The 144,179-nt window shown below is 43.6% G+C and overlaps 1 protein-coding gene across 1 annotated transcript; it reads right to left on the bottom strand.

Moving 5' to 3' along the window:
* Window positions 1-29,817: 29,817 nt before the first annotated feature.
* Window positions 29,818-129,531, bottom strand: GUCY1B1 (guanylate cyclase 1 soluble subunit beta 1). Its single transcript, XM_077279395.1, has 14 exons — window positions 129,410-129,531; window positions 116,561-116,634; window positions 97,247-97,347; window positions 88,888-89,006; window positions 84,632-84,829; window positions 73,473-73,703; window positions 64,835-64,951; window positions 50,385-50,518; window positions 48,707-48,904; window positions 47,403-47,640; window positions 37,520-37,660; window positions 35,672-35,826; window positions 32,281-32,407; window positions 29,818-30,911 (listed from the first exon to the last, which is right to left on the bottom strand). Exons 1-14 carry the CDS (start codon window positions 129,410-129,412, stop codon window positions 30,906-30,908), a joined length of 1,842 nt encoding a protein of 613 aa, XP_077135510.1. The 5' UTR covers window positions 129,413-129,531; the 3' UTR covers window positions 29,818-30,905.
* Window positions 129,532-144,179: the final 14,648 nt, after the last annotated feature.

The following is a 144,179-nucleotide window of genomic DNA, read 5'->3' as shown; positions in this document are numbered from 1 at the left end:
AATACATTATTGATTTCCATCCACTCTGTCCTGCTCTATCTCTCACAGATTGCCTGGAGTATTGGCTCCGAGAGCACAGAAGATATTGGCATGCTGTGGAATTTCATCAAAATGGGCACAAAAAGTAACAGGTAGAAGACAGACTTAAAACAATGATTATTACCCAAATTGTCTGAGTTACTGATGCAGCAGACAAATGTATGACATTAAGATACCAGAACAGATATAACAATCTGGACATTCTGAATAGTCATGTCTTATATAAACTCTAATAAAGCATGGATGCAGGTACATTTACTCTCTAATCTGTTGTGTTTTCCATATTACACCCCTGGAAAAAGGGAAACTGTCTCGTTTATTCGGGCTGCACTATGCGAATGAAGAGCTTTGGAATTCCAAATTGTTTAATACCAACGCATTTTATGCCTTGAGTAAGATGGCAGTCCAGAGCAGAAACGCGTTGGTATTAATAGAAACTGACTTGGAATCCCCACAGCACAACCCACTTAAATATGACAGTTTCCATTTTTTCCATTATACATCTAGAAGAACCATTTCCGCCAGCCACGGGGCAGCAGCAGCATTTATTCAGGCTTTTATAAGTGTTGTGCCTGCACACAACCCCTACAGGTGAGCGCTACCATCTCTTATACTTATCTTTTATCTGATGATATTCTTGACGGTTTCTGGAGAAATGGATTAGTCTATGACTATGGTTCCAGATTAAAGTTTATGAAGACCCCTATGGTGAAAATGTTATTAGGGACCCCATACCCCATATAGCAACCACATATAGGAGATGTGGCTGTAAATGCATGTGACTGTGTCCAAGAAAACATACTGGAATTATGGAGGTAGCCGGGCAAGTGTTTTTTTGTTGGAATCCCACATGCAGGTTTTGTTTGTCTGTTTAATTATGAAGATTATTTGACCCAAAGGAAGAAAAAAAGTAAGAGAGAGACTTCAGCTTATCCTCTCTTATGTAGTCATTACTGTGTTTGACTGTAAAAAAGTGCATACAAAATTACACTTAAAACGAGATCCATAAGTCCTGTCTCAAAATAGCATTCTCAAGTTATGTAATTGCTACATGATAAATGGTATGAAAATAAGCAGATTTGCATTTGACTTCCATTTCCCATCTACTGTCATTATCCTGCTGTGAGACCTTTTATCTTTCACAGAGTACAACTGGTTTCCATGGAGCTTGGCCACCAGAGTGTGTGCAGTACATTCCAGGAGAGAAGTTAACTCTTAACATACTTGTCAGCTCTCTAGCCCTTTGATCACTGCACAACAGTTCACCTTCCTCCCCCACTCTCCCAGCTTCTGAAAATTTGCTGGTACAAATCTTACCAAATCCCCAGCCTGGAACATAGGCATCTTTCAGAGCAGATCTCCTAATCACAGTCTCACTGTCCCAACTTGTGTGCTTGTTCAAATGCATTGTTATCTCTATTTGTATATACAGTGAAAACAGTGTAGACACAGAGCAAACCACATATACTATAGGTGATTGCGTTACAGCATAACTTGTGCTGAGCTTTAGAATTTTACTAATACTACAGTTCTGCTGCTCCCAAGAACTGTCACTCACGAGGAGAACCCACCCCAACAGAAACTAGGAGGCAAGGCTATTTTTCATTGCTGCCCTTTGTTTTCTAAGGGTTTGTTTTTTACGGGATGAGTTGTACTTTTGAATAACACCATTCATATATCATATAATGTACTGGAAAATGTAAAAATAAATTCCAAATAAAGTGAAATTGTGAAGAAATACAGTAAAATGCAATTCTAAATTTTTTTTATGGCATTCAGTGTGCATAAAAATGACCTGGAAATATAATTCATCTGTATGATTTTGACGATACCAAACTTGCAAAATAGTTTTTTCTTTATGTAATGGAAAATTTCTGAAATTTGTTAAAGAAATTTTTTTTTGTGTCACGATTTTGCGAGAAGTGAAACAATTTAATTTTGCGTTTGATGGAGGAGAGCTTGTTTTTTGGCAGGATGACCTGCTGTTTTTATTGATACTATTTTGGGGTGGACACGATGTTGAAATCACTTCTTCTTGATTTTTTTTGAGGAGTAACAGCATCTAAAAAAATACAATTCTAGTGTTTTGATTTTTTTTTTCTCTTTACAGCATTTACTCAGGGTTTCTATCCCTATTTTATACTGCTTTCAGACTGGGAAGCATAAGTGATTTCATATTCCCTTCATGGTACTCATGCAGATTAGATAAAAGTTAGCCAAATCTGCTGATTTGACAGCCGTCGCTGATTATTGTGTTTAGAATCACCTCGACTCTTCATCATGTGTAGATATTCCAAAGACATACTGATAGGTTATTTAGATTGTGAGACCCATCGGGATTATGTTTCTAGTGAAATAATATATCACTCTTATGGAAGATTGGATGAAAACTGCACCAACTCCCATTGCATGAATCTTTTTCCAACCCTGACCCTGAGTACCAGTGCTTTTTTCTTGCATGTAGTCACAGGACGCAGATCTGTTGTGCCTAATGGTAAAACATTTCAAACAGCACCCTTGTTATCCTAATAGAAAACTGTAAAAAACGGCTAGTTTAAAGAACCCTTTAGTATGTGTAACATGTGCTAATATTAACCAGCCAAGATTAATCACACATTGATACTTCCATAACAAGTGTAAACATTGAACTAATCTGTGACCTGAAAACTCATTAAGTCATTTACTATGTCCCAGATTCTTTTGTAGTGATATTTCACATACTTGTATTATTCAGACTGAATCTCTAACTTATACACTACCATTTATGGAGTTCACTGGGTAGTACAGCCTAATCAGATTACTGAAACAACTACAATGACATAGATTGTGAAAATTGATTTATGGGGTGGATTACATGAGTTACAATAATTGTAGGTGACAATCTTCTTTATATGGGTCGTTTACATGATTGCAAGGGATGCATTTAACAAAGTCAAAACACCAAGGTCACATGTCAGATGTACACTAGCATTTAAAAGTTTGGGCACCCTTTGTCAAAATTACTGTTATTGTGAACAGTTAAGCAAGTTGAAGATCTGCAAAAGGCTTAAAGTTAAAGATGACAAATTTCATTTGTATTTTAGGCAACAAAAATTATATATTTTCATCTTTTACATTTTAAAAATTGCAAAAAGGAAAATGGGCCAATGCAATAATTTGGGCATCCTGTATGGTTAGTACCTAGTAGTACCCCGTTTTTACAATATCACAGCTTGTAAACACTTTTTGTAGCCAGCGGATAGCCTTTTAATTATTGTTTGAGAGATTTTCATCTATTCTTCCTTGGAAAATTCCTCCAGTTCTGTGAGATTCCTGAGTCGTCTTGCATGCACTGCTATTTTGATGTCTAGCCACAGATTTTCAATGATGTTCAAACCAGGGGACTGTGAAACCATTGTAAAACCTTCTGTCATGGGGTTACTACGACTGTGGAGCCAGAACACCGCAGTGTCTTATTGCTCCTACTCCGGCGCTGAGAAGAAGCACTACTCCTTCATTTTAAATGTGTTTATTACTTCTGGCAGAACAGGAGTTAATCGGCCATGTTGGAAATTCCTGTGCTAACAGCTGTGCTTGGTTAGCCACTCCTTTTCCCTTTATAATCTGGGCTTTGTTGCTAATCCTTGTCAGTGCTAGCATTTGCTGCATGACTAATGGTGGGAGAGGAGTACATACGAGAATGAGAAGGAGAGTTGAAGGAGTTATTACTGACTGTTACTCAGTTTGTATGCATGGTAATTCCTTATCCTTTTTTGTTTTGGTTTATTCCCCTACCTTCACACCCCAGTGCATTCCTCTGCTACATGTGAGTGAATATTTTGTATGCCTGGAGTTTTCTGTTAACCATTGTCTGTGTTGCTTGTTGGGTTGGTGTACTATGGTGCACAGTAATGCCCCCCTTCTCTAGTTGGAGGAAGAGAACAGATGGAGGGCTAACTGAGGAGAAAAGGTAAGGGCAGAGGCCCTGAAATCTTCACCATCTAAAGTATCCCGGGGAGCAGTGTGAGCTAGGGCACCGATAGTGTTAGGGACAGGGAAGTGTGACACCCCAGGTTCCTGGTTGTCACAGTGGCATTTCTTTCCTCACGGGGAGAGTGATGTCATGCTTGGAAGCGAGAAAGGATCTCTCAGGTAAGCACAAACATGCAACATGTTCACACTCCAGGCCAGAAGGTGGTGCTTTGATCCAGTTTGTGGGTGGCTCCCGTATATATATTCTGGTCTGGAGGGAAAGTCAGTCAGTCAGTGAGTGCCAGGCAGCAGACTGGAGCAGTCTGAGGCAGATCGTATGAGGGAGGGGCCATGCAGCCACGAGGGTGCTGCAGCTCCTGAAAGGAAAGAGATAAAACAGAATGCTGGACATGCTGTAGAGAGAGTGGAGGGGAAGTGAAGCACAGGAGAGTGAGAACTTGGGAGGACAGCTGTGACTGGGCTACCTCCCTACAGAGCGCAGACACCGGTAGCCAGAAGACCGCGGTTGTGTTGTACTCCATGTGGCACAGCAGAAACCGGCAGGACAGCTGGACTACAAGTCACCTGTCCGCCCTGACACCTGAGGACACAATGGCGTATAGAGCCTGGGTCATGATACTCTGTAAAAAGGCTCGAGCTACCTGTCGTGTGGGTAGTGTCCTACCAACCTGGAGGACAGAGAGAACATGTGAGGACTTTGTGAGAGGCTTAATGCAGCAAGGGACTACACCACAGTGCTAGAAGGAAGGCTCCTAACCCCATCTGGTAAGGGGGACTCACTTCCAAGCCGGCTGGACCATATCTGTACCTGTAATCCGGGACCCTGGACTGTGGCTGCCTGAATTCTTTAGTTAACCAGGTAAAGAGAATTCAAACCTGTGTCCTTCGTTTCTTGCTACACTACCCACCATCTTCAGCTACACACCGGGAGCCCTGGGGACCCAGCTTCACCTGTGGGAAGCCATACCATCTTAGCTGCCATAACATCACCCCAGTGGATCCCTTTAAGCAGCGTCAGTCATCACTGACCGAGAACCACAGGTGGCGTCATGAACCCAAACTTTATTCATAACTCCTTTAAAGACTTTTCCCTTAACATGGGCGCCCAGGGCCACAGATCAAGCCGCCGCCGCCGTGACACATCTCTTTAAGTATCGGACCTGGTACTGAGTACAGCTCTGGTGGGCATTCCAGAGGGTGCCCCTGGTCCTGGGTCACCCGACAGCTGTGTCGTGACACCTTCAGCTTGCATCTTTTGAGGTAGTCTGTTGTGGATTTTGACGTATGTTTAGGATCATTATCCATTTGTAGAAGCCATCCTCTTTTCAATTTAAGCTTTTTTTTACAGATGATGTTTTGTTTGCCTAAAGAATTTGTTGAAATTTCTTTGAATCCATTCTTGCTTCTACCCGTTAATTTTTTTCCATGCCATTGATTGCAACACAACCCCAAAGCATGATTGATCCACCCTCATGCCTAATGGTTGGCGAGATGTTAGTTTCCTGAAATTCTGTGCCCTTTTTCTCCACACGTACATCTGATCATTGTGGCCAAAGAGTGCCATTTTAATCTTATCAGTCCAGAGGATTTTGTTTCCTAAATGCATCAGACTCATTTAGATGTTCTTTTGCAGACTTCTGAATTTTATGATGAGGATGCAGGAGAGATTTTCTTCTGATGACTCTTCCATGCAATCCATACCTGTGCATGTGTCTCTGGACAGTAGAACCAGAACCAGTAGTACCAGAACTCCAGAATTTGCTAAATTTTTCTGAAGTTTTTTTGCAGTCAATCGGAGGTTGTGATTTGCCTCCAGCAATCCTACGAGCAATGGTCAGTGAACGTTTGCTTGGTCTTCCAGACCTTAGCTTGACCGCCACTGTTTCTGTTAACTGTAATTTCTCATTTACATTTCAAACTGCGGAAAAGACAACTTGAAAACACTTTGCTATCTTCTCATAGCTTCCTCCTGCTTTGTGGGCCTCCACCAGTTTCATTTTCAGAGTCTTAGGTAACTGCTTAGAAGAACCCATAGCTGCTGTTTTTTGACAACTTGACCAACAGACCCATATAATCCTGCTCTTGGGTAGAGACATCCTGCAAGTTCATAAAGTGAGATGTCACATCAGTGGGCCTCGTACATCGTAGTGCTTTCTAAGCCCAAAGGCTAGACATAGTATGGGTCATAATAGGAGACATGCACTTTCCCTCCTCTGTGCAAATATGCTTACAAATACCCTGGAGAACGGTCATCCATCTCTGTTCCAACTCTGTAACAATTACTTTCATATCAAAGCAGTTCCAATCCTTTAATAGATGATACTTATGACAGCAGTATAATATCCAACAGGTATGAGGATCCGTTAGGGTGCTCAGACCTCCAGAGAATTACTTTTTCTCCTTCATGGCAAAGTTTTTCGTAAACAGTCATGCAGACATAGTTCCCGCTCTCAAAGACTCCGAAGAATGCTTGTTCCTACCCATGTTTGGCATATACCAACCTAAAAAACCAGGCCAGATTAGAGTGGTGTTTGATTCTAGTGCTAAGTTTAAAAATGTCTCTTCTAATAGGTCCCAAAATAAAAAATAAACTGCTGGTAGTACTTATCCGTTTCTGTAAGGATTCCATTGCCTTTGTCACTGACTTCTAGCAAATTTTCCACTGCTTCCTTGCACAAAGACAATAATCATTCTAAAGACGTCACAGAGTATTGCATGAGAGTACACATCTTTGGCAACAGTCCTTCCCTTGCAGTCACTATTTATGGACTCAAAAGATCTGTTCAAGAAGGAGAAACAGAATATGGATCAGATATCAAACAATTCATAGAGAAGGACTTTTATGTCAGTGACTGTTTCAAATACATGTCTTCAAATGAGACCTCCATCAGTGTTCTCAGGAGAGCCCAGGAGATGCTTGCCTGCTCAAATCTCAGGCTTTACTAAATTGTTATGACTGTCAAAGCACATTCACACGGGTACAAACCAGGAAAAAAATGCCTGAACAAGACAGGTCCTGTTCAGACTAGGAAAAGCCCTTCTCTGACCCTGGTCTGTCCCTGCCTGACCAAGGAGGTTGGCACCATAAGGTAATGCAATGGCACCCCCACTCGATGGCGATTTACCTTGAATGCCCTTAGCCGCTCCTAGGATCGCAAGAGTAGGAGGAAAGGAATAACAAAGCCACTACAACCAACACAAACTACAGCACAGTAAATGAATCCAAATAAGTTTATCATCCACAGGAAACACCAGTAGAGGAAGGTATTTAAAGCTGCACCCAAAGGTGATAGGACACAAAAACAGAGTAAATGAAAAACATCTGATACCCAAAACTGACAGAAACAAAGATAACAGAACTAAAACATGCAAAGAAAAGGTGTATCGGTTGTGGCTCAGCGGAAAGAGATACCGACCACAGAACACATAATCAAGGATTCGAATCCAGAAGCATGACAAAAATAGCCTCAAATACCCAAGAACCGATGTAAGCATTCTCTTGTCAGGACTTAAGCAATGGTCTGAGAGACTGAGACAGACACTGTACCAATACAGAGCAGCCACAGATATCTCTGGAATTTAAAGTCAGATGCCTTCACCTTTCAAGTTAGCCAGGAAGAAAAAACATTTATGCTTAGGGGTGCTCTAGCCACCATAAACAGCTTGTACGATCCCTTAGGATTCGTATCTCCCAATATAATACAAGGTAAGGCCTTATTGCAGCGTACCTGTCATCAGAATTTTGCTAAGTAAACTACATTGTCAAGTGGGCGCTGGTGAAAACAAAGATAAAATAAAAAAATAAAATAACAACGTTGGCCCCTCCCCTTCTTCCATGTACACCACCACATCTACCTTCACCCCCTCCTCCACTTTATCCTCTGCATCATGGTTGTATTTTTATTTATTTATATTTTTTTGTCCCTGTTATTTTAACTTATTTCCCTAAAATATGGAATGGATGAGGGATGGCTGGATGAGGGAGAGATGGATCCATGGATGGATGAGGGAGGGATGACTGGATGAATGAGGGAGGGATGGACGGAAGGGCCCATTTTTGATAACCAACCAAAGTAAAGCAGACAGTTGGAGGCTACATCTCCCTTTGTAATAGCTGGCATCAAGCCCACAGGTTAGTAATGCAGAGGCGTCTATAACACGCCCCCATTACTAACCCCATGGTCAGATTGTAATAAAGAAGACACAGACAGAATAAACTCTTTTTTAACCCCTTTCTGCTATTGGACATACTATTCCATTCATGTGGGGTGGGCCCTAATTCCCAAGGATGGAATAGTACATCCAGCGCGATCGGCCACGCTCACGGGGGGAGCGCGGCCGATCGCGGCCGGGTGTCAGCTGCCTATCGCAGCTGACATCCGGCACAATGTGCCAGGAGTGGTCATGGACCGCCCCCGGCACATTAACCCCCGGCACACCATGATCAAACATGATCGCAGTGTGCCAGCAGTACAGGGAAGCATCGCGCAGGGAGGGGGCTCCCTGCATGCTTCCCTGACACCCCCGGAGCAACCCGATGTGATCGCGTTGCTGCGAGGGTCTCTTACCTCCTATCCCTGCAGGCCCCGGATCCAAAATGGCTGAAGGGCTGCATCCGGGTCCTGCAGGGATTACTTCCGGGTGCAGACCAGGCTCTGGTAAGCCTGCAGCACTGGAACTTAGATCGGTGATCTGACAGAGTGCTGTGCAAACTGTCAGATCAGCGATCTGTGATGTCCCCCACCCCCCCCGGGACAAAGTAAAAAAGCAAAAATAAAAATTTCCACATGTGTAAAAAAAATATTAAAAAAAAAATTCCTAAATAAAGAAAAAAAAAATATTCCCATAAATACATTTCTTTATCTAAATAAAAAAAAATCAAACAATAAAAGTACACATATTTAGTATCGCCGCGTCCGTAACGACCCAACCTATAAAACTATATCACTAGTTAACCCATTCAGAGAACACCGTAAAAAAAAAAAAAAAAACGAGGCAAAAAACAACGCTTTATTCTCATACCGCCAAACAAAAAGTGGAATAACACGCAATCAAAAAGACGGATATAAATAACCATGGTACCGCTGAAAACGTCATCTTGTCCTGCAAAAAATGAGCCACCATACAGCATCATCAGCAAAAAAATAAAAAAGTTATAGTCCTCAGAATAAAGCGATGCCAAAATAATTATTTTTTCTATAAAATAGTTTATATCGTATAAAAGCGCCAAAACATAAAAAAAATGATATAAATGAGGTATCGCTGTAATCGTACTGACCCGAAGAATAAAACTGCTTTATCAATTTTACCAAACGCGGAACGGTATAAACGCCTCCCCCAAAAGAAATTCATGAATAGCTGGTTTTTGGTCATTCTGCTTCACAAAAATTGGAATAAAAAGCGATCAAAAAATCTCCTGTGCCCGAACATGTTACCAATAAAAACGTCAACTCGTCCCGCAAAAAACAAGACCTATTTATTTCCATTTTCCCATTAGGGTTAGGGTTAGGGTTAGGGCTAGGGTTAGGGCTAGGACTAGGGTTAGGGCTAGGGTTAGGGCTAGGGTTAGGGTTAGGGCTAGGGTTAGGGCTAGGGTTAGGGCTGGGGTTAGGGTTGGGGCTAGGGTTAAAGCTACAGTTAGGGTTGGGGCTAAAGTTAGGGTTAGGGTTTGGATTACATTTACGGTTGGGAATAGGGTTGGGATTAGAGTTAGGGGTGTGTCTGCGTTAGAGGTGTGGTTAGGGTTACCGTTGGGATTAGGGTTAGGGGTGTGTTTAGATTAGGGTTTCAGTTATAATTGGGGGGTTTCCACTGTTTAGGCACATCAGGGGCTCTGCAAACGCGACACGGCGTCAGATCTCAATTCCAGACAATTCTGCATTGAAAAAGTAAAACAGTGCTCCTTCCCTTCCGAGGTCGCCCGTGCGCCCAAACAGGGGTTTACCCCAACATATGGGGTATCAGCATACTCGGAACACATTGGAGAACAACTTTTGGCAACCAATTTCTCCTGTTACCCTTGGGAAAATACAAAACTGGGGGCTAAAAAATAATTTTTGTGGAAAAAAAAATATTTTTTATTTCCACGGCTCTGCGTTATAAACTGTAGTGAAACACTTGGGGGTTCAAAGCTCTGACAACACATCTAGATGAGTTCCTTAGGGGGTCTACTTTCCAAAATGGTGTCACTTGTGGGGGGTTTCTACTGTTTAGGTACATTAGGGGCTCTGCAAACGCAATGTGACGCCTGCAGACGATTCCATCTAAGTCTGCATTCCAAATGGCGCTCCTTCCCTTCCGAGCCCTCCCATGCGCCCAAACGGTGGTTCCCCCCCACATATGGAGTATCAGCGTACTCAAGACAAATTGGACAACAACTTTTGGGGTCCAATTTCTCCTGTTACCCTTGGGAAAATACAAAACTGGGGGCTAAAAAATAATTTTTGGGGGAAATTTTTTTTTCACGGCTCTGCGTTATAAACTGTAGTGAAACACTTGGGGGTTCAAAGTTCTCACAACACAACTGGATAAGTTCCTTGGGGGGTCTAGTTTCAAATATTGGGTCACTTGTGGGGGTTTCTACTGTTTAGGTACATTAGGGGCTCTGCAAACGCAATGTGACGCCTGCAGACCAATCCATCTAAGTCTGCATTCCAAATGATGCTCCTTCCCTTCCGAGCTCTGCCATGCGCTCAAACGGTGGTTCCCCCCACATATCAGGTATCAGCGTACTCAGGACAAATTGGACAACAATATTTAGGGTCCAATTTCTCCTGTTACCCTTGGAAAAATACAAAACTGGGGGCTAAAAAATACGTTTTGTGGAAAAAAAATATTTTTTATTTGCACGGCTCTGCGTTATAAACTGTAGTGAAACACTTGGGGGTTCAAAGCTCTCACAACACATCTAGATGAGTTCCTTAGGGGGTCTACTTTCCAAAATGGTGTCACTTGTGTTTTTTTTTTTACTGTTTAGGTACATTAGGGGCTCTGCAAACGCAATGTGACGCCTGAAGACCATTCCATCTAAGTCTGCATTCCAAATGGCGCTCCATCCCTTCCGAGCCGTCCCATGCGCCCAAACGGTGGTTCTCCCCACACATATGGGGTATCAGCTGTCATGGGGAGACTAGGTGAGTTAGAGCTAATAACCCGGGCCCCTGCAATTTCCCTCAGACTAAGGAAATCCTGACTGACCCTTTACCTGGAGTTTACACTGATGGTGTGCATGTCCAGGCCTCGACCCTCACCCTGTCTCCTGTTTCAACCCTAGGCTGAAAACCTCCACCCACCACCAAGTGAAGATGTAATTCACCAATACCCACAGTTAGCACAGACAAGGATAACGGAAAATATACACCACGCCGCAGTCACTCAGGAATACACTATAAATGTGCAGGGCAAAATCTATACAAATATAGGAAGGAGTAAATAAGACAAAGGAAAATACACCACCAGCAACGAATCTCCAGCAACCAGCTCTCCACTCCAGACCGAGATAACAACGCAAAAGACAGAAGCTATAATCGGCGACGCCCAATGATCAGGAGAGCTATTTAAAGGCAATGGGCATGGCCCAGCTTCCAATCCGAGGATAAGGTAAGTTAACCCCGGAACAGCTAGATAAAATCTAGCCGATGCCAATGAGCAAATAGTGGTCAAAAGCGGAATTACCGCTGTCTGTCGAATGACCTAGTCTGAACAGCGTCCGACATGACAGTACCCTGCCTTCTACGAGGGACCCCAGGGCCCTCACGGCTTATAGGACCCGGCTTGTCTGGATGGCGACGATGAAAAAACCTGACCAGCCAATCCGCATGAATGTCCGAGGCTGGTACCCAGGACCTCTCCTCAGGCCCATAACCACGCCAGTGCACCAAGTACTGTAAAGTGCGGCACACTACACGAGAGTCAACCACCTTGGAGACTTCAAACTCTAAATTACCATCCACCAAGACTGGAGGTGGCATAGGCACCGCGTCCACAGAACCCACCACCTTCTTTAGAAGAGACCTGTGGAACACGTTGTGTATCTTATACACCATAGGGAGCTCCAATCGGTACGCTACTGGGTTAATGACGGCGGTGACCCTAAATGGACCAATAAACCGTGGACCCAATTTAAGAGATGGTATTTTGAGTCTCATGTTTTTTGTGGATAACCACACCCAGTCATCCACACTCAGGTCCGGACCTGGCACACGCCTACTGTCAGCCACACGTTTGTACCTAGCACCCACACTCAACAGGCGCTGTTTAACTCTCCTTCAGACTGATGACAATTGTGCTCCTAACTGGTCCTCCTCCGGAACGCCGGAAGAGCCCCTCTGACTCAAAGTACAAAATTGAGGATGTAGCCCGTAAACACAAAAAAACGGAGACTTCTCAGACGACTCCTGGCGGTGATTATTGATGGCAAACTCAGCCAAAGGAAGAAAGGTAGACCACTCCTCCTGGTTATCAGAGACAAAGCAGCGTAAGTACTGTTACAAATTTTGGTTCATACGCTCCGTCTGACCATTTGACTGAGGATGAAACGCCGAAGAATGAGACAACTTCATCCCCAGCCGTGAGCAAAATGCTTTCCAAAATTTTGCCACAAACTGAGACCCCCTATCAGACACGATGTCAGACGGAACCCCATGAAGTCTGACCACCTCCTGCACAAATACTTGAGCCAGAGTCTTAGCGTTAGGCAACGAAGGCAAAGACACAAAGTGCGACATTTTAGAAAACCGGTCAACAATCACCAAGATGACCGTGTTCCCAGCTGATGAGGGCAAATCAGTGATGAAATCCATGGAGATTTCCGTCCACGGCTTACTAGGTACCTCAAGAGGAAGTAGTGTGCCAACAGGACGGGAGCGGGGCGTCTTAGTCCTAGCGCACGTGGTACAAGCTGACACGTATGAGACCACGTCCTGTCGGATCTTGGGCCACCAAAACCAACGTGACACCAACTCCAAGGTACCTCTAACCCCTGGGTGGCCAGCCAGGACAGAATCATGATGCTCCACCAAAACCTTTAAGCGGAGATGAAGCGGTACAAAAGATTTGTTGATGGGAAGCTCAGATAGTACCTCCTCCTGAGCCTCGGCAATCTCCGCCTCAACCTCAGTAATGAGAGCCGAAACCACAACACCCTTTTGGAGGATGGGTACTGGATCCTCCCGAGGATCTCCCCCCGGAAAACACCTGGACAGAGCATCCGCCTTAGTGTTTTTAGACCCTGGTCTATAAGCGACAACAAAATTGAACCACGTGAAAAACAATGCCCAGCGAGCCTGCCTGGGGGACAGACACTTGGCTGACTCCAAATACAGCAGATTCTTATGATCGGTAATAACAGTTACCTGATGTACCGACCCCTCCAAGAAGTGTCGCCATTCCTCAAAGGCCAACTTAATTGCCAACAACTCCCTGTTGCCGATATCGTAGTTACGTTCGGCAGGCGACAGTTTTTTGGAGAAATAGGCGCACGGACGCAAACCACTCAAAGATGAGCCTTGAGATAGTACCGCCCCCACACCAACCTCAGACGCATCGACCTCCACAACAAAGGGTTTTGATACCTCTGGCTGCACAAGAATGGGGGCTGAAACAAAACTGTTCTTAAGAAATTCAAATGCGCGCACAGCAGCCTCAGGCCAAACGGAGAAATTGGTACCTTTTTTAGTCATGTCAGTTAGCGGTTTAGCAATGATGGAAAAATCCTTGATAAATTTCCTATAGTAGTTAGAAAACCCAAGGAACCGCTGAAGTGCTTTCAGGTTATCAGGACGTTCCCAATGCAGCACCGCTTGCACCTTAGCGGCGTCCATTTTAAAACCAGAAGCGGACACAATATAACCCAAGAAAGGCAACTCTTGAACAGAAAATACACATTTCTCAAGTTTAGCATACAGCTTATTCTCTCTGAGAAGCTGTAACACCTGCCTGACATGATCTAAATGAGCATCACGGTCGCAAGAATATATGAGAATGTCATCTAGGTACACGTTAATGAATTTCCACAAAACATGCGAGAACACATCATTGATGAAATGCTGGAACACTGCAGGTGCGTTAGTCAACCCAAATGGCATCACCAAATTTTCAAAATGACCCTCAGGGGTATTAAAAGCCGTCTTCCACTCATCACCTTGACGGACTCTTATGAGGTTGTACGCCCCCCTGAGGTCAAGCTTGGTAAACCACTTAGCACCTGCCACCTGGTTAAACAAATCTGGTATCAGTGGCATAGGATATGGATCACGAACCGTAATCTGGTTCAACTCCCTGAAATCCAAACACAGGCGTAATCCGCCATGTTTCTTCTTCACGAAGAAGAACCCTGCTGCCACCGGCGAGGATGACGGCCTGATGTGCCCTTTGCTCAAGCTTCAGCAACGCAAAAGACAGAAGCTATAATCGGCGACGCCCAATGATCAGGAGAGCTATTTAAAGGCAATGGGCATGGGCCAGCTTCCAATCCGAGGATAAGATAAATTAACCCCGGAACAGCTAGATAAAATCTAGCCGACGCCAATGAGCAAATAGTGGTCAAAAGCGGAATTACCGCTGTCTGTCGAACGACCTGGTCTGAACAGCGTCCGACATGACATCAGCGTACTCAGGACAAATTGGACAACAACTTTTGGGGTCCAATTTATCCTGTTAGCCTTGGGAAAATACAAAACTGGGGGCTAAAAAATAATTTTTGTGGGAAAAAATTTTTGTTTTATTTTTACGGCTCTGCATTATAAACTTCTGTGAAGCACTTGGTGGGTCAAAGTGCTCACCACACCTCTAGATAAGTTCCTTAGGGGGTCTACTTTCCAAAATGGTGTCACTTGTGGGGGGGTTTCAATGTTTAGGCACAAAAGTGGCTCTCCAAACGCAACATGGCGTCCCATCTCAATTCCTGTCAATTTTGCTTTGAAAAGTCAAACGGCGCTCCTTCCCTTCCGAGCTCTCCCATGCGCCCAAACAGTGGTTTACCCCCACATATGGGGTATCAGCATACTCAGGACAAATTGTAAAACAACTTTTGGGGTCCAATTTCTTCTCTTACCCTTGGAAAAATAAAAAATTGGGGGTGAAAAGATAATTTTTGTGAAAAAATATGATGATTTTTTATTTTTACGGTTCTGCATTATAAACTTCTGTGAAGCACTTGGTGGGTCAAAGTGCTCACCACACCTCTAGATAAGTTCCTTAGGGGTCTACTTTCCAAAATGGTGTCACTTGTGGTGGGTTTCAATGTTTAGGCACATCAGTGGCTCTCCAAACGCAACATGGCGTCCCATCTCAATTCCTATCAATTTTGCATTGAAAAGTCAAACGGCGCTCCTTCCCTTCCGAGTTCTCCCATGCGCCCAAACAGTGGTTTACCCCCACATATGGGGTATCAGCATACTCAGGACAAATTGTACAACAACTTTTGGGGTCCAATTTCTTCTCTTACCCTTGGGAAAATAAAAAATTGGGGGCGAAAAAATAATTTTTGTGAAAAAATATGATTTTTTATTTTTACGGTTCTGCATTATAAACTTCTGTGAAGCACTTGGTGGGTCAAAGTGCTCACCACACCTCTAGATAAGTTCCTTAGCAGCGGGATCAACAGAACGTAACCTAATGGAGAACCACACACAGAGTGAGTACAGAAAGAGACAGAGACCTGGGCCTGAACTACCAGGGACTGACTAAAGAGGCCTTAATCGATCTACTGGTGGGTGCTAGCCAGACCACCTACTCCCATATGTCTGAAGGACGAGCACTAGAGACGAGGACCCCCACCCCAAAAAGCCAGTGGGTGGTGTGGTACGAAGAAGAGATGGCGGTTCTGGGCCCAGGCGTGTCTCAGGAGTACAAGGAAGAGGCTGCCCGCCGGGCACAATGGGGACAAGAAGCAATGGAGCTTGAAAGAGGGAGTAACGCAATGTGGAATGTAAACCCAACGATCCTGGAGCCTGTATGGATCACCCGCACAGAGTTTAAGCCATTTGATGAGGCTTCCAGAGATGTGGAGGGTTTTTTCAAGGACTTTGAGCAACAGTGTGCTGTGATGGAGGTGCCCCACTCTGGCTGGATGCGTTTGTTACTGGGACTCCTGAACGGTAGCCTGGTGGAGGCTTACCGAACCATTGACTCACAGCGGAATTGGGATTATAACATTGTAAAGCAGACTATCCTGGATTACCATGCTATCACCCCAGACTCATATAGGGCCAAGTTCCAAGACCTCCCATGCACTACGGGGGGATCGCTTAGGATGTATGCACATAAGATGTCCCAGGCATGTCGGAGATGGCTGGAAGCAGAAAATGCCTTTACTGTGGAAGATGTTATACAGGCATTCCTTATAGAACAATTTCTTGCCAAGTGCCCTGCAGCAGTACGGGAATGGGTCCGGGAGCGCACCCCGTGCACCGTGGATAGAGCTGCAGCCCTGGCCGATGAAGCCCTTACTATCCGACCACAATGGAGGAGGCTTCTGGACAATGAACTACGACCTTCACTATTCTCTTGCTCTGTTGATTGTGTGATACCGGAGAAGGACCCCTTAACACTTATCTATGCTGCAACCACAAAGTGGCAGTCTACTAGGCCCAATCTCAATGTTGTTTACCTTCTTTTTGTGAAAGACTATCAAACCCACAGAAACCAGTAGCCACTTGGTCTAGTCACCGCAATGTTCCCTAGCAAAGATGGAAATGTCCACAAAGTAGAATAGAAGATCACCAGAGGAGACAAACCCAAGACGTTCCTCAGACCAATATCCAAACTAATTCTACTATTACCCTTTATGGACTAGGATGGTGTCATGCTTTAGCGCCAGGCGGGAAGTGTCATGCCTTCAGCACTGAGCTTCATTACTAAGTTTTTGTTGCAGTACACAGGCTCCATCTAGTGGCTGAATTCGCCTGTATGCACCAGTTTTTTGTCCCTCTCTTGCCACCATTCTTTCTCCATGTAGTGGTGCATTGTTCAGCTCATTACATCACAGACTGGTGTACAGAGGACATGCACCATTTTATCTCCCTTTTTGATAACATCGCTGGTAAGGAAGATTATGTGGCACATGTTTACAGCCACCAGATACTCAAGACTCTGAGGCCATGTGCACACGTTCAGGTTTTTTCGCGTTTTTTTCGTGTTTTTTCGCTATAAAAACGTGATAAAAACGCGAAAAAAACGCTTACATATGCCTCCCATTATTTTAAGTGTATTCCGCATTTTTTGTGCAAATGTAGCCTTTTTTTCCGCGAAAAAATCGCATCGCGGAAAAAAAAGCAACATGTTCATTAAAATGCGGAATTGCAGGGGATTCCGCACACCTAGGGGTCCATTGATCTGCTTACTTCCCGCACGGGGCTGTGCACACCATGCGGGAAGTAAGCAGATTATGTGCGGTTGGTACCCAGGGTGGAGGAGAGGAGACTCTCCTCCACGCACTGGGCACCATATAAGTGGTCAAAAAATAAGAATTAAAATAAAAAATAGCGATATACTCACCCTCGATGTCTTCCCGCCTCCACTGCATGCTGCCGCTTCGGTTCCTGTAGCTGATGTGCGGCGAAGGACCTTGCCGATGACGTCACTGTCCTGTGATTGGTCGTGAGCGGTCATGTGACCGTGACGTCACGGAAGGTCCTGCGCGCACACACCAGCTATAGGAAGACGAACGGACGCCGCTGATGAGATGTCTGGGTGAGTATAAGCATTTTTTTATTTTTTTTATTATTTTTAAACATTCTCTCTTTTACTATAGATGCTGCATAAGCTGCATCTATAGTAAAAAGTTGGTCACACTTGTCAAACAGTATGTTTGACAAGTGTGACCAACTTGTCAGTCAGTTTTCCAAGCGATGCTACAGATCGCTTGGAAAACTTTAGCATTCTGCAAGCTAATTACGCTTGCAGAATGCTAAAAAAACGCGAAAAAAACGGAAAAAAAACGCAAAAAAAAAAATGCGGATTTCTTGCAGAAAATTTCCGGTTTTCTTCAGGAAATTTCTGCAAGAAATCCGCAACGTGTGCACATACCCTAACTCCTCATCTGCTTTTTTAAGACTGGATAGCATTCAGAAATGCTTAATACAACCATGTACCCAACCAATAGGTTTAACATCTATTGTTTATACATTGGTCAGTCATTTTGCCTCATGTATTTCTGTAATGCCTTTTTACATGTGTTGATTTCTTGGGAAACTGCTGTCAGTAAAGCAATTGTTTGCTTGAGATGTAGTGCACTAAACCCAGCTCTCATGAGTCAGGATTCGCATGTATATTTAGCGACCAGTAGAGGCAGAATTTTTTTTTCCTATCATTTGGATTTTTTTTGCTGAAGACAACTTGGAGCAAAGGAAATAGTTGCAGCCAGTTTCATTAAACTTGTGTTGTGTAAACTGTTACTTGGAATACCTAAAGCACCTTTCTTTTCCAATATTTTTATTTTGGTTTCATTTTAGTAACATAACATGACTCATGTTTATAGGCATTGTTTGCCATTAAGTAACATATAACATATAAGGCTACTTTCACACTAGCGTCGGACGACGAATTGCGTCGTTGCGTTCAGAACAGCTGGCATGTGCCCGCATTAGCCGCGGGTGGAATCGGAACCTCCCACATCTATTAACCAGTTAAATATCACTGTCAAACGCTGACAGCGGCATTTAACAAGCGCTTCCGGCAATGGAGCCGGAAATACGCCCACCGGTTACCTGCGTCACTTGATCGCTGATCACCAGTGTATTGGCTTGACAACCAGAGGTCTCCTGGAGACCTCTATGATTGTCAGTACCAGATTGCTGTGAAAGCCACCCAGTGGTCAGCGCTCATAGCAAGTGAGCAATTCTGCTATATAGAGGCGATCTGATCATCAAATCTATATAGCAGAGCCAATCGGCTATGGCAGCTTCTAAAAATAGCTTAAAAATAAAAAAAAATAGAGTTCAAATCACCCCCTTTCGCCCTATTCAAAATAAAACAATAAAAAAACAAACATACACATATTTAGTATCACCGTGTTCAGAATTGCCCAGTCTATCAAAAAATAGAATTAGACTTACCGGTAATTCGGTTTCTAGGAACCTTCCACGACAGCATAGGAGGATGTCTCCATTCCCTAATAGGGGACAGGAAGCACGAGAGGTTAAAAGCCCCTCCTCCCTCCAAATCGTCAGTGACTTACAACGGATACCATAGCACTAGCTAACTTAAAGGACCCAGGATAAATCCAAGGAAAGGGAGGGAATTAGTGCTGTCGTGGAAGGTTCCTAGAAACCGAATTACCGGTAAGTCTAATTCTATTTTCTCTAGTCACCTTCCACGATAGCATAGGAGGAGCACCAACCAATTCTGCACTGGGGGGGGCAATAGCCTGGAGAACTTTCCGGCCAAAGACTAGATCCCTATTGGACAATAAGTCCAATCTGTAGTGTTTGGTAAAGGTATGTGGTGAAGACCATGTTGCAGCCCTGCAGATCTGCTCGATGGAAGCGCCTGCTCTTTCTGCCCATGACACTGAAGTAGGCCTTGTAGAGTGGGCCTTGATCTTGGAGGAGTCAAGTTCTGGGCCAGAAAGGTTTCATGTATAGCCCTTTTGATCCAACTAGAAATAGTACTTTTTGCCACCTTCCTTCCTTTATTCTGACCTGACAGATGGACAATCAGGTTTTGATCAACTCTGAAAGAGCTTGTTCAAGATAATGTAGAATAGTCCATCTAACATTGAGAGAATGGAACTCTTTTGGGATTTCCGGGTTCTGGCAGAAGGAAGGAAGAATAATGTTCTGAGAACGGTGAAAATCAGACACCACCTTCGGCAGAAAAGATGGATCAAGCCGGAGAATTATAGAGTCATCTGTAATTAACAAGTAGGGTTCTCTAACCGATAAGGCTTGAAGCTTCCCCCACACGTCTCGCTGTGGTAATCGCTACCAGAAAGGCAGCCTTGCATGACAGGTAATGAGGAGAACAGGAAGTTAAGGGCTCGAACGGTGCTTGCGTGAGCCCCCTGAGGAATAGATTCAAGGCCCATGAGGGTACCATGGGTTGTTTCTAAGGCTGCGATCTTAGAGCTGATACCATGAATCTTCTGATCCAGCGGTGGTTGGCCAGGTCCTGGTCACAACAGCGCTGAGAGCGGAAACCTGAACCTTTAGAGTGCTAGGTCTAAGGCCTAACTCTAACCCACGCTGAAGGAAGTCCAATATTTGGGATATATTCGGATGGAGTGGATCTGGTTTATTAGGTAGACAGAAAGACGAGAATGTTTTCCACACTTTACCATAGATTGCATTAGTAACAGGCTTCCTGGACTTTTGCAAAATAGGAATGACAGCATCCGACAGCCCTCTAGCACTTAGGACCTGGGCCTCAGTAACCAGGCCGCTAGGTTCAATTTTTGGGGATTCTGGTGCTGGAAGGGCCCCTGAAGGAGAAGGTCGGCATCTACTGGCAGATGAACTGGTCCATCTATCTGTAGTTCGATGATGAGATTGAACCAGCTTCTTTTTGGCCACACTGGAGCAACTAGGATGGTTGGCACCTGTTCCTCTCGGATCTTTTGAAGGGTTTTCGCCAATATTGGGATTGGTGGGAAGGCGTAGGCTAATCGGAAGTTCCATGCCTGGACAAGAGCATCCACTTCTTTGGAATTGTCCCTGGGATTAGGGAAAAAAAGGTTTGGACCTGTGAATTTTGGTCTGAGGTGAATAAATCGACTTCTGGTAGACCCCATCTGTCTACCAACATCCTGAAGACTCTTCTGTTCAGGCTCCATTCTCCTGGCTGAATGTCCTGGCGACTCAGGAAATCCGCCTGCAGGTTGGAAGATCCCTTCAAGTGGATGGCTGTGAGAGAGAGAAGGTGCTTTTCGGCCCAATAGAATATTCGGTTTGAGATGCTTCTTAAACTGTTGAACTTTGAGCTCCCCTGATGTCAGAGGTGAGCACCAGTTGTTGTGTTGTATGAATAAATTTTGACATGATTCCCCGATATTAGGCCGCCTGCGGCTAGGAGAGCCTCCTCCACTGCTTTCAACTCCCTGAAGTTGGAGCATCTGGCACTTGTTGCCTGATTCCAGCATCCCTGGAAGGGAGTATGCAAAATTACTTCCCCCCCAGCCCCGTTTGCTGGCGTCGGTTGTAATTGTTACAAGGGGGTATTGTGACCAGCTCACACGCCTGCGGATATTTCTGGGGTTCAACCACCATGCTAGGGATGCTTTCACGCGCCCCGGAGTGTGTACTCTTTTGTTTAGGGAACCCGGATTTCCATCCCAATTTGCGAGAATGTGGTCTTGAAGGGTTCTGGAATGGGCCTGAGCCCAAGATACCGACTGAATACAAGCCGTCATAGAGCCTAAGACTGACATGCTTTTCCATAGAGTCGGAGATCTGTCCTCTCTGAGATCTATAACCTTCTCTATTATCACTCGACGATGATCTTCAGGGAGAAATGATTTCTGTTTTACTGAGTCTAACAGAACCCCCAGAAATCTCCTTGATTTGGAAGGTTGTAGCTGGGACTTCCTCAGATTTGGGAGCCACCCCAAGGTTTTGAGAATGTCGAGGGTTTTTGAAACATGATCGTTGAGAATCTGAGCTGAGGAGGCTATAAGCAGCAGATCGTCCATGTATGGAACAATACAGACTCCCTGACTCCGGATATGAGACACGGCCTCTGCCATTATCCTGGAGAATACTCTCGGCGCTGAAGAAATGCCGAAAGGGAGCACATTGAATTGAAAATGATTCACTTGTTAATTGAACTGTATTGCAAACATGAGATACTTTTTGTGCCGGAGATGAATCGGCACATGAAAGTAGGCGTCCTTTAGGTCGATGGTTGCCATGAAAAAATATTGAAATACCCGCGCTAGATAAAGAGCCTCCACTTAAGTTCTATCCCAGAAAATGATCTTTCAGGACAGGAAACTGTAAAACTAAGGTAGGCAGGACCAATGTGTATCGATTTGAGGATAATAAACTATTACCTCAGTGGTCCGCAGCGATGATATGGAATCTTCTGCTCAGCTTTAAGAAGATGCAGCTTTTTCGCCAACTGTTCAATGTAGGATCTTCAGGTAGGCAGGCTGTGTGCGCTGCCCCGGCCGGTAGCAGAACGCTCCAAGCTCGCCTACCACATGTAATGAGTGAGCGCTCGTAGAGCTGTTAGGTTCTCTGCCGAAGCAGGACCTTCCGTGACGTCACGGCCACGTGAGTAATCACGTGACTAGGCTAGGGAGAGCCATGGATTTGGTCCATTTCGCTCTCCCTAGCCTAGTCACGTGATTACTCACGTGGCCGTGACGTCACGGAAGGTCCTGCTTCGGCAGAGAACCTAACGGCTCTACGAGCGCTCACTCATTACATGTGGTAGGCGAGCTTGGAGCGTTCTGCTACCGGCCGGGGCAGCGCACACAGCCTGCCTACCTGAAGATCCTACATTGAACAGTTGGCGAAAAAGCTGCATCTTCTTAAAGCTGAGCGGAAGATTCCATATCATCGCTGCGGACCACTGAGGTAATAGTTTATTATCCTCAAATCGATACACATTGGTCCTGCCTACCTTAGTTTTACAGTTTCCTGTCCTGAAAGATCATTTTCTGGGATAGAACTTAAGTGGAGGTTCTTTATCTAGCGCGGGTATTTTATTATTTATTATTTTCTATAGATTACTATACAAACAGGGTGGTTTTGTATCATTACCTGCAGCTTGTTAGTTAGAGGCGCTACTGGTCCCCTAAGAGTTTTTATGAAAAAATATTGACCTATCAGGGGATTAGCAGATTTCACCGATTCCATTTTGAACCTGCGGTATAGGATATGACAATTGAGATCTTTTAGATTTATTATGACTCGCGCCTCCCCTGATGGCTTCTTTACCAAAAAGAGACGAGAGTAATAGCCTGAACCTCATTCCTCGGGGGGTACTGGGGAGATTGCATTTGATTTTAGGAGGTCCCCAAGGCCTGTCATCATCATTGTATGTGGTCCCTGAGAGGTCGGAGAGGTAATTCTCAGATTCCGAGGGAGGGAAGATATGAATTCTATGAGAAGGCCCTCCTGAACATTGAGTACCCATTGACAATTGGCAATGGCCCGCCAATGATGGATGAAGTTTGCGAGCCCCCCCATCGGGATGGAGTCATTTATCTTGCTGTTGCTGCTGCTGGGGAATGAGGATATTTTTCCCTTTGCCCTTAGCATAGCTCCATCGCCCAGTTTTCCCTTTACCTCTTGTTTGAGGGGTATTAGATTGGGGGGCACAAAAAAAAGTTTTCTGACGGGCTTCTGTTCTGGAAGGGCCTTTTTTCTATCTGTGGCCTTTTCCAGAATTTCATCCAGAGCGGGCCCGGAAAGATAATCACCTTTAAAAGGAATTGAGCACAGCTTAATTTTGGAGGTAACATCGCCGCTCCACATTTTAAGCCAGAGGGCCCTATGGGCAGAATTAGATTGAACTAAGAATCTGGCCGCAATTCTAATAGACTCCATAGAGGCGTCCACTAAGAAAGCTGAGGCATTTTGGAGCATGGGAAGAGAGTCCAATAGCTCCCCTCTGGAGGTACCCTGAGCAATATGTTTCTCCAGCTTGTCCATCCATGAGGCTCTGGCAACACAGGTGGGAGCAATATTAGATTTTAAGCCCGAGGTGGATGTTTCCCATGACTTTTTTTAATAAGCTTTCCATCTTTCTGTCTAGCGGATCTCTCAACACTGAGGAGTCCTCAAAGGGGAGAGAGGTTTTCTTTGCTACCCTTGCCACCTGTATGTCCACTTTAGGTATGTCCCATGAAGGCGAACCTGCCTCTAAGGGAAACCTGTGTTTCATTTCAGAGGGGGTGGATAGGCGTTTCTCTGGGAGCTCCCACTCTTGAGATATTAAATCCAAGATGTTTTTATGCACCGGGAACCCCATCTGTCTCTCCGATTTCAATCCTCCGAACATTTCATCCTGTATAGATTGAGGAACAGATTCCTCCTGTAACTCCATCGTGTTATGTACAGCCATTACTAACTCGTCAGTATAATCAGAGGAGAAAAAATATTTTCTTGCTTCTGCAAATTTAGGAGATGAAGATTCACCCCATCTCTCAGAAGATGAAAACGAGTGATCGGACTCAGAGGCCGAGTCCTCAAATTGTATTTTCCTTTTTTTAGAAGGAGAGGGACCCTGCGCCTGTGGAGGAGGAGGAGGATTGAAGGTGGCTAGAGAGGTTTGTTCTTCATGCTTGACTAGGGCCCGGATTTCGTCAAGGAGGGAAGGCTGCTTGGCTCTGACTTTATCCGTGCACCCCTGACACAGCTTTTTCTCCCATAGAGAGGGAAGCTTTACATTGCAGATTGCACATTTAGACGTCTTTTTGGCTGGGATTTTCTGAGCAGACTTGTCTCCCTGAAAAAAGAGAGGGAGAGTGGTGTAAGGATCAGAAGGGCCCCACTAATCCTAGCCTCGGACCCACCCCGCAACGGACTTACTGGAGCAGGGGCAGCGCTGGGCTCTGCAGATGCAGGGCAGGAAGCACCATCCATTGTGACAGGGATCTGTCTTACCTGGAGGTGTCTTCAGGCTGGTATATATAGGAATAAATCCAGCCCCCAGCGCAGGTGAATGAGGTTCCCCTTCTCCTCCCCGGGTCCTGGAGCAGGCCTCCACATGGAAAGGCGTGCTCTGTGCTGCATCGGTGGTCCTGAGGGTGCTAGGAGGCCGGAGCAGGAAGTGTATGTGCTCCAACTTGCGTCCCAGCAAAGAGCGCAGGACCGGAAGTGACGCGCGTGCAACAATGACATCACTTCCGGAATGCCGAACGCTGCAGCAGGAGATGAGGACAAGGCGGTGAGCTCATGGAGGCCACTACCGCGGATCACTGGCCCACTTTACCTCCTCAGAGGCACAGGTGGGTCAGGAAGGTCCCGAGTCCAGGGGAGACGGGAGCAGCAGGAAGAGGAGGAAGGCAGAGCCCCGACCACCACTGCCTGGCAGGAAAAACCAGGTACACTGCAGTCGATGTGTCCAGTTTAAAATGGTGAAAAGACATCTGTAATGTCACTGTATGTTTATAATCAGGTCAGGCTAATGGTGGCACTTACAAAAGCTGATGTTACAGTGATTTTCAAACTACTACTGTCCCCAAGAAATAATATGGAGGAAAGGGGCAGCCTTAGGCTACTTTCACACTGATCCGTCGGTACGGGCCCGTCACAATGCGCGGCCCGACGTACCGACGGACGCTGTGAAATAACCGCAAGACGTGGGCAGTGGATGCAGTTTTATGACGCATCCGCTGCCCATTCTGCAAGTCTGGGGAGGAGGGGGTGGAGTTTCGGCCGCGCATGCGCGGTCGAAAATGGCGGACACGACGCACAAAAAAAGTTACATGGAACTTTTTTTGTGCTGATGGTCCACCAAAACACGACGCATCCGTCGCATGATGGATGTGACGTGTGGCAATGCGTCGCTAATGCAAGTCTATAGAGAAAAAACGCATCCTGCGGGCAACTTTGCAGGATGCGTTTTTTCTCAAAAACGATGCATTGCGACGTACGTCACACGACGCAAGTGTGAAAATAGCTTTAGACTTTGCGGACAATAGGTGGCAGCGACATGTAAGTGAATAAAGTGGGCAGGCACAACTGCTGATGTCACTTGCCAGTTGCTGTCCAAAAATTGTGAAGCCGATGGCTGGAAGTGGAAGCTATTGGAGGCTCATTAAGTTTTACTTATAATTAAGTTATTGATATTACTTTAACTGCTAACAACACTGTACGGGGGTCTATAATAACTGTCCAGTTAGTGCTGCATGAATGACTGCCTTAGGCTAGGTTCACATTGCGTTAGTGGGTGATCGCTAACGGACAGCGTTGCACGGCGAAAATGTCGCAATTAACGCCGTGCAACGGGTCCGTTAGCGCACCCATTGACAGCAATGTTGTTTCAGCCTGAAGTGCATCGCTAGCGCGTGCCTTTTTCGGCTCGCGCTAGCGATGTGCCGTTCTTTTGTAGCACGCCTCGGACGCTGCTTGCAGCGTCCGCGGCGTGCCCGAGGTCCGTTCCCCGCTCTCGCAGATCGGGGATCTGCGAGAGCGGGGACGTTAGCGCGACCCCTAAACGCGGCCCCTACAAATACACTGCGTTAGCGCAATCCGCTAGCGCTAGCGCTAAACGGATTGCCCTAACGCAATGTGAACCTAGCCTTAGAAGAGAGTGGTTTTCACTCTGTGGTGGTAGTACAGAAATAATCCGCTAATTCAAAAAGTTAAAAGACTACAATAAATTGCTTTTTATTCTTCAGGCAAACGTAAAGTGGTAAAATGGTAAGGTCGGAAAATTGAATAGAATGTTTGAATGTAACTATGGGATACAGCTGGGGATACATGGCAATTTTGCCAGCAACATTTATTTCACTGCTACAGATCAAACAACAGTGCATACAATGAAGGTGCATGAGGTTGTATTGTAACATGTAAGTTGCAAAAAATCGACATGCAAGTTGCATAAAATCTAAATAATTTTTTTTCGTTTGCAACTTGAGGCAACTTGTGGATCACAACATGACCCAACTCACTAAATTATGTTGCAATATTAATGCGGCATAGAGTCATATGATTATTCATCATGTAATACCATCAAGGAGTCATCTACTTCCAAATTTATTCTACAGTGGGCCAACGACCCCAAACATACATTCAATATCATTAAGAACTATCCTCAGCATAAAGAAGGACAAGGAGTCCTGGAAGTGATGATATGGCTCCCGTAGAGTCTGATGTCAATATCATTGTGTCTGAGATTACATGAAGAGACAGAAGGATTTGTACAAGTCTACACCCACAGAAGATCTGTGGTTAGTTCTCCAAGATGTTGTAAACAATCTTTCAGCCAAGTTCCTTCAAAAGCTGTGAGGCGGTGTATCTAGAAGAACTTATGCTTTGATCTATAAGGCATTAGGTTGTCTTTAGTGATGAGCGAGTGTACTCGTTGCTCGGGTTTTCCTGAGCACGCTCGGGTGATCTCCGAGTATTTGTTACCAGAGGAGCAGCACTTTTAGACCTAATACTATCTCATAGACCTGACAGAATAACAAATCTACAGGTCGTCGGGCATCTAGGAAATAGCGACCACAATATTGTACAGTTTCACCTGTCTTTCACTAGGGGGACTTGTCAGGGAGTCACAAAAACACTGAACTTTAGGAAGGCAAAGTTTGACCAGCTTAGAGATGCCCTTAACCTGGTAGACTGGGACAATATCCTCAGAAATAAGAATACAGATAATAAATGGAAAATGTTTAAGAACATCCTAAATAGGCACTGTCAGCGGTTTATACCTTGTGGGAATAAAAGGACTAGAAATAGGAAAAACCCAATGTGGCTAAACAAAGAAGTAAGACAGGCAATTAACAGTAAAAAGAAAGCATTTGCACTTCTAAAGCAGGATGGCACCATTGAAGCTCTAAAAAACTATAGGGAGAAAAATACTTTTTTCTTTTTTCTGTTCTCACTGGGAAGTGGTATTTTTAAAAAATATATTCTAATAAAGATTCAACATTTTTAAGGGGAATTTATGTCACATACTTTTTGATTTCCCTTTTGTACTTATAATTTTTCCTATATGCTTTACATACACCCACGAGTACTAAGAGAACTAAGTAATGTAATAGATAAACCATTATTTCTTATTTTTAGGGACTCTATAGCGACGGGGTCTGTTCCGCAGGACTGGCGCATAGCAAATGTGGTGCCAATATTCAAAAAGGGCTCTAAAAGTGAACCTGGAAATTATAGGCCAGTAAGTCTAACCTCTACTGTTGGTAAAATATTTGAAGGGTTTCTGAAGGATGTTATTCTGGATTATCTCAATGAGAATAACTGTTTAACTCCATATCAGCATGGGTTTATGAGAAATCGCTCCTGTCAAACCAATCTAATCAGTTTTTATGAAGAGGTAAGCTATAGGCTGGACCACGGTGAGTCATTGGACGTGGTACGTGGTATATCTCGATTTTTCCAAAGCGTTTGATACCGTGCCGCACAAGAGGTTGGTACACAAAATGAGAATGCTTGGTCTGGGGGAAAATGTGTGTAAATGGGTTAGTAACTGGCTTAGTGATAGAAAGCAGAGGGTGGTTATAAATGGTATAGTCTCTAACTGGGTCGCTGTGACCAGTGGGGTACCGCAGGGGTCGGTATTGGGGCCTGTTCTCTTCAACATATTCATTAATGATCTAGTAGAAGGTTTACACAGTAAAATATTGATATTTGCAGATGATACAAAACTATGTAAAGCAGTTAATACAAGAGAAGATAGTATTCTGCTACAGATGGATCTGGATAAGTTGGAAATTTGGGCTGAAAGGTGGCAGATGAGGTTTAACAATGATAAATGTAAGGTTATACACATGGGAAGAAGGAATCAATATCACCATTACACACTGAACGGGAAACCACTGGGTAAATCTGACAGGGAGAAGGACTTGGGGATCCTAGTTAATGATAAGCTTACCTGGAGCAGCCAGTGCCAGGCAGCAGCTGCCAAGGCAAACAGGATCATGGGGTGCATTAAAAGAGGTCTGGATACACATGATGAGAGCATTATACTGCCTCTGTACAAATCCCTAGTTAGACCGCACATGGAGTACTGTGTCCAGCTTTCGGCACCGGTGCTCAGGAAGGATATAATGGAACTAGAGAGAGTACAAAGGAGGGCAACAAAATTAATTAAGGGGATGGGAGAACTACAATACCCAGATAGATTAGCGAAATTAGGATTATTTAGTCTAGAAAAAAGACGACTGAGGGGCGATCTAATAAACATGTATAAGTATATAAGGGGACAATACAAATATCTCGCTGAGGATCTGTTTATACCAAGGAAGGTGACGGGCACAAGGGGGCATTCTTTGCGTCTGGAGGAGAGAAGGTTTTTCCACCAACATAGAAGAGGATTCTTTACTGTTAGGGCAGTGAGAATCTGGAATTCCTTGCCTGAGGAGGTGGTGATGGCGAACTCAGTCGAGGGGTTCAAGAGAGGCCTGGATGTCTTCCTGGAGCAGAACAATATTGTATCATACAATTATTAGGTTCTGTAGAAGGACGTAGATCTGGGGATTTATTATGATGGAATATAGGCTGAACTGGATGGACAAATGTCTTTTTTCGGCCTTACTAACTATGTTACTATGTTACTATGTTAGTGTTCGGGATTAAGTTTTCATCTCCTCAGCTGAATGATTTACAGCTATTAGCCAGGCTGACTACATGAGGGGGTTGCCTGGTTGCTAGGGAATCCCCATATCTAATCAAGCAGGCTAGTAGCTGTAAATCATTCAGCTGCGGTGATGAAAACTTAATCTCCGAACACTAACAAACACTCGGCGGTCACACGAGTGTGCTCGGGAAAACCCGAGCAACGAGTACACTTGCTCATCACTAGTTGTCATAGCAAATATTGATTTGTTTGTGGGTGTGTGTGTTATTAATGAGATATTTTCATGCCAGACAATAATAGCATATCCAAAGTGTAAGTCATAAATGTCTCACAGATATAGGTTCCACCTGAGCCCTAGCGATGTATCTAGAGAATGGGATTCTCCAACCACCATCTAGTCCCACTGTGGAAAAAGTAAGATGGCCACGCATACTCAGCTCTCTGTAATCACTTTCATGGAAGTTCTGAAAATATCAGAGAAAGTATGACAAGAAATGTACACGACAAAATCAGACATTTTGCAGCTAAATATAATATCTGGTAATTTTATTATCGACATTTTAAAGATCTTAACATTACATGAACATAAAGAAATCTGCAGTATACAGTGTGATGAAAAAATAATTTATTATGGATGTCTTTACAGTACCAGACAATTTATACTGTACATATGTGACATCTAAAGGTACAGATAAATATTAGGAAGCTTCTTATTCAAGATTAAGTAAATCATGAAACACCAGCACAATACATTCTGTATGTCAACTGAGTGGGATTCATTCATCTATATAGACCCTGAAATATATTTTTATATGGCACATAGTTAAAAATATGACCTTTCTATCTATATTTACAAGCATTTGCTTCTGTGTGTCAAAAGTAAAGACTTCATTATCTGGGTGCTATGTCAATGGACAAAGATACCCTGTAAATTACTACTATTACCTAAAATACAAATCCTATACATTACTATCATATACATTGCTGACATAGAGCACTGCCACTCATAAAAATGTATGTAAAGTACTAGTAAACATATAAAATACCTACGTACTTGTGGTGAGTGCATGTTACGGTCACTACCGAAATACTGAGAACACTAAGCAGGTTAGAAGCAACTGTGTCTTTGCCTTTTACCCTAGTTATGGATGTCCTCCACTCATTGGGTCTCAGTTTGGGGTCACCTTAGGTTTGGAATTAAGTTTTGCAGACATACAAAAATGTTTAATACAACCTCGTACCCAATCAATTGGTTTACAGGTACACTTAACAGTTTTCCCTGCCTATTGTCAAAACTATACATTTCTTCATTATCCACAGTACATATATCACATGAGAATAAGAAATACGGTATATGAGTTCATTAAATAGAGTGGTACTAAACATCAGCTCAAAATATAGACTATTAACTAATTATAATATCGTGCCACAATATTTTACTTTCTTTTTTTTCTTACAAATTTGGAATATAGATTAAATAATAGAGGCTGCCACCAGGGCAACGTACAAAATACACTATTAGTGATATTCCCAAAGAACATTTACAGCTACAGCTTACATATTTTTATGTCACAAATGAAGGGGTAAGCAGCAAATTAATATATTTTAAATCCGGGGACTGAACTAAAACACTGACGCACAACATCTTTGTTATCTTAATTGGATTTGGCTTTTCAGTTTTAATGCTGGACTTATTCCTGGAAAAAAAAAGAGAAATATTACAAAATTATTTAATTTGTTAAACACTGGCACATATCCAGCCTGTATCTTATCTGTAAAGACATTTATTAATATATCAATGAGAATTGTGTAATGTTCTTTTAAAGAGTATTTGTTAACAGGTCAAAAGCAGACAGTTTTTGTTTTATTCTCACTCTACCCTTGATTATTCTGATTTTTGTTTGATGTAAATGTAAATCCTCTATATAGTTCCAGAGATATGGGCCTTATATCTGGTGATAATTTTTCATCTTTTTCAAAGGGGAGGTGCTCTTTGCCCATAATTCTAGACGGCATATTTGGCACAAAGCCAACACTACACATCACCAAAAGAGCACCATACCTACAGTGAAGTATGGTAGAGGAAACCTTATGCTTTTGGCCTGAAACTGGTGCTTTAGTAAAAGAGGAAAAAATTAATATAAATTTTTTATCAAAACCTTAAGGCCCCTGCCATAAAGTTGAAGAAGAAGAGGAATTGACTCTTCCAGCATAAGAAACCTAAGCATACCTACAAATCAATGAAAGAATGGCTTTTCCAGAAGATCAAAGTTTTGGAATGGCCCAGCCAGAGCCCAAACCTGAATCTAACTGAAAATCCCTGAAGAGGGCTGTACACAGGAAATGCCCTCATATAGTTTATAGGTGACATTAAAGGTGGGAAAATTTTGGTACGATTTTTTACATGACAAAAACCTGCATTTTAACAAGGGTGTGTACACTTTTACAGAAGCAATATGTGACAATCATTGATTGTATAGAAGAACAAAGTGTCATATGAAGGCATGCATCATAGATTTGTCGAGGGCTTAACAATTTCATGGTGATTCCGACATGTATTCCACAAGGAAATCGGTATGATGTATTCTCACTCTCATTTTTTTTCCCATTTCCTCAGTGATTAGAGAAGAAAAGCTTGGATTTGTTTCTAGCGCAGCTCACAGATTGAGGATGCAGAAAGAAATTTTCAATTAAGAACATTTTTAGCTTAATGTAGCTGCTAATCGTGAATCAAATGCTGACCACTCCTTTCTTAGGAATTAAACATCTAGGGACCGGAGGCATTGTATTGCTGCTCCGATCCCAGCAAACAGAATAATACTTCATTTTTAAGGTTAAAATCTCAAAAGACCAATGTCCTGAACTTAACACATTGTATCATTTTTCGCTAACAAAATAAATGTTGATTGTACAAACAGTGTTGAAGAATAGTTGGGCACAACTCGATAGTAATATTTAGACGTATGAATCATTCTGCTAACAATGATTTATTACTTCAGATTTAATTCAAAGCAAAAAATGTGAACTGTTTAGATAAGGCCAGTCTTCCATCCACATTAGTCATACCTCCATTTCTGCAGCCTTTCTGGATAAAAACCACACTTGCATTGGCTCTGTTTTTCCTTTCATGCTCACTGGTCCTCTATACTGTAAATTAAACTGGGGGTCGGCATTTTCTGGACTCATAAGACATCTGAAAAATAAGGGAAATCGTAAAATTAAACCAAAAGTCCCGGTACAGAAGGACTAGCCTCTTCTGTGATAATCATGATGTTACTTTTTGCATGTTAGTACATGCACGGCAGTTTACAGGTCATGCCTTGTAAACTTGTAAAATGGCGAACTAGTTTAATATGATCATACCATTTTAAAGATATAGATTTTTATATATTCATAGTTATATATATATACACACATATACATATATATATTTGTATAGAGATATATTTTTATATTATAAATTATATATCTTGGCGATAGTTGAGAATTCCTGTTTTTCATTGTTCTTCATTAGTTCCCATAAATATGTCATTTCATACTTGGAAAATTAAAATCTCCAGCTTTTGATCCACACAAGAAAAGCCGCTTAGATGAATGATCCTGCCAGCCATTTTACCACACACGTCTATTTTAGTGAATAATTGTGCAATTCTCCATTCTCAGTCTGGCAAAGCTACACCTCGGCCATAAGAACACCACAAATCAGTCATGATGGGCTTAGTATCTAGTTACTTGGGTTCTGATATATTTTCCAGCTGTATCAGATGAGAAGTAAATCTTTTCATTTGGAGATTTCTGCACTTCTATAACACCTCGTGAAGCTTTTATTTAGCATTCTTTCCTTTTCATTTAGATAGGTGCTAGATGTCTCTGGCTGTCTCATTTAGTCCCAAAGGTATTACATTGACTATTGGTCATCTAAATCATCTTTTATTAAATACTTTTTTGATCTATCCATTCTAGAGAAACAGAGAAAACAAACATCAGGGCATCCTACAAATAAGCGTTTACAGCAGAGGTGTCAAACTGCATTCCTCGAGGGCCGCCAACAGGTCATGTTTTCAGGATTTCCTTGTATTGCACAGGTGATAATTTAATCACCTGCACAGAATGATTCCAGCACCTTGTGGAATGCTAAAGAAATCCTGAAAACATGACCTGTTGGCGGCCCTCGAGGAATGCAGTTTGACACCTCTGGTTTACAGTATATCTAACAATATGACCAAGAATCAGACGCAAACTGAATCTTTAGATTAGAAATTAGAAGGAAAAGTAAGAAGCTGATGGGAAATTTAGACAATCTCAAATATCCACAGGCATTGTCCAATAATCTTGCTGTGCATTATCTTATAATTACCAGCACCTTATGTACACAGCTAAATTTTAGGGCGGAGCGCAGACACAGTCTCTTAGTCTAGGACAGTACAGGCTCTGTGGGTGCGGAGATACTGCACACTCCCCTACAAGCAATGCTTCATATGCCTCCCTTTGAAAATAGAGGTTCAGTAGAGAATTTATTGACCTCCGTGATGTCCCTAGTAAGTCTCCATACAACCAAGAGTCATTTCACAGTGTGTACCTAAGCCCTTAGCACTTTTGTCTCCCTGGCATTAACCAACATAGCTGAGACATGTGTAAAAATATAAAAGTGGCTACAATTTTCTTAAAGCTAACACAAAGAATATCAATAAAGAATGGCTGCAGGAGAGGTGGTGCATCAGCAGTTCACCATAACCACCCTGTGATCTTGGAATCCCTAATAAGAGAGAATTAAAGGGGTTGTACCAAAAGCAAAGCACATATTAATCAATAGATCTTGGAAAATAAATTCCACAATTGGATGCATAATAAAAAAAATGTTCCTGTGCTGAGATAATCTTATACATGTGTCCCTGCTGTGTACTGTGTAATGGCCATGTGTGACATGAACAGGAACATAGTCTGATCATAACACTTCTCCTGTCTGCACACTCTTTTTTTGCTTCTTCCCCTGCCCAGGAGCTGTGGTATGATCAGACCATGTTCCTGTACGGTCAGACACAGCCGGTACACAGTACACGGCAGGGGCACATGTATAAGATTATCTCAGCACAGGACACGTACTTATTCCAAGATCTATTGATTAAAATGTACGAAGGAAAACCCCTTTAAAGTCTCACCACACATTATACTAACATTGTCTGAACCCGGTGAAATCAGCAGGCACGGCCGCCAGTCTAATGCAGCCTCTGCCATTCCCGGTGGAGTCTGGCTGCAGCTATCTCATAAAGAACATAGGAGTGTTCAGAATAGTGAGAGCTCCTGTGTGTGAAGGAGTCAGGAAAGATAGCAGCCGGCTGACCGATCTACTGTGTATGGGGCCCATTAACTTGGTCTCACACAGTAGAAAGCTGTTGCCTGAATTACCATATTAGATGAATGCCTACCCATCCTGTCACCCCAATACACACTCCACCTGACTGAGCATGCAATTGATCCTTCACTTCCACAATATTTGCTATAAAGGGAATATTGAATGGCTTTCACAAATATTTAAAGGGGTTGTCTGGTCCAAATCAATAAGTCTACAGTCACTCAGTGTGACTGCAGACCTATAAATTCCCCCGTGCATGCACTGTACACTGCGGGCATTTGCCGATTTTAAGCCGGGACCAGAGGGCATGTACGAGTTATACATGCTCACAGTCAGATTCTGTCCAGTGGAAGCTTCCTTGCTCCATACACTTGTATGGAGTGAGACCATGCCCTCTAGTCAGCCACCCACACCTACTGGGTGGCCACATCACTAGTCATGGTGTGGCTTAGCTCTATACAAGTGTATGGAGCAAGGCCACGCCAACTGGACGGGCTCTGGCTGCGAGTATGAGTTATAACCCATACATAATCTCTGGTGTCGGCTTAGAAACCGGCAAATCCCCACAGTACGTGAGCTGGGGGTATTTATAAGTCTGCAGTCACACAGAGTTGGAATATAAACCAGCTCACCCATGATGCATAAGCTGAGTTTTGGGAGCACGGACCCGCTGTGTCAATGCGTGTAGAATCCAAAAAAAAAAATGTCATGACATGTCATGATTAAGGGAGCTTAGTCTCCAGACACGCGCTGAGATTCGTACCCATATGGTTTGTGCTGAAGTTTGTATCCTCCATGTTTAAGTTTGTGAATAAAGAAAACTTTTTTTCACGGATTCGGTGAAGCTGGACATTTTTTTTCTTTTGGAATCACACAGAGTGACTGCAGACTTCTCAATTTAGACCGGTCAACCCTTTGAGTGAGCAATCGGTCGAGATGTAATCTGTGGGTATGATTATTCTAGCATGTATGGCCAGCTTCATGGTGTGGAGACTGGAAAATACATTATTTACTTAATACTGATTTTTTTTTCCTTCGCTGGAATTAAAATATTAGTATCATTTACTATTAATATTTCCTTTCATTTCCATTTAATAGCCTTACCTGTATGTGTATTCAGATACATTTATTTTCCCCTTTTCTCCAGTTGTCTCTGTTCTACTAGTCAAATTAACAGTATTTCCAAACAGGCAGTAGCGCGGCATTCTCTGACCAATAACACCTGTCACCACTTCTCCTGTGTGAATGCCAATTGTGATCTAGGAAGAAGGAGGTAAACGCGGGGTAATTTAATTACCGTATCTTTTTTTCCCCATAGTTTATTGTAGTCAATGGAAAGTGATGGAGCCCACTGATTCTATCGGTCCTCTACTTTTTAAAGGCTAGCCAGACACTGCTCTTAGTGTCAGATAAGTAAAGGCAACATACGCTTGAACTTGACATGTTGTCAAAGTTTGGCTGTAGCAGATTAGCCATCTAAATACTAATTACACAGTGGCGGAAGTGGAAGCAAAAGTACAAACATGACAAAGTTATGTGACTTTTTGTTGAATTTAGAGCTTGTCTGTGAATAAAGACTGAGACATATTAATCAAGCTAATGACGCCAGAAATCTGACATAATAAGCAACAAAAAATGGTCTTTTAAGACCTTATTTATTATGTGTTGTAGACAATTTTTTTTGTGCCCTTGCTAACAAGGGGGTGTATCTTCAATGAAACTGGATGTGGCTTATTGGGAAGGGTTGTGGCATGACACACAACACACTGTGCCACAAAATTGAGAAAGAATAGAGATGCACATGTTTGGCACAACATAAATCAAATAAAAACTGGTGTAAACTTAGACTAGACAGTCTCAAAATTATACAGATTTAACAAATACTATAAATCATCATGATTAGTGATGAGCGAATATACTCGTTACTCGAGATTTCCCGAGCGCGCTTGGGTGTCCTCCGAGTATTTTTAGTGCTCGGAAATTTAGTTTTTCTTGCCGCAGCTGAATGATTTACATCTGTTAGCCAGCATAAGTACATGTGGGGGTTGCCTGGTTGCTAGGGAAACCAGTTTCTTAAAAACTAAATTTCCGAGCACTAAAAAATACTCAGAGGACACCCAAGCGCGCTCGGGAAATCTCGAGTAATGAGTATATTCGCTCATCACTAATCATGATACATTAGATCTGCCATATTTTAAGACTGTGTTGTTTCAAAGGGGTTGTCAGTCTTAAAGAGAACCTGTCAGCACTGAATAATCAGTGACCTGCACAAGAAGCAGTGGAGGCTGGTGGGGGCGGAGATCAAAATGAAGAACCTGCCCCGCCGTCCCACCCCAAAGCACACAAGACGTAATTTTATGAAAACTTCATCACAGTCCCATTATGGCCATACATTTCGGTAATAAAGTTCAATCCTGATGACAGGTTCTCTTTAAGCTGCAAGTCTGCAGTCATTCTATGTGACTGCAGACTTGTGAATTCTCACTTCACGCGCCCTTATGTGCTGTGATGAATACCTGGTGTCAGGAGTGCTGGGTGTGGGCGGTCATGCGACCACAAGTATGTGATACGGATACTCCTGGCCACATTCCAACTAGACTGTTTCCAGCTTCTCTCAATACACTTGCTTTGAGTGAGGCCGCGTGCATCTAGTCGGAATGTGACTGGGAGTATTGCATACTCACAGTCACATGTCTGCCCACTAAAAGCGCACCAGAGAATACTCACAGTGCACAGTGTGCGAGATGTGAAGATTCACGAGTCTAAAATCACATAGCGTAACTGCAGACTTCTAGCTTAAGACTGGTCAACCCCTTAAAGACCTTTACTAAATATGGCTTAGCTAAAAAATTGATAAACTAGTGTATTAGGCCAGAGGATGTGTACTGTACTTCACAAAAAAATCCTCACTATAACTTTAGGCAGCAAAACATATTCTGAATGACCATGTACCTGCACAGATTCCCCATCTACTTGAACTTGTCCAGCAATCTCCATCATGTCTAACGCCAGGTGACATACAGACCTTGCATGGTGGACACATGGTTCTGGAAGGCCACTCACTGTCATATACTTATCACCAATAGTTTCAACCTTTAAATAGAATAGATTTTTTCATTTTTCCAAGGAACACATTAAGTTATTTACATGAACTGTTTAAGTAGATTGATTTAGACATGGGAAGCAGTATTGAGGCACTTTATACCAGGTAGATAAAGAAGAAATGGTTGGTCTTAGCAAAATGTAAATTGATTTTTCATTATTGGTATAAATCAATAGAAAAAGTGTAAACCAGTAAAAGGCAGTAACTGAAATGCTCTGCAAGCCTTAGCCATTTCACGTTACATTACGCTTGCACCGGACTTCATTATAAAGCACCAGAGTGGAATAGTCCACACTCCCATCCTATGATAAGTGGTGGAACTGTTGTTTCAATCCCTTGTAACAGGTATAAATGGTTTACCACCTCTATCTTAACTCTGTAGTGGATTAAAGAGATTTTCTTGGCATATAATATTAATGACCTAATTTTCCAATAGATCTTCAGTTCCAGAAGAGAGGGAAATAGTGTTGAGCGATACCTTCCGATATGCAAAGGTATCGGTATCGGATTGGATCGGCCGATATCCAAAAAATATCGGATATCGCCGATACCGATACCCGATACCAATGCATATCAATGGGACACAAAATATCGGAATGGTTCCCAGGGTCTGAAGGAGAGGAAACTCTCCTTCAGGCCCTGGGATCCATATTCATGTATAAAATAAAGAATAAAAATAAAAAATATTGATATACTCACCCCTCCAACGGCCCCGGCTCTCACCGGTCCAAGCGTCTGCCTCCGTTCCTAAGAATGCAGAGTAAAGGACCTTCGATGATGTCGCGGCTTGTGATTGGTCGCGTGACCGCTCATGAGACCGCTCACGCGACCAATCACAAGCCGCGACGTCATCGAAGGTCCTTCACTCCCTGCATTCTTAGGAACGGAGGCACCGCTAAGAGCCAGGGTCCGCCGGAGGGGTGAGTATATCAATATTTTTTATTTTTATTATTTATTTTTTACATGAATATGGATCCCAGGGCCTGAAGGAGAGTCTCCTCTCCTCCAGACCCTGGGATCCATACGCACCGCACACTTCCGATTCCGATATCGCAAAAATATCGGAACTCGGTATCGGAATTCCGATACAGCAAATATCGGCCGATACCCGATATTTGCAGTATCGGAATGCTCAACACTAGAGGGAATCCATCATATAGGAACTGATCCTAGTAGTGAACAATCCCTTTAATTTGCAAACTAGTTTAAAAAAATGACAGAAAAAATAATAATTCTTTATTAGTACACGACAACATATCATACTAGACCCACCACAGTATTTATTCAAGTGTCCTCTGTATGCCTGCTTCATTAAATGGGTGGTCCAAAGTCCAAAGTAATTTTCATCCTAAATCTAAACTATATTCTAATAAACTTGCTTTAAAATTCCATATGCTTCCCTAACTACACTATCTAACTGCCTTTCTTTTTTTCCACTTTCATTTTGATAACATTTTGTTATGCATGCAAGGATACCCAAATGAAGCATCATCAGGATGCAGAAGCTGTGGTCACTGTTGCAGCCCTTAGCTCTCCCTGAAACAAAGCATCATCAGTGACGCTCTGTCACGGATGTCAGAGGCTGCAGACCGTTACACTGCATCTGTCTGCAGAAGGTCTCAGCAGTTTGCTTTGCAGACTTCTGCCTGGTCCTTCTAAAGCTAGGACCCAGTGGCCACGTCCCCCAACACTAATGGTCACACCTAAAGCTGGGTATTTATAACTCCCAACTTGCTGTTGGGAGTTGTGGGTGATATTTTCTATTTGCACTTCCCTGTTGAGACTTGGAGCTTCAGCAGATAGCTAGCGTCCTCTTCGGAGTTTGAAGGACGACGGTGTTTCTCTCGGAGTCTACTCAAGCTAAGTTTCCTCTTGTTTTGTGTATCCTAGCTGTCTTTAGTGTTAGTGGGGTTCGACCAACGTTCACCTCTTCTTTCCCTAAGAAGGGGTTACCGCTAGGGTCTGACAGGGACTAGGTATCCTGCTTGGCAATAGGTGCGGAACCTATTTAGGTTCTCTTAGGGCAGACAGGGTGATGTTAGATCTGCGTAGGGGTCTCCACTCCCCGCTTCCCTAGTGTTGGGCCCCGTCCCCTTATCCCCTTGTGTTGCACTTAGTCTGTCCTACTCTGTGCATGACATGCTTGTTACAAAGGCCAGGCTACTCCTTGCGTGGTGGGCACTTCGAGATGAGCACAATGACAGCACGCTCTGCTGTCGGCGCAAATCAGCAGTAATCAGCCAGCAACAGAGTGCGTTGTCAGAATACCAGGCATGCAGAGACCAGTGATGTCGTTTGCAGGTGCCATACTGGTCTCTGCACGTTGGGTATTCTGGCAACAAGCACTGTTGCTGACTCATTACTGCTAATCAGAGCAAGCAACAGAAAGCGCACTATCTTTGTGCACATTGCAGAGTGGACATTGAGCAAGGTGTAGCTCAGCCCCTGAAATGAGGGTCACTGATGACACTTCATTTCAGTGAGGGAGCAGACGTTGTGGCAGTGACCGCAGCCTCTGCCCCTTGATGATGCTTTGTTTGAATATTTGAATATCCCAACATGCACTGGGATTCTCAAATGAAGCGTCATCAAAAAGGAAGGGGAAAAAATGAAAGAGAAGCAGTTAGATGTAGTTAGGGAAGGATATGGATTTTTTATTCAAGTATAGTAGAAAATAGTTTATATTATTGCATTAAACAATTAGGCATTTAGCATGAAAATTAATTTAGACTTTGAACCACCTCTTTAAGTCCACCAGTATCCACCATACTATTTATTGATTGCTATTCTCATATTATCGGACTTCCATCCTGTGGTTCCCATTGTGATTCATATAGGCTTTTCTGGGTCTACATGTTCTGTTTTTAAGGGGTAGGATATGTAATGCCTACTGGTGTTTGTTCTATATTTATTATATGCTACAGTGGCATGTAAAAGTTTGGGCACCCTTGGTCAAAATTACTGTTATTGTAAACAGTTAAGCAAGTAAAAGATGAAATGATCTCTAATTGTTATTGTATTTTAGGCAAAAAAAAAAAATAAAAAATATATATATATATATATATATATATATATATATATATACTAGCTATTGAACCCGTTCTACGCCCGGGTGGCGAGCATTTATATTGGAATATGGTCTCCATCCTGGTATGTGCTGCTCCTATCCTGTCATATGCTGCTCCATCCTGCGCCCCCATCCTGTCATGTGCTGCTCCACCGTGTCATGTGCTGCTCCATCCTGCGCCCCCATCCTGTCATGTGCTGCTCCACCGTGTCATGTGCTGCTCCATCCTGCATCCCCATCCTGTCATGTGCTGCTCCACCGTGTCATGTGCTGCTCCATCCTGCGCCCCCATCCTGTCATGTGCTGCTCCACCGTGTCATGTGCTGCTCCATCCTCATCCCCATCCTGTCATGTGCTCCCATCCTGCGCCCCCATCCTATCACGTGCTGCTCCATCCTGCGCCCCCATCAGTGCGGGCGGCTGTGCTGAGTGCGGGCGGCTGTATGTGGCTGTGCTGAGTGCGGGCGGCTGTATGTGACGTGGCTGTGCTGGGTGCGGGCGGCTGTGCTGGGTGCGGCAGCTGTGGACGGCTGTGCTGGGTGCGGTGGCTGTGCTGGGTGCAGCGGCTGTGCTGGGTGCAGCGGCTGTGCGTGGCTGTAGGCAGCTGTGCGTGGCTGTGGGAGGCTGTGCTGGGTGCGGCGGCTGTGCGTGGCTGTGGGCGGCTGTGCTGGGTGCGGCGGCTGTGCTGGGTGCGGTGGCTGTGCTGGGTGCGGCGGCTGTCCGTGGCTGTAGGCGGCTGTGCGTGGCTGTGCTGGGTGCGGAGGCTTGCATGGCTGTGGCGGCTGTGCGTGGCTGTGCTGGGTGCGGCGGCTGTGCTGGGTGCGGCGGCTGTGCTGGGTGCGGCGGCTGTGCTGGGTGCGGCGACTGTGCTGGGTGCAGCGGTTGTGCGTGGCTGTGGGCGGCTGTGCTGGGTGCGGCGGCTGTGGGCGGCTGTGCGTGGCTGTGCTGGGTGCGGCGGCTGTGCGTGGCTGTGGGCGGCTGTGCGTGGCTGTGGGCGGCTGTGCTGGGTGCGGCAGGTGTGCTGGGTGCGGCGGCTGTGCGTGGTTGTGGGAGGCTGTGCGTGGCTGTAGGCGGCTGTGCGTGGCTGTGGCGGCTGTGCATGGCTGTGCTGGGTGCGGCGGATGTGCTGGGTGCGGCGGCTGTGCTGGGTGCGGCGGCTGTGCTGGGTGCGGCGGCTGTGCGTGGCTGTGGGCTGTGCGTGGCTGTGGGCGGCTGTGCTGGGTGCGGCGGCTGTGGTCGGCTGTGCTGGGTGCGGTGGCTGTGCTGGGTGCAGCGGCTGTGCGTGGCTGTAGGCGGCTGTGCGTGGCTGTGGGAGGCTGTGCTGGGTGCGGCGGCTGTGCGTGGCTGTGGGCGGCTGTGCTGGGTGCGGCGGCTGTGCTGGGTGCGGTGGCTGTGCTGGGTGCGGCGGCTGTCCGTGGCTGTAGACGGCTGTGCGTGGCTGTGCTGGGTGCGGAGGCTGTGCATGGCTGTGGTGGCTGTGCGTGGCTGTGCTGGGTGCGGCGGCTGTGCTGGGTGCGGCGGCTGTGCTGGGTGCGGCGGCTGTGGGTGGCTGTGGGCGGCTGTGCTGGGTGCGGCGGCTGTGGGCGGCTGTGCGTGGCTGTGCTGGGTGCGGCGGCTGTGCGTGGCTGTGGGCGGCTGTGCGTGGCTGTGGGCGGCTGTGCTGGGTGCGGCGGCTGTGCTGGGTGCGGCGGCTGTCCGTGGCTGTGCGTGGCTGTGGGAGGCTGTGCGTGGCTGTAGGCGGCTGTGCGTGGCTGTAGGCGGCTGTGCGTGGCTGTGGCGGCTGTGCATGGCTGTGCTGGGTGCGGCGGATGTGCTGGGTGCGGCGGCTGTGCTGGGTGCGGCGGCTGTGCTGGGTGCGGCGGCTGTGGGCTGTGCGTGGCTGTGGGCGGCTGTGCTGGGTGCGGCGGCTGTGGTCGGCTGTGCTGGGTGCGGCGGCTGTGCGTGGCTATGGGTGGCTGTACGTGGCTGTGGGCGGCTGTGCTGGGTGCGGCGGCTGTGCGTGGCTGTGCTGGGTGCGGCTGTGCGTGGCTGTGGGCGGCTGTGCGTGGCTGTGGGCGGCTGTGCTGGGTGCGGCGGCTGTGGTCGGCTGTGCTGGGTGCGGCGGCTGTGCGTGGCTATGGGCGGCTGTGCTGGGTGCGGCGGCTGTGCGTGGCTGTGGTCGGCTGTGCTGGGTGCGGCGGCTGTGCGTGGCTATGGGTGGCTGTGCGTGGCTGTGGGCAGCTGTGCTGGGTGCGGCGGCTGTGCGTGGCTGTGGGCGCCTGTGCGTGGCTGTGGGCGGCTATGGTCGGCTGTGCTGGGTGCGGCGGCTGTGCGTTGCTGTGGGCGGCTGTGCGTGGCTGTGCTGGGCGCGGCGGCTGTGCTGGGTGCGGCCATTTTCTTGGTCCTGCTCCCGGAGTCGGCGCCTGCGCAGTCCGCGCTTTCCGGCGCCATTTTCTTGAAGACACTGCAATGTGTCTTCAAGAAAATGGCGCCGGAAAGCGCGGACTGCGCAGGCGCCGATTCCGGGAGCAGGGGGACAGTCACGGCCCGGAAGCGCGTCGGTGGAACGGGTCAGGTAAGTATACTCACCCTCCGCCTCCTGGCTCGTCCCTGCTTGTCCGGTGGAGATCGCGGTGTGCGTTCAGCGCTTACGCATACCGCGATCTCCTGGGAGCGTCGCTCTGTGCGGTCCAGACTGCGCCGGCGCTTGCGCAGTCTATAGAGGCTTCGGACAGAGTGACGCTCCCAGCGTTATATTATAGATACACAGTATATTTTCATATTTTAGATTTTTTAAAATTATAAAAAGGAAAATGGACTGATGCAAAAGCTTGGGCACCATTCACGCTTTGTACACCCCTTTTGAAAGTATCACAGCTGAAAAACACTTTTTGTAGCCAGCCAAGAATATTACAATTCTTGTTTGAGGGATTTTCATCCAATCTTCCTTGGAAAATTCTCCTAATTCTCTGAGGTTCCCGGGTCATCTTGCATGCACTGCTATTTTGAGGTCTAGCCACAGATTTTCAATGATGTTCAGATGAGGGGACAGTAAGGGCCATTGTAAAACCTTCAGCTTGAGCCTTTTGAGGTAATTAATTGTGGATTTTGACACACGTTTATGATCATTATCCATTTGTAGAAGCCATCATCTTTTCAACTTCAGCATTTTTACAGATGGTATTACGATTGCATCAAGAATTTGTTGAAATTTTATTGCATCCATTGTTTCCTCTACCTGTGAAATAGTCCCAGTGCCATTGGCTGCAACACAACCTCAAAGATTGATTGATTCACCCCCCATGCTTAATGGTTGGTGAAATGTTCTTTTCCTTCTGTGCCCTTTTTGCTCCCCACATACCTGTGACCTGTAACTACATTTCAAACTAAGGAAAAGGCAATTTGAAAATGCTTTGCTAACTTCTTATAGCCTTCTCCTGCTTTCTGGTCCTTCACCATTTTCATTTTCAGAGTGCTAGGCATGACTGCTGTTTTTGGCACAAGGGTAGATGACTAGATGACGCTGGGTTTTTATGAAGCTGGGAAATTTGCATCACCTTTCCTAACAATGAAAGTGAACAAGCCATAACCAGAACAGGCTAATTAAGGTCTGAAACCATGGTCAAAGTTATCTGAGCACACGAATCTCCATGGGTACCCAAACTTTTGCATTGGCCCATTCTAATTTTTGTAATTTCTAAAATTAAAATAAATACTATACACTCACCGGCCACTTTATTAGGTACACCTGTCCAACTTCTTGTTAACACTTAATTTCTAATCAGCCAATCACATGGCGGCAACTCAGTGCATTTAGGCATGTAGACATGGTCAAGACAATCTCCTGCAGTTCAAACCGAGCATCAGTATGGGGAAGAAAGGTGATTTGAGTGCCTTTGAACGTGGCATGGTTGTTGGTGCCAGAAGGGCTGGTCTGAGTATTTCAGAAACTGCTGATCTACTGGGATTTTCACGCACAACCATCTCTAGGGTTTACAGAGAATGGTCCGAAAAAGAAAAAAAATCCAGTGAGCGGCAGTTCTGTGGGCGGAAATGCCTTGTTGATGCCAGAGGTCAGAGGAGAATGGGCAGACTGGTTCGAGCTGATAGAAAGGCAACAGTGACTCAAATCGCCACCCGTTACAACCAAGGTAGGCCTAAGAGCATCTCTGAACGCACAGTGCGTCGAACTTTGAGGCAGATGGGCTACAGCAGCAGAAGACCACACCGGGTACCACTCCTTTCAGCTAAGAACAGGAAACTGAGGCTACAATTTGTACAAGCTCATCGAAATTGGACAGTAGAAGATTGGAAAAACGTTGCTTGGTCTGATGAGTCTCGATTTCTGCTGCGACATTCGGATGGTAGGGTCAGAATTTGGCGTAAACAACATGAAAGCATGGATCCATCCTGCCTTGTATGGAGCATCTTTGGGATGTGCAGCCGACAAATCTGCGGCAACTGTGTGATGCCATCATGTCAATATGGACCAAAATCTCTGAGGAATGCTTCCAGCACCTTGTTGAATCTATGCCACGAAGAATTGAGGCAGTTCTGAAGGCAAAAGGGGGTCCAACCCGTTACTAGCATGGTGTACCTAATAAAGTGGCCGGTGAGTGTATATACAGTTGAAACCAGAGGTTTACATACAATATATAAAAATACACATTTGCATGTTTTTCTCAATATCTGACATGAAAACAGAATAAACCTTTCCCATTTTAGATCAATTAGGATTACCATAATTATTAATATTTGCCAAATGCCAGAATAATGGGAGAGAGAGAATGTTTTAAGGCATTTTTATTACTTACTGCAAAGTCAAAAGTTTTTTTTAAATTATTTATTGAAATAATTACAAAATATGGCGTGGGGACCCCTCTATTCTTGATAACCAGCCTTGTTAAAGCTGACAGCTGAGGGTTATCAAAAATATAGGGGAACCCACTCCGGGATTTTTTTAAATGATTTATTTACAGCTCAGGAGCCGGCTAATGAATCAGACGCTCCTGCTCTCGCTGTTATTAGCGTCAGCAGGTGTCGGATGATGGCAGCTGTAGTCCCATCTGCTGACTCCAGTGACCGGAGGTCATGCACATGACAGAGTGGCAAACATTGGATGTCCAGGCCCTCATTCAAGTGAATGGGGTCCAGGTTCGGGTATTGTTCTGGTACTCGAACCCGAACTTTTTATAACTGTTCGGCTAAACCTGCCTGACCCGAACATCCAGATGTCTGCCCATCTCTAATCATTTCATCTTCAACTTGCTTAACTGTTCACAATAACATTCAGTTTGACCAGGGGTGCCCAAACTTGTATATGCCACTGTATTACGAATTAATTAATTAAAAAACTACATATTTATTTTTCAGTCATTTTGTAAGCGTGTTTGTAGATTAATTATTTAAATATGTTGGTGGCTTATTTAGCCTTTCTGTGGTTTGTGGGTGATCTATATGAAAAAATAAAAGGTCATAGGAATGTTTATTTGGCCATTTATTGGTGTATATTATATTTTTTTGCTTGTTTGTCTCTTCTAGTATACAAATTTTATATTGGATATGGATAAATATATTGCACTTACAGGCCTCTAAAACTAAATTTGATACAATTCCTAAAGTAGTGCTCGGCTGGGCACAGCACGCGGAATGATTAGACGCAAAGGAATGTGCCAACAATTTGTGCCACAGATTGTAATACATGAGACGTAATGGAACTTCCATTACCATGGATATCACTTAGATGTGAGGATAATGTATGATACGTTAATTGTGTAAGAGAAACCTTTCTGATGGAACAAATTTGTTCTTGAGTCGTTAATTCATAAATGTACAGTAGGTCCTTTACATTTATGATTGAACATTGCTATAATAGGACTGCAATTGTTAAGGGACTAATTTTCCTAAACCATGTACAGATGTCCTTCCATATTTTTGGCTCAAAGTTTCCCAAGTTGATAGGCATAGACAAGATGTGAAAAAAATGTTTTATTCACAACCATAAAAGCTTTCATTTTTTTTTAAGTTAGTAATCTCAGGCCACTCATTTTGGAATATTTAGTATGTCAGGTCAACTAAAAACGTTCAGGAGAACACAACTGTAGACGTAATTTTAATAAACTCAGTATGAATTACATAATACTTATCTGCCTTTAAGGGACTCTGTCAACAGATTTTTGCTATGAAATCTGAAAACAGCATGATGTAGGTGTTAAAACACTGAATCCAGAGATGTGTCACTTATCAAGCTGTGTGTCGTTGTTTACTTATAATGAAGGTTTTATTACCAAGATCTTATCATTGCTTGGGCTACAGCAGCATGTGAGACCTAGTCCAACTCCGCCCCTTCCTGTGATAAGCAGCTCACTGTCAATAGACAATGTACATACTCAGCCTGGTGTGAGTGGGGTTAACTTTCTGAGCTCTGCTACATGCTACATCTAAAAACTCTGATTGTTTCACAACTGCTGCACCCAGCAAACTAAGTGATACATCGCTGGAATCAGGGTCTTTTTTCCTACATAAGGCTGCTCTCAGTTGAGGTAGCAAAAACTGCTGACAGATTTCCTTTAGCAAGATTCAGCATAATTATTCAAGGGTAAATCATTGATTATATAAGGCTTTTCTCGCTTATGAACAAATTACGCAGATTTGTATTCTTCAATAAAAATGTAAGATCTATTTACCTTATAGACAAAAGGATTCTTTCGAGAGTCAGTTAAAATATCGAATCTTGTGTATAAGTCATTCAGCAAATTGACAATCTTCATGGCTCCTTCGCCGGAAGCATGTTTGCTGCAGAATGCATTAAATCCTACAATCCCACTAAACAGAATTGTGACATTGTCATAGCGCATGGCTGGGACTGGCCGCTTATGTCGGAGCTCATTAGCAACAGAAGGTGGGAGCACCGAGTACAGCAAGCTGCAGAGGGAAAGAAGATGGCACACAGATATCTCAATTGTAACTGAGAAGATTTTTCTATAAATCAAATTCATAAAGTGTAACTGTCATTTTAATTTTTATCTCATAAATCAAGAGTACACATGAAAATAACCAAATTTGTATTTGATGAGAAAAACGTCCTTCTTTTTCTGCCAAAATTGATCATTCATTATCAAAATTCTCAATTCTGAGGTAAAATCTGTAGTCGGTGAGGACAGACTTTACCATTACTGAGAGGAGATGGCAGGCACTACTGATAAGATTATATGCAGATAGGAGGGAGGAGCTCTGTCTGACATATAATATTATCAGTAGTGCCTGCCATCTCCTGTCTCCGTAATGGGAAAGTCTGTCATCACTGACTACAGATTTTACCTCAGAATTGAGAATTTTGATAACGACTGATCAATTCTGGCAGAGAAAGAAGCTGACTTCTCTGATAACATATATTACAAAGTTTTTTATTTTTACGTGTACTTTTGATTTATGGAATAAAAATTAATGACGGTGACACTTTGAAGAGTAACCCTCATTTATATTGTTATTTCATAAATCAATAGTATATGTAAAAATAAGAAACTTTGTAATATATCTTATCAGAGAAATCAGCTTCTTTCTCCTCCTGGAGTGATTTTTCTTATTCAATTCTTGGGTAAAATCTGTATTCAGTGAAGTCATATATTTCTCATTACTGAGATAAGAGATGACAGTTGGTGCTTTAAAATTCTATGGAGGTGAGAGGAGGAGGCGCCATACGGAGGCACAGACATTCTGCTGCAAGTTCTCCATAGAACGTTATGAGCACCAACTACCATCTCCTAATTCAGTAATGGGAAAATCTGCATTTACCGAATAAATGAGAAGAAATGATCGGCCTAGAAGGAGAAGTGCACTGTTAATTGATGGAGAAAAAAAACATCAAATGAAGGTTGTGCTTCAGTGATCTGGCAGTGGTTGATTAGACGGTGGTGAAAGGCTGACTAATAAGACTCATTACATTTCTGATGTTATAATTACTCCAATATTACACAAAAGCTTCTCTTACGTGTCGGTCTTTTTCTTCTCATCTTCGAGGGCCCTGAGAGTGTGCTGTAGGCGGTCAGTAAGAATTTCTAGTTCTTGAGTCAATTTATACTCTTCTCTGAACTGTTCCCCAAGGAGTACTAGGTCACGAGTTGCATCGTGGAGGGGGATGTCACTGAGATACAGTCCTCTTCTGGTCAAGTCATCCAAGTTCATTACACTGTCATTACACGTATTATGGAGTCATTGGTTATAAGACAAAGTATATTTAGGCTAAAATGCACTATAGTTACCAACAGAGAAACTTTTATGAGGAAGCAGTTTGTCATGTTCACAACCCGCTCATGTTTCTTCACCTCCTTGGGGCTAATGCAGCATATATCAACTAAAGGGCAAGCGATCGTTCCAACCAATCACTGTGCTCTGGCTTGTGACTGACTGGCCGCATGGCCACGTGTAGTCATGATGTCACTGCTTCCGCCGTCCATAAGAGACCTGGACCGCGGCACAGACCCTTTTAAGATACACAGCATATGAAGCATGTAGGGAACTTTTTTTCTTAGGTTATACATGATAATTACAATTTTATGGTACTGCTTTATAAATCCAATTATGGCTATTTAAAGGAGGTGTCCCAGCTAAATAAAGGATACTTTAAAAGTGTTCCAAATAGGAAAAAGTACAAATTTCTGTTCTACTATGACTATAAAAGCACCGTTATTGTCCCTTCAGGACTCGGCTTCTGCATTTACTATAACACAGGACATAGGTAACTCTCCCTCTTCCGAATTCGTGACGTGTATGAATGGGGCTGGCTGATTGGCTTATTCTACTAGTAAAGCCAGCCCCCTTGTTTGTCATGGCTGATGCAGACAGAGATGTAGAGAAAAGGGGAGGACTTAGCTATTCATGTTAGCCTATCTGCCAGTCCGCTTTATAACATTATGGCGAACAGGCTTAATCTTGTGTCAATGCAAATACGGAAGAGGAGCTGCTGGGACCAATACTTTTTCTAGTTGGACAATAACTGTAAAATGAACCTGTCAGGTCATACAGGGTGCCCAGTCCATGGGTAGCATGTATCAGGCACTGGCTGTATCATCTCAGCCAGGTCTGCCACGGTGCCGCTGTGATGGGTCAGAGAAAAACCTATTCTACAAGCCGCCAGGGTCCAAGAGAGCACTGTAGACTAGTCGGAAGCTTCTCCCCGCCAGCTGCCTTGGATTGACAGGTCTCTGCCTATACAAACACGTGGCTTTTAAAATATGTTTTCCACAGAGACAAACATACTGTACCTGGCCGAGATCATACATACAGTGCCTGATACAGGAGGCTAACCATGTATCATATGCCAGGTTCACTTTAAACACAAATCTGCTGTAAAATGCAAAATCTCCTATTCTGTAGCAGTGATAGGAAGTGCTAACTTGTTGAAAAAGATAATGATTGATCTATGGGATTTTTTCCTTCCTCTAATAAGGCCAAGCAGAGTATTTCTAAAGTGGAACGGCTACAAACTCGTTGATATGAACATTTTGGAAACCACAATAGCCATCAAGATGACCATTCAGCCAAATGTACTGCATAATACGCTTATACAAGAGCTAAGATTAGTGATCCCCTATCTAAAACCCGCTGCTTCCTTTCTCACAGCTGTGGAATAACAGTAACTTAAAGATATTTTTTGCATGACTTATTACCTTGGAGAACAGAGAAAAAGAATGTTGTCGGCTTCCGGTAAATAGATCATCTGTCCTTTCAGTCGCAGACAACTTATTTCAGTTAGAGTCAGTTCATCTTCAGTCTCTGATTTTTCCACATCCAGTAAACCTTCCTTGTATTAAATAACATAATATTATAAAAAGACACTTCAGTACATACCACTATGTAGGCCATATTACCTAGTAAGATAGCAGAAATCATTATCACAAGTGTTGGTGAGGAAACAAGATAGTTAGCAAGTGTCGACCATATTTCTTCCCTAAGCCTGTTTGTTTAACGGGAATCTGTCACCAGGTTTTTCCCACTTAATATGAGATGTCCATAATGTAGAGACAAGACCCTGACTCCAGCAATGTCACTAACTGGGCTACTTGTAATTCTGATCAAATAAGTTTTAGCAGGAGATTTTCCCCACAGGACTAGTAAGCCTGCTGCCATGTAGTCCTCCATAGTCATAAACTCTATATAACCCCGCCCCCACCAGTGACTGAAAGCTTTCTGCCGAAGAACAGTATACAGAAAGCTGCCAATCAGCGATGTGGGCGGAGTTAAACAGAGCTTAGCATTCAGAGAAATGGTAGATCTGCAGAAAATAAAAGTTTATAATCAAAACTGCAGCAAACAACCCAGTAAGTGACACAATCGGGGAACCAGGTCTAAGCCTGCTGCTCTCAGATGTAGTAGCAATAACCTGGTGACAGATTTCTTTTAATATGGTTAGGTGTGATTTTATGTTTCAGAACAATACTGTACATAGTTGAATCATATTGAAGATTCTACTATATCTATGTCTTGAATATTTTCATTTAAAGTTTTTTTCCCAGATGTTATTTTATGGATTCACATTGATCAGCAATTAATTATTAATGTCTTCTGACTCCCACTGAGTCCTGATTGAAAGGAAATTGATGTCCATTCAATTGAGGCTGTAACTAGTACAGCAGACAGCCAAAAACAGGGAAGCTCTATACAGATCCCTGACTGGATTTGTTGTTCGCAGAGGCTGTCTACTGTAGCTTAGAAGAGTTCTATGCCCTACATGGAGGTAGAGATGACCTACAGGAACCAATTTTAATGCTATTTACATTAACAGAAATTCGAGTTTAATCCTAGGTCTACTTCACTCTAGATTTTGTCAGATGATGTTGTCCATTACAAACTCTCTTATTTTTTATGAAAAAGTAGACAAAACTGATTTATATTTATAGCATGTGATGTTCTAGCCACAAGGGAATTGCAAAGTGTTTGAATTCACTGGGATCGGCAAATTTCATAAAATTCAGCACAAATTCAGTTTGCATTAAATTCTCTCTAGTAATTATCTGTTATGAAGTCTGTCCGATTGTGAGCTTTACTAGCATGGAGAGGAAGATGCTCACCAGAATGTCGTGCTGGACTTGCTATTTTGGGATGACTATACTGTATCATTTTTTGCAGTTGTCTGATGTGTGGTGGGGTGTTAGTCTCTGCCAGAGATTTTCTAACAATCATACAATAACTATGTGTTTTGAATGATTGTAGAATTTATTGCATCTACCACTGCTTTTCTTTAGGGCTCATTCACACATCTGATTTTTCCTCTTATGAAAAAAACGGACTGATCATTCTGATCGGACTTTAATCAGTCTTTGATCAGAGTGTGGTCCAAGTGTCATCTGTTTTTCCTGTATGTAAAGAAATTTAAAAAAATAAAAAGTTTCTCCACCTTTTGATTTCCTGCAGTCCGTGAAAATCAGACCGTGCTTGCATATAGATTTTTTTTATGGATTCATTGACTAGCATTGCTGATTTTTAATCAACCCTTGGATCTACATCAGACATGTCTCCGTGACCTCACACGGATAGCACTTGTACGTGAAAACTGGGCACCTGAATGAGCCCTTACTGTATGTTTAGCCTTCAACAATACAAGAGGGAAAGAAAGGGAAAAGTTAACTTTCACTGATATCAGGAGTGGAAAACTTTCTCAAAAATCAACAAGGCTTGTTTAAGGGTCGATAGTGGCTTGTAGGATTGCGGTTTCCAACAGGTGGCGCTATACAGTTCTAATCCTCTTCGTCTCTGAAGAGGCAATTTACATATTTAATTTCCCAGAAGATCATTGCATGACAAATAAGCTCCTTACATTGGCATGCCAGGGCTGGTATGACACTCTCCAGAAGGAGAAACCTTGCCCCTTAGAGCTCAGTCCAGAGCCTCTCACCTAGCCAAATCAGATCTCATACTTAGCACTGATGAGGTTCTGATTTGGCTTTTATCCTAGGTCATATTGCAAGGATTGTTAAAGGGTCGATAATGACTTGTAGGATCACTGCATCCAACAGTTGGTGCTACAGAGATCTAGTCATCGTCCTCTCTGAAGAGGCAATTTGCACTGATAAACTGTCAACACTTTGCTTAATCTTTTGTTTTATGTAGAAAATTGACAATATAATGTAATAAAGATTATAGCCATGAGCCGAGCCATATACATGAATTCAACCATGTTTCATCCTTTTTCTTTGATATTAAAGGAAAGTTGGCAATCAAACGTCTGACCATCACAAAAAAAGGAAGGGACACTTCATTAGGCCTGCCTGGCACTATGTGACATGTAAACTTTCTACGACAGTCTTGGGTTGCTATGATCCTATGTAGTCCAAATAAAATCTTGCTGTATACTTTAAAATGTATTTTCCATTTTATTTTTCCTGTGCTGAGACATCAGAACGGTGGGTAAACATAACCTTATTAGGAGATATTTCAGCTTTACACATAGTATAAATGAGAGCTGGCTGTGAACTCATATGTCGAGCCAATCATAAATATTCCAGAAATAAGGGCAACAATTTAATACATTACATGAAAATTCATTTTTGCTAAAGATTTCCCTCATGCTCCTTAGCAACAGTTTTTTTTCTGATCATAAACATGTCTAGTCTATTGCTAACAATCACATGAGAACTCTCGGCAGAAGTGGACCTTAGCTGGAGGGTCACATATATTTTCTACATGATGTTTTAAGTGGTAGGATGAGAATTATAAAGTTTGCAGATGCATCATTCAGTAATCCATCAAGTATAACACATCCCGCCATGGAGTCAGGACACTTTAAATTAGGGCATCTACTACAGACCCATTAGAATTAGTGATGTGGATGCTAGTGAATGGCCTTGTTGTGTAGAGGTTATGTGATTCCCTCAGCTTTTTATTCGAGTGATACAGATTAGAATACAGCATGTAACGCAATGGCCTTGGGCGCTAGGCAAGGGGTTTGGTGGTAAGTTGTATCCAATCCACAAGATATATGGTGCAGCAATACCTAGTGGACAAGATGGAGTGTAAAATGGGCAGCAGTGGCCAGTCTAAGGCACACCCGTGCAAAATTCATGCTGCTTAATCAGCATCTTGATACGTCACACTTGTGTGGTGGATGGATTATCTCGGCAAAAGAGAAGAGCTCACTAACACAGACTAGACAAATTTGTGAACAATATTTGAGAGAAATATTGGGCCTTCTGTGTACATAGAAAAAGTCTGAGATCTTCGAGTTCAGCCCATGAAAATGTGAGCAAAAACAAAAGTGTTGGGTTTATATTTTTGTTCAGCGTAGTAAGGAATGGATCTAACCCACTTTGAGATGTGGGGTCTACAAGCAGATAGAAAGTCTTTTATTTCCCATTCTACACTGTAAGATATTCCCATCCTTTTTCTTCTGCATGTTCCCCACTAAAATCTCTGAACTTTTCTTCTGTTCCACTATACAGGTCCTTCTCAAAAAATTAGCATATAGTGTTAAATTTCATTATTTACCATAATGTAATGATTACAATTAAACTTTCATATACTATAGATTCATTATCCACCAACTGAAATTTGTCAGGTCTTTTATTGTTTTAATATTGATGATTTTGGCATACAACTCCTGATAACCCAAAAAACCTGTCTCAATAAATTAGCATATCAAGAAAAGGTTCTCTAAATGACCTATTACCCTAATCTTCTGAATCAACTAATTAACTCTAAACACATGCAAAAGATACCTGAGGCTTTTAAAAACTCCCTGCCTGGTTCATTACTCAAAACCCCCATCATGGGTAAGACTAGCGACCTGACAGATGTCAAGAAGGCCATCATTGACACCCTCAAGCAAGAGGGAAGACCCAGAAAGAAATTTCTCAACAAATAGGCTGTTCCCAGAGTGCTGTATCAAGGCACCTCAATGGTAAGTCTGTTGGAAGGAAACAATGTGGCAGAAAACGCTGTACAACGAGAAGAGGTGACCGGAAACCTGAGGAAGCAGTGGACTGAGTCTGGTGTGGAAACATCCAGAGCCACCGTGCACAGGTGTGTGCAGGAAATGGGCTACAGGTGCCGCATTCCCCAGGTAAAGCCACTTTTGAACCATAAACAGCGGCAGAAGCGCCTGACCTGGGCTACAGAGAAGCAGCACTGGACTGTTGCTAAGTGGTCCCAAGTACTTTTTTCTGATGAAAGCAAATTTTGCATGTCATTCGGAATCAAGGTGCCAGAGTCTGGAGGAAGACTGGGGAGAAGGAAATGCCAAAATGCCTGAAGTCCAGTATCAAGTACCCACAGTCAGTGATGGTGTGGGGTGCCATGTCAGCTGCTGGTGTTGGTCCACTGTGTTTCATCAAGGGCAGGGTCAATGCAGCTAGATATCAGGAGATTTTGGAGCACTTCATGCTTCCATCGGCTGAAATGCTTTATGGAGATGAAGATTTCATTTTTCAGCACGACCTGGCACCTGCTCACAGTGCCAAAACCACTGGTAAATGGTTTACTGACCATGGTATTACTGTGCTCAATTGGCCTGCCAACTCTCCTGACCTGAACCCCATAGAGAATCTGTGGGATATTGTGAAGAGAAAGTTGAGAGACCCAAGACCCAACACTCTGGATGAGCTTAAGGCCGCTATTGAAGCATCCTGGGCCTCCATAACATCTCAGCAGTGTCACAGGCTGATTGCCTCCATGCCACGCCGCATTGAAGCAGTCATTTCTGCCAAAGGATTCCCGACCAAGTATTGAGTGCATAACTGAACATTATTATTTGATGGTTTTTTTGTTTGGTATTAAAAAACACTTTTATTTGATTGGTCGGGTGAAATATGCTAATTTATTGAGACAGGTTTTTTGGGTTATCAGGAGTTGTATGCCAAAATCATCATTATTAAAACAATAAAAGACCTGACAAATTTCAGTTGGTGGATAATGAATCTATAGTATATGAAAGTTTAATTGTAATCATTACATTATGGTAAATAATGAAATTTAACACTATATGCTAATTTTTTGAGAAGGACCTGTATACTTTAAACATTTTTGCATCGTAATTGTTAGGAGGAGATTTGCATCACACTCTTTGTTGTGATGATCCTGATTTCCTAGCTCCAGATAGAGGATAACTATATATCTTGGGAATAACGCTTGAAATGAAAGTGCTACTGCAATCCTTCCAAATTCATTTTAGAAATCAATTTAACCCCTTAATGACCGTGCCAAATTTTTGAAATCTGACCATTGTCACTTTATGTGGTAACAGCTCTGGAATGCTTCAGAATATCCCAGTGATTTTGAGACTCTTTCGCGTGGCACGTTATACTTGATAATTTTAGGTTGATATGTTTTGTGTTTATTTTCAAAAACAGCCGAAATCTGACCAAAATTGTTTACAAATTAGCACTTTTCAAACTATGAATGATTATTCCTTTAATCCAGATAGTCATACCACACAAAAACAATAAATCACATTTCCCATTTCTGCTTTACATCAGCACCATTTGTAAAATGTTGTTTTAATTTGCTAACATTTTAAAAGGTTTCAAATTATAGCAGTCATTTTTCATTTTTTTTTTAAGGAAATTTACAAAACTTATTTTTTAGGGACCAATTCAGTTTTGAAATGACTCTGGGGTCCCTATATATTTTCTACAGGAAAGATATATATATCTTGGTACCGTGTTAGCCAGTAGATAGAAAAATGTTTAGAATTGAGAGTTCTCAGTGGTTGATACCTTTTAATGGCTAACTGAAAAGATGGTAACAAATTGCAAGCTTTCGAGACTACACAGGTCTCTTCATCAGGCATAGACTAATACAAATTCTGAAGAATCACATATTTATGCACAACATAGCACAGAAAAAAAAATAAAAACATGGATAAGACAGGTGGCATGAAGCAGAATTACCATGAGTGATAAACAGTTATGTCCATAAATGTTGGGCCTGTTCTTAGATAAGGAATGTTTTATTGTCCTCTGATTGGGGTCTGTGTTGTGATGACCCCTCATAGTCTGAGGGGCAAGTTCCTTAGTTGATGTAAAAAGACATAAATCCATGCGACACATTCATTCCACCACTAAGACAGTCAAAGGTCATCATCAGTTTATATTCCCAGACTCTTCTGTCTCTCTGAGTTTTGAAGTTATCCTTTAACACAAGTAATTTCATGTCTATAATGCTATGATTTGGGAGACAAAAATGTATTGCCACAGGTAGATCCATTCTTTTTTCTCTTATTGTGTGGCGGTGATAATTCATTCTTGTTCTCAGTTTCTGCCCTGTCTCCCCCACATACAGACCCCCAGTTGGACATTTAGTACAAATGATTAGGTACACCACATTAGAAGTGACGCAGCTGAAAGTACCTGGTATCTTGTAGTCCTGATGTGAGTTGGGGATCTTTATCTTGTCCGTGGTCATTATGAATGGACAGGTTTTACATTTTTTCTGATTGCAGGGAAAGGTACCTGCAGCTGTTGGAGAGGACAGGGAGCTCTTGACAATGATGCTTCTTAGATTTGGGGGCTGCCTAAAACACAGTAGTGGGGGGTCTGGGAAAATGGATTGTAAGCGGGCATCTTTTTGTAGTAAAGGTTGTAATTTCCGTGCAGCTCCCCTTAGCACCTCCAGATTTGGATTGTAGGTAACTACTAGAGGTACCCGGTTATTTTCTTCTTTAGCTTTGTAATGTAGCAGGTGATTCCTTGATATTCTGGTTAGGGTTGAGCGACTTTTATTTATATAGGATCGGGTCGGGTTTCACAAAACCTGACTTTCTCAAAAGTCGGGTCGAGTGAAATCGGCCGATCCTATAAAAAAGTCGGGGTCGGGGTCGGCCAAAAAGCGAAACCCAATGCAGTGCAATGGGATACTATGGTTCCCAGGGTCTGAAGGAGAGGAAACTCTCCTTCAGGCCCTGGGATCCATATTTACGTGTAAAATAAAGAATTAAAATAAAAAAAATTGATATACTCACCCTCTGACGCACCCTGGTAGTAACCGGCATCTTCCGTTCCTAAAAATGGCGCTTGAAAGACCTTTCGAATGCTTCACGGCTTGTGATTGGTCGCGGCGGCCCACGTGACCGCTGAGCGACCAATTACAAGCCGGTGACGTAATTCTCAGGTCCTGTTCTGGTTCTCAGGTACATGAGAATTACTTCACGGCTTGTGATTGGTCGCTGAGCGGTCACGTGGGCCGCCGCGACCAATCACAAAGCCGTGACGTCATCGGAAGGTCCTTCACGCGTTCATTCTTAAGAAGGAAGGCTGCCGGAAAGAAGCAGGGCGCGTACGAGGGTGAGTATATACCTAATAGGAATATACTCACCCTCGGCTTCTTTCCGGCAGCCTTCCTTCTTAAGAATGAACGCGTGAAGGACCTTCCGATGACGTCACGGCTTTGTGATTGGTCGCGGCGGCCCACGTGACCGCTCAGCGACCAATCACAAGCCGTGAAGTAATTCTCATGTACCTGAGAACCAGAACAGGACCTGAGAATTACGTCACCGGCTTGTGATTGGTCGCTCAGCGGTCACATGGGCCGCCGCGACCAATCACAAGCCGTGAAGCATTCGAAAGGTCTTTCAAGCGCCATTTTTAGGAACGGAAGATGCCGGTTACCAGCGGCGATGTCCAGGCTGCGTCGGAGAGGTGAGCATATCAATATTTTTTATTTTAATTCTTTATTTTACACTTAAATGTGGATTCTGATACCGATTTCTGATATCGCAAACATATCGGAACTCGGTATCGGAATCCCGATACCAGATTCAGAAGATCGCCGACCTCATGGCCGACCCCACACAGGGGTCGGGTCGGGTTTCATGAAACCCGACTTTGCCAAATGTCGGCGACTTCTGAAAATGGTCGACCCGTTTCGCTCAACCCTAATTCTGGTGGCTCTTGTAATCTGGTTTTCAATTGTTCTTGGATGGTAGCCCTGATTCAAAAAGGTCTTTCTGAGGCGATCAAGGTGTTCATCCCTATCCATTGGGTTAGAACATATACGATTGTATCTGATGGCTTGGCTGTAGACAATGGAGTTTTTTTATGTGTTTTGGATGGAAACTATCCCATTTGTTATGTTGGACGGTCGATTGGCTTCTGATACAGGGATGTCTCTATTTTATTGTTCTGCAGCTTAATGATGGTGTCCAAAAAGTTAATTTCGGTACAGGAGTAGTTGAGTGTCAAGTTGATGGTAGGGTGAAATTGATTGCTTCCCAAAATCCACAAATCTGGAAATCCAGGAAGACCAATTATTTCATGTGTGGGCACCCTTACTGAGCAGGTATCTGGATGGGTAGAGGGTGTTCTTAAACCCCTGGTAAAGGATACACCCAGCTTCATTCAGGACACAAATGACCTATTGAATAAACTATCAGCAATAGGTCCTCTACCAGAAGGAACCATCCTATTCACCCTACCATCAACTTGACACTCAACTACTCCTGTACCAAAATTAACTTTTTGGACACCATCATTAAGCTGCAGAACAATAAAATAGAGACATCCCTGTATCAGAGGCCAATCGACCGTCCAACATACCTTAAATGGGACAGCTTCCATCCAAAACACATAAAAAACTCCATTGTCTACAGCCAAGCCATCAGATACAATCGTATATGTTCCAACCCAATGGATAGGGATGAACACCTTGATCGCCTCAGAAAGACCTTTTTGAATCAGGGCTACCATCCAAGAACAAATGAAAACCAGATTACAAGAGCCACCAGAATATCAAGGAATCACCTGCTACATTACAAAGCTAAAGAAGAAAATAACCGGGTACCTCTAGTAGTTACCTACAATCCAAATCTGGAGGTGCTAAGGGGAGCTGCACGGAAATTACAACCTTTACTACAAAAAGATGCCCGCTTACGATCAATTTTCCCAGACCCCCCACTACTGTGTTTTAGGCAGCCCCCAAATCTAAGAAGCATCATTATCAAGAGCTCCCTGTCCTCTCCAACAGCTGCAGGTACCTTTCCCTGCAATCAGAAAAAATGTAAAACCTGTCTATTCATAATGACCACGGACAAGATAAAGATCCCCAACTCACATCAGGACTACAAGATACCAGGTACTTTCAGCTGCATCACTTCTAATGTGGTGTACCTAATCATTTGTACTAAATGTCCAACTGGGGGTCTGTATATGGGGGAGACAGGGCAGAAACTGAGAACAAGAATGAATTCTCACCGCCACACAATAAGAGAAAAAAGAATGGATCTACCTGTGGCAATACATTTTTGTCTCCCAAATCATAGCATTATGGACATGAAATTACTTGTGTTAAAGGGTAACTTCAAAACTCAGAGAGACAGAAGAGTCTGGGAATATAAACTGATGACGACCTTTGACTGTCTTAGTGGTTGAATGAATGTGTCGCATGGATTTATGTCTTTTTACATCAACTAAGGAACTTGCCCCTCAGACTATGAGGGGTCATCACAACACAGACCCCAATCAGAGGACAATAAAACATTCCTTATCTAAGAACAGGCCCAACATTTATGGACATAACTGTTTATCACTCATGGTAATTCTGCTTCATGCCACCTGTCTTATCCATGTTTTTTTTTTTTTTCTGTGCTATGTTGTGCATAAATATGTGATTCTTCAGAATTTGTATTAGTCTATGCCTGATGAAGAGACCTGTGTAGTCTCGAAAGCTTGCAATTTGTTACCATCTTTTCAGTTAGCCATTAAAAGGTATCAACCACTGAGGACTCTCAATTCTAAACATTTTTCTATATATTTTCTAATCACCCAAAAGTGAAACCATTTTAAAAACAGCATCCCTCAATGTATTCAAAATTAATTTCAGGTAATTTAAGGTGATTTTGGGGAATTAATGTAAAGTGACATAACAGGAATGAAAAAAATTTATTTTTACCACCTAAATGTTGCTAACTTCTGAACAGACTGCTATAGGCCGCAGACCCTAAAGGTACCGTCACACTAGGCGATATCGCCAGCGATCCGTGACGTTGCAGCGACCTGGATAGCGATATCGCTGTATTTGACACGCAGCAGCGATCTGGATCCCGCTGTGAAATTGCTGGTCGCTGCTAGAAGGTCTGCACTTTATTTGGTCGCTAGGTCGCCGTGTATCGCCGTGTTTGACAGCAAAAGCAAGGATACCAGCGATATTTTACACTGGTAACCAGGGTAAGCATCGGGTTGCTAAGCGCAGGGCCGCGCTTAGTAACCCGATGTTTACCCTGGTTACCAGCGTAAAAGTTAAAAAAACAAACAGCACATACGCACCAGCGCGTCCCCCAGCCTCTGCTTCCTGACACTGACTGAGCGCGGCCCTAAACTGAAAGTGAAAGCACAGCGGTGACGTCACCGCTGTGCTGTTAGGGCCGGAGCTCAGTCAGTGTCAGGAAGCAGAGGCTGGGGGACGCGCTGGTGAGTATGTGCTGTTTGTTTTTTTAACTTTTACGCTGGTAACCAGGGTAAACATCGGGTTACTAAGCGCGGCCTTGCGCTTAGCAACCCGATGCTTACCCTGGTTACCCGGGGACCTCGGCATCGTTGGTCGTTGGAGAGCGGTCTGTGTGACAGCTCTCCAGCGACCAAACAGCGACGCTGCAGCGATCGGGATCGCTGTCGCTATCGCTGCAGCGTCGCTTAATGTGACGGTACCTTAAGGCTACTTTCACACTAGCGTCGGTACGGACCCGTCGCAGTGCGTCGGGCCAACGTACCGACGCATACTGTGATATTAAAGCACAACGGGGGCAGCGGATGCAGTTTTTCAACGCATCCGCTGCCCCAATGTAATGTCCGGGGAGGAGGGGGAGGAGTTCCGGGCGCACTTGCGCAGTCGGAAATGGCGGACACGACGCACAAAAAAAAGTTACATGGAACTTTTTTTGTGCCGACGGTCCGCCAAAACACGACGCATCAATCGCACGACGGATGCGACGTGTGGCAATCTGTCGCAATGCGTCGCTAATGAAAGTCTATGGAGAAAAAACGAATCCTGCGGGCAACTTTGCAGGATGCGTTTTTTTCACCAAAACGACGCATTGCGACGTGCGTCGAACGACGCTAGTGTGAAAGTAGCCTAAGGCTGTTATTTGGCCATGAATTGCCATCGCAAATATCAGGACCACATGATCAAGATCACAGGATGCCGATGGGGTTAAAGACAGAGCTCCCACACTCTGTTAAGAATCTAGATTCTATAGTCACTATTTACAGCAGTATTTAATGGGTTAAAGGGCCATGGTTAATGGCAACACTGCTCGTGGCTGCCGCAGCAAGTTGTCATTTATAGTGTATAGTTGATAGCTGCAGGATTGTCACCTCTCTTATATTACAGGTCTCTATATTCTCTTATATTACAGGTCCGTTTTAAGTCATATTAGTGGTCATTAAGGCATTAAATGAGTTGCTTTCCTGAAAGAACTTAGCACCTCTCTACATCTTACCCACTATCCCTGCTCTCCATGTTCTGCCAATGATATAAAGCAAACATCCTCCATATTCTAAACGTTGCACTCCCATCCCTAGGATTTTCTCATGCTGCACTAGTTCTCTGGAATGCACTACCCCAGGTAATCAGAATAAGGTCGGGGTCACTCTAGTGTATAATAAGGACAAGTGCTATGTGAGAAAACATTGCATAGCATTCGGACCAGTGTTAATCTATGGGGAAGTTCACATCACCTTTTTTTTCTCGGGCGTATTCTACGTGCGAGTGAAATCGCAGCATGCTGGGATTTTATGTATATATAGGTCAAGTCTCGCCAATGCAAGTCTATGGGAGCGAGAAAAAAACGCACAGCACTCGCAGTAGTATTCAGCCTGGCGGTCGCATCTTGGCACCATCCTGAGTGAAAACAGTATATTCCCCAGATATGGATTACTGCGTGGGACACAACGACAGACAAGTACGGGTATATCGTTGGCTTGTTATTTTTATTTTTTTATTACAGGAGATCAAGGGCATCGCATGGATTAGGAGTAATAATAAAATGGGAAAACTGTGTTTTGCTTTATTTCACTAGAAAACTTTACCCTGGCTGTGTCTTTATTTAACATGTAGTAATGATTAGTCATGGATAGGGGTCTTATTGACACCTCTCTTTTACTAAGCCGTGGGCTTGATGCCACCTTACAATACAAAGGTGACATCAACCCCACAGCTATTACCCCACTTGCCACCGCTACAGGGCAAGCGGGATGAGCAAAGCTAAGTGCCTTTTCTGGGGCGGCTGGGAGCTGATGTTTTTAGGTGGGGGGGAGCAATAACCATGGTCCCATCCTAGGCTATTAATATCAGTCCCCAGGCACTGGCTTTCCCTCTGCTGGTTTTGAAAAAGAGCAGGAGCGGGAGCCCACACCATTTTTTTCCACAAAAAGAATCTTTTATTAATTACATACATGTCCTATAATTTGCACACACACACTACTAATTGGATTGGCCACTGACATCTATATGTCTGCCTATTCTGCATCTATTTACTGTATGTAAACCATGTCTTCTATCCTGTCGGCTCCTGCAGTGATTTTACAGAAGCCAACAGATGAATTACCAGCTTTTCTTCTATCTATCTTTCTGTGCAATATAAATACATACATATATATATATATATATATATATATATATATATATATACAGTATATGTGTGTGTAACTGACATGTATATATATATATATAAATATATATATATATATATATATATATATATATATATATATATATATATTCTATGTGTATAGTTCTATTCTATTTATTCTATTCTAACCTGTCACTGTTATTATATTGTACTCGGCAGATCATTTTCCGGCTTTTAATCTGTCTAGTATGTATGTATATGCGTATATACACTCACCGGCCACTTTATTAGGTACACCATGCTAGTAACGGGTTGGACCCCCTTTTGCCTTCCGAACTGCCTCAATTCTTCGTGGCATAGATTCAACAAGGTGCTGGAAGCATTCCTCAGAGATTTTGGTCCATATTGACATGATGGCATCACACAGTTGCCGCAGATTTGTCGGCTGCACATCCCAAAGATGCTCCATACAAGGCAGGATGGATCCATGCTTTCATGTTGTTTACGCCAAATTCTGACCCTACCATCCGAATGTCGCAGCAGAAATCGAGACTCATCAGACCAAGCAACGTTTTTCCAATCTTCTACTGTCCAATTTCGATGAGCTTGTACAAATTGTAGCCTCAGTTTCCTGTTCTTAGCTGAAAGGAGTGGTACCCGGTGTGGTCTTCTGCTGCTGTAGCCCATCTGCCTCAAAGTTCGACGCACTGTGCATTCAGAGATGCTCTTAGGCCTACCTTGGTTGTAACGGGTGGCGATTTGAGTCACTGTTGCCTTTCTATCAGCTCGAACCAGTCTGCCCATTCTCCTCTGACCTCTGGCATCAACAAGGCATTTCCGCCCACAGAACTGCCGCTCACTGGATTTTTTTTCTTTTTCGGACCATTCTCTGTAAACCCTAGAGATGGTTGTGCGTGAAAATCCCAGTAGATCAGCAGTTTCTGAAATACTCAGACCAGCCCTTCTGGCACCAACAACCATGCCACGTTCAAAGGCACTCAAATCACCTTTCTTCCCCATACTGATGCTCGGTTTGAACTGCAGGAGATTGTCTTGACCATGTCTACATGCCTAAATGCACTGAGTTGCCGCCATGTGATTGGCTGATTAGAAATTAAGTGTTAACAAGACGTTGGACAGGTGTACCTAATAAAGTGGCCGGTGAGTGTATATATATATGTGTTTTGAAGAATATTTAGTTTTAAAAGGATGTGTAAATGACAGAGAACTGCTGTATGTAAAAGTTCATGATAAAATCGCACTGCATACGGATTGCATACGGATGTCATACGGATATATAGATGCGAGGAAATTGCATCATCATATTGCAAATGGATGACCATATGGAGTACACTCGTGCGACTCTCGGCCGAGAGAATCGGACCGATTTTTAATACGTTAAGTGTGACGCCGGCCTAATTTCCAACATCTACAGTTTTAACTTTGTCCTAAACACATAACCTTTTAGGCAGGTTTATCACGATCCATAATTTGAATCTGTAGTTTATACAGTAACTCACAGTGGAAAAAAATATATGTCCACTCATAACTTTATTAATCCTTTACCTTACTCCTCAGGACAAACACAGTGTTGATATGAGACAGAATTCCATGGAAGCTTATGTCAATATGGGGTCGTACCAAGGAGAAAACTGACAGCAGGTTGCAGTTTCCAGGCTGGAGCTATAAATTTGTGAGGAAAGGAACATTAATATTGAATATCCATGTTTTATATAGCATACAGGTATGGCAAGCAGGTACAGAGTAATAAATGGTGCCAAATAAGACTATTACTCAAGTATCACAAAGTGTTCCTCTAACTTAGGCTACGTTCACATTTGCGGTCAGCGCCGCAGCGTCGGGCGCCGCAGCGGCGCCGCATGCGTCATGCGCCCCTATATTTAACATGGGGGCGCATGGACATGCGTTGTGCTGCATTTAGCGCCGCATGGCCGCAAGCGTTGGACGCAAGAAACGCATCAAGTTGCATTTTTTTTGCGTCCAACTTGCGGCCAAAAACGACGCATGCGGCGCAAAACGCAGCGTTTTAGCGTGCGTTTTGCCGCGTTTTTGTTTGCGTTGTGCGCTGCGGCGCTGACGCTGCGGCGCACAACGCAAATGTGAACGTAGCCTAAGCTGTCAAATAGTTACTCATCCTATATCCAATATATCTATAACCTAACGCTACCAATAAAATGTGAATGTGCTAAATAAGAACTTAGCTTTGTAGCTCGCTACAAACAGAATTTATACATGCCAAATACTGTAAAGTTAATAAGTGGCTCTGAGCAATTAATAAAATGCTACCTGCAGGACAAAAGAAACAAACAGTGTTCAAGTTCAACAATAGAAACATAAATAAAGTCACAGTTTCATACCCATTGCTACTTCCAAACTACAGGTTGGCACCATTCGGGTGCTTGGGTATTAAACTGAGACTTTATTTATGCATCTATTGTCAGCACCTGAGCACTTTATGTTTGTTCCAATCTTGCCCGGTTACATTTTATTAATTGTATTTGTTTCCTTTCTTTGTCGCCTTTTCATCATGGACTAATTATTTGTGTTCATTCTTTATTGCAGTATGAAAAACATTGATATTTTTAATTTTGGTGTAGGAGTCTCACTTATTTCTGTAGGTGTGTTGGTGTACTTGGCTAGCCGAAGCCTAGATATGGATTTTTGCAAATGGGACTTCTTATAGCTTGCTTTCAAAAATTGCTTTCTTCTTGCCACTCTTCCATAAATGCCAGGTTTGTGGAGTATATGATTAATACTTTTCCTGTGGACAGATTGTCCCACCTGAGCTGTGGATCTCTGCAGCTTCTCCAAAGTAACCATGGACCTCTTGGCCATTTCTCTAATTAGTGGCCATGTGTTATGACCCCAATGGCAGAGGATCTCAGGAATAAATACCAAGTCTGCAAACACAAAAAACCAGCTCATAGGGCAGTGGTAACTGGGCTGACCATATATCTAATCCTAGCACCACAAATAGCAGTAGCCGGGGAACGTGCCTACGTTGGTTCTAGACGTCTCGCGACAGCCGGAGAACTAACTAACCCTAGAAGGGAAAAGAAAGACCTTTCTTGCCTCCAGAGAAAAGACCCCAAAAGTTGGATACAAGCCCCCAACAAATAATAACGGTGAGGTAAGAGGAAAAGACAAACATAAGAATGAGCTAGGTATTTAGCAAAGAGAGGCCCACTAGCTAATAGCAGAATATAGTAAGATGACTCATATGGTCAGCAAAAACCCTATTAAAATATCCACGCTGGATATTCAAGAACACCCGAACCGACTAACGGCCGGGGGGAGAACACCAGCCCCCTAGAGCTTCCAGCAAGGTCAGAACTCACATTTAGTACAAGCTGGACAAAAATAGAAGCAAAGCAAATAACCCAAAAAACAAAGAAGCAAGACTTAGCTTAATTTTGCAAGAACCAGGACCAGCAGACAGGAGCAACAGAAGGATCTGATTACAACGATGCCAGGCACTGGACTAAGGATCCAGGAAGTTTATATAGCGACACCCCTGGACTAAGGACCCAGGTGAGTGCCAAACTGAAGAAAGACAATCCCAGAGTAATATCACTAGTGACCACAAGAGGGAGCCAAAAAGTCTAATTCACAACAGTACCCCCCCCTTAAGGAGGGGTCACCGAACCCTCACCAAGACCACCAGGACGATCAGGATGAGCAGCGTGAAAGGCACGAACTAAATCGGCCGCATGCACATCAGAGGCAACCACCCAGGAAATATCCTCCTGACCATAGCCCTTCCACTTGACCAGATACTGAAGCCTCCGCCTGGAGAGATGAGAATCCAAGATCTTCTCCACCACGTACTCCAACTCGCCCTCAACCAACACCGGAGCAGGAGGCTCAACAGAAGGAACCACAGGTACAACGTACCGCTGCAACAAAGACCTATGGAACACGTTGTGAATGGCAAACGACACCGGAAGATCCAAGCGAAAGGACACAGGATTAAGGATTTCCAATATCTTGTAAGGACCGATGAAGCGAGGCTTAAATTTAGGAGAGGAGACCTTCATAGGAACAAATCGAGAAGACAGCCATACCAAATCCCCAACACGAAGTCGGGGACCCACACCGCGGCGGCGGTTGGCAAAACGCTGAGCCTTCTCTTGTGAGAACTTTAAGTTGTCCACCACATGATTCCAGATCTGCTGCAACCTATCCACCACAGAATCTACCCCAGGACAGTCAGAAGGCTCCACATGTCCCGAGGAAAAACGAGGATGGAAACCAGAGTTGCAGAAAAATGGCGAAACCAATGTAGCGGAACTAGCCCGATTATTAAGGGCAAACTCAGCCAACGGCAAGAAGGTCACCCAATCATCCTGATCCGCAGAAACAAAACACCTCAAATAAGCCTCCAGAGTCTGATTAGTTTGCTCCGTTTGTCCATTAGTCTGAGGATGAACGGCAGACGAAAACGACAACTCAATGCCCATCCTAGCACAAAAGGATCGCCAGAACCTGGAAACAAACTGGGATCCTCTGTCAGACACAATATTCTCAGGAATGCCGTGTAAACGAACCACATTCTGAAAGAACACAGGAACCAGATCGGAAGAGGAAGGCAGCTTAGGCAAAGGCACCAAATGGACCATCTTAGAAAAGCGATCACATACCACCCAGATGACAGACATGCCCTGAGACACCGGGAGATCTGAAATGAAATCCATGGAAATGTGTGTCCAAGGCCTCTTCGGGACAGGCAAGGGCAAGAGCAACCCGCTGGCACGAGAACAGCAAGGCTTAGCTCGAGCACAAGTCCCACAGGACTGCACAAACGACCGCACATCCCGTGACAAGGAAGGCCACCAAAAGGACCTAGCCACCAGATCTCTGGTGCCAAAAATTCCCGGATGCCCTGCCAACACCGAGGAATGAACCTCGGAAATGACTCTGCTGGTCCACTTATCAGGAACAAACAGTCTGTCAGGTGGACAAGAGTCAGGTCTACCAGCCTGAAATCTCTGCAACACACGTCGCAAATCCGGAGAAATGGCTGACAAGATAACTCCCTCTTTAAGAATACCAACCGGTTCTGCGACTCCCGGAGAGTCAGGCACAAAGCTCCTTGAAAGAGCATCAGCCTTCACATTCTTTGAACCTGGTAAATATGAGACCACAAAGTCAAAACGGGAGAAAAACAATGACCAGCGGGCCTGTCTAGGATTCAGGCGTTTAGCAGACTCGAGATACATCAAATTTTTGTGATCAGTCAAGACCACCACACGATGCTTAGCACCCTCGAGCCAATGACGCCACTCCTCAAATGCCCACTTCATGGCCAACAACTCCCGATTGCCAACATCATAATTCCGCTCAGCAGGCGAAAACTTCCTCGAGAAAAAGGCACAAGGTCTCATCACAGAGCAACCAGGGCCTCTCTGTGACAAAACGGCCCCTGCCCCAATCTCAGAAGCATCCACTTCAACCTGAAAGGGAAGTGAGACATCAGGCTGGCACAAAACAGGCGCCGAAGTAAACCGGCGCTTCAACTCCTGGAAAGCCTCCACGGCTGCAGGAGCCCAGTTAGCAACATCAGAACCTTTCTTGGTCATATCCGTCAAAGGTTTAACAATGCTAGAAAAATTAGCAATAAAACGACGGTAGAAGTTAGCAAAACCCAAGAACTTCTGAAGACTCTTAACTGATGTGGGTTGAGTCCAATCATGAATAGCTCGGACCTTGACTGGGTCCATCTCCACCGCAGAAGGGGAAAAAATAAACCCCAAAAAGGGAACCTTCTGTACTCCAAAGAGACACTTTGAGCCCTTAACAAATAAAGCATTCTCACGCAAAACCTGAAACACCATCCTGACCTGCTCTACATGCGAGTCCCAGTCATCAGAAAAAAACAGAATATCATCCAGATAAACGATCATAAATTTATCCAGATACTTCCGGAAAATATCATGCATAAAGGACTGAAACACTGAAGGAGCATTAGAGAGCCCAAAAGGCATCACCAAGTACTCAAAATGACCTTCGGGCGTATTAAATGCGGTTTTCCATTCATCTCCTCGCTTAATGCGCAAAAGGTTGTACGCACCACGAAGATCTATCTTGGTGAACCACTTGGCACCTTTAATTCGGGCAAACAAGTCTGACAACAGAGGCAAAGGATACTGAAATTTAACAGTGATTTTATTCAAAAGCCGATAGTCAATACAAGGTCTCAAAGATCCGTCCTTCTTGGCCACAAAAAAGAATCCCGCACCAAGAGGGGAAGAGGAAGGACGGATATGCCCCTTCTCCAGAGATTCCTTGATATACGAACGCATTGCGGTATGCTCAGGTACAGACAGATTAAATAGTCTTCCCTTAGGAAATTTGCTACCTGGAATCAAATCTATGGCACAGTCACAGTCCCTATGAGGAGGCAGAGCACTGGACCTGGACTCGCTGAACACATCCTGATAATCAGACAAATACTCAGGAACTTCCGAAGGAGTAGAGGAAGCAATAGACACCGGCGGGGAATCACCATGAATACCCTGACAGCCCCAACTTGACACAGACATTGCCTTCCAATCCAAGACTGGATTATGAGTCTGTAACCATGGCAAACCCAAAACGACCAAATCATGCATTTTATGCAGAACAAGAAAACGAATCACCTCCCGATGTTCAGGAGTCATGCACATGGTTACCTGTGTCCAAAACTGCGGTTTATTTTCCGCCAATGGCGTAGCATCAATACCCCTCAGAGGGATAGGATTAACCAACGGCTCAAGAACAAAACCACAGCGCTTGGCAAATGACAGATCCATAAGACTCAGGGCAGCACCTGAATCCACAAACGCCATAACAGGGTAAGAGGACAATGAGCAAATTAAAGTCACAGACAAAATAAATTTAGGTTGCAAATTACCAATGGCGACAGGACTAACAACCCTTGTTAGGCGCTTAGAGCATGCTGATATAACATGTGTAGAATCTCCACAGTAAAAACACAACCCATTCTGACGTCTATGATTTTTCCGCTCATTTCTGGTCTGAATTCTATCACATTGCATCAAATCAGGTGCTTGTTTAGACAACACTACCAGAGGATTAGCGGTTTTGCGCTCCCGCAAACGCCGGTCAATTTGAATAGTCAGCGCCATGGAATCATTCAGACTTGTAGGAATGGAGAAACCCACCATCACATTCTTAATGGCTTCAGAAAGGCCATTTCTGAAATTTGCGGCCAGAGCACACTCATTCCACTGAGTAAGCACGGACTATTTCCGAAATTTTTGGCAATACACTTCAGCTTCATCCTGGCCCTGAGAAATAGCCAGCAAGGCTTTTTCTGCCTGAACCTCAAGATTGGGTTCCTCGTAAAGCAATCCGAGCGCCAGAAAAAACGCATCAATATTTGCCAATGCCGGATCTCCTGGCGCTAGCGAGAAGGCCCAATCCTGAGGGTCGCCCCGTAAAAAAGAGATAACAATTTTAACTTGCTGAGCTGAGTCTCCAGATGAACGGGGTCTCAGAGATAGAAACAATTTACAATTATCCCTGAAATTCCTAAACTTAAATCGGTCTCCAGAAAACAGTTCAGGAATAGGTATTTTAGGTTCAGACATAGAACTACTGGTAACAAAATCTTGTATGCTTTGCACACGAGCAGCAAGCTGGTCCACACTTGTAATCAAGGTCTGGACATTCATGTCTGCAGCAAGCTCAAGCCACTCAGAAGTAAAGGGGAGGAAGAGAGGAAAGAAAAAAAAAAAACTCTGAATTTCCTTTCTTATTATCCCACTTCTGCAATGCATTAAACATTCAATGTCGGCCTGGCATACTGTTATGACCCCAATGGCAGACGATCTCAGGAATAAATACCAAGTCTGCAAACACAAAAAACCAGCTCATAGGGCAGTGGTAACTGGGCTGACCATATATCTAATCCTAGCACCACAAATAGCAGTAGCCGGGGAACGTGCCTACGTTGGTTCTAGACGTCTCGCGACAGCCGGAGAACTAACTAACCCTAGAAGGGAAAAGAAAGACCTTTCTTGCCTCCAGAGAAAAGACCCCAAAAGTTGGATACAAGCCCCCAACAAATAATAACGGTGAGGTAAGAGGAAAAGACAAACATAAGAATGAGCTAGGTATTTAGCAAAGAGAGGCCCACTAGCTAATAGCAGAATATAGTAAGATGACTTATATGGTCAGCAAAAACCCTATTAAAATATCCACGCTGGATATTCAAGAACCCCCGAACCGACTAACGGCCGGGGGGAGAACACCAGCCCCCTAGAGCTTCCAGCAAGGTCAGAACTCACATTTAGTACAAGCTGGACAAAAATAGAAGCAAAGCAAATAACCCAAAAAACAAAGAAGCAAGACTTAGCTTAATTTTGCAAGAACCAGGACCAGCAGACAGGAGCAACAGAAGGATCTGATTACAACGATGCCAGGCACTGGACTAAGGATCCAGGAAGTTTATATAGCGACACCCCTGGACTAATGACCCAGGTGAGTGCCAAACTGAAGAAAGACAATCCCAGAGTAATATCACTAGTGACCACAAGAGGGAGCCAAAAAGTCTAATTCACAACAGCCATGTAGGTTTGCAGTTGTGCAAGCCAAATTCTATTTTTGGATGATGGATTGAACAGTGATCCGTGAAATGTTCAGAGCTCGGCCTATTTGTTTTTATACCCGAACCTTGCTTTGTTTTTCTCCACAACTTTCTTCATGACCTGTCCTTGGTTTTCATGATGTATATCTCTAATATTCTCAATCAAACCTCTGAGGCCCTCACAGAACAGCTGTAGTTATTCTTATAATAAACTACACACAGATGGACTCAATTTACTAATTATGTAACATCTGGAGTTAGTAGGTCACTCAGGATTATATTTAGGACTATAAGACTACAGAGGGTTGAATATAAATGTCACAATTTTCAGATTTATATTTTTAAGATATTAGAAAACCATGTATCATTTTCTTTATACTTCACTAACCCTTGCAACTCTGTTTTGGTATATCACATAAAATCTCCCAAAAATAAATTTACGTTTGTGGGTGTAACGTGAAAAAATGTGGCAAAATTCACAGGTTGTGAATACTTTTTCAAGACACTGTATGTAAAAAAAATGTATGACTTGTCAATTTTTTTTACAAAGTTAAATAACACTTTAATGATAGCTAAGTTTTTGCTTTGACAAGTAAATTAAAGAAGATGTCCCATGAAAAAATATATATCATAATCCATCATAATTATGCATGTAATTGTAATGATGTGTCATATTCCCCGGTTTCTACTGCCATTTCGGTTATTTTCTTACCCATGTGATTTGAAAACAGACTAACCGACTCACACATCAGTTTGGGAGTGACCTGGAAGTTGCTTTCTCAATGTAAGTCTATGAAACCTCGTTCTGAGGTTACATAAAGCTTACATTGCTGGAAGTACTGTAGCTCTGCCACAGGCAACGGTCCATGTGTGAGCTATCAAAGAAGTGGAGCTGTCATGTGGGACCAGAACAGTGCTGACAGCAGAAAAGATGGAAATTGTTAAGTATTGTATTTAACCAGTAAGCTTGTAATTAACCAATAATAGGAACTGATCCTATCAGAGGAAAGGAGGAAAATATTACTAAAGGAAAGGTTTGGAAATGTTCTTTTTGTCCCCTTTTCTGAGATTTACTCCTGTCTTTAGTTAAAACTGACAATCTGAAATCCAAATCATTTAACATCTATAATTAAGTTATTAATATGTTAGAAATTTCTAATAGACGTTCTGTGATTTAAAAGATAGATAGATAGATAGATAGATAGATAGATAGATAGATAGATAGATAGATAGAAAAAGAAAACAAAAAGCAGCACCAAAAGAAAACAAAGGGTGCAAAAAATCCTTCCAGGTATATACCAAACCTCATGCTATTGTCCAGAAAAATGAAGGCGGCACTCCAATAGAAAAAATAAAAGTGGTTTATTGGCCCATGTGCGACGTTTCAGTCCAGGATGTGGACCTTTCTCAAGCTTGAGAAAGGTCCACATCCTGCACTGAAACGTTGCACATGGGCCAATAAACCATTTTTGTTTTTTCTATTGGAGTGCTGCCTTCATTTTTCTGGACAATAGATAGATAGATAGATAGATAGATAGATAGATAGATAGATAGATAGATAGATAGATAGATAGATAGATAGATACGAGTTACCTGAGGAAGAACCCTGTAGATTGCATTTCCACATTGTGTAACAACAAGATCTCTATCAAACATTATATGAAAAGGGAAGGCTTTGCAGAATGTGTAAGGACTGATACGGGATTCTTGAGTTCCATTTTCCTCAAATCTGTCCAGGTCTTCATAAAAGTCTTCTTCTCTGGAGTCCTTTTCTTCTATCAGGAATTGTGTGTGGTCAAACTCCTCATTTCTTTGTTGAACAACCTTAGTAAAGACATCAAAAAGCAAACTAATTTTTATGTATTTGGTTAGGCTTCATGAAAACTATTGAATGTGTCTAAGGTATCCAAAACCGTGGTCATATTCATATAAAGTATGACAGTGGCATCGGACATAGGATTCTATTAAAAAATAAAAACATATACTGCATAGTGTAAGTATTTTCCACTGAGTGTCTCTGCATGGAAAAGTGCAGTTATTACATTCAGCAAAAAAAGAAAATGTGAACCCCAAGATATGCTGGCTAGATGGAGCACAGTTGACCTCATTTTTGTGATAGAGGGAGGTGCATGGATCTGTTTACCCTACACTGCAGGCAAGGGGTAAATGAGCCTTAGCTATGCACATATAATCTATCATCTGTAAATGTATCCATGCAATAGATTCCTAGTCTGGATTAAATTTCATATATTATCTTATGCTTGGCTACAGAGGGTACAGAGGAGGCTGGTAGTAGTCATACAGTATCTGGACCATGGAACATGAGGCCAATAATAGAAATGGCACATGATAAGTGGGAAGCCCCGTTAAAGAGGCCCTCGCCTCTTCTCCTCCTCTTCTTCCTCATTTGGTCCTGGTAGCAATCTGCAACTGATGTGGGGGAAAGCAAGTATTGCAGGGTGCCCACGATAACTAATGGAAGACTATTTAATACACACGACAAGTGTGCCGCTGCAAATTAAGCTCTGAATTTCCATATGCTGGACATGTACAGGATCATTGATTGCCCATTTGGTTCACCATCTTCAAAACCCACCTCTATGGAAAACAGCTGCCAACTGCTAAGATCTGCTAAGAACTGCTATGTTGATATTCATTACATTGAATATTACAGCTGCTACACAACATTAATTTACAACATTTAATGCAACGGCTTTCCTAATTATTTTTAAGAAGTGGCAATACTGTGATAATAGATTATATTTTATGTTGTAACCAAGGGACAAAGTCAATTATCATCAAATTTCAGGCAGTTAATTCTATGCAATGTTCACCCATGTAAATCCTAAATAATCCTGAATAAGTATATTCCCCCTCCTGCCAAGAGACTGCTTAGAAGAAAAACCCACAGCAATGGTAATGAGCTAATAAAAGTGTGACTAATGGTGTAAATAATGTAGATGTTCAAGTTTTTTTAAATATTTTAATGAATTGCAGCACAAAATTTAAGATTTTATAAAGAACCAACTAATGCAGGAGAATCTCATCCAACATATAATTAACTAATTATTAGCTGCTTAAATGTAACATCCACAAACTGTCCTACACTGTATTTAAACCAGATGTTACCAAAGTCCACAATACAACTGGATTACAATGACAGGTAACACCTCTATAAACAGCTGACAACACAGGATCCACCATTCCCAACAACTGATGTTACAGCTCAGCTCCTCATACACAAGTGTTCCCCAACTCTAGTCCTCAAGATCCACCAACAGGTCATGTTGTCAGGATTTCCTCAGTATTGCCCAGGTGATGGAATCATTACTTGTGCAGACGATGCAATTATCACCTGTGAAATACTAAGGAAATCCTGAAAACATGATCTGTTGGTGGTTCTTGATGACTGAAGTTGTGGAACAGTGCCCTACACACTGATCTCGGATTAAAGAAGAGGTCAGGAACCTATGGCTTGCGAGCCAGATGTGGCTCTTAAGATGGCTGCGTCTGGCTCGCAGACAAATCTTTAATTAAAAAAATAATAACGCTAAAAATATAAAGCATTCTCATGGGATTTTGGCCTGGACCTACATGGTGCCGGATGTATAGTAAATCAGCTCCGAGGAGAGGAGAAAAAAACGGCTCCCCTAAACCCTCCCTGAATTCCACAAACCATTTTTAAAGACCCCAGATGACTGCTCATCTAACTGCCACTGACATTGCTCTGTGGACATGACCGGAGCGGAGCAGAAGTGGGAGTGACTGTCCCTCATGACCGGGAGCAGAATTATTAAGCGCAGACCGGAGGCAAGCTCACCATCAGGTATAGGGAGTTCCCGTGCTGTCAGCCGGTGTTCTCCACACCCCAGCCTAGCAGCAACTGAGCTCCGCTCACTCAAGCGCCACTCTAGCTGTCAGGAGAGCGGGTGCCTTATATCCCAGGTGAAGTCTTCCTGTGGTGAGGATCAGAAGGTCGTTGTAAGGTCAGGAAGTAAACTTCCCTCCTTTTAATCAAGTAGTCAGCTAGCCAATTACAGCAACCCTTTTATTGAAGAAGAGGGCTAAAAGAAAAAAAGATGAGGAGTATCATACTTTTCAGCAGGATTGGACAGAGAAATTCGCATTTGTGGAGAGAGCAAGTTCTGCAGTGCGTCTAATATGCAATGATAAAATTGCATCGATGTAATGGTCAAATATAAAGTGGCACTTTGACACACGCCATACTACATTTGCATCGAAATATCATGCGGGGACAGCAGGAAGAAAGCATGTCATGCGCTACCATGCAGAGTGCAAGCTAGTCAGCAGCAACTCCGTGTTTGGAACCAACAAGGTGACAGGAATTCGGCTAGCTCTGCTGGTGCTTTAGGAATTGTGAGAAACGGAAAGCCATTCACAGATGGGGAGTATGCCATAACATTCATGCTTGATGTTGCCAATGAATTTTTGTACAACTACAACTCGAATAAAGACAAGATAATCAAACGAATAAAAGACATGCCTCTGTCGGCAAGAACTGTTCACGATTGTGCCATCATGATTGCAAATCAAATTGAAGCAACACAGTGAAGGACATAAATGCAGCACCATTCTTTTCTCTCGCTTTGGATGAGTCAATAGACGTAAGCCATTTATCCCAGTTCAGCGTGATTGCAAGGTATGCTCTCAGTGACACACTATGTCAGGAAAGTCTTGCTGTTTTGCCTATTGCCTATGAAAGGGACAACAAGAGGGGAGGATTTATTCAAATCTTTCACTGATCTTGCTACAGAAAAAAATCTACTGATGGATAAACTTATTTCAGTGTGTACTGATGGTGCTCCATGCATGGTGGGGAAAAACAGGATTTGTAGCGCTTCTTCGTGAACATGAAAAGAGACCTATCCTAAGTTTTCACTGCAGCCTACATCAGGAGGCGCTTTGTGCTCAGATGTGTGGCGAGCAGCTTGGTGAGGTGATTTAGCTGGTCATTCAGGTGGTCAACTTTATTTTTACCCGAGCTTTAAATGATCACCAGTTTAAAACACTGCTGGATGAAGTTGGGAATAATTATCTTGGTCTGCTTCTACACAGCAATGTGCCATGGTTGTCAAGAGGGAAGGACTTTTCTTGAAATGAAAAACATCGACAATCCTTAGTTAGCTAACACTGAGTGTGAGTGGCTACTGAAGTTCTACTATCTCGTGGACATGACTGAACATCTGAACCAGCTCAATGTGAAAATGCAAGGCATTGGAAATAAAGTCTTATCCCTTCAACAAGCAGTGTTTGCATTTGAAAACAAGTTAGAACTCTTCATCGCCGACATTGAAACGGGTCATTTACTACACTTTGAAAAACTGGGAGAGTTTAAAGATTCATGCACAGCAAGTGACCCTGCTCAACATCTTGATCTTCAGCAGCGAGCGGGCTTCACATCTAATCTCCTGCAGTCATTCAAAGCGCTCTTTGGAGAATTTAATGAGCGCACTCATCTTTTTTAGTTTGTCACCCATCCACACGAGTGTGCAGTGGACAGCACCGACCTGAGTTATATCCCTGGTGACCTCAGAAATGTGGGTAAATATGTTCAAGTCACTGAATGAAGATTTAGAAAGACTTGTACGACAGCAAGCAGAGTTGACAAGCAAACACAAATGGGGAGAAATGAAAAAACTTCAACCCGCGGAACAGCTGATTATCAAAACTTGGAAGGCACTTCCCATCACATACTAGACACTGCAGCGTGTGAGTATTGCTGTACTGACAATGTTTGGCTCTATGTATGTATGCATGTGAGCAGTCTTTCTCACATCTAAAGAACATTAAGAGCAACCTACGATCTCGTTTAACAGATGGAAGTCTCAACGCCTGCATGAAGCTTAACCTCACCACGTATCAACCAGACTACAAGGCCATCAGCAAAACCATGCAGCACCAGAAGTCACATTAATGGTAAGAAAAGCACATCCAGCCCATGAATGGCAGCGCTTCCCAGAACTCACATCCAAAGATGATATTTCATGTGTTTTTATTTGATAAGTTAAAATAGAGGAGACACAACGCGTTTCGGATACAATATATATCCTTCTTCAGGTATCATAAAAACACAGTGCTGGGAAGCGCTGCCATTCATGGGCTGGATGTGCCTTTCTTGATTTACTCATCCTGTGTGAGCTGGACTCTGTCTCTTTCACTTGGATCCACCCGAGGAAAGCTGCAAGCCCTATTAAAAAGTATCCGAGAGGGATTTTTGAGGATACACAGTCTAAAGCCATATTAGTCTTCTATCAGGTGAGTGCATAAAATTGTGTACCCTTTAAAGACTATAATATTGTGTTTACGTACTTAGGGTGCCGCGATTTGTCTGTTCTTCTCTCCCAAACAGGGTTTTTTTTGTATATTAATGGTAAGAAGTACTTTATTCATCATTGGTTAGCAACAGCATAACAACATTATTAAAAAGAATTCAGAGACTTATTGCATTTAAAAGTGTTAGTCTTACATAAAATGCACACATTTACTTGTATTCAGTTTTAAACATTGTATGGCTCTCAAGGTTCCCGACCCCTGGATTAGAGTATTCCCAGTTTACAGTTCTGTACAAGTACATAAGGTCTTTGTTAGACCATTGCTGCAAATGTCTATATGTAGAACAGGAACAAGAGTTTACTATTAGAGCTAGTGCATGCTCGGTCTCGGTCCATGGCGACTTGATGGATGAACACTATATATGAAAATCAATGTTGTGCAAGCATAGATAAGTAGACCTTCACCATCATTATCTTGATAGTATCAAGCCATGGGGTTGCTGGGCTTCCTCTCCACCTTGCTCTCTCTATTCTTCTCACCATGATGCCTTTCTCCAGCAATTGCTCTCTACGTATGATGTGTTCAAAGTAGGCAGGCCGTAGCTTGATGAGCCTTGCTTCAAGTGACATGGCTGGTTTGATTTGTTGCAAAATTGATTTGTTTGTTCTTCTTGCCATCTATGGTATTGATAACCTCCTTCTGCAACACCACATTCCAAAGGCATCAATTCTTCTTCTGTCTTGTTTTTTAACATCCAGGTTTCGCATCCATATATTACCATAGAAAAGATCAATCTTGACACTGCTTAATAAACCCTTCATTCCATCTATGCTTGTTGCTATCAATGTTATATCATTTGTGTATTTAAGATTGCTGATGAATCATCCAGCAATTTTGATTCCTTCTTTTCGGCTAGTCCAGCCTTCCTGAAAATATGATTATATATGCTTCTGCATACAAATTGAAGAGAAATGGTGACAGGATGCAGCCTTTTCTGACGCCTCGCTCTACTTTGAACCATACCGTATCACTGAGTTCCGTTTGAACTGTAGCTTTTTGGTCAATGTAAAGGTTTCTAATGAGGCTAATCAGATGGTTTGGCACACCCATATCCTTTATGCTATACCAAAGTTTCTGCTGATCAACAGTCGAAGGCTTTGCTGTAGTCGATGAAGCAAAATGGTTCTCTTTCTTGTATTCTTTGGCCTTTTTCATTATCCATCTAATGTTAGCAATTACATCTCTTATTCCTCTGCCTTTTCTGAATCCTGCTTGTTCCTCTGGCAGCTCTTTGTAAGTAAGGCTGTAACCATCTTTGGAGAATCTTCAGTAGGATTTTGTTGGCATGAGGTATAAACGCAATAATCTGATAGTTTCCATAGTCAGCAGCATCCCCTAATTCGAAATAGAAATAAACACAGATCGTGTCCAGTCCTTGGGCCATTTACCAGCTGTCCATATCTGTTGACACAGGCATGTGGTGACATCAACTACTGCTTCAGAAGACTTTATTAGCTCTCTTGGAATATTGTAACATCCAGGCGCTTTGTTCTTTGACAGAATCTTTTCAGCTCTCCATCATTTCCCGCCTCAGTTTATTCCGGTATCACTGATTCGTTTTTGTAGAGCTTCTCCATGTATTCTTTCCGCCTTTCCTTAATCTGTTCTGGGTCAGCTACTTTGTTTCTGTTGAAGTCTTTCAACATGCCCACGCTTGAAATTTTCCTTGCATCTCTTTGATCTTTTAGGTATGCCTTCCTGGTCTTGTACCTCAGATGTTCTCTTTCTATCTCTGTACATATAAATTGAAATTCAAGTTCTTTGTCTGCTCGAATGGCTCTCTTTAGTCTTTTACTGATGTTGTCTGTGTCCTGCTTGTTACCGTTTGCTTATGCCATTCGTCTTTCTTTGATGATCTTAAGGGTCTCTTCTAGCTGCGGGAGGTCTCTTCTGCCTCTTGTTTATTGTCTTACTGGCTTCTTCAGTAATACTAGTCTTTATATTTATCCAGTGATAATTCCTTAGGCTTTCTTTCATCAGTGTCCAGTGATGAAAATTGGTTGTGCAGACAGTTTAAAAAAGCTTCAGGTATGCTGGTCAAATTGAATTTGGATACAGCCTGTTGTCTAGTCCGTTTGTGCAGCTTGACTCTAATCTTCGCTTTCAGAAGTTCATGATCAGTTCCATATTCAGCTCCTGGCTCTTAACGGTAATGATCGATGACCTTCATTTTTGGTAAACACATATGTAGTAAATCTGATTCTTATAGGCCCCATTCAGTGATGTTTGCTGTAGAGTCTCCATATGAGATGTTGGAAGGTGTTCATGATGAACAGTTAATTTGTAGTACAAAAGTTTCCAACAGCGGTTCCATGTTTACCGTAGCCCACTTTGGCATTCAAGTCTCCCCTGATAATAAGTAAGTCTTGTTTTGGCATCTTGTCAATTGCCTCTTGAACTTAATAGAAGAATAGTTCAATGTCCTCCTCCTCATCAGATAATAACTCTGTAACGCTCCAACGTATCCCAGTAATTCTGAGAATTTTTTTTCAAGACACATTGAACTTTATCGTAGTGGTTAGGTCACTAATTTTTGTGTTTGTTTGTGAAAATATCTGAATTTTGGCAAAAAGTTTGCAATTTTAAAACTAAATTTTTTTTACCTTAAACCACATAGTTATATCCCACAAAGTAGTTAATAAATAACATAAGCATCATTTTTGAAACATCTTTTTTTTCTAAGAAGTTGAAAGGGTTAAAAGTTTATTTGCAATTTCTCAATTTTCCAACAAAATTTACATCACCATTTTTTTAGGAACCACATCCCGCTTGAAGTGACATTGAGGGCCTATATGACGTGGAGAAAAAAATAAATTTTACTTTTTCCCACAAAAATGTTGTTTTAGCTCCTAATTTGGCATTTTCACAAAGGTAGCAGTACAAAATGGACCAGATAATTTGTTGTGCAATTTCTCTTGAGTATGCTGATACCCCCATATGTGGTGGAAAACTACTGTTTTGGTACACGGCACGGTTCAGAAGGGAAGGAGCACCATTTGACTTTTGGGCAAAATTGGCTGGAATCAATAGAGGATGTCATGTCATGTTTGCAGAGCCACTAATGTGCCTAACAGTAGAAACCCACCACAAATGACCCCATTTTGGAAACTACACCCCTCAAGGAATTTATTTAAAGCTGTGGTGAGAACCTTGAACTCATAGGTGCTGCTCAGAATTTTATAATGTTGAGCAGTGAAAATCAATAAATAATTTTTTCTCACAAAAATGTTGTATTGCCCTAAAGTTTTCATTTTCAAAAGGGTAACAGGAGAAAATAGACCATACAATTCATTGTGCAATTTCCCCTGAATACATCAGTACTGTTTATGCACATGGCAGGCCTCAGAAGGGAAGGAATGCCATTTGACTTTTCAAGTGCAAAATTGACTGGAATAAGAGAGGACGCCATTTCTCGTTGGCAAAACCCCTGCTGTGCCTAAACAGTGAAAAGTGACTCCATTTTGGGAACTTACCTAGAAGTGTGGTGATCGTGATCACCTTAAACCCACAAGGGATCCACAGAATTTTATAATGTTGAGTCGTGAAAATGATAAAATCATTTTTCCTGAAAAATGTTGCTTCAGCCCCAAATTTTTCATTTTCATAAGGGTAACAGAATAAAATGGACCATACAATTTTTTGTAAAATATCTCCTGAGTACACTGATACTCCATATGTGATGTTAAACTACTGTTTAGGCACATGGCAGGACTCAGAAGGGTAGGAGCGCCAATTGAATTTTGGATCGCAATGTTGGCTGGAATAGATTGTGAATCCCATGTCACATTTGAAAAGCCCTTGAAATGCTAAACAGCAAAAAAACACAAGTGACCCAATTTTGGAAACTACACCTCTTGAGGAATTGATCTTGGGTGTAGTGAGCATTTTTAAGCATCAGGCTATTCACAGAACTGTATAATATTTGGCTGAGTCAAAGGAAATAACCATTTTTTTCCACTAAAATGTTGCTTTGGCAACATTACAATTTGTTACACAATTTCTCCTAAGTATACCAATACCCTATATGTTGTCAAAAACAACTTTCAAGGCCTAATGCAAAGCTGAGAAGTGAAGAAGCGCCATATTGCAGTTCAGATGTTGATGAAATGGTTTGAGGGTGCCATGTGACGTTGGAAGAGCCGCTGAGGTGCGAGAACAGTGGAATCCTCTATAAGTGACCCCACTTTATAAACTACACCTCCCAATGAATTCATCTAGCCATGCAGTGAGCTTATTGACACCACATGTGCTAACAGAATTTTATACCAATGGACGGTGAAGAAAGAATAATTACATTTTTGCACTAAAATGATGTTTTAGCTACAAATTTTTAATTTTTATAAGGGCTAATAGGAAAAAAAAGGAACTCACAGTTTGTTGTGCAATTTCTCCTGAGTGCACTTATAGTCTAGATATAATCAGGAACTACTTTTCAGGCACAGTGTAAAGCTCAGAAGGAACAGCAGAACCCGGCCATAAGTGACCCCAATTTACAAACTAAACCTCTCAAATAATGCAGTGATCATATTGACACCACGGGTGTGTCACAGAATTTTATGCCATTGGGCAATGAAGAAAAAATAATTATAGTATTTTTCGCTTTGTAAGATGCATTTTTATCTCCCAAACTTAGGGGGAAATTGGGGGTGCGTCTTAGAAAGCGAACATACTTTACCGATACTGTGGGTGTAGGCCGCAGGCTGGGATGAGAGGGTGTCCGGCGGTTGCTGGCCGGTGCTGCGTGTGTCTCCGATGCCCAGCGGTGCTGCGTGCGTGTCCAGAACTGTCGACATTTTGCGACAGGCCAGAGCCCCAGCACTTCCAAGGTTCCATGTGTGCTGGTCTCCGGGAATATGGCTGCTGCCGGGGAAGCGCATGCGCAGGTGGTGATCTTGGGATCAAGATCTCAGCGCTGAAATCTCATCTCTCGAGATCTTGATCCCGAGATCACCATCAGCGCATGAGCCGCCCCCAGTGGTGGCCATATTCCCGCACATGGAACCTTGGAAGTGCCAGTGCTCTGGCAGTGCCGGACACCCATACAGCACCGTTGACACCTGCAGCACCGGCCAGCAACCACCAGGCACCCGGAGAAACCTGGCAGCAGCACAAGACCCCCGCACCAGCTCGTCGCACATCGGAGCCCCCACTCATCCCTGCCTGTGGCGTGCAGAATCACCTCACTCCTGCCTTCTCCAGCAGTAACCCTGGGACCCCGCTTCACCGCAGCCACCATCCCCGGTAAGCAATAAGATGCAAGGATTATAAGAAGCACCACCATTTTATTAAAAATATTTTTTTCTTATTTTTCTCCCCAAAATTTGGGGAGTGTCTTATAATCCGAAAAATACGGTACATTTTTACCGCTAAATTTTTGCTTTTGCCCTAGATTCTACATTTTCACAAGGGGAAATGGGTAAAAATGGCAACAAAATATGTCAAATGTGTCACACAATTTGTATTGAACTTGGAAATAACCCATATGTGGATGTTGCTGAGTGAAAATTGTAAATCTACCATTAAAATGCCCAGGATCTTGTAGTGCCCAGTACAGTATGCCCAGATAGAGCTTCTAGACACCTCTCCCAGCCTACTAAATGTTGTGATCTATATCACTATATCAATTGCGGCATTTAGGGGATTAAAGAGCCAGTGGTGGTGCGGGCATCGCTCCTGGTTGTGAGAGCCAAGGAATGGCTATCACGTAAGCCGAGCTCCCGGTGGTGATCGAGTGGGCACAGCTCCTGTGTCGCACAGGATCGGGAACCTCTATCTGACCATGATGGATTGGTACGTCAAATGACGTGAAGTTCTTAAACATGAAAAAAAGAAGGGCTTGTATAGCCATTCTGACATATATTTTCATAGCAAGTCCACTAAAATCATCAAGTATAAAATATCTCATTCCTAATCCTAAAGTATGTAACTTGCATTTAGAAATTTGGTAACAGATCCTATATAGAGAGATTTCTCCACTGTACGAAATGATGGCTACGATATGCACTCACTTCAGCAATGGTTGAGTTCTAATCACTGAGAGCCACTACTCGTCAGAACAAAAAGGTTGCAGTTCTTACCAGGGCTACAATGACAGGATAGATCTACACTATTATTGGATCACAGTTTGTCTATGGATTCATAGAGTTCACAGCAGTGATGGTACCAGATTATCCCCTAAATTCAGAATACAATGGCTATAAACTAATATAAGATATAATATAATAAGATATAATAAAATACCAGAATGAAGTAAAACAATAGCCCTAACATAAAATCATAGAATGTTAGAGTTGGAAGGGACCTCCTGGGTCATCTGGTCCAACCCCCTGCTCAAAGCAGTATTCACTAAATCATCCCACATAACATACTGTCGTTTGGAACACTACTTAAAAACTCACCTTCATAACTATTTCTGTTCCATGGATTTGCTGTGCCACTGTCTTGACGATCCCAATAACAATATCTTGCAGTCCTTCTCTCTCGGAATAATAGTGTAAAATAAGGCCTTTCCCCTTTTCTGCATCAGTACATCTAAATGATGGAGCACGCATGCCTGGATAGATTGTGCCCAAGTGATCGTGCAGAGCATCGAGGTTCTATAAAGAAAATATGAAAATAAGATTTGTAAAACGAAATCTAACTTAACCAACAAAAATGGCAGACTCTTCACTCATTAGGGCACTATAATAGGAACAATTAGGTCTATTTCCTCCTGGCACCCACTGGTCATCATTCTTGCATTAATAATGACTCAAGTGATCTCTTGCAGGGGTGACCCTTCATGAGGGAAGGTAAACACTTTGCACCTTTTCGTTACTAGATAGAACATCATTTTGGGTAATATACTGAAATTTAATAATGCTTTCGAGTAGCATAAAATAAAAGTTTCTGATCAGTAAATAATTATTACATAATTGGAATTTTAGTACTAGAGCAGTTTCCTACTACAATTGTATATGAAGAGGTCTGCAGTATACCAGGATATGTAGATTGCAATCTCAAACTGTGATAATATGTGATATTACAGTAGTCTGGCCTGTGACCTGTCTACAATCTGAGTGTTCTTTTACAGCCAAATTGGAGCTGTAAAAAAGTTGTGCGGCTGCAAGCTGTACAAACGTCTTTGGTCTTTTTGTAAGGTTATGTGCATCGTAATACAGAAAATGTCTGCTATGAGTTTCACGAGAACCTTTTGTCTCCTACCTTTTGAGAAAATCAGAAATCTAGGGAATCAGCTATATTTAATTTAATATTGAATGAAAATCCACCCATATTACAAGCATCTGAAATGATCCTACGTTTGAGTGGATGAGCACTGTGATTTTCATTCCTAGAATAATTTAAAATGTTGAAAAAAATGTAAATGAATTGCAAAGATCGCAGTATTCTTCATAGAAACTGATGATTCTTACATTTTAATGCTTTTCATTATCATAACAGTTTTAAAAATCCTCTCTCTCTATCATGAGATATAAGTTTAATCAAGAATTATACAACTTCAAAAATGTTTTCTTTGAAATTTGCACAAATTATATCATAACATGCAAAAGGCAAAGTTATAATGACCATCTGCAGAAACAAAATCTTATTAGTATACAACATGATGAGTAATTCAGTCAATGCAAAATAATCTGTTTGCCTATCGTCTGATAAGCTATTTCTTTGTGTTTTCCAAGATCACATTTTACCCAAAACATTGGAAAACTTTTGTTTTTTTACAAGAAACATACGTCCATACAGTGGGTACGGAAAGTATTCAGACCCCTTTAAATTTTTCACTCTTTGTTTCATTGCAGCCATTTGGTAAATTCAAAAAAGTTAAAAAGTTCATTTTTTTCTCATTAATGTGCACTCTGCACCCCATCTTGACAGAAAAAAACCTGAAATTTAGAAACTTTTGCAAATGTTTTAAAAAAGAAAAACTGAAATATCACATGGTCAAAAGTATTCAGACCCTTTGCTCAGTATTGAGTAGAAGCATCCTTTTAAGCTAGTATAGCCATGAGTCTTCTTGGGATTGATGCAACAAGTTTTTCACACCTGGATTTGGGGATCCCCTGCCATTCTTCCTTGCAGATCCTCTCCAGTTCCTTCAGGTTGGATGATTAACTTTGGTGGACAGCCATTTTCAGGTCTCTCCAGAGATGCTCAATTGGGTTTAGGTCAGGAGTCTGGCTGGGCCAGCCAAGAATGGTCACAGAGTTGCTCAGAAGCCACTCCTTTTTTACTTTAGCTGTGTGCTTAGGGTCATTGTCTTGTTGGAAGGTGAACCTTCGGCCAAGTCTGAAGTCCAGAGAACTCTGGAACAGGTTTTCATCCAGGATATCTGTGTACTTGACCATATTCATGTTCCCCTCAATGGCAACCAGTCGTCCTGTCTCTGCAGCTGAAAAACACCCCATAGCATGATGCTGCTTCCACCATGGTTCACTGTTGGGATTGTATTGGGTAGGTGATGAGCAGTGCCTGGTTTTCTCCACAAATACCACTTAGCATTATCACCAGAAAGGTCTATGTTCGTCTCATCAGACCAGAGATTCTTATAGTCTAGGAGTCCTTCATGTGTTTTTTAGCAAACTCTGTGCGGGCTTTCATATGTCCTGCATTGAGGAGAGGCTTCCGTTGGGCCACTCTGTCATAAAGGCCTGAGTAGTGGAGGGCTGCAGTGATAGTTGACTTGGTGGAACTTTCTCCCATCTCCCAACTGCATCTCTGGAGCTCAGCCACAGTGATCTTGGGGTTCTTCTTTACCTCTCTCACCAAGGCTCTTCTCCCAAGATTGCTCAGTTTGGCTGGATGGCCAGGTCTAGGAAGACTTCTGGTGGTCCCAAACTTCTTCCATTTAAGGATTATGGAGGTCACTGTACTCTTAGGAAACTTGAGTACTGCAGAAGTTCTTTTATAACCTTGGCCAGATCTGTGCCTTGCCACACTTCTGTCTCTCAGCTCCTTGGCCAGTTCCTTAGACCTCATGATTCTCATTTGGTCTGATATGCACTATGAGCTGTAAAGTCTTATATAGACAGGTGTGTGCCTTTCCAAATAAAGTCCTATAAGTTTAAACACAGCTGTACTCCAAGGAGTAGAACGTTCTCAAGGAGGATCGCAAGTAAATGGACAGGAAGTGACTTACATATGAATGTCTGAGCAAAGGGTCTGAATTAGTGATGAGCGAATATACTCGGTACTCGAGATTTCCCGAGCACGCTCGGGTGTCCTCCGAGTATTTGTAAGTACTCTGAGATCTAGTTTTCAGTGCCACAGCTGAATGATTTACATCTCTTAATCAACATAAGTACATGTGGGGATTCCCTAGCAACCAGGCAACCCCCACATGTACTTATGCTGGCTAACAAATACTTGGAGGACACCCGAACGTGCTCGGGAAATCTCGAGCACCGAGTATATTTGCTCATCACTAGTCTGAATACTTAAGACCATGTGATATTTCAGCTTTTCTTTTTTAATAAAATTGCAAAAATTTCTACAAATCTGTTTTTTTCAGTCAAGATGGGGTGCTGAGTGTACATTAATAGGAAAAAAATGAACTTTTTTGAATTTACCAAATGGATGCAATGAAACATAGAGTGAAAAATGTAAAGGGGTCTGAATACTTTCCGTACCCACTGTATGGACGTATGTTTCTTGTAAATAAAAAAAGTTTTCCAATGTTTTAAGTAAAGTGTGATCTTAAAAAACACAAAGAAATAGCTTATCAGACGATAGGCAAACAGATTATTTTATACTTTCCGTATCCATTGTAAGTCACAATGTTACTATGAAATATTTTTTTTTACTGTGAAATGTGAAATAAAAATTATAATAATCTGCACTAACAAAAATTCCCAGATGTTAACACACAGTGTATGATGCCCTGATCATCTGGATACCTGACTAGATTTCAATCCATTTATTTTTGGTAACTTTCTTTAAAAGGAATCTGTCAGCCGGTATTTGCTACCTAATATGAGAGAAGCATGATATAGGCAAAGAGAAGCTGAATCTAACTATGTATTTCTTAGTTTACTGGGTGCAACCGTTCTGACACAATCAAAGCTTCTAGACTTAGCATGAAGCAGAGCGGAGAAAGCTATCTCCATCCACACCTGAATTTCTGTATACAAAGTCCATAGACAGTGAGCTGCTTATCACAGGAGGGGCTGTTGCCGGAGTAGTGTAGTCCGGCAATGTTAATTTCTTAGTGGCTAAATCCTTCACAGTAAGTAAACAACAGCACAATCTTTGACAAGTGACACATCCCAGAATTCTGTGTTTCAGCCTCCATCTCCTGCTGTCTTCATATTTCATAGTAAAAACCTGCTGCAAATTCCCTTTAAGGAGAAAGAAAATCTATAAAGTATAAAGTTACCACCACATTTAATTTACTAGAAGATACTACTATCCATCCGTCTCACATTTCGGCATAATTGATTTCCTCTTTATTTTGCAATGCAAACCTTAAAAGCTCACTAGAGACTGTTTCACTGCTCCACAATTCACTGACTGTCATCTTGGATTTCATTACCATTATTGATTTTTTAACATTTGGAAATAACACGGCTTATACCGTATATGTGTTAATGTTAAGTATTTGTGGTTGCTATTTATAACTTTTCCATTAAACTTGTTTGTGTGCAACAAAACAGGAACTGACCTGCAAGAACTCTCTGACATTGGATCCAAGTACCCGAAGAATTGTGTCATATCCAGATTCTTGGCAGAAAACAAAAAACATATTCCCAAACATTTGGAGAATATCTCCGGCATTGAGATCTGTAGAACAACAAAAAAACTAAAAATAAAGTTTGATCTAAATTTCATAAAGGACACTTTACGATTACAGGAAAACTACACTATCTAACAGCTATTCTACTTTTTCCTAGTTCCTGTGTGATGACTCTTTAAATGGGTATCCCAGTGCATGTTGGGATACTCAAATAAAGCGTCATCTAGGCAGGGGGCAGAGGCTGCGGTCACTGTCGCAGCCCTTGCCACCTCCCTAAAACGAAGCGTCAACAGTGACGCTACTTTCGGGGGCTGTGCTAGTCCCTCCCTACGAGCCGTGCACTGCGCGATCTGCACAATGGTACCATGCGCTTTGTTGTCGGCTCAGATCAGTAATGATCAGCCGGCAACAGAGCAGAGTAAGAGTACAAAGCATGCCGGAGACTAGCGCCGCCCCCACAAGTGACGTCACTGGTCACCTGCATGCCCAGTATTCTGACACCACTCTGTTGCATACTGATCTAAGACGGCAACAGAGTGGACAATGTCAATGTGCAGATCGCAAAGTGCACAGCTTGCAGGAAGATACAAGCATAGCCCCTGAAATGAGAGTCAATGTTCATGCTTCATTTCAGGGATGAGGCAGGGGCTGTGACAGTGACCGCAGCCCTTCCCCCTTGCTCTAATGATACTTAGTTTAAGTATCCCAACATACACTGAGATGTTCAAACGAACCCTGAACCCTGAAGCGGTTAGAAAAAGTAACAAAAAATTTAAAGGATTTAAAGAAGTGACATGCTCTATGTCCAAAAAATGCAGCAAACCAAAAAATATTGATCACACAAAAAACTAATGTGTGTGCATGAGATTTCTGAAATCTCATAGGCTTTACTGGTACTGTAAAAGAGGCTGAAAATTAGCATAAAAAACACAGCAAAAACGCCCTGTATGAACTTACCCTTAATAGAAGGATATCAGTCCTAATAATATCATAATAAATATCATCACAAAACTTTTTCCAAATCAGTTAATGAAAACACATACAGGCAGGTACAGTCATGGTCGAAAGTTTTTTCACCCTTCATATTGTAACAGAAAATTAAGTATTTCTCTGAGAAAATGATTGCAATTACACATGTTTTGCTATACACATGTTTATTTGTGTGTATTGGAACAACTCCAAAAAAAACTGAAAAAAAAGCTAATTGAACATAATTTCATACAAAACCAACAAAAATGGGTCGGACAACATTAATGGCATCCTCAACTTAATATTTGGTTGCACATCCTTTGGAATAAATAACTGCAATCAATCACTTTCTATAACCATCAACAAGCCTCTTACAGCTCTCAACTGGAATGTTGGACCACTCTTCTTTTGGAAACTGCCCCAGGTCTCATATTTGAAGGGTGCCCAACTGCAATTTAAAGATCTCTCAGGTGTTCAATGGGATTTAGTTCCGAACTGATTGCTGGCCACTTCAGAACAGTGGTTTGTTTCCATCCATTTCTTTTTGAATTATGTTTGGGGCTATTGTTCTGCTGGAATACCCATAACATAGGACGCAAATCCAGCTTTCTGACACTGGGCAATACATTGTAATCCAAAATCCTTTGGTAATGTTCACATTTCATGATGCCTTGCACACAGTCATAGACAGTGGCAGCATATCAACTCTAAAACATAATTTGAACCGCCATCATATTTGACTGTAGGTACTGTGTTCTTTTCTTTGTAGTCCTCATTCTGTTAGCTGTAAACAGTAGAATAATGTGCTTTACCAAAAAGCGCTATCTTGGTCTCATCTGTCCACAAGATACTTTCCTAGAAGGAGTTTGGCTTACTCATGTACATTTTGGCAAACTGCAATCTAGGTTTTTTATGTCTCTGTGTCAGCAGTTGGGTCCACCAGGGTCTCCTGCCATATCATTTCTTTTACCGTATATACGCGAGTATAAGCTGAGATTTTCAGCCCCAAATAATGGGCTGAAAGTGCCCCTCTCGGCTTATACTCGAGTCATGGAAGGCGGGGAGGGTCGGCGGGTGAGGGGGAGCGACGTCTGTCAAATACTCACCTGCTCCCAGCGCTCCTGACGCGGTCCCTGCATGTCCCACGGTGTTCGGGCGCCGGCAGCTTCTTCCCCTGTTCAGCGGTCACTGGTACCGCTCATTAAAGTTATGAATATGGACTCCACTCCCATAGGGGTGGAGCCACATATTCATTACTGTAATGAGCAGTGCCACATGACCGCTCACTACAGAAAGAAGCTGCTGGCTCCCGGAGACGTGGGACATGCAGGGATCACGTCAGGAGCGCCGGGAGCAGATGAGTATGTCATATTCACCATTCCGCGTTCCACCGCCGCCCCGTCTTCCGCGTCCTCTGCAGTGACTGTTCAGGTCAGAGGGCGCGATGACGTATTAGTGTGCGTGCCGCCCTCTGCCTGAACAGTCAGTGTGGAGAGACGGGACGCTGAGGAGCAGCGATGAGAGGTATGTCTTTTTTTTTTTAGTGCAGCAGCATTACATGTGGCACAATGCTATATGGAGCATCTATGGGGCCTTAAAGAACTGCATGGAGCATTATATGGGGCATCTATGGGGCCATAACTGCATGGAGCATTATATGGGGCATCTATGGGGCCATAACTGCATGGAGCATTATATGGGGCATTATATGGGGCATCTATGGGGCCATAAAGAACTGCATGGAGCATTATATGGAGCATCTATGGGGCCATAACTGCATGGAGCATTATATGGAGCATCTATGGGGACATAACTGCATGGAGCATTATATGGGGCATCTATGGGGCCATAAAGAACTGCATGGAGCATTATATGGGGCATCTATGGGGCCACAATGAACTGCATAGAACATTATATGGAGCATCTATGGGGCCATAACTGCATGGAGCATTATATGGAGCATCTATGGGGCCATAAAGAACTGCATGGAGCATTATATGGGGCATTTATGGGGTCATAAAGAACTGCATGGAGCATTATATGGGGCATCTATGGGGCCATAAAGAACTGCATGGAGCATTATATGGGGCCATAAAGAACTGAATGAAGCATTATATGGGGCATCTTATGGGGCCATTAAGAACTGCATGGAGCATTATATGGGGCATATTTGTATATGGAGCATCTTATGGGGCCATATTGAACTGTATGGAGCATTACATGGGGCCTATTTTGTATGGAGCATCTTATGGGGCCATAATGAACAGTATGGAGCATTATATGGGGCTCCTGATTCAATATGGATATTCAAAAACACTTAATCTACTGATGTCTCAATTAATTTTACTTTTATTGGTATCTATTTTTACTTTTGACATTTACCGGTAGCTGATGCATTTTCCACCCTAGGCTTATACTCGAGTCATTAAGTTTTCCCAGTTTTTAGTTGCAAAATTAGGGGGGTCGGCTTATACTCGGGTCGGCTTATACTCGAGTATATACGGTACTTCAAATGTCGATTGACAGTTTGCGCTGACACTCTGAACTTCTTTGGAACCTGATTGGGGAAGCTTATCCACCATCAGGACTATCCTGTGTTGCAACCTTTCATCAATTTTTCTCTGCCATCCACATCAAGGGAGATTAGTGTCATGGTTCCCAATGGCAAGGGAACGTCAGAGAACTTAAATAACAGACTAGCTCTTGGGTGATGGAATCTCGAGCTGACCGTGAGCTAAACCTACCACACAACTAACAGTGGCCGGGTGACGTACCTACGTTTTATCCCTAGACGCCCAGCGCCAGCCGGAGAACTAACTAACCCTAATAGAGGAAAAAACAGACCTGGCTTACCTCTAGGGAAACTCCCCCAAAAAGGAGACAGAAGCCCCCCACATATATTGACGGTGAGTTCAGAGGAAAAGACATACGCAGTATGAAGGTAGGTTCAGCAAAGCGAGGTCCGCTTACTAGATAGTAAGAAGATACAATAGGGAACTTCACGGTCAGCTGAAAACCCTATTAAAATACCATCCAGAAATTACTTTAAGACTCATGTGTCAACTCATGACACCGGAGTGGTAATTTCGGCCCACAAGAGCTTCCAGCTACAGAAACATAACATAACTGTGAACTGGAACAAAAATGCAAACAAACTTAGGACTAAGAGTCCAACTTAGCTGATAGTAGTCTAGAAGCAGGAACATGCAACAGAAAGGCTCTGGTTACATTGATGGCCGGCACTAGAATAACTGAGCAGCAAGGCAAAATAGGATACTCCCATATCCTGATGGAAAAAGGTGAACAGAGAAAGTGAAGCACACAAGTCCAGTACCACCAGTGACCACCGGGGGAGCCCAAAAACCAAATTCACAACAGATTAGTTACAGTACCATGTGTTGTAAACCTCTTGAGTATGTTGCGCACCATAGACAAAGAAACATCAAGATCTCTGGAGAAGGATTTGTAACCTTGACATAGTTGATATTTTTCAACAATTTTGGTTCTCAAGTCCTCAGACAGTTCTCTTCTCCTCTTTCTGCTCTCCATGCGTGGCACACAGAGACACACAATGCAAAGATTGAGCCAACTTTTTCCCCTTTTATCTGGTTTCAGGTGTGATTTTCATATTGCCCACACCTGTTACTTGTCACAGGGGAGTTTGAAAATCATATGTTTGAAACATAATTGTTTACCCACAATTTTGAAAAGGTGCCAACAATTTTGTCTGGCCAATTTTTGAGGGTTTTGTCAGAAATTAGGTACAAGGTGCCTTTTATTTTCTGTTTTTTGTGTTGTTCCAATACACACAAAGGAAATAAAAATGTGTATAACAAAACATGCGTAATTGCAATCATTTTCTGGGAGAAACACTTCATTTTCTGGAACAATTTTAAGGGTGCTAACACTTTTGGACATAACTGTATATAGAAATGGTTTGCCACTATAATAGTGTAAGTATACAGAGTACGTTTGTAGGCGTCACAAAGGAGGGCTCATGACCCCATGTGTATGGCTGTTGTTGTCTGCATCTCCTTCCAGTGTGACCCCAGAGGAAGCCACAAACTACTGCATCAAAAGTTTCATATATCTCTAAAATTCTACATGTGACTCTCTAGCTATACCTGAAGCTGACAGCATATCCCGGATAATGTTGTTTTAAATGCAGATGCTAATTCCTTGTTTGACCAATGGCTATGTCTTCTACAATACCCTGAGACTAATATATAGCTGCCAGTCCAGGGCTATAACTGCTCCATAGAAACAAAGCTCTGCAGACCCATGAAATATTTTCCATTCTTGCATGGAGAAGGAAATGTTATTTTATTCAATAAAGTCTTGCGGTTTGCATGGTTCACCCAGTAAATCAGTGACTCCAGGAGTCAGAAGGCACATTACATTTTCTGCAATCAAATTATAGAAGAGCTTGTCTGAGAGATGAAAAACCCAGCAGCAGCTAATGGTATAGTAACGAAAGTGCGGGCAGGAGACCGCCAGAACATCAGCATTGGAGGGGAGCAGGGTTTAACAGGTAAAGATTGTGGGGATTTTTTTTAGTAAATATCATTTGCTGCTGCTAACTGTATTGTTTGCTAATCTTGGGCAATCCCTTTCAAAGGCAATTTGTCAGCAGGTTTTTGCTACCCCATCTGACAGTAGCATTTTGTAGGGGCAGAAACACAAAGTAAGCAATACATTAGTTATTTTGCTGGTTGCTGCAAGTTTGATTAAAATCTGTTTTCTCTGTTGCCGATCTACCAGTTTTCTGAATGCGGAGCTCTGTATAACACCACTGATTGGCAGGTTTTTGTGTGCACTGTGAATAGGCAGAACGCTGCCAATAGTTGGTGGGGCAGGGTTACACAGCGCTCATAAATAAGGAGGACTACCATGTGGCAGGTTTACTAGTCCTCTAGTGATTTTATCAAAACTGCAGCAAACAGCCCAGTAAGTGACACAGCCCTCGAATCAGGGACTACATCTCTACATTATACAGCTTTTAGGTAGCAAAAACCTGGTGACCAATTCTCTTCAAGGAAGAGCAAGATGTAGAGCAGGAGGAGCCAAACTCATTAATATATAGGAAAAAGATTCACTAGAATTTGTATAATATTTTATCTATAATTGAGGTTTATATTCATTCTTGGTTTAAGATACAGTGGGTGGTCCTAATCAGTGATTTCCAGCCTGTCATATCTATCTATATAATCGTCTAAGGAGTACTTCCGTCTGTCTGTCTGTGACGGAAATCCCGCGTCGCTGATTGGCGACAGGCATAGTCTGGCGGTGAATTGGCCCTTCCCTACTCTCCTCCAGTCAGTGCCCCCTCCCTACTCCCCTCCACTCAGCGCCAGTGTGTCGCCCCATCCCGGACCAACTTTTTACTATTGATGCTGCCTATGCAGAATCAATAGTAAAAAGATAAAATGTTAAAAATAATAAAATAAAAAATTGTGCTATTCTCACCTTCCGACGTCCACCGATGCGCGCGATGCTGCCGCCAGTTTCCGTTCCCAGTGATGCATTGCGAAATTACCTAGATGACTTAGCGGTCTCGCGAGACCGCTAAGTCATCTGGGTAATTTTGCAATGCATCACTGGGAACGGAAGCTGGCGGCAGCATCATGTGCATCAGCACAGCTTCGCTGGACACCGGAGTGTGAGTGTATAACTATTTTTTATTTTAATTTTTTTAACAGGGATATGGTGCCCACACTGCTATGTACGATATGGGCTGTGTTATATACTGCATGGGCTGTGTTATATACTACGTGGCTTGTGTTATATACTGCGTGGGCTGTGCTATATATTACGTGGGCTGTGCTATATACTACGTGGCTGTGCTATATACTACGTGGCTGTCTTTGTTACTTGGGCTATGCTATATACTGCGTGGGCTGTGTTATATACTGCGTGCGCAGTGTTAACTACTGTGTGGGCTGTGTTATATACTACGTGGGCTGTGTTATATACTGTGTGGGCAGTGTTATATACTGCGTGGAGAGGGGGAGGGAATAAAATGAGGGTCTGTGCAGAGGGGGATGGAATAAAATGAGGGGCTGTGCAGAGGGGGGATAAAATGAGGGGCTGAGCAGAGGGGGGAATAAAGTGAGAAGCTGTGCAGAGGATGGGAAAAAAAGATGGTATGTGCAGAGAGGGGAATAAAATGATGGTCTGTGCAGTGCATGAGAATAAAATGAAGTGCTGAGCAGAGGAGGAGGGAAAAAATGAGGGGATGTGCAGAGGAAGGGAATAAAATGAGGGTCTGTGCAGGGGAGCATAAAAAAGGGTCTGTTGGGGGGGCATAAAATGAGGGACTGTGCAGAGGAGAATAAAATGAGGTTCTTTCTAGAGGGGAATGTAATGAGAGGGGTGTGGGGAGGCCATGAAATGAGGGACTGTGTGGGGGTGGCCATGAAATAAGGCGCTGTGCGGGGGACAGCAAAGTATACTATATATGGGTGGCTGTGTGGGTGACCATAAAATATATTGTTGGCTTGTTGTGAACATCATACCATATTGGCGGCTGTGGTGATCATCATACTGTGTAGGGGGACAGTATGAGGAGTAGTTACAGTTTGAACAGGGCTGTATGGTGAGCAATATGAGGGCAAAGTGTGAAGAGGGGGCACAGAATAGATATGGAGAAGGGATAGTGTGAAATATGGAGAGGGCTTAGCATGGCAGAGGGACTGTGTGGGGATATAGAAAGTGTAATGGAAAATTAGAGAGGGGACAGCCATAGTATAGGCAGTGTTTCATAAGGGCGGACGGTGTTGTATTTACACCTAATAATGGCAGACAGTGTGGAGGTCATATACAATAGGAAGCCTATGTTTGAATCTCTATATCATGTTCATTGGTTCTTCAGGCATTTTCTGTGTATTTGGAGGAACATTTATGTTAAGTCACATAAACACACACACACAAAAAAATTGTTATTCACAATTCATTCTTAAAAATGCCCCTACAACCAAAACACATTACATTGGATAGACTAGAATGGATTAAATTATATGTTACTATATGGAAAGAAAAATATAGGGCGTGGATTTGCGAAATTATGTCTTAAAAAGTCCTGCAGCTTAGGCTGTGGATAATATTTAAAAGCCTGCCATAAAAGAATGCAACCTTCTCTTAGTGTAAGGGGCTCAGTAATAACACTGCATGTTAAATATATTCACTACATAAACTTCAGCTTCATTTAAGAAACACAGAAGAGTAAAAATAGATTAGAAAGCCATGAACGTGAATTGCTTTCCTCGCAAACTTCCTGCAGCAGTTATCACAGTTTTACAGGAGTCCACAATCTACTTACTGAGCACTTTGCACGCTGCTGATACAAGGTCATAGGTTTTGGAGTCTTCATAAATTATTCTCACCAAGAACTGTCCCTCTTCATCCAGCTGTGCTTCTCTCCTAGAAATTCAATGGAAAACATAGAAATTGATATAGTATGGTCTAACAATTTATTTATAATATTAGAGTGTTGTCTAAGATGACAATAATTCCAAAATCATCATGAATGGTCAAAAAAAATAGGATAATATTTGGAATTGAGAGTCCTCAGTGGTTGTTACCTTTTAATGGCTAACTGAAAAGAAGGTAACAAATTGCAAGCTTTCAAGACTACACAGGTCTCTTCATCAGGCATAGAATAATACAACATCTGAAGAATCACATATTTATACACAACACAGAACAGAACTGTCATTATGGGAGAGTGATAAACAGTTGTGTCCAAAAATATTGAAACAGTTTAGATAAGGAGTGAATGTTTTATTGTCTCCTGATTGGGGTCTGGTTCTGTGTTATGATGCCCCAACCGACCTATTGAATAAACTATCGGCAATAGGTCCTCTACCAGAAGGAACCATCCTGGCCACCATGGATGTGGAATCTTTGTACTCTAATATCCCACACCAGGATGGATTAAATGCCTGCAAATTCTTCATGGAAAACACAGGGACTGATGCTGATTCTGTGGTGAAACTTATAACATTCATCCTCACCTGCGATTACTTTGAATTTGACAACAAGATATATCTACAGAAGACTGGCACAGCAATGAGAAGTAAAATGGCTCCACAGTATGCAAATCATTTCATAGCCAAGCTTGAAAGTGACTTTTTGTCCTCATGTCCCATCAGGTCTCTCCTACTACCTCTACATTGATGATATTTTAACCCTGCTGTGGAACCATGGGGTCATATAGACCCCAGCGCTGAATAAATTGAAATATTTCTAAAACTAATCAATCTCAGACATTGACCTTCTATGTATTTTCAAGTAACATATTTCTGCTTATGTTGATGATATTTTTAATTTGTTTTTCAATTTTGTTTCAAAGTTATAGTACCTTTATTGACCATAGTACCTTTATTGACTGACATTTTTTTTATATTTTCTGTTTATTCGCAGGTTTTGCAATATAATTGTAAATAAACTGTTAGGTGTCAAGTTCCCGCCTCTGCACAGGGGGAATCTCGAACCACCTCCGCTGCGGTCTCCCATTCTTCTCCAACCGCAGTGGAGCCTGCTCAGCGGAGACGTCGGTCCCAGGCTGATACTGGGCGACTGGTTAGTCCTTGCAGTCCTTGATCAGCCGGTCGAGGGTGCATACTGCTGTGCGAGATGTGAGCACGTTGTGCATTTGGAAACCCAGATACTGGATCTAAATGTGCAGCTGGCAACACTGAGATCCATAGACAATATGGAGAGGAGTCTTCTGCTCACAGAGCAGACGCTCAATGGGATAGATGAGGAGGGGGATGGTAGGATGGAGCTGCAGGACAGTGAAGTAGGTAGCTGGGTGACATTCAGAAAGCGGGGAAGAGTGCCAGGGAGGCTAGTCCTGATCTGGCGCACCCCAATAAGTTTGCTAAGTTGGCGGATGAGGGGGGTGCCAGTACAGGGGTAGCACTGCTGCAGCCAGGCATGTACTCTGAAAGCCGGAGGAGTGACTGCTTCAGTAAGGAGGGAAATAGGAGAGCAGGGCAGGCCAGACAGGTGCTGGTAGTGGGGGACTCAATTATTAGGGGAACAGATAGGGCAATCTGTCACAAAGACAGGGATCGTCGGACGGTGTGCTGCCTACCTGGCGCTCGAGTCCGACACATCGCTGATCGGGTGGACAGATTACTGGGAGGGGCTGGTGAGGACCCAGCGGTCATGGTGCACATTGGCACAAATGACAAAGTTAGAGGTAGGTGGAAGGTCCTTAAAGATGATTTCAGGGAATTAGGCTGCAAGCTGAAAGCAAGGACCTCCAACGTGGTATTTTCTGAAATACTGCCTGTACCACGTGCCACGCCAGAGAGGCAACGGGAGATTAGGGAGGTTAATAAGTGGCTCAAGAATTGGTGTAGGAAGGAGGGGTTTGGGTTCCTGCAGAACTGGGCCGACTTCTCAGTTGACTACAGGCTCTACGCTAGGGATGGGCTGCACCTCAATGGGGAAGGTGCAGCTGTGCTGGGGGAGAAAATGGTTAGAAGTTTGGAGGAGTGTTTAAACTAGGGAATGGGGGGGAGGGTATTCATTTTATAGGTGGGGAAGATAGTGCAGATAGAGACCTGGGCACAAATAAGGAAGTTGGGGGTGGCGGTGGCATGGGGGGTGGGCTTAGAACAGTTAGTAATTTAAGAAAGAATAGAGGTACAGAGAGGAACATCAAGTGCATGTATACTAATGCCAGAAGCCTCGCCAACAAAATGGACGAATTAGAACTAATGTTGTTGGAACATAATTATGACATGGTGGGGATATCTGAAACATGGCTGGATGAGAGCCATGACTGGGCTGTTAACTTGCAGGGCTATAGCCTTTTCAGAAATGACCGTACAGATAAGCGAGGGGGTGGGGTGTGTCTGTTTGTAAAATCGACCTTAAAACCCATCCTGCGTGATAATATAGGTGAATCTAATGAAAATGTAGAGTCCCTGTGGGTGGAGATAAGGGGAGGGGGAAAAAATAATAAATTACTGATAGGGGTTTGTTATAAATCTCCAAAAATAATGGAAGCAATGGAGAATATCCTTGTAAAGCAAATAGATGAAGCTGCGACTCTAGGAGAAGTCATTATTATGGGGGACTTCAACTACCCTGAAATAGATTGGGGAACAGAAACCTGCAGTTCCAGTAAAGGTAATCGGTTTTTGACAACTATGAGAGACAATTACCTTTCACAACTGGTTCAGGACCGAACAAGAAGGGGGGCACTGCTAGACCTAATATTAACCAACAGGCCAGACCGCATATCAAATATAAGGGTTGGGGGTCACTTGGGGAATAGTGATCACAAAATAATAAGTTTTCATGTCTCCTTTAATAAGATGTGTAGTAGAGGGGTGACAAGGACACTAAACTTCAGGAGGGCAAATTTCCAACGGATGAGAGAGGATCTTGGTGCAATTAACTGGGACGATATCCTGAGACATAAAGGTACACAAAGAAAATGGGAGACATTTATTAGCATCCTGGATAGGACCTGTGCACAGTATATACCGTATGGGAATAAACATACCAGAAATAGGAGGAAACCAATATGGCTAAATAGAGCTGTAAGGGGCGCAATAAGGGACAAAAAGAAAGCATTTAGAGAATTAAAGGAAGTAGGTAGTGAGGAGGCATTAAATAAATACAAAAAATTAAATAAATTATGTAAAAAGCAAATCAAGGCAGCAAAGATTGAGACAGAGAGACTCATTGCTAGAGAGAGCAAAAATAACCCCAAAATATTCTTTAACTACATAAATAGTAAGAAACTAAAAAATGATAGTGTTGGCCCCCTTAAAAATAGTCTGGGTGAAATGGTGGATGAGGATGAGGAAAAAGCCAATATGCTAAATGACTTTTTTTCATCAGTATTTACAAAAGAAAATTCCATGGCAGCCAATATGACTAGTGATAATAATTCCCAATTTAATGTTACCTGCTTAACCCAGCAAGAAGTACGGCGGCGTCTAAAAATCACAAAAATTGACAAATCTCCGGGCCCGGATGGGATACACCCCCGAGTACTGCAGGAATTAAGTACAGTCATTGATAGACCATTATTTTTAATCTTTAAAGAGTCCATAATAACAGGGTCTGTACCACAGGACTGGCGTATAGCAAATGTGGTGCCAATATTCAAAAAGGGGACAAAAACTGAACTCGGAAATTATAGGCCAGTAAGCTTAACCTCTACTGTGGGTAAAATCCTGGAGGGCATTCTAAGGGATACTATACTGGAGTATCTGAAGAGGAATAACCTTATGACCCAGTATCAGCACGGGTTTACTAGGGACCGATCATGTCAGACTAATTTGATTAGCTTCTATGAAGAGGTAAGTTCCGGTCTGGACCAAGGGAACCCAGTAGATGTAGTGTATATGGACTTTTCAAAACCTTTTGATACGATGCCACACAAAAGGTTGATACATAAAATGAGAATAATGGGGATAGGGGAAAATATGTGCAAGTGGGTTGAGAGTTGGCTCAGGGATAGGAAACAAAGGGTGGTTATTAATGGAGCACACTCGGACTGGGTCACGGTTAGTAGTGGGGTACCACAGGGGTCAGTATTGGGCCCTCTTCTTTTTAACATATTTATTAATGACCTTGTAGGGGGCATTCAGAATCGAATTTCAATATTTGCAGATGACACTAAACTCTGCAGGGTAATCAATACAGGGGAGGACAATTTTATATTACAGGCTGATTTATGTAAGCTAGAAGCTTGGGCTGATAAATGGCAAATGAGCTTTAATGGGGATAAATGTAAGGTCATGCACTTGGGTAGAAGTAATAAGATGTATAACTATGTGCTTAATTCTAAAACTCTGGGCAAAACCGTCAATGAAAAAGACCTGGGTGTATGGGTGGATGACAAACTCATATTCAGTGGCCAGTGTCAGGCAGCTGCTACAAAGGCAAATAAAATAATGGGATGCATTAAAAGAAGCATAGATGCTCAAGAGGAGAACATAATTTTACCTCTATACAAGTCACTAGTGCGACCACACTTAGAATACTGTGCACAGTTCTGGTCTCCGGTGTATAAGAAAGACATAGCTGAACTGGAGCAGGTGCAGAGAAGAGCAACCAAGGTTATTAGAGGACTGGGGGGTCTGCCATACCAAGATAGGTTATTACACTTGGGGCTATTTAGTTTGGAAAAACGAAGACTAAGGGGTGATCTTATGTTAATGTATAAATATATGAGGGGACAGTACAAAGACCTTTCTGCTGATCTATTTAATCATAGACCGGTGACAGGGACAAGGGGGCATCCTCTACGTCTGGAGGAAAAAAGGTTTAAGCATAATAACAGACGCGGATTCTTTACTGTAAGAGCAGTGAGACTATGGAACTCTCTGCCGTATGATGTTGTAATGAGTGACTCATTGCTTCAATTTAAGAGGGGACTGGATACCTTTCTGGAAAAGTATAATATTACAGGGTATATATATTAGATTCCTTGATAAGGCGTTGATCCAGGGAACTAGTCTGATTGCCGTATGTGGGGTCGGGAAGGAATTTTTTTCCCCATGATGGAGCTTACTCTTACCACATGGGTTTTTTTTGCCTTCCTCTGGATCAACATGTTAGGGCATGCTAGGCTATGGGTTAAACTAGATGGACTTAAAGTCTTCCTTCAACCTTAATAACTATGTAACTATGTAACTACTGTTCTTCCAGGCTCTGCCTTTATAGCCAGTACTGGTCAGCGGCGAGCAGACATCTCTGGGACTAAGTCCTGCTTTTCCCCTTCTGAGCATGACCAGGGTAAGACCTCTCACTGGAGGTCGGGGGTCACATGCTCAGATACTGCAGCAGCTCCCATTGGTCCTCTAGGAAGGTCCTGAAGTTGCTCAGGTACTGTGGTACTGGTACATTTTTTTATGCCTGATCATAGCACCATGGACCTGAAATTACTTGTATTGAAAGGTAATTTCAAATCTCAGAGAGACAGGAGAATCTGGGAGTATAAACTCATGACAACTTTTGACACACTTAGTGCAGGAATGAATGTATTGCATGGATTTATGTTTTTTACATCAATTAAGAAATTTGCACTTCAGACCTTATGGGGCATCATAACACAGAACCAGACCCCAATCAGAGGACAACAAAACATTCACTCCTTATCTATGAACTGTTCCAATATTTATGAACACACCTGTTTATCACTCTCTCATAATGACAGTTCTGTGCTGTGTCGTGTATAAATATGTGATTCTTCACATGTTGTATTAGTCCTTGCCTGATGAAGGGGCCTGAGTAGTCTCGAAAGCTTGCAATTTGTTACCATCTTTTGAGTTAGCATTAAAAGGTATCAACCACTGAGGACTCTCAATTTCAAATATTATTCTGTCTACTGGCTAACACGGCACAAAGATATATATCTTTCCTGCAAATAAATAGGTGAATTTTTAGTTTAAAAAATAGGTGAATTTTTTGTTCTTATCACATCTACCCTGTTCCCACTCTTCCACTTGCTGCTGTGTCCCATTGATCGTGTAGATACACAAAACACTGGTGACAACATGTCTCATCCCTTTTATATTTTGTTATTAAAGGGATTTTTTAGATTAGAATACATGGATGATTTTTTTTAGAAACATTGCCACTCTTGTCTATGGAGAGGGTAAGATGCTATAACTCAGCCATGTTTTTCCAAACTTATAAAACAAACTTCAATGGGATATCCCACAAACAACATTCATTTATGATCCACAGGGCAAGCACTAAATGTATGATCAATTTGGTCTGATCTCAAGAACAGGGTTCCCAAAGTCCTGCTGCATTCACTTCTGTTGGTCTATAAAAGCAGTAGAGCGCAAATGTGACTAGAGCTTCCATATACAGTGAATAGATAGGTGGTCACACTTGCACATAATGGCTCCATTCACATGGATGACATAGAACCCAGTTCTTAAGATATATGGGAGTCACAGAGGTCATACTACAAGTGATTCCATTTATGACAGGACCTCTGGATGATATTCGGACAACCCATTTACAGGTTTACTATACAGGTAATAGGTTTGTAAGCACAATATGATTATTGCTCATTTGGCCAAAAAGCACATATCCAGCTTAAATACTTTAATTACCTTTTGGATGTATCATTTAGCACTTGACTAGTGATGAGTAGAGATGGGTGAACCCGAACATTAAAGTTCCGCATCCATACCGAACATCTACTGTTCGGGCACGGACACCGAACATGGACTTCACCAGGACATCCGTGTTGCTATTCAGTTTCAGCACCCGAACACCGGGTGTTTGATGCTTTGTCATGTGATACCTTTTAATGGCTATCTGAAAAGATGGTAACAAACTGCAAGGTTTCAAGACTACTCAGGTCTCCTTATCAGGCATAGACTAATGGAAATTAGTCTAAGGGTACCGTCACACATTGAAATTTCCATCGCTACGACGTTACGATTCGTGACGTTCTAGCGATATCGTTACGATATCGCTGTGTCTGACACGCTACTGCGATCAGACACCCTGCTGAGAATCGTACGTCGTAGCAGATCGTTTGGAACTTTCTTTCGTCGCTTGATCACCCGCTGACATCGCTGGATCGTTGTGTGTGACACCGATCCAGCGATGTGTTCGCTTGTAACCAGGGTAAACATCGGGTAACTAAGCGCAGGGCCGCGCTTAGTAACCCGATGTTTACCCTGGTTACCAGCGTAAACGTAAAAAAACAAACAGTACATACTCACCCGTCGGTGTCCTTCAGGTCCCTTGCCGTCTGCTTCCTGCTCTGAGTGCCGGCCGGAAAGTGAGAGCAGAGCGCAGCGGTGCTGCGCTCTGCTCTCACTGTACGGCTGCACTCAGAGCAGGAAGCAGACGGCAAGGGACCTGAAGGACACCGACGGGTGAGTATGTACTGTTTGTTTTTTTACGTTTACGCTGGTAACCAGGGTAAACATCGGGTTACTAAGCGCGGCCCTGCGCTTAGTTACCCGGTGTTTACCCTGGTTACCCGGGGACTTCGGCATCGCTCCAGCGCCGTGATTGCAACGTGTGACCGCAGTCTACGACGCTGGAGCGATGATCATACGACGCTGCGACGTCACGAATCATGCCGTCGCAGCGATGAAAATTTCAATGTGTGACGGTACCCTTACACGGTACCAAGATATATATATTTCCTTGTCATGTGCATGACAGCGCAGCAAACATCGCTTCTGAGCGGCGGTGAAATCATCCCCACCGGTTAGACAGCCGGGGTTCCCACACTGTCAAAAGACAGCGTACGCTCACATCTGTGATCGGATTCGGAAGTATAAAGTTTACCTTCGGTCATTGGTGTCGGCTGATAGGACTACTGCTCCCATCAGCCAAACCCTGCTGCCGCTAATAACAGTGAGAGCAGGTGCAACTGATAGGAGTATTCATCACCCGCCTCCTGCGCTGTAAATAAATAATTTTTAAAAAAGTGTGGGTTCTCCTGTATTTTTGATAACAAGTCAGGCTGCAACCCTCAGCTGTCAGCTTCAGTAAGGCTGGCTATCAAGAACAGAGGGGTCCCAATGCCGTATTTTTTAATTATTGAAATAAATAATTTTAAAAAACACGAGGGGTCCCCCCACTTTTTGACAACCAGCCTTGCTAATGCAGACAGCTGGGGGCTGGTATTCTCATCCTGGCCAGTGGCCACCTCTAGTGCAATGCTTATAAGATCAATGTAAAACAGCATGTACAGCACTGCATTTGTTTTGCTGTCTAGCAGTGGTGGTCGGCTCCCAAGGCAACAAACTGTAAACAAAAGAAAATTGTTAATATTTCCAGAACGGCTGAAAAATGGAATAAGCAGTAAATTGCAAAACTGATTGTATTTACATGTAATCTGATAATTCATTTCTGAAGATCATATTGTGTAAAAGCTAAGATACGACCACTTGCAGCTGCCAGGAGATGGAGTATGGAAGCTTACTGTATACTGTAATGCTGACATTCAGTCAACCCCTTAGCTCCCTCTGGTGGAGACTGTAGGCAACCGAAATGTTTCTTTTCTACATGTTATTTTTAATGTCTACATGAGCAGAGGAGTCAGATCTCCAAAGACATCATACACATACAGAGGTTCATGTTTACGTTTCCACTAGCTATACTTTATGTCATCAATGCTTTTGATCAGTTTGTAACTATATATACCACTTGAGAATTCCTCTTGTATAGTCCTAGTTTTAGGACTATATATGGCTAGACATCAAGCACATTTTTCTGGCATGGTGCAACTTCTATAAATTAAAACAGACTATCAAGTTAATTATTTTTAGAACTCAGTCATTGTCTCACAAATGTATTCTTTGATCATCATAATAGGTCTGAGCTTATAATATCAATGTGTTGTTCTGCTTTAAATGGAATTTTAGACAACCTGACATGTAAATGTGACAGTCACCCGCTGGCCGCTGCGGTGATGTACGGTATGTGTCATCACACTGTAAACAAGCTGTGATCGGGGACCGCACTGTGAAGATTCCTCGGTAAGAATATTATGGTTTGTTATTTTTTTATCGCTTTGTGCCAGTTGGGGTCAAAACCCCCTTGAATCATGTACATCTTCTGTCTGTGTTTTACCCATTACAGTCTTTGTAGCTGTTCACATGTCTTTGCATTTTTTTACAGATCGAGTGGTCAACCAAACAAAAAAAATGGAGAGTAGCGGCTAGAGTCACGACTTGGCACCGATTGACAGCCGGCTCTACAGTGCGCCAGTAAAGTGAAAAGCAAAATTAAAACTCCCCCTAAAGTTCAAGAATTAACACAGTAAAAAGATCTCAGGTCTCAGAACTAAGCGCTATCAGGATGCAGCAAACCCATGTAATAAAGATGGCGGCAACACAGGTGCAAAATACTGATGAGACAACCACTAATTCACGGAGGGGGTGATTGCTTACTATTAGATTGCACAAAAGTGGCTTGTATAGGGCGCTGGTGACACACAGGTAGTGCACAGTGTCTGGCTTACAGCCTATTAGTGTTGCCCATACTATTAGACTCCCAAGCGCTATATAAGTGCACCCCAACAGGGCAGACACCCTAGTTTTCATGTATTGTACTTGAAACAAATATTAACAAAGGTCATTAATAATTACCAACCACAAGCACCTTAGAACTTGACAAAAAAAATACTAAACATATATTCTGCCCATGATCAGCATCAGTATCTATGGCATTCTGTACTTCAAGGACATGTGAATGACAGATATTTAAAAAAAAACATTGTGGGGCCAAGGTTACATTTCTAGCATATAGTATATACTACTAGGCTGGGGCTACACAGCGACATTGGCTGCGATCTGTCACAAGACCAAAGTTTGCTTGGAGTCGATGCTACATTGCAGTGCAATACAAGTAAATATGGTCAAGTTTCGACCCCAAGGATACTACGACATGTAAGGTGAAAAAAATCCAATGTGATTGGACTTGCTTATCGCAGCTGGAAACCCTGAGGGTCACAATGTGACCATATTCCCTTGTATTGTACTGTGACATACCAGCGACACCCAGGAAAATTTGGTCACATGACAGGTATCACCGCTAAGGTCGCCATATTGCCCCGGCTAAGTGTTTTCTAACAGTAATACACACTGTCTAAAAAAGAAGATTCATTGAGTTTACCAAGGATCAGCAGCCGAGACACAAAGTCATTCAGACTCAGGAAACATTTTCATTTTTTAGTTTTCCTGAGCAATAGAGTATGCAGTCATTGTAATAGTCTCCATTCTTCTTTGTTTTCCTATGTCTAATTATTAGAAACAATAATAACCTCACATAAAATGAGGGATTACAGCAAGGTATTGCCACCAAACATTGTGCAGAGAAAGAGGAGCTGAGTCCGGCCATACCGAGGGAAGATACACATCAGCATCATCTCCACTGCCCGAGGATACGTCACACCCAAAGGTCCCGGTCTGCATTCTATTTTGTAGTGACATTCTAAAACGTCACTGCAAAGTACAGCAGTTGCATGTGACCGTACAGCTGCGGAAGTCGACAGCCAGCTGTCAAACACAGCCGAGCTCCCCATTAGAGAAGGCAGAGACTGTTTATTACAGTCTCAGTCTTTTCAAGTGCTGTATACACAATGCGGTATGTGTGGGATCACCCAATAATTCCTCAGGAGGTAAATATGTGGACCTAGTAAGTCCCTAGTTCTTCCTAAATTCTCTCCCTTCCTGGCAGCAGAGGTCAGCACCTTAATTTGTACTCCGTGGTGCCCCTGCTCAGTGTCGGTGTCCCTCTTCACCCTATTGCACCCTAGCCCAAATTGTAGACACAAAACAAAAAGTTGGAAAAATTTGAAGCGTATGTGCATCAAGGTCTCCAGCTTAATTTATTGGGTATCTTTGTGTAGACAGCTTGGTCCCATTAGAATCTCCAGGATATAAACAAGTGACTTATACAGATGGAAATGACTGAGGTACAGGGATTGTGTAGACATATATTATATTATCCCTGCAGGTAGTGAGGGAGCTGGACCCTCCGTTAAATAATGGAATTCAAGAGGGTCACCAGAGTATATTATTGCTCCTATTAGGGATCATATACATGGAGCACATACGAATGTTTGTTCTCACATTAAACACCATTATTGGGTGGCATTATTACCATCCATACAGTGTGAAGGACATGTAAATGTCAGCCTAATATCAGTGTTCCCAATCGATGTAAACCGTCAGATATCACCCCTGCAGAAACGACCCACCAATATGGTATCAGAAAAGCAACCATCAGTATGGAATCAGGGAATTATACGCATTAATCATTAGAGATCTCTTGTTCAGTATGGTATCAGAGATTTCCACCATCAAATATGACATAAGAATAAAACATTTATCATTTAAGAAGTCACTTGTTCATAATCCCAAGTGTGGTATCAGAAATGCACACCACCAGATAAGGTAATCATCAGAAATCCCCATCATAAATATACTATCAGAAAAGAAAAATATTTAGAATTGAGAGTCCTCAGTGGTTGATACCTTTTAATGGCTAACTGAAAAGATGGTAACAAATTGCAAGCTTTCGAGACTACATACGTCTCTTCATTGAATGAAGAGACGTATGTAGTCTCGAAAGCTTGCAATTTGTTACCATCTTTTCAGTTAGCCATTAAAAGGTATCAACCACTGAGGACTCTCAATTCTAAATATTTTTCAATCTACTGGCTAACACGGTACCAAGATATATTTCATTCCTGTATCAGAAAAGAACACACTTATCATTTAGAAGTCCCTTATTCATAGTCGGTCCCGTCATGAAAAAAAGATGCAAAAATTATTTTAACTCCTTATTTGATAAAAAAAATAGTGAATAAATATATAGTAATAATACATAACAATAAATAATTTGAAATCTTTCAACTGCATGTACGAAAAAAGCAACAAAATGTTACTGATAAGGAACAGGAGAAATGGTCCAGTCCTAAACTGCTTAGTACAGATAATATGGAATAAAATAACATTGCCAAGAATTAAAAAAAAAATGTAACACATAGCCCTGATTTAAACAATAGGTGGTCTTCTCTGATGACAAATACCCTTTAAAAGATACACAATTCATTGTTGCAAGACCTAATATAGCAGAATAATTATGTATATTTTATCATTTCTCTTACTCTGCAGTAACATGAAGGTATTTCTAATACTACCAATCCATGGAGCTCAATGATGCAGCTATCAACATAACTCAAATATACTGTGCGCTCTGAATTATGCCTGGAAATTGGTAGCAATCGGTATACCAGTTCCTATCCTGTAGCAAAAATTGTGGGGGTATTAACTTTTCTCTCCATATTCATTTGGCAACTCATTTGATTATTAAAAGTATGATTTTCATGGAAAACACAAAATTGTCTGGGTGACCCCAAAATTTGGAAAGGTAGTGTATACATTTATATCTGGCCTTAGGTCCACTAGTATTTTCTCTACTGATCTCCTGTTTTTAAATAGTAATGATCCTTTTAATTTTCATTTCATAAATCAATAATACATATGAAAATGAGAAATTTGTAATACCGTATATCTTATCAGAGAAATCTGCTTCTTATCTGCCAAAATTGATCAGACATTATCAAAATTCTCAATTCTGCGGTAAAATCTGTATTCAGTGAGGACAGACTTTCCCATTACTGAGACAGGAGATGGCAGGCGCTACGGATAAGATTATATGTAGATGGGAAGAGGGAGGAGCTACAGACAGAGCTCCTCCCTCCCCCTCCTCCCTCCTATCTAGATAGAATTAGTACTATTGATTTATGAAATAAAAATGAAAACGACAGTAAAGCTAAGTGTGCTTTCACCCTTAAACAAGAGCATGCAGCAACGTTTGGCTATGTCATCATCGATTTAAAAGGGATTTTTCAAAAAGGGATTTCAAAACAGCGAATAAAAGAAAACCCTAACAGATGCTTACTGAAGGCAATTGTTACCTTGTTACATAATATGCCTTATTATTTCAATACATTAAAAATGAATATATATATAAAAATTTGTCTCAATACTGAGAGCCTATCAATTACCTCGGCACATAAAGAACAACACAATACAAGCACTAAAAGCACTTAGACTGATTACATTATCAGCAGGCCATGGGTTTAATTGTTCCAAACTACACTGGCCGGTAAGCAGGAATGAGCGTTCTTAGGAAAGCTCATCTCTTGACTAACGGACTGTCTAAACAGGCTTCCAATCACCTGACAATTAAGTAAAGCACTGGTTCATTGGGTAAAATGATTTTTAAGTTTGCTTAAGTGATCACTCTCCGCAGTATTTCATCTTGCGTAAACAGAACATGTGCTGCCGAGAACAATGATATTCTGTGTGCATAGAACAATTTTATGGCTGATCGTTCTGTGCGTATGGCAGTAGAGTCGGCCTGTCTAAACAGTCTATTAAATGATCGCTAATCGACTTGCATGCATAAGATTGACTGATGTTTAACAGCGGCGATAAACCAGCGAAACTCACCCTTAAACTGGCCATACACATTAGAAAGCTATTGGATGAGCAATGGAACAGCCATCTCAGCTGGTTCTCCTATATACAGGTCAAGTGCTCCTGTGTTCTTTATGAGAAAGCCACCAACTGGCACAGCGGCTGGTGGGTTATTTTCAGAACAATGCTGCGATCAGCTGTTCAAAATAAGACATGTGATATCAACATTTCCTGACCATCAGGCGGTTGATGTCCCCATACACCATAGAGTCAACCCAATGATATTGGCAGGCTTGGTAGACATTAGTCTGATGTGTATGGGAGTCTTTAGTCCTTTTCGCCCAACCTGCCTTGAGCTACTTAGCATTTATAGAGTATAATGAATGTAATAAATCATTTAGTCAAGTCCTTCACTCAGAAAGCACCACATCCACATTCATTGTTTGCTAAGTACTCTATATTTTTCATAGTGGCTGTGCCTGGTATTACAACAACCCAAACCTTTTCAATTGAATGAAGTTGAGTTGCTGTAATACAAGGCACACCCACTACTGGTTTCATAAAGCACTTTCAACCCCCTTTACTCAACGGATTAATAAGGGTCATGAGAGTCAGATAGGTCCATGAGTTACTAGTGGCTTATCTTGAAGACTACAGTAATTACTACTACTGTAATCGGTGGACTTCTTCATTTTCTGTGCCCAGAAAGTACAATTTTGAATGATAGAAAAATGTATTTGTCAAGCTGGAAAGATTAGTTGGAACTCATGCAATGCGACTTCCATGTTAGATAGAAAGGGAGAGAGAGCTTTCCTTTTAAGGAAACAACATGGGACGTATATATTACAATAACATCGGCGAACAGGATAACTTTTCCACTTTAGAAGAAGGAGAAAGAACTTTTACACTTACATTGAATGTCATATGAGGTTTAAATTAAATGCTTTGCCCTAGGTGAGTACCTCTGAGAACCTCAAGTGATGTGCATTAACATTCTTTATGTCAACGAGTCTGTATTACATACAGTGTTATCTCATAAACCACGGTATAATAAACCAGACCACCTAAATTGAAACAAAGCAACCATGGATGGTGATGTCATCAGGAAGCATTGCATACTGTATATCAATAATGGGAATCTTGAGAAAGGTTAGGTTTACTCTGCTTCCCTTCTTGGCCAACAACAGGATTGTGAACCGTCCAGAAATGACAGGACAGTCTGTAAAAGTAGACACTCCTTTGTCCTATCCGTAACAGAAAATGAAGGTATGCATGATTTTTTTTAGGTTGAAGAAACTTATACAGGTTATGTGTACTACTAACTTTTATGAGCAGGAAAAGTCTTCATATCAGAATTCCGGCCTCTACACATGTATCACTTATAAAAATAAAGATTCAATATGGATTTCCAATGTGTCTGTAAAAAATATTGTCTGATTTAAAAAAAAAAAAAGTCAAAAAGTCAAGTTGGCAACGCTGGATAACAATACAACCTTATTCCCACACGACCTAAAGCTATAGTAGATGCATAGATTTATCCAGCATTTGGTGTGAATTGATTCATAAGACCTGTTCATCGGCCATGAAGATAATTTAAGGTTGCTGGAGTCCTGAGAACACCTCTTACCGGACGGCATACCCGGCTCTTCTTCTGATTAGCCGACCTTATCCAACAGCATTCATGTAGCGTGATGCACAAGTGACATTGAGCCAGGTCAGCTAATCAAAAGAAGAGCCACAGATGCAGTAAGGTAGCAGGCGTTAATCAAGGCTCATACCCAATGGTCACAGATGGACTAGGTCTTGCAAATATAATTCGCATCAAACACTCCACTATACATGTAAACACTGTTTGGCAACTTAGAAAGTTTTTTTCATCAAGCAATTACATTTAATGGTACATTTCTGCTTCAACTCTGCAGCATTGGAGGATCGCATTTGCATTGAAACTGCCCAGATTGGGAGCTCACAGGCCACTCCACTGATTAAGGCAGCAAAAGAGAAGCAAAAGTTAAGGTTCTGGAGTGGCCAACTCAGTCTCCTGACCTCAATATCATTGAGTCAGTCTGGGGAGATGTCAAGCACGCAGTTCATTCAAGACAACCCAGGAATTTACAGGAACTGGAGGCTTTTTGCCAAGAAGAGTGGGCAGCTTTATCATCTGAGAACATAAAGAACCTCATCCACAACTACCTCAAAAGACTTCAAGCTGTCATTGATGTTAAAGCAGGCAATACACGGTATTAAGAAATGGGGTATGTGAACTTTTGATCAGGGTCATTTGGATGTTTTGGGTTGTCATTAAGATTTAAAAAGAGAAAACACAGTAGTTTGACAATAAATGGCTTCACCCTACCCCTAACCATGAGTGGAGAAAACATTTTGGTGTTATCATTCATATTCTCTGAAAAAAAGCCAAGAAAGCAAAAATTCTGCCGGGGTATGTAAATGTTTGAGCACAACTGTACATTGGGATATCTGCTTAAATCTCAAAAAACGTGATTCAGACAAACCACTCACTTATGAGGCAGATGGGGTCATTTTGGACTCCACCTGGTCTCTGTTAAGGTGGTGTACCATGATTTTAGCCATTTTTTAAGCGCAGAAGTGTGGTCGATCACAGTTCTGTGCACGCCTAAAAAGACAGATACCACCGGAACAGACGCCAGAGGCCAAAGTGTCTCCATCTGCCTCTTTATGATGGGTGGTTCTGAATCGCATTTTTGCGGAATGTACATGGAAAACCCCACGTAAGCATTTAGCGTAGAAAACAAAGTTGGGATCCAGCTTTATTCTGGAAGCGATCAAAGAATGTTATGTACCCCAAACTGTTACCAATAAAAACCCTAAATATCCCACACAAAACCAGACCCCACTCATGTCTATCATCTGTCACTGGAAAAATAGGTTCCCACATTACTGGTAGAACAAGACTCTGGAAAAGTGACATGGCTTCAAGCCCCTCAAATAAAATCCAAAGAAATCTGCACTCTCAAATCCAAATATTCCCCTGCTACTGAGCCCCACTGTGCGCTGTTCCGTCACCTTTTGGGCCCCACAAATGTTGCCACAAACTATTCTAAAAAAAATCTGTTCTCCAAACGATAAATGGTGCTCCTTCCTTCTCTGCCCTGACATATGGCTAAACAGTAGTTTATAATAACATATGGTGCATCACCGCATTTGCGAGAAATTGAACAATAAATTGTGGGGTCCAGTTTCACCTATTAAACCTTGTGTAACTGCCAAATTTGCAGGTAGGAAAAAAACCCTACATTTTTGCCACTAAAGTATTATATTTCCGCATTCCAGTGTAAAACAATTCTGTGACTATACGTCACTCTGTCAGAGTAGCGGTGCCCAAGTAGGGATCCAATCCATAATTATATACAGATAAAAAAACTCTGCACTCAGGGTTTGAGCAGTAGAATTATGATAGTTTTATTTAACCAATATATGCAATATATGTCTGACATTTATGTTCAAAAGTTGTGTGAATCGACTACAGGTTAAAATGCTCAATATATCTCTAGATGGGTTCTAGTTTCCAAAATGGGGTCATTTGTGGGGTGTTTCTGCTGTTTTCAAATGTAAAGGGCTCTGTAAATGAGACATGTTGTCTGAAATCTATTCCACCCAAATTTAGACTCCAAGTACCAGATGGCGCTTATTCCCTTCCCAGCCCTGCCATATGTTCAAGCAAAATTTGACTGCATGTAGGGTATTGCAACACTCAGACGAAAGTGTATAACAAACTGTATGCTCCACTTTTATGCTTTACCTGTTTGTGAAAGTGAAAAATGTGGGTTTAAAGAAACATTGTCTGCCTAATGTAATCAAATTCTGTATAGCACCTGCGTTCAAAAGCTCTCTATACCCCTGGATAAAATCCTTGAAGGGTGTAGTTTCCAGAATGGGGTCCATTGTGGGGGTTTTCTGCTGTTGGGACAATTTATGGGTCCTGCAAATGCAACATGGCATATGTAGCCTATCTGACCCAAATTTGTGATCCAAAATTCAAATGGTGCTTCTTCCCTTCCAAGCACTGCGGTTTGTCCAAACTCAGTTTGTAGCCACATTTTGGGTACCAATGCACTCCTATGTGGTTAACAAATTTCCTGACAGCAGTTTTGAAGTATGTGAGGGGTGTGGTTTTTAAAATGGTAATACTTTTGGTGAGTGTCTAATATATTGGCCCCTCAAAGTCCATATAAAGGGGACATGTCCTGTGAAAAAACACTATTAACCTGCAGATATTGGGTTAATCTGCAGATAACGGTTTGAACCTGCCTGGTGCAGGCACTTAGACCCTCGCTGCTGGGAGGAAATGTACTTTATTCCTTCCTGTAACATACCGGTTTCAGTCATGGGGACGGCGCTGGAGCTGGTTCATTTATAGAAGGGAGGACCGGGCTGCTGAAGTACCGAGTTTAGAACTCCTGGGCCCCCTCCTCCTGTTGCTGGAGGAAATGCAATTGCAGCCGGAGCGAGCCGGTAACCTAGGTGAAGGGTACGGATCGCAGCCACAGAGAGGGGTACGTTAGGCCGCAGCGTGCAGAGACAGGGTGGCTGAATTAGAGTCTTACTGATATCGGCGAGCATGCAGGGTAACGCGCACCAGGCAGAACATTGCAGAGTGGACTTCCGGGTGATGGCTGACACACAGAGGAGCGCAGGCCAAGCAGCTATTCGGGTGCCAGGGGCTGCTCAGAGAGACACATGCCAAGTTGAACTTTGCAGAAAGCTTTATCCTTTTGCTCCGCAGTTATATGGACTAGGGGCTAAGCGGGCAAAACTGGAGACCGCCCGCTGCCGCCAGAAGCAGGATCGTGTATAGGGCGGAAATGCCTGAAGACAACACGTCGACTGCTGCCGGCGTTGCTCTACCCTCGGGACCTCCAGCAAGTGACGAGCTGTGAAGCCACGATAAGTGAAACTGTTAGGCCGGGATCACACATACGCGAGATACGGCCGAGTCTCGCAGGTGAAAACCCAGCTCTAGCGCCGGCACTCCGAAGCGGAGCGTGCAGCTCCATGTATTGCTGTGCGGCTGCAGGCTCCGCTCCGGAGTGCCGGCACCAGAGCTGGGTTTTCACCTGCGAGACTCGGCCGTATCTCGCGTATGTGTGATCCCGGCCTTAACAAAAGACTGTCTACTTAACCACTTGTTATAACATTTACCTGTTGCATTTCCTTTTTTGCCTGTTATCTCCCTGCGAGGAGATCCTTACTTTTAAGAGATTAAATATAGTTAAACTCTGTTCTGCATCATTTGTGTTACTGCATTCCAGTACCTACTTATTACACAATCTCCGCTCTGAGCATAGAAAGCGGTAGCTGTAAAAACGCTCCCCGCACTGACTGACTTGCTCAGCATTGGGGCTGGCTGTCACTAAATGTCCGGGGCGTGGTAGGCTTCCGCTCTCTATATGCAGAATAGTCATTGATCCAGCTCCGCTGCTGCCTCAGTGACTGAAACTTTATGCTTTAAAGTAACTTCAGCTAGCCTGAATTCCTGTAAGTAACTACCGATAACCTATCATGGGATGCTGTGCCAATTGATAACACTAGGTCTGCTATATTAACATTTCACCAAAGTGTTCATAATTTTTGAAACAAGAAAAACATTACAAAATACGGATAGTAGATATAAAGAAGATCCTGTTAGCAACTTAACGACTTACTTGATATCTTCCCATACTTCTTCCCCATAGTTCCTTATCACCAGTAGCTCCAAGGCATGGTTGACAAAGCCATACTGTAAATGAGAAAAGAAAGAAATGTATAATTATACATTATTAAACATTAACAGTGAGTACACACTCAAAACTACAGGAGGTACATCTATTCCCAACAAGAACTACACCCTCTACTAACAATACGTATACTCTGTACTAACGAGAACTACACCCTCTTATAATAATAAGTATACCTTCTACTATACAAAGCACATCCTCTGTGAGTCAGATGTTCACCATCTTCAACAAGAAGTGCTCTTTCTACTAACATTAAGTGCACCTTCTACTAATAAAAAGTACACCCTCTGTTAACAGGAAGTACACCCTCTGCTAACAGGAAGTACACCCTCTGCTAACAGGAAGTACACCCTCTGCTAACAGGAAGTACACTCTCTGCTAAAAGGAAGTACACCCTCTGCTAAAAGGAAGTACACCCTCTGCTAACAGCAAGTACATCTTCCACTAATATGAGGTACAGGTGCTTCTCACAAAATTAGAATATCATCAAAAAGTTAAATTTATTTCAGTTCTTCAAAGCAAAAAGTGAAACTCAAGATAGATATAGAGTCATTACAAACAGAGTGATCTATTTCAAGTGTTTATCTCTGTTAATGTTGATGATTATGGCTTACAGCCAATGAAAACCCAAAAGTCATTAGCTCAGTAAATTAGAATATTTTATAACACCAGCTTGAAAAATGATTTTAAAATTTGAAATGTTGGCCTGCTGAAATGTATGTTCAGTAAATGCACTCAATACTTGGTTGGGGCTCCTTTTGCATCAATTGCTGCATCAATGTGGTGTGGCATGGAGGCAATCAGCCTGTGGCATATCTGAGGTGTTATGGAAGCCCAGGTTGCTTGATAGCAGCCTTCAGCTCATCTGCATTGCTGGGTCTGGTGTCTCTCATCTTCCTCTTGACAATACCCCATAGATTCTCTATGTGGTTAAGGTCAGGCGAGTTTGCTGGCTAATCAAGCACAGTGATACTGTTGTTTTTAAACCAGGTATTGGTATTTCTGGCAGTGTGGACAGGTGCCAAGTCCTGCTGGAGAATTAAATTTCCATCTCCAAAAAACTTGTCGGCAGAGGGAAGCATGAAGTGCTCTAAAATTTCTTGGTAGATGGCTTCGCTGAATTTGGTCTTGATAAAACACAGTGGACCTACACTAGCAGATGACAATCAGGTGTCAATGACTGCCTTCTGGATATCTGTCAAGTCAGCAGTCTTCCCCATGATTGTGGAGCCTACTGAAACAGACTAAGGGACCTTTTTAAACGCTTAGGAAGCCTTTGTAGGTGTTTTTTGTTAATTATTCAAATTTACTGAGATAATGACTTTTGAGCTACCGAAATAAAAACTTGAAATAGATCACTCTGTTTGCAATGAGTACATAATATATGAGTTTAACTTTTTGTATTGAAGAACTGAAATAAATTTACTTTTTGATGATATTCTAATTTTGTGAGAAGCACCTGTACATTTTCTATTAACAAGTACACCCTCTACTAACAAGCTGTATGACTTCCGCTAAAAAGAAGTATACCCTCTACTAACAAGAGTTACTCTTTCAATTAACAAAATTAGCAAGAAGTACATTCTATTCTTACACCTTTTAACAAAAAGTACACCTTTGCTAAGAGGAAGTACACCTTCTCCTAACAAAGAGGTCTCAACATTTGCTAATAAAAAGTACATCCTCCACTAACAGGAGATACACATTCTACTAACGAAGCACATAATAATAATAATCTATAATAATCTTTATTTTTATATAGCGCTAACATATTCCGCAGCGCTTTACAGTTTGCACACATTATCACATTCTCTACTAACACTTTGTAGTAACTAGAAGTGCATAATTTATTAACAAAAAGTACATCAACTGCCAACAAGAAGTACATATTCACCTACAAGAAGCACAACTTCACCTAACCGGAAGTACACCCTCAACTAGTAAGAACCCTCTGCTGAATAGAAATACACCTGCTGCTAGCAATAAGAACACCCTCTACTAACAAGAAGTACATCCTTTGGTAACAAGATGTACAACTTCTACTGACGCGAATCAACTCTTCACCTAACAGGGAGTACACCTTCTACTAGTAAGATGAACACCCTCTGTAAAATAGCAGAACACACGCTGTTAACAATTGGAACACCCTGTGCTAACAAAAAGTGTACTCTCTAAGAACAAGAAGTACACACTCTGCTAACAAGAAGTGCATCCCTTGGTACCAAGGAGGGTACCCTCTATTAACAAGAAATACACCCTCTGCTAATTATAAGTACATCCTTTGATAACAATAAGAATACCATCTACTACCAAAAAGACACCCTCTGCTAACAAGAAATACAACCTTTACTAAGAAGTATATCCTTTAATAACATAAGGAAAAATTTGTACTAGCAAAGTTGAACCCTTTACTAACAAGAGGTACACCCTCTGATAACAGTAAGTACACCTTCTCCTAACAAGAAGTACACCCTCTGCTAACAATAAATCCAAAATCTAAGATAAAAACAAAGCAAGCAGAGACCCGGCAGTAAATAGATACCAATGGTGCATGAAAATTAAATAAGGTACTTGGTTAACAGAATTTTGATTTAAAAAAATAAAAGCCATCCCACCACGTCACGGTGACCCTATTCGGGATGATCCTAACATATGCCAAAGGACTTAAATGTGAATTATGTCCTGTTCGGCCTTAATTCACATTTATGTCATTTGACATATGGTAAGGATTTAATACTAGAAGTTAGGACCATCCCGAATAGGATCACTGTGACGTGGTGGGATGGCTTTTACTTTTTTTCAATCAAAATTATGTTTACCAAGTACTCTATGTTATTTAAATGTACTATTGCAAGTTATTTACTGTAGCATATTTTCTCACTTTGCTTTTATCTTAGGTTTTGTCTGTTTAGTGGCCAGTGTGAACATGCACCTACATGTTGCAAGCATAACAACGTATATTCCAGTTACGGTAATGTATTGAGGTTTTGTAAAAATAAGTACACTCTTTACTAACAAGAACAACCTCTCCTATGTTGAAATACACATTTGCTAACAATAAGAACACCCTCTACTAACAAGACATACACCATCTAGTAACAAGAAGTATGCCCTCTACTAACAAAAACTATACCCACTACTAACAAAAGTTATATTTTCTACTAAGAAATACACTTTCTACTAACAAAAAAATCCCCCCAAAATACAATACATATTAGATGTTTAAAAACACCCTTTGCAAGAAGTAAACCAATAAAGAAAAAAAAAGAAAAATGAAAAAAAATCCCATATATAATAATAAATAATAATAATATATTATAAGCAACCTAAATGGAAATTGATAGCAGCAGTAATCATCCCGCATTCAGGACTAGTACCCCAAAGTATGATGCTGGTAAGGATATCTTTTGTGTAATCTGATTTATTCCTAGGCTGTTTGCCTGCTTAAGCTGATATCTCGTCAGCAACTGCATAACATGAAAGGATATTATTTCCTGCCAGTATTTACAAAAATATATGTAAGAGGGCAGAGCAAATTCCTGCAGTGTGCAGGCGCTGGGCCTCTCTGGCCTTTCCCGGCGCCTGTGCACTGCGGTACTTTATTCTGCCCTCAACAGGGCAGATAAGTACTCATCACTGTCATTAATCTCCTCTCTTCCCTGTCCTGATCTGAATGTATATATCTACAATGACACTCTCAGAAGCAGCCTAGACCAAGTAGCGCCCCTCACCCTCAGAAGCTTCAAACACAGAGAAAAGCAGTCCAGGCTCACATCACAAACTCAATTTCTCCGGAGATGCTCTAGGAGTGCCGAATATGTTAAGACCCTATAACTCTGCACTTAACCTCACCAAACAGACCTACTTCACCACCTTGATCTCCTCACTATCCAACAACCTCAAAAAAACTCTTTGACGCTTTTCACTCCCTCCTCAGTCCTAAAGTGCATGCCCCTATCATGGACAATTGTGCAGATGATCCTGCCTCCTACTTTACAGATAAAATAGAAAATATCCATCAGGAAATCAGCTCCCAGCCACCAAGTGCTATGACTCCCATCCCTTCCCACGTATCCCCTGGCTCACTCTCCACATTTGACCCATTCACAGAAGAAGAAGTCTCCAGCCTCCACTCTTCTTCAAGTCCTACTAGATGCACTTCTAACCCCCTTCCCTCACACGTACTCCAGTCTCTCTCTCAAGTTGTCACTACTCACCTAACTAAAATCTTCAATCTATCCCTCTCTTCTGGTACTTTCCCCCACTCCTTCAAACTCTCTATCATTACTCCATTATTTAAAAAAAACCCTCTCTTGACTCATCCTGCACAAATACAGTAACTATAGACCAGTCTCCAATCTCCCCTTCATTTCTAAACTCTTGGAGAGCCTGGTATACTCTTGCCTTACCATTACTTCTCCACTCAGTCTCTTCTAGATCCATCACAAGTCTGTCTTCTGTCTCCTACAGTTTACCAAAACTGCACTCGTCAAAGTGACCAATGACCTTTTGACAGCAAAACGTAAAGGTGACTACTCTGTGCTCATTCTTCTTGACCTCTCTGCAGCTTTCAACACTTTTGACCACCATCTCCTACTCTCTATGCTCCACTCAATCAGCATAAAGGACATGGCTTTGACACTAATCTTTTCTTCACCCCCTATATACAATCTCTTGCCCAAACTTGTCACTTGCACCTGAAGAACATCTCTAGAATCCGCCCCTTTTTCACCATGGAAACAACAAAACCCTCACTGTTGCCCTGATATACTCCAGCCTTAACTACTGTAATTCCCTAATGCAGCAACCAGGCTAATTGTTACTAGGACACTTCCGCTCTGTGCCAGTCATTGCACTGGCTGTCCATACATTATAGGATCCAATTTAAATTGCTTGTTCTCACTCACAAAGCTTTCCACAGTGGGGTACCCCTTTACATCTCCTTCTTCATTTCTCTTTATCGGCCTTCCCGTTCTCTATGCTCCGCAAGTGAATTTTGACTAACATCTGCACTAATCAGTACCTCCCACTCCCGGATCCAACACTTCTCCCGAGTTGCACCAATTTTTTGGAATGCTCTACCCCAAGAAATTAGGACTAACCACAACTTACACAGTTTTAGGTGCTCCCTAAAAACACATCTGTATATGACAGCCTATCACGTTCCCTAATCGAAGTCCTTTTAATAAATAGCACATTCTCTATTTCTCTGAATATAATTCTCCATCATACTCCACCGCACCCAAAAGCACTACAAATATTGTCTGGTGACTAGCTCATGCAGCCTTTATCTATCACTCATTCCCTCAAGATGGCTGGACCATCTTTGTAAATAAGCACCTGTACTTTGTGTCACCACCACCTCATTGTAGATTGCAAGCTCTTACAAGCAGTCGTCATTATTTTCGCTTTATTTATTGTATTATCTTTAACTACCGTATTTTCCGGCGTATAGGACGACTTTTTAACCCCTCAAAATCTTCTTAAAAGTCGGGGGTCGTCTTATACGCCGGGTACAGACAAATGTGCATATGGTGGGTGGGGGGGGAGTGGTCCCGATGACGAAGAGAGGGGGCGTCTCACAGGAAAGTGTGAGTGGAGTAGCCCCCTGTTACCTCATTGTGGCAGCGTGGGGGTCTCTGTGCTGGGGAGCGGCGGCTCCTCATTGCGGTAGCATAGGGTTCCTGTGCTGGGAGCGGCAGCTCCTCTTCGTGCCGTGGGTGCTGTAGGGCGGTGCATCTTCTTGCAGCGTCGGGGCTTCTCCGGCATCTCCGCAAGGCCCGGAGGCACCGGCAGCTCCATTGCTCGGATGCGGTGGCCTCCGGGAAAATGGCCGCTGGGGGCGGCGCATGCTCAGATTCAGATCTCGTCTCCCGAGATCTCGGGACGAGATCTGAATCTGAGCATGCGCCGCCCCCAGCGGCCATTTTCCCGGAGGCCACCGCATTCGAGCAATGGAGCTGCCGGTGCCTCCGGGCCTTGCGGAGATGCCGGAGGAGCCCCGACGCTGCAAGAAGATGCACCGCCCCACAGCACACACGGCACGAAGAAGAGCTGCCGCTCCCAGCACAGGAACCCTATGCTACCGCAATGAGGAGCCGCCGCTCCCCAGCACAGAGACCCCCACGCTGCCGCAATGAGGTACCAGGGGGCTACTCCACTCCCACTTTCCTGTGAGACGCCCCCTCTCTTCATCATCGGGACCACTCCCCACCCCAAAAGGCACATTAGTCACCGGCCCTATAAGACGACATACGGCATATAAGAAGACCTCCGACTTTTAAGAAGATTTCATATTTTAACTGGAAAAGTTGGGGGGTCGTCTTATAGCCCAGTCGTCTTATATGCCGGAAAATACGGTATGTTAGTTATGACTGTTGTATATGAACCTCTGAATTGTAAGGCGATGGAATATGTTGGCTCCATATAAATAAAGATTATTATTATTATTGTTATTATTATTATTTATTCTTCTTATACCAGTGCTTTACTCACAGACATCCAATGTTCAAGGTTTGCGAAATTATGTTGCTAACCCATTATCTTTTATAAAAAAAACTCTTGGGGTAAGTACACACTAGGCATTTTTTCAGCCTATTTTTTTTCTGCAGCAAAACCTGATCTCTTGGCAGGAAAGAAGCTGCAGAAAAAAGTATGTTTTCCTTGTTTTTTCTTGATTTTTTTTTTGCTGCCTTTTTGCTGCTTTTTTGAGCATTTTTTGCTGCAGTTTGGCATGCTAGATTTATCTCTTGTGCATGCTGATAAAGTTTAGTGTTGGAAAAAAATGTGCAGAAACGCTGCAGATCTGCACTGTGATTTACAGTACAATGTAAATCAATGTATAAAAAAAAAAAAATTGTGCACATGGTGCAGAAAAATCCACGCAGAAACGCTGCAGATTTCAAAGAAGTGCATGTCACTTCTTTTGTGCGTTTCTGCAGCGTTTCTGCACCCCTCCATTAATAGAAATCCGCAGTGGTAAAAACTGCATAAAATCCGCGCAAAAAACGCATCAAAACCGCAGCTGCGGATTCTGCCAGGAGATGCAGATTTTGTGCAGAAAATTCTGCACCCAAATCTGCAACGTGTGCACATAGCCTAAGGCCATGTTATTATTATTATTATTATTATTTATTGTTATAGCGCCATTTATTCTATGGCGCTTTACATGTGAGGAGGGGTATACATAATAAAAACAAGTACAATAATCTTAAATAATACAAGTCATAACTGGTACAGGAGGAGAGAGGACCCTGCCCGCGAAGGCTCACAATCTACAAGGGATGGGTGAGGATACAGTAGGTGAGGATAGAGCTGGTCATGCAGCGGTTTGGTCGATTGGTGGTTACTGCAGGTTGTAGGCTTGTCGGAAGAGGTGGGTCTTCAGGCTCTTTTTGAAGGTTTCGATGGTATTTCGTGTTCACATGTTGCGTAAATACTGTGCTTTTTGTTTTCTGCAGGTGTCTTCACCAAACTACGCAATAACATTCTTCTCTGGCTATTGAATTTTGCTGCATTTTTATGCCTTTTACTCCTTATTTGGTGCAGATATGAGGCAGCGTTTCTAATGTATCATTATTATCATTTGCACATGGAAACATGAGAAGCAATGGAATGAAATTGAAAGGGAGAAGATACAGAATAGACATTAGAAAAAACTTTTTGAAGGTGAGGGTGATCAATGAGTGGGATAGGCTGCCACGAGAGGTGGTGAGCTCTCCTTCAATGGAAGCTTTCAAACAGAGGCTGGACAGACATCTGTCTGAAATGGTTTAGTGAAACCTGCGTTAAGCAGGGGGTTGGACACGATGACCCTGGAGGTCCCTTCCAACTCTAGCATTCTATGATTCTACAACAACATAAAAGCATTAATAAAATGGGGAGAATGGAGGCAGGTGTTCATTCATGTATATATAACTGTGAAATGAAATACATTCTATAGATACAGTTGCAATCAAAATATTCACAACCTCCCTCTCTCCATTGCAGATTAGCTTTATTAGCAAACTGCACAAAGTTTCTGCTGTAATTATAAACCAATCAAAGGATGGAAGGAGAGGTAGTGGTTTATTTGACACGTTTCAAAGTACAAATGACTTCAGCAACGCAATTTTCTCCTGAAGTCATTTGTACTTTGAAACATGTCGATTAAACCACTATTTCGTTTTATATTCTGGGATATATGTCTCATTAACTGTCAGCAAGCACGGAAACCATTCACAAAGCTCTCCTTCCATACTTTGATGTTTTATGGTCAACTGCTGACCCCTGGATCTGCTGCAGCTGATTTTCCATTTGACATGCTTTCTAAATATTAATATGAGGTGAGTTTAATCTGATTCTCTCTCGGATAATACCCTATGTTTGTGATGCGCCCACAGGGCAGTGGGATACTCGGTACCGGGTCCAATCGCAAAGGGGGATGTCACGGTGGCTGCGACCCGGTCCTGGCCCTGGGCATCAACGTTAAAGGGGGTTAAATGTTCAAAGTTTGTCGTGACGCCACCTGTGGAGTTCGGTCAATAGGGGGACCAACGCTGCATTAGAGGGGTCCCCTGGGGGATGTTGTGGCAGCCCAGGTGTTACACTTCCCACAGGTGAAGCAGGGTCCTCAGGGGTCCTATGGTGTGTGGCGGGGATGGTATAGCCAGTGAAGAAATGAGAGAAGACGAGTTGTAAGTCTTTACCTGGTTTACTTGTGGGTGACAGGCCACAGTCCAGGGTACCAGGCACGGATGACGGTGGTCCGGCCGACTAAGAGGCAAATTAGAGTTCTCTTTTCCCAGTAGAGGTCCATGAGCCTTTCCTACTTGCGCCTTTCTAAGTGAGATCCCTGCTGCTTTAAGCTTCCTACAAGGTCCTGTTTCCCCCTGTCCTGGGACAGGTACCTGCATGTCGGCAGCATGAGCCTTTTTACAGGGACTCTCAGATGCCCCAGGCTCCTCCAGTGCTGCTGCATCTCAGGCGTAATGCGGGCAGGTGACATGTAGTGTTATGCCCTCCGGTTCTGCTCCGTGTCCTAGAGTCCACGAAAGGCTCGGGCTCCCGGTACCCGGATTATTCCGCTTCAGCTCCGACGGTGCCCTGCCACAGTTCGACTCTGAGCTCTGTCTCTCTCCTGTGTTACTTCCCTTCTGGCTGCTCCACATGCAACCCAACAGGTTACTCCTTCCCAGAGGCTGCAGCTCCCTCGTGGTTGCCAGGCCTCTCTGTCTGCACTCAGTTCCAGACTTCCTTCTCCTTTTGTGTCACTGAACAACTAATTAGCTCCTCCTCCAGGTCAGGATCTTTATACAGGGAAGCTCCCCTGAATCCGGGTCTTGAGCTCCCCCTCCTGGCCTGGATTCAGAATGTGTTGCATGTGTGTGCCTTACCTGGTGAAGAGTATGTAGAAAAGTCGCGGAGACACCATCACGTGTTTCTCAACGCAAGCAATGAATAGCCAGGTCTTTCACCGGGAAGGAACAACCACGGGAAGGGCAGCATCCAATAAAGAAAAACCACCTATGCCAAAACATGGTATCCATCCACAGACAGCTGTTTCGGGGTATTTGCCCCTCATCAGTGTGGAGTAGGAAACTGGCTATTAGGAGCAGTGCCTAGTGAAAAGACTATAAACATAAGGATGAATGACTTCGGGGAGATCAAAACATCCAACACCGCAGAGACACCGCGTCTTTTCTACATGCATTTGCATATTTCCCTTTAGGGATGGGGGCAGTCTATTCTACAAATCCCACCAAAGATTTTGTATGAGGTTCAAGTCAGATCTTTGTGAGGCCCACTCCAGAATCTTTCAGGACGTCTTCTGAAGCCAAGCCTTGGCGGACTTTGAGGTATGCTTAGGATCATTGTCTTGTTGGAAGGTCCAATGATAGCTAAGATTCATCTTCCCTCAAAAAAGACATGGCGTTATCTCCTAGAATTTCCTTATAACTGACTGAATCTTGCCCTCTGCACATACAGGTTTCCAGTGTGGAAGTACAGCAACCGAAGAGAATCACTGAGCTATTGACTTTTCCTATTTTTTAGGGTCTGTTCCTGCTGCCACCAAATCTTACCGTAGGTCTTTGAAAGTCACTCACTTCTTTTTGGCCACCTGCCTCCTTAGGAATCTGGTATGATGTCTCCCTGCTCTACCTTAGAGTTTAACAGGGGCCTGCACAACCACCCCCTCTGCCAACCCCAGTTGCTAAACCACTGCTCTTGTGTTATGACAAAATCCTGGCCCAAATGGCTCAGGAGTCAGGAGGAGAAGATGATGGCTGTTCACAGTCTGAACCGATGATTTCCTGGTAAGCGGCTCATTACTGAAAGGGCAACCTAGTAAAATATTTTTAATAAAAATGTGTACTACAGTATAAAATATGGGATATAGCCACACTTTAGTTTTTGTTCTGATGTTCCCACATATAATACCACGTAAAACATATTTTTAACATTGTCCATCATTATTAACTGCATCAATCACAAGTAAACCTCTAAAACTGCCAAAACATTTTAGTTTCATTTATGTGTTTTTTTTTTCATTTGCAGTTTCAAAGCGTCTGTATTGTAAGTGTTGCTTTAAAGGAGTGGTATGAAACTGAAATCTAAATCTCTATTTATTTAATGGCATAATCTAATCGGTTTTTCTAATATACTTTCATTAAAATGTCACTATTGCTCCCTTACTGCTCTAGCCAACCGCTTTATTTTATTTTTCTAATTCTTCCTTTTTGGTGACGCCTTGTTTGAGAATCCCAGTGCATAATGAAATATTCAAATTTGTCATCATCAGGAACCAGAGGTTGCGGTTACTGCTGCGGCCCCTGATCCCACCCTGAAGCAGAGCATCATCAGTGACTTCTGTTTCAGGAGCTGGTCTAGACCCTGCTATACTGAGCATGCGTCGATTGTCAATTCCGACGGATGCTCAGTAGGATCTTGTCACCATGCACTAGTCATCCCAGTACACAGTGACAATGTGTTTCCTCGTCAGCTCCTATGAGCCAGCAAGAGAGTGCGCTATAAGGAGAGAACCAGCGAGCAGAGAAAAGCCTCGTCCTCGCAAGTGATGGCACTTGCAGAAAAGGGCTGATCTCTGCTTGCCAGATTTTCTCCTTACAATGCTCAATGACAGTGCGCTCTATTGCTGGCTTGTCATAGCAGGTGAGGGAGTGCACTGTCACTCTACACATTGCACAGTGACAGCCGACTGAGTTTACATCAGAATTGACAAATGACAGTAGAGAGGAGACTATCCCAGCCCCTGAAACGGTGTTCACTGATGATGCTTCATTTCAGGGTGGAGGCAGAGTCTGTGGCAGTGATCGCCCCCCTGATGATGACTCGTTTGAGTATCCCAGCATGCACTAGTATTTTCAAAGTGTCATAACACAGGAAGTAGTAAAAAAAATAAAGCAGTTAGATAGTGTAGTGAGGGAACAATAGGGACTTTTTAATTAAATTATATTAGAAAAGAGATTAGATTATGACATTAAGTAGACAGACAGGATTAAAATAAATTTCAGTTTCGTACCATAGAATTCAATGGACTGACTTTGAAAATGCATGATCTGTCATGCTTACCTCATCTGTGTATATTTGCTCAATATATACTTTATTTTTTGTAAAAAAAAAACATACATATCTGTATATTGCTCATCTGTATCATTTGTATACTCAGCGGTGAATGATCTCTTGGGCTGATGTTTTTGCTGTATTTATATTTCAATGAGATTTTATGTCACACAATACACCAGGCGGACACGCAACTTCTCATATCAGCGCTGATGAGTTTTGCGTGATAAATGGCAGGTCACACGCAATGATGAACACATAAACACTTTTTTTTTTCATTTTTTCTGGAGAAACAATAGCATCTATTCTATGTTCAATACAAAACGTATTTGCCTACAGGTTTTACCAAATAAATAGATCATATTTGATCAGCGCAACCATTCACTTCAGTCGTTCCTATATTAGTCTATTAGATAATATTAATACTAATTTAATAACAATATTTCATACACCATTGTATATTCTATCCTCATAAAAAAAGAACTACAGAAATTTACGCTCTAAGAACCAACACCATGGTGGTAGCTGTAGACACAAATACTCGGCAGCTTATGTCAAACATTATCCCTAGAAAAAAGAATTTTAACAAAATGTACTCCACAAATAAGTGACCCCGTCATTTCCTAAAAATCATTGAAGTAAAGCACATATTATGACTTGTCACCAGCGAACATGACGCGTTTTAGTCCCGGGCCTTCTCCACAAGGCAGGGACTGTAGCGGCCGGCGGGGGCTGTCGTGGCAGTGTCCTCGTAGTCACATTTTGGGGACATTGCCGCTCTGTTACATTGTTGCATCTCATTGTTCCTTCCATTTGGCAGGAAAATAATCCCAGGGATGGGTGTCCTGCCATTTCCAGCAGAGCATCTACATACAGTGTACACAGCCACAAATACTGATATTTTACAGCGGAAAAAAGGTGATAACAACAAAAACAATGAGCTCATTGCGGAATGTGGCTAATAATGGCAGTAATTGGTGAGCAATGGGGTCCAGTCATGGAGAGCAGCACAGCCACCCACACAGCTGAGCAGGGTGTCAGCACAGAGCTAGGCATGTGTGTGAGGCGCTCCGGCTATAGGGCACTGACCAAGGACTACATATATACATATATATATACATATATACATATATATATATATATATATATATATATATATATATATATATATATATATATATATATACAGCATCTCCCCGCACACAGAGCACCTACCATTCTGCCAGGGCTTCTCCTCTCCCTCTGCTGAAGATGATGGTCCACAAAGAGTTACTAGCGACAGTCTCTGCAGCTCTGAGGAAGCCGGGCGCAGCAGCAGAGCAGAGGCCCCGCCCCCTGATGATAGACAGCCAGCAGCAGCCAATAGCAGCGCAGCTCTGGGCCTCAGCACTGAGCAGAGGATGCTGCCTGCCTGCCGCGGCCGTGAGCGGTGACACAGGAGGGAGCCATCCTCTGCTGCTCTTGTTGCTGCAGCAACGCCATAGCCACAGTGCAGCCTCAGCTCGCCGTGTCTCTGGGCTGCAGTGTGGGAGAGAGATGGTTAACGCCGTTCCCACTGGTGGATGCTCGTGTGTTACATTCAATGTAAATGCTATGACGTGATACAATAATCATGTAACTGAAGAGCTGAAAGCGCGAGCGGTGCGGTACTGTGTGGTAACATGGCTGCTGGCTGGCAGAGGGGCTGTGCCTGAATGGGAGTATAGGGTCAGTATACAGTGCAGCCTGTGGAGAGAGCAGATGTGCGGTTGGGCTCTGCCTCACGGCCGTGTGGTGTACGGGGTTTCACAGATGCCACATGCTCATAACTTATGGTGCAGTTCACATGTCCGGTTTTTTTTTCCAGCAGCACAGATGATAAGGGCCAATACAACTCTATGAGTGCGTGAAAAACATGTACAGCACATGGATGGCGTCAGTATGCAGTCCATGTACAGTCTGTGTGCCATCTGAGCACATTCCGTGTGCCGTCCGTGTACAGTCCACATGTAATCCATGTACAGTCCCTGCACTGTCCGTGTAAAGTTCGTGTTTCATCTGTGTGCCATCTGAGTACATTCCGTGTGCCATCCATGTACAGTGTGAGTGCCATCCTAGTACACTGTGCGTGCCGTCCGAGTATAGTGTGCGTGCCGTCCGAGTATAGTGTGCGTGCCGTCCGAGTACAGTGTGCGTGCCGTCCGAGTACAGTCCGTGTGCCGTCCGAGTACAATCCGCTTCCCGTCAGAGTACAGTCCGCGCGCCGTCCGAGTACAGTGTGCGTGCCGTCCGAGTACAATCCACGTGCCATCAGAGTACAGTGTGCGTGCCGTCCAAGTACAGTCCGTGTGCCATCGGAGTATAATCTGCATGCAGTCAGAGTACAGTCCGCGTGCCGTCCGAGTACAGTGTGCATGCCGTCCGAGTACAGTCCGTGTTCCGTCCGAGTATAGTGTGCGTGCCGTCTGAGTATAGTGTGCGTGCCGTCCGAGTACATTGTGCGTGCCGTCCGAATACAGTCAGTGTGCCGTCCGAGTACAGTCCGCGTGCCGTCCGAGTACAGTGCGCATGCCATGCGAGTACAGTGCGCGTGCCGTCCGAGTACAGTGTGCGTGCCGTCCGAGTACAGTCCGTGTGCCGTCCGAGTACAATCCACTTCTCGTCAGAGTACAGTCCGCGTGCCGTCCGAGTACAGTGCGCGTGCCGTCCGAGTACAGTGTACGTGCCATCCGAGTACAGTCTGTGTGCCGTCCGAGTACAGTGTGTGTGCCTTCCGAGTACAATCCACGTGCCATCAGAGTACAGTGTGCGTGCCATCCGAGTACAGTCCGTGTGCCATCGGAGTATAATCTGCATGCAGTCAGAGTACAGTCCGCGTGCCGTCCGAGTACAGTGTGCATGCCGTCCGAGTACAGTCCGTGTGCCGTCCGAGTATAGTGTGCGTGCCGTCTGAGTATAGTGTGCGTGCCGTCCGAGTACATTGTGCGTGCCGTCCGAATACAGTCCGTGTGCCGTCCGAGTACAGTCCGCGTGCCGTCCGAGTACAGTGCGCATGCCATGCGAGTACAGTGCGCGTGCCGTCCGAGTACAGTGTGCGTGCCGTCCGAGTACAGTCCGTGTGCCGTCCGAGTACAATCCGCTTCTCGTCAGAGTACAGTCCGCGTGCCGTCCGAGTACAGTGCGCGTGCCGTCCGAGTACAGTGTACGTGCCATCCGAGTACAGTCTGTGTGCCGTCCGAGTACAGTGTGTGTGCCTTCCGAGTACAATCCACGTGCCATCAGAGTACAGTGTGCGTGTCATCCGAGTACAGTCCGTGTGCCATCGGAGTATAATCTGCATGCAGTCAGAGTACAGTCCGCGTGCCGTCCGAGTACAGTGTGCATGCCGTCCGAGTACAGTCCGTGTGCCGTCCGAGTATAGTGTGCGTGCCGTCTGAGTATAGTGTGCGTGCCGTCCGAGTACATTGTGCGTGCCGTCCGAATACAGTCCGTGTGCCGTCCGAGTACAGTCCGCGTGCCGTCCGAGTACAGTGCGCATGCCATGCGAGTACAGTGCGCGTGCCGTCCGAGTACAGTGTGCGTGCCGTCCGAGTACAGTCCGTGTGCCGTCCCGAGTACAATCCGCTTCTCGTCAGAGTACAGTCCGCGTGCCGTCCGAGTACAGTGCGCGTGCCGTCCGAGTACAGTGTACGTGCCATCCGAGTACAGTCTGTGTGCCGTCCAAGTACAGTGTGTGTGCCTTCCGAGTACAATCCACGTGCCATCAGAGTACAGTGTGCGTGCCATCCGAGTACAGTCCGTGTGCCATCGGAGTATAATCTGCATGCAGTCAGAGTACAGTCCGCGTGCCGTCCGAGTACAGTGTGCATGCCGTCCGAGTACAGTGTGCATGCCGTCCGAGTACAGTCCGTGTGCCGTCCGAGTACAATCCGCGTGCCGTCCGAGTACAGTCCGCGTGCCATCCGAGTACAGTGCGCGTGCCATCCGAGTACAGTCCGTGTGCCGTCCGAGTACAATCCACGTGCCGTCAGAGTACAGTCCGCGTGCCTTCCGAGTACAATCCGTGTGCCGTCTGAGTATAGTGCGCGTGCCCTCCGAGAACAGGGTGCGTGCCATCCGAGTACAATCCGCTTGCCGTCAGAGTACAGTCCGCGTGCCGTCCGAGTACAGTCCGTGTGCCGTCCGAGTACAGTGCGCGTGCCGTCCGAGTACAGTATCCGTGCCGTCCGAGTACAGTCTCTGTGCCTTCTGAGTACAGTGTGCGTGCCGTCCGAGTACAATCCATGTGCCGTCAGAGTACAGTGTGCGCGCCGTCCGAGTACAGTCCATGTGCCATCCATGTATAATCCGCGTGCCGTCACAGTACAGTCCGCGTGCCGTCCGAGTACAGTCCGCGTGCCGTCTGAGTACAGTCCGCGTGCCGTCTGAGTACAGTCCGCGTGCCGTTCGAGTACAGTGTGCGTGCAGTCAGAGTACAGTCCGTGTGCCGTCCGAGTACAATCCACGTGCCATCAGAGTACAGTGTGCGTGCCGTCCGAGTACAGTCCATGTGCCTTCCGAGTACAATCCGCGTGCCGTCAGAGTACAGTCCGCGTGCCCTGAGTACAGTGTGCATGCCGTCCGAGTACAGTCCGTGTGCTGTCCGAGTACAATCCGCGTGCCGTCAGAGTACAGTCTGCGTACCTTCCGAGTACAGTCCGAGCACAGTCTGCGTGCCGTCCGAGTACAGTCCGCATGCCGTCCAAGTACAGTGCGCGTGCCGTCCGAGTACAGTCCATTTGCCGTCTGAGTACAATCCATGTGCCGTCAGAGTACAGTCCGCGTGCCTTCCGAGTACAGTCCGTGTGCTGTCCGAGTACAGTGCGTGTGCCGTCCGAGTACAGTGTGCGTGCCGTCCGAGTACAGTGCGCGTGCTCTCCGAGTACAGTGTGCGTGCCGTCCAAGTACAGTGTGCGTGCCGTCCGAGTACAGTGCGTGTGCCGTCAGAGTACAATCCGTGTGCCGTCAGAGTACAGTCCGTGTGCCGTCCGAGTACAGTCCGTGTGCTGTCCGAGTACAGTGCGTGTGCCGTTCGAGTACAGTGTGCGTGCCGTCCGAGTACAGTGCGCGTGCTCTCCGAGTACAGTGTGCGTGCCGTCCAAGTACAGTGTGCGTGCCGTCCGAGTACAGTGCGTGTGCCGTCAGAGTACAATCCGTGTGCCGTCAGAGTACAGTTCGTGTTTCATCTGTGTACAGTCCGTGTTTAACATTGCAAAGTATAGGAGAAGCTTTGTAATTTCTTTCTTTATCCTTATCGGAGAAACACTGATGAAATACTGATGAAAACACTGATGACACGGGTGACTTGCGTGTTTTATACAGACGTGTGAAGGGGTCCTAAGGGTGCTATCACACAGTGTTTTCTCCTATGTTCAGTGCTAATGACACTCGGCTCAGCCTCTGCTGTGAGCGTGTGCCATGTGTCAGTGCACTGTGCTCCAATCCTCTCGCATGCGAAAATCGGAGCACAGGTGCGGAAAAAACAGAGAAAGTAATTTCCTCCATTGCCGGCATCCACGGTAATCGCATTGCACTCGGATCACCTCTGAGTGCAGTCTGATGTTTTACATGCACCCATAGACTTGTATGGGAGAAACATCGGATAGCACTTGTCTGAGTTATACACTGGCTATACGCCAGTCTGAGCGAGCCCTTACTGCATTCACACTTCTGCATGAGTTTTACCATCTGATTGAAACAGACCAATTTTTTTTCGAAGGGTATATCCTAGCTGCATCCATTTTTTTCACTCGGGCAAGAAAACTGTCTTTCCATATTTATGTATTGATTCTTAACAATGGATCAGTTAAAAATGGATGAAACATTGAAGATTTATATGGATCCGCATAGAATTAAATTTTTGAGTCTGATCTGCAAAACAGATGATTATAGGGTTGTGTCTATGCATCAATGAAACTATGGGTCCTTGTGCTGTCTGAGACATGGTCCTGTCACACAGATGTGTGAACGCAGCCCTAAATAGTCCTATCACCTGCACATGGCTCCCTGTTTTATGTAAGCAGACAATGGACGGCTGCAAACAGATGATTTTACTAAAATGGATTTATTAAATAAAACCTACCTAACAATGCCTAAGCACAGTTTAAGGCCAGTCTCACACGCCAAGATAATTCCGGTACCGGAAAAATCGGTACCGGAGTTATCCGTGTCACGTGGCACATCAGTGTGGCACACGTGCGGCAGCCGTGTGCCGCCCGTGTGCCGACTGAGTGTAAGAGGGTGGTTCTGTTATGGACAGTAACATGCTGCCACTTTAAGAGACAGCACCCCCTTGTCTGGTGTGATGGAATGTTCTGCTTCCCCCTGCTATATACTGTGAAGATGAGCTGCCCTAGAATTAGGGGAGGAGTTGAGCCTGAACTGTGTGTGTGAGCTGAAGCTGCTACAGAGAGAACTTTGTGCTGTTTGCTACAAGAAAGTAGAATAATCACTGCACTCATATGGTTTTTTGTTTGCTCCAAGTGAAAAAAGTTTATTTAGACAATAGTGTTGGTGAAGCGATCGGCACAAAAACGTTTCGGCCAACTCGTGGCCTTGATCACAATATCGCCTATTGGGACGTTTCACTAGATTAGGTATACTGTGAGGCCGTGATGATTATTGTTATGGACACAGTTGTATGAACCAGTGTATTGCTGATGTAGCTCAAGCCAAGTACACAGTAGTAATAGTTTAGTATTAGATGGTATAGCTGTCTCATAAGAGAAATGTAATATGCCAAATGTGGCTGGAGGGTTCCTGTGTCGTTTTTTATGTGTCTCCAAAGAAACAGGAGAGGATAGAGCCTATTGGGACGTCTCACTAGATTAGGTATACTGTGAGGCTGTGATGATTATTGTTATGGACACAGTTATATGAACCAGTGTATTGCTGATGTAGCTCAAGCCAAGTACACAGTAGTAATAGTTTAGTATTAGATGGTATAGCTGTCTCATAAGAGAAATGTAATATGCCAAATGTGGCTGGAGGGTTCCTGTGTCGTTTTTTATGTGTCTCCAAAGAAACAGGAGAGGATAGAGATCCGTCGGTAGATAATTTCGGTATGCTGCACAGGGAGCCAACGTGGGTGGATTGGTGGGAGCAGGCCGACACAGTCCGTGTCTAGGCTGTAGGAGCTACAAGAAAGGTTCCACAGCCTGGGACGGAGTGAACTTGTGAAATTTGCAAGACTTTTCCGGGTACAGCAAAGGTGGCTGTTCTGTGCTAGTTTGTGAAGCCAGGAAGATACTGAGAAAGGGACTTACAGTTTCCAGGAGCATCCCTAGGATCCAGAAGCAAGGAGCAGACCACGCTTCACAGAGCTGACAGAAAGCCGTGCGCACCACCATATTAGACTGCTGGGGGCCCCCCTGGGACTGGATCTGAGTCCCCAACATCACTGTGAGTCTGTTCCTGTTTGGTGCACCTGTTAGGGCCTAGTGTAGGCTTCAGTAGTCAGTACACGGGAGCCGTGTGGCCTGCTTAGTAAAGGCCAGGGAGGTTATATGTAGAGTAGCATCGTTATTTGTTTATTGTTTAAATTTGCTGGTTAGACATATTTCGAGTCTGTAATAGTTGGAGCACCGTGCTATTTTACGGACAAGATAAAGTTTATAACTCTTGTAAAGTGTCTCTTGCCATTGCATACCCCTGTTTGCATCTTCCTCACCCACTTCATTCCTTGCCTCCCAATAAGTCTACCCTTTGTTGTTTGCACCTCATCTTGTGTATAGTAGTCTTCCTGCACCGTGGTGGTCCCCCAGCCATCGCATCAAGTGGCGCTGCGAGCAGGGTACTGTCATCAAGATGGAGGCAGCAGACAGCAATGGCGGGAATGCTATTGTTAATGGAGATGCTGTGGGCATTGGTGGAACCCCTGCAAGGACACTCCCTATGGGCACCATATTTAGTGTGCTACCAAAGTTTGACGGCAAGAATATGCCACTGTCCGACTGGGTGTCCCGGCTGCAAAGCACCCTGAAGATTTATAACATCAGCCCAGACCTTGAAGTGGACATTGCGTTAACTGCCTTGTAGGGAGAAGCCCATAGAAACATCTGCCTACAACCAGAACTCACCCGCAGTACCCTGAAGGAGCTAGTGAAGTTCCTGGAAGAGATTTACGGCGAGACTGCTAGCGCCGGACACCTTCGTGCCAAATTTTTCTCTAGGCTGCAGCGGGAAGAAGAAGGAATTTCTCAGTATGCAACAGCACTGCAAGAAGTGTTAGCAGAGGTGCAGAGAAAGGAGGCGGATGGATTTGGCAGCATGGGCTCTAAAGACCGGATACTCCGGGAGCAATTCATTCTGGGTCTGCACAGCACATCCTTGAGGCGAGCACTGTCAGAACGGGTCCGGGCAGATCCGGCTCTTACGTTTTGTCAAATCCTGGCGGAAACAGTGGCCCGAAGTAAAGAAGAGAGCTATGCGTCTGGGGAGATTCGTGTCCAGGGCGCCAATACCAGAGAGGACCCAAACCATCAGGAGGTGCTGGTCCAGTTGGTGCAACACTTGCAGCGGTCCCTTGTCAACGTGCAAGAGAAACTGACCCAGGTGGAGCAAAGAGTGGGGGAACTACAACAGTCTGACCCACCGTACTCATGCAACCATTTTTCAGCCCGACCGATAAGGGATCAGTGGGAGCAAGCCCCCTCCCGTCAAGCATCGGAGGCACGAGGACAGGCTCGAAGTACCCCCCGGCAAGGAGGAGGCATCCAATGCTGGGAATGTGGAGGACGGGGGCACCTTGCCAGAGACTGTCGGAACTATACTCAAGGCCAGCGGAAGCCGCCGTTAAACTACCAACCCCCCCGCAGTAGTGCGGCACTCTGCGGGGGAGGCGAGGAGAGAGGCCGCTCCATTACATAACGAACACTTGATTGCTGGGAGCCCCATCCGACGTGCTGAATTAGAAGGAGTTCTAGTGGATTGCCTGATAGATACCGGGTCACAAGTGACAATGATGCCAGAAGCGTACTTCAAGCAGCATTTCCAGGACCTGGCGAAGCCAGAAAAATAGACATTGATCCGGTTGTTTGCTGCCAACCAACAACCGATCCCGGTCACAGGGGTCGTGTGGATGAAAATTCGAATCTGTGGGCAAGAAGTTGGGAGAAAAGGGATCCTGCTAGTCCCTGAGCCTATCAAGGAAGATGTGCCTGTAGTACTGGGAATGAATATCCTATGTGAACTCGATCAGATTATGTTTACCAAATGGGGACCTGGATATTGGAAGAAGGCTACTACACATAAGCCTACTCAAGAAGCTCTTCAACGACTGATCCGCGTCTGTGGGACACAGAAGAGTGTGCCATCTTATCAGACGGTAGGGGTCATCAGGGCTCCTGGTAAAGAACCTGTAATCCTACCTCCTGAGCAAGAAACTATAGTATACCTTCCAGTGGGGACTTACCGCAACCTTGATGGGTTGGAAGTGGTTGTTCAGCCTGTGGTAGGCGGAGGAGTGGACCAAGAAGTCATGATAGCTCGTACGATAGCTGTGGTCCAGCGAGGACATGTCCCCATAAGAGCTTTGAATGTGGGCCCCGGGGAGGTCACCCTGCGACGAGGGACAGATCTGGCCCTGGTGTACCTACATAAGGGTGAAGTGGTGAGTCAGAAGGAGATGTCTTTATCACCGAAAGAAGGTGCGGGGTGGACCCTAGCAGTTGCTGCGGAGGACGAAGAGATGCCATCCCCGGAGTGGAGTGGACGGGTCATCCTTGATCAAATGGAAGTGGATGTGAAGGCTCTGGGCCCTGAGCGTGTGCAAGCAATAGAAACTATGCTGTAAGAATATCAGGCCGCATTCGCCCGTCTCGCTGAAGATTTCGGCTGTACTGAAGCCATCACGCATGAGATACCGACTCGTCCAATTCGAGAACGATACCGGCAGATCCCGCCCAAGATGTATCAAGAGGTGAAAACATTACTGAGGCAGATGCTGGATTCAGGAGTGGTGCAGAGTAGTCAGAGCCCTTGGGCAGCCCCGGTGATGCTCGTCAAGAAAAAGGATGGGACCATCCGGTTCTGTGTAGATTACAGGAAACTCAATGCCTGCCTGCACTGTTCGAGACTCATATCCGTTGCCCCGCACCGAGGAATCCTTGACAGCGTTGAGGAAAGCCAATGTAATAATTATAGGGGATAATTCAGGACACTCTTTGCGTGGAACAAAACAATAGGACACAGTTTTATAAGTGGTAAAGTTTATATTATCACACAATGATTCAAGCAGGTGCAGAGAGAAACTCAAGACCACAACACTTGGTGCAAATAAAAACGCAGCTTAGCAGTCAATGGGAAACTTCAGAGGTAGATGCAAACAAACAGAAAGTCTATGAAGCACAGTTATTCTTGAGGAAACTTGACACGAATAGATCCTTGACTAAGTCCAGACACAGATAGATATGCTATTAGGCAGTTCAAATCATATCTTAGCTCAACCAGGGAGGCCTGGTTAATAGTCTCAGGTTTTGCAGAGCAGAAACAGCTTACATGTCCAGCAAATGCAGATGGAAGTAACACGAGCAGCAGATGAAGGAGGATTACTGAACACTGGTGTATGCAGCAGGAACTCAGAGCAGAGTGGCAGGATCTCCAACACAGGTTCACAGGAGCAGGTGCAGGTGCAAGGCCAGGGAGTAATCAGGAGCTGGATGCAAAGCAGAATAATCTAGCGCAGACTGAAGGCTGGGGTGGAGTTTTATAGCTGGAAGACAAGTGCTCATGAGACCAAAGACGCCATGTTGGAAAAGGGCAGTAATGCACAAAAGGTAAAAAATGTTCAGAGTCCTGACAGCCAAGTACTTCTCCACCCTGGACCTAGCAAGCAGATACTGGCAAGTAGCCGTGGGAGAGAAAGACAGATAGAAAACCGCCTTCATCCTCCCTATCTGTCTGGTCGAGTTTAACCGAATGCCCTTCGGGCTCTCCAATGCTCCAGGCACCTTTCAACGGCTGATGGAAAAGTGTTTGGGAGACTTAAATTTTGAGGCTACCCTGATCTATCTGGATGACATCATTGTGTTTTCAGCCTCATTCGAAAAACACCTTGGCCGGCTTGGACAGGTACTCGGAAGACTGCGGGCCCATAACCTGAAGGTGAAGCCAAAGAAGTGCCACCTCTTCAAGAAAGAGATCGAGTACCTAGGCCACATAGTGTCACAAGATGGAGTTCTACCCTCGCCAGAAAAAGTGGCTGCTATCCAGAAGTGGCCAGTCCCTCAAACAGTGAGAGAACTCCAGGCCTTCCTGGGACTCGCTGGGTTCTACCGCCGGTTTGTTAAAGACTTCCCGAAGGTGGCAGGTCCTCTCAATGATTTGCTGAGGGGGACCGCTGGAGTGCCGAAGACCCAGCGCATCCCCTGGGCACAGGGACAAGACGAGGCCTTCCAGGCTATAAAGAATGCCCTTACCTCGGCCCCGATTTTGGCCTACGCAGACTTTGATCAACCGTTCCTGTTGTACACAGATGGTAGCCTTCATGGACTCGGTGCAGTACTTTATCAGATACAGGATGGACATGAGAGAGTCATCGGGTATGCCAGCAGGTCCCTGCGAGACAGCGAAAGAAACCCTCACAATTACAGCTCCTTCCGGTTAGAGCTCCTGGCCCTGGTGTGGGCCATGACAGAAAAGTTTGCAGGCTTCCTGACAGGTACCAAGATTCAAGTTCGAACAGACAATAATCCCCTGGCCCACGTACCACACGGACCGTGCAGGAGACAGCGCTACAGTTAAGCGCTGTCCCCTGCTTTGGGTGCTGAAGCCAGAATTCATTCCTTCTTCCCAGCAGCATTCGCTGGAGAGAAGGAATGAAAAATCATTGTTGTTTTTTTTGTGGTTAAAATAATGTTCCCGGTAACCTCCCCCCTCCCACCCCCTGTGCGCCCGCCCACTGGAAATAAAATACTCACCCAGCTCCCTCAATGCTTCCTCTCAGTGTCACAGCTTGTCCTGTATGAGCGGTCACGTGGTGCCGCTCATTACAGTGATGAATATGCGGCTCCACCCCTATGGGTGGAGCTTAACTGTAGCGCTGTCTCCTGCACGGTCCGTGTGGTACTCAGTCGGTACACGGACAGCATCCGTGTGCGGTACGTGTTTACACAGACCCATTGACTTTAATGGGTCCATGTGATCTGTGCGCTCCCACGAACACTGACATGTCTCCGTGTTTTTCAAACGGACACACGGTCCGTGAAAACACGCTGACATGTGCAGAGACACATTGATTTTAATGTGTCTACGTGAGTCAGTGTCTCCGGTACGTGAGAAAGCTGTCACCACACGTACCAGAGCCACTGACGTGTGAAATAGGCCTAAAGTAACTGACTTTCCTACAAAAGTCATGTCTGAACTTCCAGGTTGCAGAATCTTGGCATGCTCAGCGGGATTACACAACCCTAAACAGCTGTTCTCACGGGCAAAACGCGAGATCTCACACTTTTCACTCAAACAGGGCAGTCTGCATTACTGCGATCAGTGACAGCTGTAATCATGTTACTACAAACTTATACTTTCAGGGATTAGTTTTATAAACACGTCCCTAAATCTATTATCAGTTGCTGCATTATGCAAAATACGTTTTAACACCGCACGTGCTGCATGCTGGTTATCAGTAATCAGTATCAGTTACTGAAGAGCCATTGCTGGGAGGTCTCTAAGCATGTCCGTTCTGCCAGGGGTGGGCACTTAACAGCTTGGGCCCCTGTACAATAAATGTGTGTGGGCCTCCTCTGGCGACAAAGCTATATGTATCTAATATAATTTTACATAGTGTCCTCTCTTGTCTTTTACATATCTGATTCTCCTTATTTTTATATTTTTTATGTATAGCATGCCATCTTACTGTCTTTTCTTCATAGCGTCTGCTCGTTAGATATAAACTGAAATGACTGCTAATGGAGCACAGGAAAGTTTTTTTTCTGATGGAGGTGGCTGATGGACTGGTCTTCTCTTCACCGGCTGCATCATGACCAGTCATTTAACATCTAAAAAGAAAGGACTATGTAATAAAAAAGGGCACTGTGATTAACGATAATGAGAATACTCTATGTAAGGGACGGAGCTATACATAAGAGATGAAACTAAGTATTAACGGGACAGCACTGTGCATAACAGAGAACGCTATAGTAAGGAAAGGCGCCATACATATCTAACGAAGATGCTACGTAATAAGGGAAGGCGCCATACAAACTTAGAGAAGATGCCACTTAATAAGGGACTGTGTAATACATACCTAGAGAAGATGGTAAGTAATGTAAGATGGCAGCAGGACAGGTCCTTGAGGGAGATATGTGTCATCGCAGTTATTAGCTGCGGTGATGTGAGATCGAAAGCATGCTCCAGCACATATAGTGCTGAGAGAGTTATCAGGCTATTCCAGGGCCGGGTTTTATGAGCAGTCATAAGAGATGGGTGGAAATGATTGCTCACATATCCCTACCCCAGGGGCGTGGTTTGGCAGATAAAATGGAGGCCAAGTGTCTAATTCAGTGTCTGGAGCTGGAGATGTGTGGATCGCCTGTGCGTTGGTCTGTGCGTTGGTCTGTGCGTTCTTCTGTGCTAAGGCCCAGAGAATCGGACACTATCCTGAGTGGGCAGACCTGCGATATGTTGTATGGAGTTTTTACTTTATGTTTTCACATTTTGCCGGAAAAGGCAGCTCTTTTGTTTTGGTATCCTTAGCTGTTTATGAAGTTTATATAAACTTGCCTGAACATTGCAGCAATACTGCTTCCTGTGCCTACCTCAACTGCAGCTGAGTGAGTACAAACCTCTACAATTGATGCTGGAAGCATGAATCCCAAGGAGCAGTGTGACTGCAGCATAGATACCGCAGGTCCTGGGTGAAAACAACTGCAGGAGCAAAAGCCGACAACATGGAGGAATTAATAAAGCAACTGGTGCAGGCTAATATCCAGTAACAACAGATATGGCAGCTGCAACATCAACAGCAGCAGATACAGCAGCAGCACAGGCAGCAGATGGAACGCCTAGCCGAGGCGATCTGTGGCAGAGCAACCGCCACAACCCCAAATCCAGGTGATGACTCTCATGTGAGGAAGACGGTAAGAAGAGCATTACAACAGATGACCCGGGTGATGACGTTGTGGTGTTCTTGGCGGTGTATGAAAGGGTGGCGGAGCAGGGGAAATTGCCTCCATCGCAGTTGGTTCTCGCGCCATATTTAACAGGTGAACCGCAGAAGGCTTATTATGGCTTGGCGTTGCAGGATGCAAAAAGAGTATGCCAAGTTAAAGGCTGAGATTTTTGGCACGCTTAGGAGTGACTGACTGTCAGGGCGCAATGGGTGCACCAGTGGGCCTATCGCAGTGACAAACCTCCTCAGTGCTCCTACACCTGGTCCAAAAATGGTTGCAACCTGAATCCTCCTCCCCAGCACAGATGATGGAGAAGGTTGTCATGGATTAATACACTCCCAACCAAGGCCGTGGCAATCCTGAGTTGCCCAGGGAGAACACCATAATGCTGATGACCTAGTGAGCCTGGTGGAGAGGTACTAGGCGGTCGAGAGTTCCTTGGGGTAGCAAGGGGTCAGAGCATCCCCATACTGGGGTTCCCAAAGGAGGGCTGACACCCAATAGAGGGGCTCTAGAGCCGTGTCTGGGGGAAGTCCAAGAGTCCAGGAAGCATGAGTTATTGTCAAATGCCCCACCCAATAGTGTCATTTGTTGGAGGTGTCATACCTCAGGTCACATAGCCACCCATTGCCCCGTGACTAGAGTTGAGCGAATTTGATTGGGTCCCTGCTTATTTGGCAAGCTATAGCCCTTGCCAACTAAGCTACAGAGTGAACCCAGATACATGGAGTGCGCCGGCTGATCAGCTGTCAGGCACCACAGCTGCATGTATCGCCGCTGTGTCACTGTCACAGCACATGCACGGAGAGACCAACACATGCAAGCTATAGCTTGCCGAATAAGCAGGGACCTGATCAAATTCGTTCAACTCTACACATGACCACCGAGCCAATGGACTGCAGAATAGGATGGCGCTGCTCATATTTTGCATATCCCGCCAACAGTGCTGTACCTCAACCAGCTGATGGACCCCAGGCATGCCCCGTGACAGTAAACAGCGTACAAATGACTGGTCTGTTAGACTCGGGGAGTTTGTTAAACCTAGTGAGGGCCATAATTCTCCATCAGCTGATTCCTGAAAAGAGGGTGGGTGTCCGCTGTATCCATGGTGATGCTAAGGACTACCATGTGGCCCAAGTGATCATAAACAAAAACTGTGGGACCACATCCCATGAGGTCAGTGTAGTCAAGGACCTATTGCACCCTATTATAATAGGGCGGGACTTTGCATTATTTTGGGAGTTTGTGGAGGAAAGGGAGAACGTCTGGTTGTCTGGACAACAGCCAGGTTGCTCCTAAAGAAATCTCGTTGCAGGCCGAACCTGACAGGTTTCCATTTTGTGTGCTTGTTAGCGATGAAAATGAGGCAGCATCCACTGAGGCCAACGTCCATGAGCTGGAGGTGTCTGGCAGAAACTTTGGAACTGCCCAACTCAGGCTAAGGGACCTAACTGTTAAAGGGGCATTTGAAAATGTAACCGTGTTAAATGGTGTGCCTCAGGAGGCGGGAGCCAACAATCGGTTCCCTCATTTTGCTGTGATTGGGTATCTGCTTTATAGAGTAACCAAGCCAAGAGGTGAGGCGATAGAGCAGTTATTGGTACCAGGGCCCTTTAGACGCAGGGTGTTAGACATGACTTATTCCCATGTGTTGGGTGGTCACCTGGGGGCAGATAAGATCCAGAAGCGCATTCTGCAGAGATTCTACTGATCTGGGTGTTACAGAGAAATTTTGAACTATTGTCGTTTCTGCCCCACTTGCCAGGTGACCTCCGCAGGGGCTCACTTCCGCAGTCCTCTAGTACCATTGCCCATCATCGAGGTGCCATTCGAGTGAATAGCAATGAACCTGGTGGGAC

This window comes from Ranitomeya variabilis, chromosome 1 (assembly GCF_051348905.1).
Source record: "Ranitomeya variabilis isolate aRanVar5 chromosome 1, aRanVar5.hap1, whole genome shotgun sequence".
NCBI lineage: Eukaryota > Metazoa > Chordata > Amphibia > Anura > Dendrobatidae > Ranitomeya > Ranitomeya variabilis.
This window is presented reverse-complemented; position numbering and strand designations above follow the sequence as displayed.

Coding starts and splice junctions, on each gene's coding strand:
- GUCY1B1 (XM_077279395.1), bottom strand. Junction 84,830..88,887: donor ATGTCAGAGAGTTCTTGCAG/GTCAGTTCCTGT, acceptor TTTTCTTTATAG/AACCTCGATGCTCTGCACGA. Junction 32,408..35,671: donor GTATCTGAATACACATACAG/GTAAGGCTATTA, acceptor CTTATTTTTCAG/ATGTCTTATGAGTCCAGAAA.